The 144,179-nt window shown below is 43.1% G+C and overlaps 3 protein-coding genes across 4 annotated transcripts; 2 read left to right on the plus strand and 1 right to left on the minus strand.

Moving 5' to 3' along the window:
* Positions 1 to 374: 374 nt before the first annotated feature.
* Positions 375 to 53,674, plus strand: LCMT1 (leucine carboxyl methyltransferase 1). Of its 2 annotated transcripts, XM_060124696.1 has the most exons (12): positions 375 to 652; positions 19,957 to 20,048; positions 22,102 to 22,223; positions 22,890 to 22,922; positions 28,926 to 29,002; positions 29,904 to 29,965; positions 37,673 to 37,775; positions 42,025 to 42,145; positions 45,420 to 45,521; positions 46,943 to 47,034; positions 50,574 to 50,671; positions 53,457 to 53,674. In XM_060124696.1, the coding sequence occupies exons 1-12, from the start codon at positions 546 to 548 to the stop codon at positions 53,477 to 53,479; spliced, it is 1,032 nt and encodes a 343-aa protein (XP_059980679.1). In that variant the 5' UTR covers positions 375 to 545; the 3' UTR covers positions 53,480 to 53,674. The 2 variants fall into 2 exon arrangements, with proteins under 2 accessions (XP_059980679.1, XP_059980680.1); XM_060124697.1 differs by lacking the exon at positions 22,890 to 22,922.
* Positions 53,675 to 65,308: 11,634 nt separating this feature from the next.
* Positions 65,309 to 73,964, plus strand: AQP8 (aquaporin 8). The gene is made up of 6 exons (XM_060123895.1): positions 65,309 to 65,335; positions 65,475 to 65,728; positions 68,427 to 68,553; positions 70,639 to 70,853; positions 72,304 to 72,438; positions 73,676 to 73,964. Exons 1-6 carry the CDS (start codon positions 65,324 to 65,326, stop codon positions 73,722 to 73,724), a joined length of 792 nt encoding a protein of 263 aa, XP_059979878.1. The 5' UTR covers positions 65,309 to 65,323; the 3' UTR covers positions 73,725 to 73,964.
* Positions 73,965 to 84,282: 10,318 nt separating this feature from the next.
* On the minus strand, positions 84,283 to 98,151 carry ZKSCAN2 (zinc finger with KRAB and SCAN domains 2). The gene is made up of 7 exons (XM_060123340.1): positions 97,747 to 98,151; positions 96,535 to 96,721; positions 93,983 to 94,074; positions 93,526 to 93,652; positions 89,929 to 90,612; positions 87,512 to 88,003; positions 84,283 to 85,235 (listed from the first exon to the last, which is right to left on the minus strand). The coding sequence occupies exons 1-7, from the start codon at positions 98,149 to 98,151 to the stop codon at positions 84,313 to 84,315; spliced, it is 2,910 nt and encodes a 969-aa protein (XP_059979323.1). The 3' UTR covers positions 84,283 to 84,312.
* Positions 98,152 to 144,179: the final 46,028 nt, after the last annotated feature.

Consider the following 144,179-nt stretch of genomic DNA (forward strand, 5'->3'; position numbering starts at 1 on the left):
AGGAACACGGGTTCGTGCCCCGGTCCGGGAAGATCCCACATGCCGCGGAGCGGCTGGGCCCGCGAGCCATGGCCGCTGAGCCTGTGCGTCCGGAGCCTGTGCTCCGCAGCGGGAGAGGACGCAACAGTGAGAGGCCCGCGTACCACGAGAAAAAAAAAAAAGAAGAAACGCAGGGACCTCTCAAAGCCCCTAAGACTACAATTCCCAGAGAGCATTGCGGTGCTCCCTTACGTCAATTTCAGTTTACTTTCTCCCTCCGGGTACTTCCGGGTTATGTGGGCGGGGCCAAGGGAGTTGTCCAATGGGCACCTCCGTGGGCTGATGGGGCGGGGAAATTGTCCAATGAGCGTCTTCTCAAAGGATCTAATCAGCGGGCAGGTTGCTGGGGCAGCCGCCGTGGGCGGTGTCACTGAGCCGCGCCAGGTGAGCCTTGTAGAACCCACTCCGTCTCTACTGCCTTGTCCGGGGCTCGCTCATTTTCCCGGCGTCCGTCGACCCCGCTTCCATGTCACCGGTGGACGCAGCACCCCGACACCTTCACGCCCATGGCCACTAGCCTGAGGAGGCCCTCTTTCACCACCTGTTCTTCCCCTACCGACACGGACGACGAGGGCGTGCGCGGCACTTGCGAAGATGCTTCTATATGCAAGAGGTGACTTCCTGGCGTGGGGGTTAGGGGCTGGCATCTCCGGGGGGCTGGGGCCTAGGTGGGAGGCGGGCCTGTGTCTAAGGAATACACTTTTACGCCAAAAGTTACCTGTCAACTCGTGCGACATCTGTGAAATGCTCAGAGCAGGCATTCATCTACTTAACTCATAATTATCTAATTTTTGCTGTGGGCCAGGACGATACAAGCCCGCGGGTACCGTGCCTGGGATACGGCGCTGAACCAGGCAGACGTGGACTTGGCCTTCTCGGAGCCAGGGTCTTGCTGGAAACACACTTGAAGCGAGTAATAACTACAGTTTTGATAGGTTATGGGGAGAAGTGCAGGTTCTCCCTCTTTTGTAGGTTACATTCCATTGGGATTTGGCGTGATCCCCATTGTGCACCTGAAACTCAGGTCAGTTAAGGGGGGAAATGACCTGTCCAGGGTCACATAATATTTGTGTGCAGAGCCAGTATTTTCCAGAGAGCTTTCCTGTGTGCTATTGGAGTCTGCACTTTTGCGGGTGTAGTGGGGGCTATGTGGGGGGCCGTTGCGAGCACGGGTATGTGTCACGTACCAGAAAGCATGAAAAAGAAAGCATGAGACTTGAGTGTATGCCACTCATTCATTCATTCAACAAAAATTATTGAGGGAGTTACGTGGCGGTCCAGTGGTTAGGATTCTGCACTTTCACTGCCAAGGGCGCGGATTCAGTCCCTGGTCAGGGAACTGAGATCCCACAAGCCTGGCAGCGTGGCGAAAAACAAAACAAAAAAACCCAAATTATGGAGAGCTTATTTCCTCTTGGCTGGTTGGTGGGTATTCAGTGATTGAGAACCCATGAAGAAGATTGACATGGTGTCTGAACTCACCCCCTAGTTGGAAAAGACAGGAAGCAAATAATTACCCAGAAAGTAATATAATTACAATTTTGTGTTTAATGCTGAGAAATACAGTGCGCCATTAGAGTTTGAAATTTAGTTGATAATGTTTGAGCTGAGAACAGATGACTTTAAAAAAGAAAGAAAATAGGGATATAGGAGGGTGTTCAGGCAGGTCAAGGAAGGAGTATGGACTGTTTGAGGAACTGAATGAATGCCTTGGAAGCTGCGGCCTTGTAGGGACCTGGTGGGGAAAACAAGTTTTGGGTTAAGGTTTGAACTTTTTGTAGGTCTTGGAGACTAAGCATAGTGATTCAGAGCATGGACTCTGGAGCCAGACTGTCAAGATGGGCCATTCACTAGCTGCGTGAACTTGGGCAGGTTACTAAATCACTCTGTGTCTCAGTCTCTTGATCTGTAAAGTGGGGATGAAAATAATACCCACTTCATAGGTGCTTGTAAAGATGAAATGATATTAAATATTAGTAAAGCACTTAGTGTACTGTCTGGCGTGTAGTACGTGTTAGTGGTGGTTGATTAAATAAATAGATAAATACATTCATAAGTATTAAAGGCTTGAAGGCAGTCCCTGGTGAAATTTGTGAGCTTAAATGAATTATACCCAACTGTATTTCTTCTCCAGCTTTTGATCTCTGTTGACCACATCCGTAGCATTATTGAATTAGAAGCAATTTTTCTCATATTTGACTGCTGTTTGCTAAGAGAATCAGAAGTGCCGTCAGAATTACCAGAGAGAAATAAAATACTTTTCAGTAGCACGTTAGGGCTAGGTTTAGTTAATATTTATTGGTAATACTTGGCTCATTTAATATTTGTTGGTAACATTTTTGGCCAACTTGCCTACATAAAGCAAATTAGGTACTATATATAAAATAGATAACTAATAAGAACCTACTGTCTAGCACAGGGAACTCTACTCAATACTTTGTAATGACCTGTATGGGAAAAGAATCTTAAAAAAGAGTAGATATATGTATATGTGTAACTGATTCACTTTGCTGTACAGCAGAAACTAACACAACATTGTAAATCAACTACAATAAAAATTAATTTAAGAAAATAAAGCAAATTAGCTAGGAAATAGTTCAGACACAAAAGTACAGAGAAATAGTATAACCAGAGCATGCCTTTCCTTGGCTCTCTGTTGGATGGTTTTTATAATTTCACCTCTTCTCTGCCTCAGTTTCTAATGCCCTTGGTGTCTTCAGACATCTCAACGTCATAGGGGAAGTTTGGATTTGGAACTCCAGAGAATCTAAGGCAGTAGTTCCCAGCCCAAACTGCACACCAGCAGAGCCTTTGGAGCTTTTAAAAGAAACGCAGATACTCAGGGCCGACTCTAGATCCACTGAATCAGAATCTTCTGGGGTAGGTTCCCGGGCCGTAAAAACCAGACATGTTTGCCATCTGGATGCATTTCATCAAAGCTTTTTTTGCACTGGGTTTTCTCTCATCCGGAAAAAACATGCAAAGAGATGGTGAGAAAACATAAGTTAATGTTTTAAGATATTTTGCAGGATTTAATAACTTTCAAGTTCTGTTGATACTGTGACCTGCACCTTCACTGTAACATATGAAACCCTTAAGTCTTGTCAGGAAGTCATCTTATTAAATAGGAATTCTTTGTGTGAATTGTGGGCCTGTTACTCTCTTTCTGCCTTAGTTTTCTTATCTTTATAATGGGGATAATAATGGTAACTTGCCTTTTAGATATGAGGATTAAATGAGATAATCCATGCAAAGGTTAGCGCAGGATCTGGCACGAAGTGAAGCCTTCAATAAATTCTTATTGTTATTTTGATTTTTCCTCCAGTCTGAATATTATTTGTTTGAAGTTACTGAAATAGCTGTGGGTCATGCTGGTTCCTGCCGCCATGAGTTACAGCTGTAAGATCCCTAAAATAATGTTCAAAAAGCCGATTAGCTCCCCAGGGCTCCTACAATTCTGTTATTTCTGTTTTAGTTTGCTCCCTCCTTTTGGTTTAGAGCCCCTCTGCAGATAATAATGCTGTTATCGGTCTCAGAGGGTTGTTGTGAGGCTTAAATGTGGCGTGCTTCCAAGAGTGCTTGGCACACGGTAGTTGTTCACAATTGGTAGTTGTTGTCATCATCACTGCCCCATTGTCACCAAATCATCATCATCATCGTCATCACCATAGACTCCATCACTCCTACAGTCCAACAGTTAGAACGCTTCTGATTGGATATTTTAGGTTTATGCCTAATAACTCCCATTTGATTCAACAGCTATCTATAGTGCACTTACCAGGATGGCTAACTCACCCCACTCCCCAGTCCTCCTTATCTTCCCCATCATGCTGTGCCCCTAAGTCAGTTCCCCACTCATTTTTACCCTTGATCACACCCCTCCTGCAGCCCCCACTGTGCCCTCTGAAATTACCACTCCATAATCATCCCCCACCTCTATTTCCTTAGCCTCTCTTTAGTCATTCCGTCCCTCTCTTTGTATTGATGCCGGCCCTTCCCTGGGGATATCCTTTTCTTGAAGCCAAGTCATGCCTCTGTTTTCTCACACCCTGGATATCCTAGAATCAGGAGGATCAGAATTTGTGTCCTCACTGCTCTTTGTCCCCTTACCCCATTTCTTTGAGACCCACGTCCCCAGCATCCTCTCCTCCATATTACTGTTTTTTACCTTCTGCTGGTTATTCATCTAATTCATTGATGACTTGGGTATCTGGCCCACAGGCCTTCCTCTCTGCCTCAGTTCTTGCCATCATCCTAGTTGACTTCCTAGCGTGCATGTGGAGGACCCAGTGTACATGCGGGAACGCTTATTTTCTTGAACACCTCATCTGCAGTGATTACCTCTGCTCATCCACCTCTGTCACCGTTCCCGCCACGATCCCGTGGATTTCCATCCCGGTGCTGCATGCACCACCTCACAGAAGAACAGTGCAGCGCCCTTCAACCCCAGTCTCTTCTTTCCAGCATGCTTGATCAGTTGTTTCTGCTCTGCCCTCAGCATCTTTCTCCTCAGGACATCCATGGTTTTCTCCAGCCTTTGGACACTTCCCTGTAGGCTGCTACCTCTTAACTGAGCTTCGAGTTCATAGCCAATCCTTCAGTAGTTCTCTTGGCAATGGCTTTATTTCCCTTGCCCTTAATCCTAGTAAACCCAGACCATGGTTGAACCAGACTCTCCGTTTTCACCCGGAATACTGGTGGTAGAAATCACACAGCAGGGTGGCTTCGTACTGCTGGGATTTCGTGTCAGCCAGCCTCACCTGTGCCCTTACAGGACCAGCTCATTCCAGCGTGATTCTCTGGCTAGCTCACTTTCCTATTCTCCAGTGTTTTGAGTGTAAAATTCGTAATAAAAATGAAACATTAAAAAGTTGATAGAGGGCTTCCCTGGTGGTGCAGTGGTTGAGGGTCCGCCTGCTGATGCAGGGGACACGGGTTCGTGCCCCGGTCCGGGAAGATCCCACATGCCGCGGAGCGGCTGGGATGGCCGCTGAGCCTGCGCGTCTGGAGCCTATGCTCCGCAACGGGAGAGGCCACAACAGTGAGAGGCCCGCGTACCGCAAAAAAAAAAAAAGTTGACAGACATTTTATTTTAGAATTGCCTTATTTTCCAGCCAGTGGGAAGTTTTCTTTTTCATCTATGAATTTGAAACTTTAAAGTTATTAATCTTGGGAAAGCGGATGAAAGCCCTGAGTTAAAATAGGAGGCTCTTTTTAAGTTAAGGGAGCTTTGGGGCCTATCCGTAAGGGGTGTTAGAAAGAACTTACAGGGTTTGGGCTTCAGTTGGGTAATTTGGGGGAGGGTTCAAGGAAGCAGAGATTTGCCCGGGATTGGGTGCTCACAGGAGGCGGGGACAATTTTGTGATTGGGTAGCTCAGTCTTTTCTAGGAGGAGGTGTGTCTGACTTTTCTAGAGTCAGACACTCTGTGATTCGTAAAGAAGCCACAGTTGCTCATCTCAGCCAGGAGAGAGGAGTGTTTGGGACCTGTGGCTGGCATGATGACCTTGGTTTTGTCTGTTAGACAAAATTATGAAGGGGTCCTGTTTTGTCTCAATTCGTCGCTGTTGCAGTGCGACCTTGTGCTGCTGGTCCTGCGAGATTGTTTCTGTCCAACAGAAGGACAGCGTGGCCTCTGTGAGCACCAGGCAAGCATCTAACTGCAATGAAGCCTGGCTCGTGGTACCAGGCCAACTCCTAGCGGTCAGCACTTGTTTTCTTACTTTCACAGGGGAGGAGAGGTGAGTCTTAAAAAGGCGAATAGGTGTTTACCAGGCAGAAGAAAAGAGCAGGAGCCAAAGAACATAGAGATCAAAGCTCTTAGGGGAAGTGTTAGGGGAACTTGACCTTGGGTGGGCACTGGGTAGCAAGAGTGAATTCTGGAGAGGTTGTCAGAGAACAGAATGGGGAAGGTCCCAAGGGCTTTCAAGTTGGGGAACTGACATGATCTGGGTTTGTGTTTTAGAAAAATCCCCAGCAGCTGTGCAGCAGATGGGCTGGTGACAAAGGGAAAGTCTGTTCCCTTTTCCTTCCCGACGGCCACAGCCCTCGCTCACCTGATATGTTGCAACACGTCCTTATTGTTCTACCTGCTTCTAGTCTGGCCATCTCCCCTGTCCAAGTGTTTATGCCGTGGCCAGGGTGATTTTTTCAGAATCACAAATCTTATCGTGTCATTTTGCTACTTGAAACTTTTTGATTCTCCGTCAGCCACAAGATAAATGGCGACACACCTCACCTTTCCTGATCTGATCACGCTACCCTGGATCTGATCCTTGCCAGCTGGAAATCTCCATTTGGATTTCTCAGAATGATCTCAAATTCATTATTTCCAAAACCGCGCTCAAGATCACCTTCCCGAATTTTCCTCCACGCCACCCCACCCTCGCAACTCAGTGGGTGATGCCATTGTCCCCTCAGTTAGAGTAAAAAAGGTAGGAGTCATCGTGGAGCTGCCCTTTCACTTACCCCCTGTAAGTGAAATTCATCTATGAATTTGAATCTATGAATCAATCACCGAGACCTTAGATTGTGTCTGCAAAATGTTTCTGGAATCTGCCTCCTTTCCTCCACCTCTGCGGCTGCCGTCTCAGTCCACGCTCAGGTCATCCGTGGTCTGAGCCGTGACACTCATCTGCCAACTGAGCTCCCCAATCATGCTTACGTCTCCAAGTCCAGTTCTCACACTGAAGCCAGAGGTTTGCAAAAGGCACATGGGACCTTGTCACTCCCTAGTTTAATGGCTTCTTGTTGCTGTTAGAAAAAGAGCGAAGTTTCTCACATGGTCCGCCCGGCCCTGCGTGCTCCGTCTGGCTCCTCCAATCTTGCTTCCCCCAGCTCTTCCCTTCTCACCACCATCCTCTCAGTTCCTCAGGCGAGCCCTGTTCCTGTCTTTCCTGGGGCCTTTCAGCCGGCCATTCCCTCCCGAAATGCTTTCTCCCACCCTTCCTTGTCTGATCAGCTCCATGTCATCCCTCAGACTGATGCCTTCATTTGATATTCGTTATTGAGACCCTGCTCAGTTTATGGAGACCCTGTTCTAGTGTGGATGCAGAAGTGAATGAAACAGACAAAAACGGAGCTGTCATGGGGCATGTATTCCAGTGGAGGAAGCAGCCAGGAAGCAAACGAGCAACATATCTGGCATGTGAGATGGTGGGCGATGCTGTAGGAATGTTGGAAGGCCACGTGAGCCGGGATGGCCAGGGACGGCCCCATCGAGAAGGTCAGTGCTGGGGAGGGAGTGAGCCCTGAGGATGGACTTCTTGGGAAGCAATGTCCCAGGCAGAGTACAAAGGCCCTGTGAGGCAGGAGCTGGCCCTGCCTGTCCCAGGAGCTGCAAGGCCGGCTGAGTGAGGGGGAGACGAGCTCTTTTAAGGACTCAGCTTTCACTCTGAGTGAGATGGGAGCCACTGGGGGACTTGGAAGACGAAGGTGACTTGGGTTTGAACAGGATCCCTTCAGCGTCTCTGGTGAGAACAGACTGTAGGGGGCAGCACGGAGGCAGGGAGATGTGCTCTCAGAATACCCCAAGTCAGAGATGCTGGGGGCTTGGCTCAGGACGGTAGCGGTGGAGGTGCTGGGAATCCGTTAGATTCTGGGTACACTGAAGGTCAAGCTGATAGAATGTACTGACGGATTGCATGTACGGTGAGGAGTCAAAGATGACGCCAAGATTTTTGGCTTATCTCAGGTGTGGCTCCTTCCAGGAGGCCTTTTTGGCTCCTGCAGACAAGACGTAGCCTCTGTTCTGTGTTCTCGTAACACTCTGTGCGTCTCCTTTGTGGTCATCAGCCCAGTTGTAGTTCAGACATGCTGTTTAATGTCTGTCCCTTCGACCAGAATGAAAACAACACAAAGCAGGGACCTGTCTACCTTAGTGCCATTCGCATTGTAGACACACAATAATTATCTGTCGGATGGCTAAATTGATTAGACCTGAATGCAAATGCTCAAGATTATATTTCCTGATGAGGTCTTAAAAATTCTGGTTTTCTGTTTAACTGGTTTTCAGTGGTCCGTATGTGTTAGAAGCCAGACCAGGGGCTGTAAGGCTGAAATTCTACTGTGCAAATAATAGAAGTTCATCTGATTTCTCAACCGAATCGACAGATGTCCCCCGCTACCCCGTCATGAAAGCAGGACACAGGATCACCTCTCAGGAAAGCCAGCGTTTTCCCGAGGGCCCTGGCCTCTCCAGCACACTGATTGCATCTTCACAGCTATGCCCCAGAGAGCAGAGAGCAGGGCTAAGATTTTGATCTGAAATACTTTGAAGGCAGGTGCCAAGGTACTTTCCACTCCCAGAGACGACATGTCACTTTAGAACTAGAACATACTGTGGAGGATACGTTAGCTGCCAACCTTGCCATCAGAAAGGTCAAATAAACTGGGGATGTTTTATCGCCCCCATTTTTTTTTTTTTTAATAAAAGGAAAACATTAGATTTTGGAAAACATTTGCGAAAGGTAGTGATCTTAGATCTCAAATAGTAATATCACATCTTTTTTTTCCCCTCTCTTAAAAGCTTAATTTTTTAAATGAGAAAGGTGAGTACAGTTGACTCTTGAGCAAGATGGGTTTGAACTGCACAGGTCCACTTAAGCAGGCGGAGTGTTTTTTCATTAAATACCATTCTACACGATCCAAAGTTGTCAAATCTGTAGATGCGGAACCGAGGATACAGAGGGCCAACTGTAAAGCTGCCTGGATTTTCTACTGCATGGGGGTCAGCACCCCTAACCTCCACGTTGTTCAAGGGTCAACTGTACTTTTTCCCCACTCAAGAGCCTACTGTGAACATATTGTACATGTAATTTCACCCAGATCTGCCTCATTCTTTTTATTGGCTGCACAGTATTTTGCAGTGCGGTTGTACCTTATTTGTTCTTTTGGTCAGCATTTAGGTGGTTATGATTTTGTTCTTAAAATCGTGCTGTGGGGGCTTCCCTGGTGGCGCAGTGGTTGAGAGTCCGCCTGCCGATGCAGGGGACACGGGTTCGTGCCCCGGTCCGGGAAGATCCCACATGCTGTGGAGTGGCTGGGCCCGTGAGCCATGGCCGCTGAGCCTGCGCGTCCGGAGCCTGTGCTCCGCGGCGGGAGGGGCCACAACAGTGAGAGGCCCGTGTACGCAAAAAAAAAAAAAAAATCGTGCTGTGATGAGCATCTTTGCACACGTGTTTGAGTTTTCCCGTGAGACAGATTTCAGGGGAGAAGCTTCTGCAAGATGGTCTTCCAAGGAGGTGATAATCCGTTTCCATTCTTAACCTATGGTGAACGGAGATGCTAATCATGGAACATTCTCAGTCTCTTAGATTGTTCACCAACTGGCAGGTGGAAGATAACACCTGTTCTTAATTTGTATTCCTAAAATCACGAGTGAGACTGAGCATTTTTTGACTGCTCACACACTCATTGATATTTTCTGTGTGAATCCTCTCTCCCACGTTGCTGTCCTACTGGGTTGTTGTCTTTTTCTTGTTCGGTTATTTGTATTTTTATTATTGATTTGTAAGAACCTTTTGTATCTGGAATAGTAATCCTTTACCTTGGTATTTGTTGCAGCATTTTCTCTCAAGCTGCTGCTCGTCTTTCAGTATAGCTTGTACTGTACATTTCATAATACAGAAATGGTGGCGCTTTAGGGTATAGAATCTGAGAATCTAACTTTATGGCTTGTGGTTTTGGGGTAAAGCTTTTAAAGGCCATTCTCAATCTTTATAACATTTTCTTTTAGCACTTCTATGGTTTTGGCTTTTATGCTTAGATCATTCATCTATATTTATTATTTTGGACATTATAAGGTAGCAGTTTTAACTTAATTTTGTCTCAAATTATTAGCCATTTGTTCCTACATCATCTATTGAATGGTCTTATTTTCCCCATTGATTTGAAATGTCACTTGTATACTAAATTCTTATATATACTTTAACACAGCAGTGCATATGTCATTCTTTTTTTTATTGAAGTATAGTTGATTTACAATATCATGTTAGTTTCAGGTGTACAGCACAGTGATTCCGTTATACATATATATATGTGTGTATATATATATATCTATATTCTTCTTCAGAGTCTCTTTCCTTATAGGTTATTACACAACATCGAGTATAGTTCCCTGTGCTTTACAGTAGGTCCTTGGTTGTCATTTCTTGACTTCTAGTTGAAATCGCTTTTTTTTTTTTTCCATTTTGATGTCTGAAAGTTTTCGACTCACAAAGTTACTCAGCTGTGAATTGATTCAGAGCTCCCACAGCTTGCTTCACAGGGTGAGGATAGGTTTGTAGCAGGGTTATCAGAATTTTTTTAGTCTGTTTGAGCAGCTGTGCTCTGGGAAGAAAGCAAAGGAAGGGATACTAGCAAGAGCCATGTATGTGTCTGAATCTGCCCATTTTCGTCAGGAAAGCAGTAGCTTTTTGGGAAGCCCAACCCTGTAGACTTCTGTGTACTTCTCATTAGCCATCATTAGGACACATGGCTCCAGTCCTGGGTGCAGGAAAGTGTGGGGAGGTAAGAATTTCCAATAGGGCAGATTGATGCCTCAAACAAAATTGGGGTCCTCTTAGGAAGAAAGGGTGAATGGATATTGGAAAGGGAACTTGGAGGATGTGCTATATCCCTCACCTTTTTTTTTCCTTCTGAAATTTCCTCAGGTATTCTTAGGAGAGAAGGGGAATGGGGAGAGGGAGATAATTTATACAGAATAAAATGTTCAGTTTGATGAGTGTTGATAGTTGCATATATCTATGTACCACCACCCGAAACAAGATACAAAATATTTCTGAAACTCCAGAAAGTTCCCTTATCCCTAGTTAGTCTCATTACCACTCCCCCGCCCCCCAGCAACCATTTTCTGTTTCGGGCTACCATAGATTTGCCTATTCTTGAATGTCATATAAACAGAATCATACAGTATGCATTCTTTTTGTGTCTTTCACTCAAGATGTTCTTTGAGATTCATCCATGTTGTACACGTTGTCAAAGATAAACACCCGTTGTCACAGATAAAGCTGGATGCTAAAGTGGTAAGGTCAGATTTTAATCAGCAATAACTATTGCAACAGGGAAAGGAATCCAGCATGAACTAAACTCAACTCTGATTTGTACAGAGGGTGTTTTAAAGGGCAAGTGAGGGAGGAAGGAGGGGGGCGATCAGGGATTCAGTAGAATCAGAGAAAAAATTACAGAAAATGGGAAAAGGGAGTGTTGGTCCAGCAGAAACCATCTGGATTTGCTAGCTGGGAGACAGGGACGCCCTATCTTTAGGTGTTGCCTGGAACCAACAGTAAGTTCTTTTGGCAGCCTTGAGTTTTCTCAGGCAGGCATGCTAAGGGGGACTAGAGACACCCTAGTGGTGTGGCCTTGAGCTGTTAGGAGCTATGTTAATGTTTGCTCAGGTCTTTATATTATAGGCCAAGGTTGATGCCTAGTAGAGGAGGTCTCAGAGGAGCCTGGCTAGAGTTTGGTCAAGGAGAGAATCTTTGTCAGGGTAAAATAGTTTGCTCCTTTTTGTGTTGTATGAATGTACCACGATTTGTTCCTCCATTCACCTGATGATGGACATTTGAGTCGTATCTAGTTTTTGGCCATGGTGAATAGGCTGCAATGAACGTTCTTATATAAGCCTGAATTTTTCTTGGATAAATATCTAGGAGTAGAATTGCTTAGTCATAGGATGGGTATGTATTTAACTGCCAGACTAATTTCCAAAGTGGTTTATCAGATTACACTTCCCACCAGCAATGTATCAAAACTCCAGTTGCTCCATATCCTTGTTAAACATTCAGCATTGTTAGTGAGTGTGAAATAGCATCTCATTAAGGTCTGAAATAGCATTTCCCTGGTGACAGGTGTATACTTATTGTGTGCTTATTGGGCATTCCTGCATCTTCTTTTGTGAATTGTCTGTTCAAGCCCTTGCCCATTTTCACTAATGATGATAATGTGGATTTTGACTTGTTGGAGTTCATTATATATTCTGTATAGGAATCGTTTGTCAGATAGATGTGTTGTAAATATACGTACACATATAGGAAAGTGAAAATTTTAAATATTATTTACAATAGCAGTAAAACACCAACTGTCTAAATCCCAGTCAAAACCCTAGCCATCTTTTTGGAAAAACTTAACAATTGATTCTAAAATGTATATGGAAACACAAAAAATCTAGAGTAGCCCAAAAAAATGTTCAAAAGAAGGGTGAAGTTGGGGAACTTACACTGCTTAATCTACTGATTTCTAAGACCCACTGTAAAGCTACAGTGATCAAAACAATGTGATCTTTGCATAAAGGTAGAAAAATAGATCAATGAAACAAAAATAGACCTATACCGGTGCTGTAAGTTGATTTTTGCCCCGAGTGCCAAGTCATTTCAGTGGGGAAAAGTGAAGTCTTTTTAACCAATAATTCTGGATCAACTGGATATTCAAGTGGAAAGAGAATGAACACTGACCTCCTTCTGTACACACATACTAATTTGGGATGGACCATAAACCTAAATATGAAAGCTAGAACCGTAAAGCTTCTGTATGAAAACATAGGGGAATACCTTGGCAGCCTTGGGTAGGTAAATATTTAGTATGTAGAACACAAAAAGTACTAACTACAAAGGAAAAAGAGATAAACTGAGAAAATGAACAGGCAAGCCTCAGACTGGAGGAAATATTCAGAATACAGGTTCATAAATGTTTTATTTTTTTCAAAAGTACATCAGCATTATTCAGGTCCATGGCATCCTGTTACTGTGTTCTGTATTAATTTTATTAATTACATTTTCTGTTTTTTTGGTTAAAAATTTAGATATGAGACATTGTACCAAGGGGACTGATTTGATTCTTCTACTTATTTCACTCTCTGTGAATGTAGGTTCCTTTTCCGTTTATGCTTTGACCACTATTCGATGACTGCTTACAAGAGAGACAGTAGATTGTAGATCATATTACTTGTAAAGTAATTAGATGTTAGATGAAGCCAAAAGGCAATACCAGTAGTCTCCTTCGGGAGGAAACTAGCCTGTGAGTCTTCTTAGTTATTCAGGCCCAATTTTTTAGATGATTGAACACTTAAGGTCTGCCGATCTGCTTAGGAAAACAAAAAGAAGCTTTCAAGAGCTCCCAAGAAAGGAAGCAAATCCGAACTCTGTTTAGGTACAGAGTCTATTGCCCTTAAGACTTTGCTTCCTATCTTCCATTTATAAACCAAGAATAAAACCAACAGGAAATAGAAACCAAAAATTGAAACTAAAAGATGTAGAAGGACAACAATAAAATTAAAAATTAGAGGACCACAAGAAGTATGCAGTTAAAATCCCAAACTTGAAAATTAGTGCTGAGAATATTCGGTTGATTTTTGCAATTGCTTATATATAGATTTACATACATACAGATACATATGTATCTATAAGCAGCTAAGCAACACACACACACACACACACACACACACACACACACACACACACACACGATAGATATGTATCATTTAAGCACTAAAGTGTTTGGGGAGGGATCTAAATCCAGGTGGGTAGGTAGGTTTGTAAAGCAGTTAATTTCCTTAAAGGTTCCACAGCTTGGGCAAACCACTTTAGGGTTGTTACAAGGGCTCAATGTGTTCCTATTTGTCAAGCATTTGAATGATGCCTGGCACGCGGTAAGCACGCAGTCAGTGTCCAGGAGAAGTGAAACAAACCAGCCCCAGCCTTGACCCTCATAGTCAGGGAGACCAGGGAGGGCCTTTCCCAGTCCCTGAATCCTCAGATGAAGAAATGCCTATTGGAAGGCGTTTCACAACTTCACATGAATTTCCCATTGTTGCAGCTGATACTTATGCAAATAGGACAAAATCAGTAAATGTCTCTTTAATGAATTGGTGGTTGGGCCAGATCACTGTTTCCCATGAGAGGAATGTGAGATGGTTTTAGGTGGTACACAGATAGATGTTTTAAATGTTAATGGTTAGGTATTTGTTACAGTGTGTGTTAGAAGAAAATATTAGGTAGCACATCAGACCTGAGTACTAAGAAAATTGAGTTTATTTAAAGACATATTACATTGGGAAGGAGCGGGCGTGGGAGGGAAGGATTGGGAGTTTGGGGTTGCAGATGCAAACTGTTATATATAGGATGGTTAAACAACAAGGTCCTGCTGTAGAGCACAGGGAACTATATTCAATATCCTGTGATAAACCATAGTGGACAAGAATATGAAAAAAATATATATGTATAACTGAATCATTTTGCTGTACAGCAGAAGTTAACACATTGTAAATCAAGTACACTTCAATGAAATAAATGTTAAAAAAAGACATTACTTTGAACAGGTGGTATGTGAGTGTCATGAACATTTTGAAAGCAATAGTGATTGAATGAAGATTGAGTGAATCTTTCAGGTCTTTCCAGATCTGAGATGTTTGATTCTCTGATTCTGGGTTTGAAACATGAAATCAAGATACTCAAATGGAAGGGATGTTCTCTGGATTTGGGAAACAGAGGACGATCGTGGAAGTGACAGAACTAGGTGCACAGTATTGGGGTGTGGAGATAACCACTATTAACATGTTGGTATCTACTCTGGGCAGTCTTTATACATATGTGTGCGTTCATTCTAACAAACTTGGGAATGTCCTGTCCGTATAATCTTGTGGCCTGTTTTGTCGACCTGATACTATAACTCCAGGTACAGCGTTCTTGTAAAAAAAAAAAAAAAATCTTTGTGTTCATTCTTGCTTATTTCCTAAGGATAAAATCCCAGAAGTGGGACTGTTTGGCTATTGTGTTCGCACGTTATTCTGGCTTCTTATACCTGTTGCCACAGTGCCTTGAAGCATGACCGCGCCAGTTTCCAGTTTGGACATTGGTGCTCCAGGGCCCTCTTCCTCATTCCTCTCCAAAGCCAGGTTCTATTAAGAAAGAGTTTTATTGCTGATTTGATAAGAGCAGTACTGCTCTCTTGTTTTTGCTTTCATTTTCATTTTGCTTTTTTTTTTTAATCATTGATAAGGCTGAGCTTTTTATATGTTCATTGGTCAGTTTTTCTTCTTTTGTGAATGGTTCATTTTTGTCCTTTACCCATTCTTTTTCTTCTGGAATATTAGTTTTTTCCCATATTAATTTATGAGTCCTTTATATTGTAAGGATATTAGCACTTTGTGACCTGTTACAAATATTTTTCCTAGTGTAATATTTGCCTTGTATGCCTTGTATGAGCAACTTACTGTTGCTCTTGTTGTGAAGACTATCTTTTTGATGGAAATAATTAATTTAGTTTAAAAAGAAATAGAATAACATCATTTAAAAGTGGCAGATATTGGGCCTTCCCTGGTGGTCCAGTGGTTAGGACTCCGTGATTCCACTGCAGGGGACGCAGGTTTGATCCCTGGTCGGGGAACTAAGATTCCACATGCCGTGTAGCACAGCCAAAAAAAAAAGGCAAATATTCCTCCCTTGTTAGCTATTCTGTTGCTAAATGTTGACATCTGGCGAGTCCCTTGTCATCATAGGCAATGGTGGTTCCTCACAGTTCAATACTATTTTTTAAAATTGAAGTATAGTTGATTTACAATATTGTGTTAGTTTCAGGTATACAACAAAGTGATTCCAGTTATACATATAGATGTGACAGTACTATCTGAGCCATTTTGTGACACACATGGTCTTGCATTTTAACTTCTCTGAAATCAGATGTGACTTACTCTCAATGTGTCCTGCAGACACTGTCAAGTCTGTTAGAGGTGTCCTTACCTGTGCAAGCGGGCATGGAGGTTATTTCTGCTGGCATGGCATGGTTGGGCAGCTGTGCCCACAGTCCCTGGTGCTTTTAGTCCACATACTGTTTAAGGGCCATTTGAAGAAAGAACCCAGATCCTGATTGCTGTTGAAAATCATCCCTTGATACCTTCTAATGAGATCAAGAGAGAGCCAGTATCAAAACTTCCAGGGTGAGGGTTAGCTGCTTGGAAGAAAATCTCAGAGAGGATGGTGGAGATCTGTTAAGGAATGTATCCTCGCTAACGCCCTCGATGGCACGGAGGTTGATATTGTGTCGAAAGGCACAGACATCCTGAAAGTGAAGTCTTAGCAGCTTACTTCACTCACCTTTTCCTTTTTCTGTCTGTACGAGAGAGGGAGATGATGACACTCTGTCCCAATGAAGGAGCTTTTTCAGTAACCACAAAATTAAAATTCTAAGCGATAAGAAAAACATTAATTGGCAGTGTTTTTTAACTTCTTTTTTCTCTTTATTTATTTTTAGTTTTAGTTTTTGGCTGCGTTGGGTCTTCTTTGCTGTGCGTGGGCTTTCTCTAGTTGCGGTGAGCCGGGGCTACCCTTCCTTGCTGTGTGAAGGCTTCTCACTGCGGTGGCTTCTCTTGTTGCGGAGTGCGGGCTCAGTAGTTACGGCACACGGGCTCTAGGGCATGCGGGCTTCAGTAGTTGCGGTTCGTGGGCTCCATAGTTGTGGTGCGTGGGTTCTAGAGCGCAGGCTCAGTAGTTGTGGCGCATGGGCTTAGTTGTTCCGCGGCATGTGGGATCTTCCCGGACCTGGAATCAAACCCATGTCCCCTGCATTGGCAGGCGGATTCTGAACCACTGTGCCACCAGGGAGGTCCCTTTCTTTTTCCAGTCTTACAATTGGTGGTGTCCTGGATATAACGAAATATAGCCTATGTTTCATGAACCTCTTGCCGTCCCCAGTTCTTCTAATTTACGTTTCAGATGACTGGTTAGTATTCATTGTGTGGATGCACGGTAATCTGCTCGGCTGAATCATGGTGCCCGCCTCCCTTCAGAGCTCCCAGCAGCAATGCCCAGCAGCACCCTCTTCCTTCTTCGCAGCAGTGTGTTGTACATCTTTTTATCTTGGCCACTCTCACAGGCAAAGCAGTGAGCCTTTTTCCTCGGAGGCATGGAAACCACTGGCAGTCATCTAGATTTGAGGACTGCAAAGAGACACATGTTGGAAAAATTAGGAAGTAGGAGTCATAGGTACTAGTGATCAGGGGTCCTTGTGTTATGTCCAGGCATCTCCCCAGATGATCGGGGGTCCTTGTGTTATGTGCAGGCATCTCCCCACCTTTCTGTACTGCTGCACATCACTGACCGCGTCCAGTGTGTTGTGGAGATCCATCCCATGCTCCTGCCAGGCCCTGTGTGACCTGAGTCTGCTTCTCTCTCCAATGTCTTCTCCAGTTTCTCCTGTTTTCTTACTCTTCTCCAGCTGCCCTGCCTACTTCCTGCTACTAGAACACTCCACGTGCACTCCCACCCCCGAGTGTTTGTATCTGCTGTTCCTCTTACCTGGAATGCCTTTTGCACAGCTGCCTTTCCCTAATTCTCTAGGACTCGACTCAGCCATGCCCTTTGAGAGGTCTTCCCTTTCACCTCTGAAGTAGGTCCTCCATCCGCCATACCATTATATCCCTCGTTTGTCATAATCTCTGTCTTTGTCCCTTCTCTATTTTGTTCACCACTGTAACCCTATGCCTGGCACTTAGCAGACACTCAATAAATATTGCCAGACCAAATCAATAATATTAACTCAACTGATAATGCAGAGTTGGGAGGAATAGAAACTGCTCCTTGTTTTCCGAGAGGGCACTAATAAATCCAACAAGGAACACTTAGAGGGGGGCAAATTGATGAGCTTTTCAGCAGTTCGAGTTTCTTCGCAGTGGGGTGAGTGCCTTCTCTGTGGGCAGTAGTCAACAGTGGCTCCATGTTGTCGAAAGGATTCTTGCTCTGGATGTTGGGCTTGACTAAGGTCCCTTCCAAGCTCTAAATTGTTCGAGGCGTGTTCTCATCACTGGTCTACCGTTCTTGCTTCAACTGCAGATATGGCTTTTACCACTAGATGGCGCAAGATGACTCCTTTGAAATCAGCGTTCCTCAAACTGCCACCCACAGTGAGAACACATTTTTCACGGCACTTATACCCCCAACACACACTTGAAACAAAAGCTTCACAAAACACTCTTACCATGTGGAATGATGCTGCTATTTTCTGTTTTACTCTGTTCTACTTCATTTTCTAAAAGGGAGATTTGCAAAGTATTACATCGATTTTATGATATGAATGGGTCACAACTCATTGTTTGAAAAGCACTCTTTTATTTTATTTTATTGGCCGTGCTGTGTGGCTTGCGGGATCTTAGTTCCCCGACCAGGCATTGAACCCTCGCCCTCAGCAGTGAAAGCGCAGAGTCCTAACCACTGGACCGCTGGGGAATTCCTGGAAAGCACTATTTTAGAAAACTGGGCAAGTTTGTTTGTAAAACTCTGTGGGTCTGCTGTTTTCCTTGGACAGTCTGGGCTTATAGCAAATTGTGTTCCTTAGTACTTTGTGTGTTTCTTTGTTGAGTTGCTGCCTTGAGTAGTTGAACATATGTGCTTTGTTGTGGGTGTCTATGGATGTGCAGACGTGGATGCGAGAGACTGGAGGAGGCATGTTTGTGCAGAATTCAGCACCTATTGCTGTCAAGGCAGCAGTAAGCCTTGTTGGTAGATATGAAGAAAAGGAAAGATGTAATATGTGCTCTGGGAGCTTAGAACTTAGCAGGGTGACACCACACACACACACACACACACACACACACACACACACAGCCACCTTAAGTTTCAGTTTATTTATCAAGCAACATGGAAATGGTTGTATTATTCAGGATATCACTTAGGATGCTTAAGACTGCAAGTAACAGAAGCCTGACTCAATTTGACTTAAGTGGTAAAGATGTTTCTTATCTCACTAAGTATTCGTTGCCAGGTAGAGAAGGCTCCAGGCCCACAGGGGTGTGGCGTGGCCTTACGGATCCAGCTTCCTTCCCTGACTTCTCATTTGTCCTAAGGCTGGTTCCACTCATGGTTGCCAGCGGACTTCCAGTGGTAATCAGGGCTTCAGCTCCTAGGCTTGGAACACTACAACTTTAACTGCTTGTAGTGTAGACTGGGTTAGAGTTTGAGCTACCCTAGCATTTTCCAAGTTATAGCTGTTTTATTTGTTCCTAGTTTCCCCACAGTGACCTCCTTAAGGGACATGAAAGGATAGGTATTTAATACAAAGTCAGGAGAAATACTTTGGTAGTTGTTAGTGACGTTTGCCAAATATTTCTGGGTCTCCCTTCCCCTGGACACAAAACTTTTGGTTGAGCCGAGTTATCTGACTAGCTCTGGCCAGTGAGTTTGCTGAATGAATAATTGGTTACAGGTCTTCTGTATGAAGTATGAGGTGAGATCATTTGCTGTTTAGGGTCCTGGGAAAGGAATTAGTGATAAGGGGGAAGAGGTAAGAAATGGTTGTGGTGGGAAATGTGATGGGCAGTGTATGTGAATGCAGAGGTGGATGGATGAGTGAGTCTGTTTAAGCTTGTGCTGGAGCATTAAATGTGATTTGGCCTTTTTACAATTGAAGTATGGTTGATTTATAATGTTGTGTTAATTCCTGCTGTACAGCAAAGTGATTCAGTTATACATATATATACATTCTTTTTTAAAAAAATATTCTTTTCCATTATGGTTTATCACAGGATATGGAATATAGTCCCCTGTGCTCTACAGCAGGACCTTGTTGTTTATCCATTCTGTATATAATAGCTTACATCTACTAACCCCAACTTCCCACTCCAGCCCTCCCCCAACCCTCTCCCCCTTGGCAACCACCAGTCTGTTCTCTACGTCCATGAGTCTGTTTCTGTTTCATAGATAGGTTCATTTGTATCATATTTTTAGATTCCACATACAAGTGATATCATGTGGTATTTGTCTTTCTCTTTCTGACTTACTTCACTTAGTATGATGATCTCTAGTTGCATGATTTAGCCTTTTGAGGTCAATAAATTTCTTGTGGATCCTTGACCTGGTTCCTGGGAACGTGGCCGTGGAACCTGGCCTGAACCTACTCTCTACTCACCTGCTTCCTTTTTCATCTCTTTCAGGTTTGCAGTGAGCGTTGGCTACTGGCAGGACCCTTACATCCAGCATTTGGTGAGACTATCTAAAGAGAGGAAGGCCCCGGAAATTAACAGAGGCAAGTGACCATCTCCCTCCCCAACATCTCATCAGCTGAGAGGCCTGAGGTTTTAGGGATTCATTCTTAAAAAGAGAGTTCCGGGGTGTACTGTCTTCAACAGTGTATGAAAGTGCTCATTTCCCAACTTCCTCACCAGCACAGTGTATTATGAAACTTTTCATCTTTGTTCACCTGATACATGAAAAATGGTTTTTACAGTAATATAAAAGCCATTCATATATCTTTTACTATAAAAGCCATTTATATATCTTTTACTGTGAGCTGTCTGTTCACATAAGGGATTATTTTTGTTGTTGTTGCCCTATTAAAGTGTTAGTAACACTATTAGGTTCTGCAAGTAATTTCCATCAAGGAAGTCGAAGGAGTTGAGATAGGAGGGTGACTTAGTTTCAGCCAGATTGAGAAACTGACCAGTGAACGTAATTCTTGTATGTGTGGGGGATCTAGACCCTAAAGATGGGTCACGTAGGTGGGTTCTATAAGAAGGGCAAAGGAATTTGTAAATGGTTGTTCCTGAGAAGAAGGACATGGTAGTTACTTTGAGCTGAGGGTGAATCCAGGCATCAGTTAGATTGGGCAAGGCCTGGTTAAGAGGCCTTTCTTAAGCCTCCCTCCCCAGCTCTTGAGACAGATTTCCCAACGAATGTTCCAGAGACAGGGACCCACCATGGCTCGGTGCCCCAGGCGGCATGTCAGCCCCCCTTCCTTCTTCCTCTCCCGGTTTGCAGATTGGGGACCTCCAGCCCAGTAGGAGAGCGCTTCCCAAACATCTTTGGTGAAGACATATTTTTTTCTCCCAAGTCGAATCCATTGTGGATGATATTCTGTAATATACAATAAAGATGATTTACTAGGAAAATGAAATGTAGACACGAGCCCAAATTATTTATTTACTTATAAGGTAGGGATTATCAAATTGATTATTTTATTTTATTAATTTATTTTTTTTGGCGATGCTGCATAGCATGTGAGACCTTAGGTTCCCGACCAGGGATTGAATCCGTGCACCCTTGCAGTGGAATCACAGAGTCCTAACCACTGACCTGCTAGGGAATTTCCCCGAATTATTTATTAGCACACTCACCAGACATAAAATTTCTCTGTCAAATGGCAATAAATGCTACTCTCAAATTTTGTTCTTAAAACGGTCACACCTCAGGCTTCCCTGGTGGCACAGTGGTTGAGAGTCCACCTGCCGATGCAGGGGACACGGGTTCGTGCCCCGGTCCAGGAGGATCCCACATGCTGCGGAGCGGCTGGGCCCGTGAGCCATGGCCGCTGAGCCTGCGCGTCCAGAGCCTGTGCTCTGCAATGGGAGAGGCCACAACAGTGAAAGGCCCACGTACTGCAAAAAAAAAAAAAAATGGTCACACCTTGAGCAACAGGCCTTTAGAACAAGACAGACGCTGTCTTCCTGTCTCCCTTCTGGGTTTCCCATCTCCTTTGTCCCAGCTCCCCACCCCAGAGCTTAACAAGTCCATTAATTAGGCCACCACTTGCTGGTGTCTCTCCTCCCGCTGTCTGCGATGCCATTTTATAAACACAGAGGCTCTAACCCAGACAAGATGGAGGTGAAAGGAACAAGATAAGAAGCATGGCTTTCTTTGCTTTGACTGACATTCATCTGCCCAATTTCCTGACCTCAAAATATTATTTCCCACACGCTCTTGCAATTTTGAGTTTTACCAGAGTACTAATTAGCTTTCCCTAGAGCCGTGAAAAAGCACATTTACAAGAGAAGCATTTAGATCAGATGTTTTGATATAAAACACTTGTCTTTCCTAAGTAAAAGTATAGGACACTATCTTTCTTCAGATCGTTAATTCCACCATTAAGTAGCTAGTACTTATTTTTGTTCAACCAGCTTTTTTTAAAAAAAAAAAAAATGGAAGAGAGTTTGAAAGTCATTACTTCTCCCATGAAGTTTGCAGATAAACGCTGACCCTGAAGAAGGGCAAAGTGTAGTTTTGCTCTCCCTAGCACCGTGGGCTTTGCAGGGATTATTTCTGTCGTCACCGAGTGATAGCTTGCTTCTCTGTCTGTCTCTTAGGATATTTTGCTCGAGTCCATGGCGTCAGCCAGCTTATAAAGGCATTTCTACGGAAGACAGAATGTAATTGTCAAATTCTAAACCTCGGGGCTGGGATGGATACCACCTTCTGGAGGTTAAAGGTAAATTAAAATTTCCCGTTTTCTCTTTCCAGTTGTTTAAATTTAATTTGTTGAAGACATTCACCTGGTTCAAAAGCGTAAAGGAAAGATTAAAATGCAGTGCGGTGGCAGCCTGTCTCCCACCTCGCTTTGCAGCCCTCCAGCCCCACAACTGCCTTCATCCCTGTACTTCATCTCACCAGAGCCCTAGTGAGGATATGTGGGTGGTTTCTCACCTTTTGCTGCTACTAACTGGGTTATGGTAAACATTCTTGGGTACATTTCCCCTACATATGTGGCAGTATACCAGGAGAAGGAGCAAGGATTCTACCTGTGGAACTGCTGAGACAAAACACTCGCGTTTGTAATTTTGACGATAACTTAAGATTTTATTGTCGGCATCGCAGTGTCTTAGGTAACATTTGGAGATTTGCAAGGCTGGGTAATGATAACATGATGCAAAGCCCTTTTGTAGTCATTCTCTGATTTGATGCCTCAATTGTTCTATTTGGGTTCAAGGGCAGGTGTAATTATACTCACTCATAGGAAAGGAAACTTGGGTCTAGTCAGTGGCAGAACCAGGACTAAAGTTCTGGTCTTTGATTCCTGGGCTGGATTTTATTGCCAAACCTTTTCCCTACAAATATCTCACTGACTGCAGTTTCTTTCTTTTTCTTTTTTTTGTAGGTTTGTACAGATTTTTCTTGGTTCTTCTATCAGGTCAGTCACGTGGTAGTAATGGGTATGTGCGTCTCTCCAGATTTCTTTTTAAAAAATAATTAATTAATTTGTTTTTGGCTGTGTTGGGTCTTCATTGCTGCATGTGTGCTATCTCTAGTTGTGGTGAGCAGGGCCTTCTCTTCCTTGCAGTGCGTGGGTTTCTCATTGCAGTGTCTCCTCCTGTTGCGGAGCACGGGCTCTAGGTGTGCGGGCTTCAGTAATTGTGGCACTCAGGCTCAGTAGTTGTGGCTTGCAGGCTCTAGAGCGCAGGCTTAGTAGTTGTGGCGCACGGGCTTAGTTGCTCTGCGGCACGTGGGATCTTCCCGGACCAGGGCTCGAATCCGTGTCCCCTGCATTGGCAGGCAGATTCTTAACCACTCTGGAAGCCCCTCTCCAGATTTCTTGCAGGCGTAGACCAAGATAGATGAGAGTATATAAGCATAACTCGACCTGCATTATCTATTTTGTCCCTAATTAGCTCACCTGATAAGAAGGTCTTTGGTCATCAGAGCTCCCAGTCTTTCTGTTACTTGAGAATCAGTGTCCTCAACATGGCCCTAGTATCGTTTGCCTCTGCATTCTTCCTTCTAGATGAGATAACTGACATTTATGAAGTGCGTTTACATATATGACGTCATTAGTTAACACAAGAGCTGTGTTGGGTGGGGGAGCTTACACATCTGAGGGAAGTGGGGCTTTGAAAGTCTGTGTCTTCCCCCAAATTGGACAACCAGTGGCATTAGGACGTGGAACCAACATTGGCTCCAGCTCTTCAGACTCCCAATTCCTTCCTCTTTCCTCTGCACACAGCTCTGTGGTTGTTCAGGGAGAGTCTTTTCTGTGGGTCGATTGTGCCTCTGTAATGCCGTGACCCTGGTGTGGTGGAAGCAACTGGAACAGAATGTAGTGTAAGAGTGTGTGCACTGCCAGCATTACAGGGGCCACTGGAGAAACCCCTCCTTTTTACCCTTTTGACTTGGTCATATGGTTTGGTTTTTTTCCCCATCTTGTAGGTGGGTTAATAATGAATAAATCTGAGATTTTAATTTCTGAGCCAGGTACACCGAGTCTTATGTGCCCCTTCCAAGAAAAAGGTTCTCTGTCAAAGGTGAGGAAGGGGAGTAGCACAGGGCCTTAAAGTCCTTTGTGGAAGTTTTTTGTTTTATTGATAATTGTATTGATCCAAAGGGCTTTTTAAAAATCTAAAGTTTCTCTTTTTTTTAAATTATGCTTGTTTGCTCTTTTTTTTTTTTTTTTTTTTGGCAATATGCGGGCCTCTCTCTGTTGTGGCCTCTCCCGTTGCGGAGCACAGGCTCCAGACGCGCATGCTCAGCGGCCACGGCTCACGGGCCCAGCCGCTCCGCGGCATGTGGGATCTTCCCGGACCGGGGCACGAACCCATGTCCTCTGCATCGGCAGGCAGACTCTTAACCACTGTACCACCAGGGAAAACCTTGTCTGCTCTTTTATTATTATTTTTTGTCTTTTCCATTTTGTTGTGAGTTTTCCCCCCGATTTGATGTTTGCCTTTAATTTTTATTTTTTATTATTTTTTGGCTGTTTGCGTACTTGCGGGATCTTAGTTCCCCGACCAGGGATCAGACCCCGTCCCCCTGCAGTGGACGGGCGGAGTCCTAACCACTGGACCGCCAGGGAATTCCCTTGTTTGCTCTTTTAGAGCTGAGGTTGCACAGGCCAAATCTGGCCAGCCACCTATTTTTGTAAATAAAGTTTTATTGGAACACAGCCATGCCCATTTATTTACATCTTATCTATGGCTCTCACAGCAGGGCTGAGTAGTTACAACAGAGACCATTATGGCCTGCAAAGCCTAAAATGCTTACTTTTTGACTCTTTCCAGAAAGTTTGTTAATCCCTGTTTTAGAGCTATATGTGCCTCTATAAAAGAGCAGGGGAAGTCGTGTCCATCGATCTTATAGTCTCGTGCTCTTTCCACCTGGGATGGCCCCCCTGCTGCACCAGCAGAGGCTTAGTTGCGAGTCACAGGCTTTCTGGGGCCACTACTGTGTGAGCTTGTTCTGTATAATCTCAGGGGCCCAAGACTGGATAGTCGAAGACTCATCTTCAGGCAGCAAGCAAAAACAGGGCCAGGGAAAGCTGGTATCATCATGAGCAAAGAATAAAGGGTGAGTGAAACCCTTTAAGGGGCCTCACTTCTTGGTGTCTCTTGAATTCTGTTTCTGTACAACCAAAGGGTCGGGTATGGAGGGGAAGCAGTCTCAGTTTTGGCTGCCTGTGAAGTGGTCGACTACCTTGGATCTTGGAGTCTGAGGGCCACCCTTCCTCGTGGCTGTTCCTGGCTTCCCCCTGGTGGCTGTGCCCTGCCTTGGGTATCTCCCCTGCCTCCTGTGCCATGCGAGCTACTTGGGAGTGGAGTGTCAGAGGGCCGCAGAGAATCGTGGAATAAGAAGTTGAAGCATCACTTGCCAGAGCCATCTTGCCCGTTTCTGAAAGCTGAGAAAGAGGATGTCTGTTTCTTAAAAGTTCCAGGTGTGCCTTTTGTAAGCTTTCCTTCCTCGGTTACCCCTTATTCAGAATTCTTATAAGGATCAAGTGCACGAGTGCCTGGGAAAGCTCTTTAAAAGGTCAGAAGTCCTGGGCATCTACCCTGAGAAAACCATAATTCAAAAAGAGTCATGTACCACAATGTTCATTGCAGCTCTATTTACAGTAGCCCAGACATGGAAGCAACCTAAGTGTCCATCGACAGATGAATGGGTAAAGAAGATGTGGCACATATATACAATGGAATATTACTCAGCCATAAAAAGAAACGAAATTGAGTTATTTGTAGTGAGGTGGATGGACCTAGAGTCTGTCTTAGAGTGAAGTAAGTCAGAAAGAGAAAAACAGATATCGTATGCTAACACATATATATGGAATAAAAAAAAATGGTTCTGAAGAACCTAGGGGCAGGACAGGAATAAAGACAGATGTAGAGAATGGACTTGAGGACACGGGGAGAGGGAAGGGTAAGCTGGGATGAAGTGAGAGAGTGGGATGGACATATATACACTACCAAATGTAAAATAGCTAGCTAGTGGGAAGCAGCCGCATAGCACAGGGAGATCAGCTTGATGCTTTGTGTCCCCCTAGAGTGGTGGGATAGGGAGCGTGGGAGGGAGACGCAAGAGGGAGGAGATATGGGGATATATGTATATGTATAGCTGATTCACTTTGTTACGATGCAGAAACTAACACACCATTGTAAAGCAATTATACTCCAATAAAGATGTTAAAAAAAAAAGTCAGAAGTCCTGTGTGAGATGTGGGACACTATGCTTCCTTCATTTATTTGCTTTTGATTGTCCTTGTGGTCTTCTGGAATTTTAGACTGTTCTTAACACTCTATACCTTGTGAGTAAAAGTTCTTGAAAGTTGTTGTAGAATTTCTTAGAGAAAGTTATTTCTGTGTATCCTTTAAACACATCCTCTCAATATCTTCAGATAGCTTTTACAATGCCCTGCTCTGCAGTCAGGTAGTAGGTATGTGTTGCAATTCCAAGAGTGAACAGCTGAAGGTGGTGAGTCCAGGTCTCCTCAGATGTCAAGAAACCGTAAAAGAAACAAAACATTTCTTTCTTTTTCTCTTCCTCCTTCCTTCTTTGTCCTTCCCCTCCTTCCCCCAGACCAGATCCCCTGAAAATTTAACTGAGGACCATTTTCCATGTGGGTGGATCTCCCAATTCTGTTACTTGCCCTTAGGGGTCACCTTCCTACCAGGAACTGCTTCCTCATGATTTCTGCCCCCATCATTCTGTCCTGGGGGGAGGCGGGATCTGCTGCCCCTCCCGACCTGTCCTTCATCTCTAGTTATTGTCTGTGTAAATGGTGCTCTTACCTGCCAGTCTGCTCATCAGAAACAAGGAAACATCCTTACCCCTCCTTTTTCTTTATCCCATCCTACACCAAAGAAGCCACCACCAGGTTCTGGATATCAGCAACTTCCTTTTTCTTTCCTCTTTTTAAACTTTTTTTTTTTTTTAAATAAGTAGCTCTCTATTTCTGGGATATAAGTGCAGGTGGGCATGAGGGCATTAAAAGAGTAGCAGGTTATGGAGCGCCTTGTTTCTTGCTAAGTCGTAGGGGTGTGAAGAGCTCTTTCAGGCAGAAAGGGGTGTTGTTTTAGTCTTCACAGCTGGTGATAATAGAGCTGAGGAGGAGAGGATGCATTTGAGAATAGTCAGCAGGGCTGAGTGATTTTTTTTAATTGAAATATATCAGTCCTTGACATAATTTTTTTTAATTGAAGTATAGTTGATTTACAATGTTGTGTTAGTTTCAGGTACAGCAAAGTGATTCAGTTATATATATAGAAAGAGATACAGACATACATATAGATATCTATTCTTTTCTAGGTCCTTTTCCCTTATAGGTTATTACAAAATATTGAGGAGAATTCCCTGTGCTATACAGTAGGTCCTTGTTGGTTATCTGTTTTATATATAGTAGTGTGTATGTTAATCCCAAACTCCTCTAATTTATCCCTCCCCCCTTTCCCCTTGGGTAACCATAAGTTTGTTTTCTCTGTCTGTGGGTCTATTTGTTTTGTACATAAGCTCATTTGCATCATTGTTTTTAGATTCCACATATAAGCGATATCATATGATTTGACATATAATACTATGTTAGTTGCATAGTATGTATTACATAGTGGTCTGACATTTGTGTACATTCAGGCTGAGGGATTGATTGGACAGGGAGGAGGAGCTGGAGAATTCTAGCATGACCAGTAGGTGACTGGTTGGGGGTGTAGCCACCGACTAAGCTAGGAAAAGCGCGAGGGGGGGCTTCCCTGGTGGCGCAGGGGTTGAGGGTCCGCCTGCTGATGCAGGGGACGCGGGTTCGTGCCCCGGTCCGGGAAGATCCCACATGCCGCGGAGCGGCTGGGCCCGTGAGCCATGACCGCTGAGCCTGCACGTCCGGAGCCTGTGCTCCGCAACGGGAGAGGCCACAACAGTGAGAGGCCCGCGTGCCGCAAAAAAAAAAAAAAAAAAAGCGCGAGGGGGAAGCAGGGCTGTGTGTGTGTGTGTTTCACACTTTTTAAAACTGCAGCCACAGTAAAAAAATAACTGTACATCCCTAGGCAGGACCCACATCTATGTACCTATGTCTGTAAATAATAAGGGCACACACATGGTACTTACTAAGGGCGGGCCCTGTTCTGAGTGTCACTCACGTATTTCCTCATTAATCCCCACAACCCTATGAGGTGTTATTTTCTCTACTTTTCAGATGAGGAAACCTTGGCCCAGGGAGTTTAGTGACTTTCTGAAGGCCTCACAGCAAACAAGTGGTGGAGCTGGGATTTGACCCTTGTCCCTCCAGGCTCCAGAGAGCCTGCTGTTTACCACCCTACTATTCTCCACTGTCACAGAAAAAAATAAATGTATCCGTCATTCCACATGATTCTTTCTGACGTTTGCTACTTTATTCTATTTCATCCCCAAACTGCTGGTCACAACCCACCACATTGGTTTCTTGACCCTCTCTAATAGGTCCCAAGCTGCTTTTTTTAAAAAAATGAATGAATGAATGAATTTTTGGCCGCATTGGGTCTTTGTTGCTGCGCGCGGGCTTTCTCTAGTTGTGGCGGGGTGGGGCTACTCTTCGTCGCGGTGCGCGGGCTTCTCATTGCGGTGGCTTCTCTTGTTGCGGAGCATATCAAGCTGCTTTTTTGAGAAATACTCTTACGTCTTGCTTCCAGTCTACCTCTTAACATCCCAGTGACCATTCCCCTGATTCAGGCTCCCCATCACTTGGCTCCTGGACAGCTACAATAATCTCCTTTTTCCCTCCATTTGTTCTTTATGCCGAGACCAAATAACTTGAAAAGTACATTTCTTACCATATCATTCCCCTGATTTTAAATCCGTAAGTATCCCATTGCTCTTCAGGCCCTAGCACTTGGTACATGAAGATGATGGGTAAATGCATGAGTAATAAATAATTATAGAAAGATTACTGTGTGTTTTTTCTCAGGATGAAGATCTTCTACCAAGTAAATATTTTGAAATCGACTTTCCAATGATAGTCACGAGAAAGCTGCACAGCATCAAGTAAGTGTGGCTTTGGCCGGAAGCAAGAGCATGGTGAGATTCAGAACCAGATTCTGGTAGACGGCAGGTCTGAGGCAGGAGACCTCACTTTAGGGCACTGCTTTCCTTTCATCCCCTCCTCCCTCTTTCTTGCCCCCGGGACACTCATTCCAACATATCGTGCAGTCTTCAACATGAAATACACCCTCCTTTGTGACTCTTCTATCCGTTCATGTAATTTCTCTGAACATTTAAAAAAATGACCTAGAGTAGATTAATAATCTGAATTTAAAAAATTTTATATTGGATTGTAGTTGATTAACAATGTTGTGTATTAATCTGAATTTCTATGTGTATTTTGCTTACTTATTGTCAGGGTATAGAAAGGTGTCTGGCCCAGAATAGATGTGTAGTAAATATTATTTGAATGAATGAATGGGAGGCTGAAGTTAATCAGTTATTTTGGGCTCGGCCTATGGGATCTTAGTTCCCCGACCAGGGATCGAACCCGCGTCTCCTGCATTGGAAGCACAGAGTCCTAACCACTGGACCACCAGGGAATTCCCTGTTTTCTTGCATATTTTTGATTGGGAGAGTTATCACATAAATGTTACTAAAAACACTGGAACATTTGGAAAATACTTGCTAGCCTGTCTGTAGCTGTTTCTAAGTACGTATGTCATGATCAGTTTGTGATTTGATATCAGATTCTCCATGAAAAGCTTAGCTGACCTAACTGACTTGTATCCCCTGGACTTTTACTGTACGTGCCTAGGGTCAAATGTGATTAAACAGATGACCCTTTGGCGTGGCCCTTCCTTTGAATAGTAGTGATACCTGTTTGCCATGTCTGTAGTGGCTGTCTGCATTTTAGCAGTAAATGAGCTGCTTGACTTGCCTTTCTTTTTCTCATCTTCTACAGATTGAAACCTCTCCTATCAAAACCCATTTTAGACTTACATTCAGAGGACACACTTCAAATGGGTAAGTATCGTTAACCTAAGTAATACAACCTGGGCTATATAACAATTTTTGCTCTTTTTCCCCTTTTATTTTTAAAGATGGTGTGTGTGTGTGTGTGTGTGTGTGTGTGCGCGCGCACGCGCGTGTCGCACGAATACACGTATCCTTCTGCTGATACATTTTCACTTCCACCATAGTTACTATGAAGGAATTTAAAACAGTTTTGATGTGACTCTTCTTAGATGTCCATAGGTCCCCACTCTTTAAAAAGAATTTAAATTAGTTGTGAACATTTCAAAAATGGGAGATTTTTCATGAAAGTCTTGATTTTCAGTTTTGCTTGGAAAAATCACATCTAGCTCCTACATGGCAGTCATTGAGCAGCGGCCGCTTTATTTAGAAGGGTCATGTCTTCTCCAGTTCTGACCCCACCACTCCCTCTTGTCTTACACCTGACCTGCTTCCTGGTTTATGTCACCTCCTTGGCCCCTGCAGTCAGTTTTTCCCCTCAAGTTTTAATTATGAATGTTTACAACACCACTTTCCTCATTTCTAAGCCTTTCGAATTATGGTAAAACTCTTCCAGAATCTTCCATTGTTTTCAGTCTCTATCTGACAGAGAGGTTCCAGGGCCTTATTAATAATTTGGGGCAGAAAACATGCTTAGAGAGGATGGCCTTCTCGGATGGTCGACACAGATAGCACAGCAAACATCAGACGATTAGATACGCTTCCTCTTTTACACAACCACAGTGCTTTAGTCATCCTCCTAGTGATCAGATTCCCCATAAAGTTTCCACAGAAAATGATATCTCCCCCATCCTTTGTTTCCCTTATACAAGTTGTAAGTAGAAGCTGTTCAGGCTTTGCCATTTGCTGGCCTATTTGCTTTCTGTACAGTTTTGCTACCGTAATTTTCTATGTATTTGGTGTCAGAATGATTATCTGCAATGAATGTGCTAGTACTTTGCTAGGACTCTGATCCATCAATGTAGAAATATATGAAATAGAAAGTAAAGACTTTCCATAATCCCTCCTCCCACCCAAGATAACCAGTGTTCAGAGTATTTTCTACTGCAGATGAACAGTATACCCAGAGAAAGGTAAATATCACACATAATAAAGTACACACACAGATATAATCCAGTGCGTGGCACATAAAAGGCTCAATAATTTTTTGTTAAATGAATGTATATACACATTGAATAAATACGTGTTGTAGTGTAACATATATTTGTTGAACGAGTGGATCTATACTTCTATATATAAATATAGGTTTATATGTAATTTTAATAAAATAAATAATTTATACATACTGTTTTGTGACTTGCTCTTTTCATGTCCTAGTAAATCATGGCTGTCTTTTCATGTCAGAATATATAAATCTACCTCATTATTTCTAATGGCTTTACAGTACTCCTCTGCATGGAAATTCTGTTTTATTTAATCTTTTCCCTACTGATGGTCATTTAGATTGCTGCCTTTTTATATTTTTATATTCAACAGTGTTGTAGAAAACACATATATATGTGTGTATTTGCAGGAGTTGCTAGCTAAAAGAATTGTACATTGTGAATTTTAATAGCTACTACCAAACTGATCTTCAAGAACATATTATTAATTTATGTTTTCATTAAGAGTAGATGAGGATTCTCTTTCTCTACACCATCACTAACGCTGGATATTACCATTTTTAAAAATTTCTACCAGTCTGATGGGCTGTAACAATGTCCCATTGTTTTAAAATTTTATATAACTTTGAATGCTTAGAGTCCAGTGAGATGGAGTATCTTTCTATAGTTTTATTGGCCTTTAGGAATTTCTTTGTAAATTGCCTTTTCATTTCCTTTGCCCATTTTTTTCTTCAGTTGCATTGTTTCCCCCCAGCCTTTTTTTTTCCAATTTATAGGAACCCTTTATAACATACAGATATGTTCTTTGATAAAAGCCTCTTGTCAGCTTTTTTTAAGAAGTATTTATTTATATATTTATATTTATTTGGTTGCACTGGGTCTTAGTTGCAGCAGGCGGGCTCCCTTAGTTGCAGCTCACAGACTCCTTAGTTGCGGCTCGCCGGGTCCTCAGTTGCAGCACCTGGGCTCCTTAGTTGCAGCTCCAGGCCTCCTTAATTGCGGCAGGCAGGCTCCTTAGTTGTGGCTTGTGGGCTCCTTAGTTGTGGCATGCGAACTCTTAGTTGCGGCATGCATGTGGGATCAAGTTCCCCGACCAGGAATTGAACCTGGGCCGCCTGCATTGGGAGCGTGGAGTCTTATCCACTGTGCCACCAGGAAAGTCTCTTGTCAGCTTTTTTTATTGTATATTTTTTTCTTAGTCTTTTGCTTGTTTTTTTAAATCTGTGTTTGTGTGTTATGTGGGTAAATTTTCCAGTCTTTTCCTTTATATCAATAGTTTTTGATCTTGCCATCGTACTGAGAAAGGAATCTGAATAAAAATAAATAAAAACGTGAATGAAAATCTGAGAAAAGTGATAGATGATAATAAAACTGACAAAAATTTCATTTAAAAATTACCCTTTTTCATCAAACCCCTGGGGCTGTAAGAATCACCAGTATTTATTTATCAATAGGAGAGAAAAAGTGCTGACAAATTAAACTGATACATTATCGACTGTTAGATGCATCCAGATTTCAGAAATGTTAAAATGTGAAAAATATATGCATCTTAGAATTGATGATAGATGTTTTCTTAAGCTGAACTATGCACAGGGTAAGAAATTAAAAGTATGTAAATGAGCACACAACGAAAAGTAAGTCAAGATGAGTTCTTAAAAGTAAGTCAGATTCTATTACTTTCCTGCTTAAATCCTTCTAGTGCTGAAATTTACATGGTTAATTGGGTGTCTGGATGCCTCCTGATTTTCTTTCCTTTTTTTATTAATATTTATTTTTATTATTTATTTGGCTGCATTGGGTCTTAGTTGCGGCACGCAGGATCCTTAATTGTGGTGCATGGGCTCTTCGTTGCGGTGTGCAGGCTTCTCTCTAGTTGTGGTGCGGGCTCCAGAGCGCGTGGGTGTCTAGTTGTGGCACGCAGGCTCTCTAGTTGTGGTGCAGGCTCTAGAGTACACGGGATTAGTTGCCCCGCAGCATGTGGGATTTTAATTCCCCGACCAGGGATCAAACCTGTGTCCCCTGCGTTGGAAGGCAGATTCTTAATCACTGCACCACCAGGGAAGTCCCCCGATTTTATTTTCAACTACAGTAATATGATCTCACCACACTGCCCTCCTGCTGTCCTCTGAATGTGCCAAGCTTGCTCTCACCTTCAAACCTTTCCTCTTCCCTTGACCTGGAACTCTTTCCCCCTAATTTTGCTTAATGGGCTCCATCTCATCACCCATGTCCCACTTCAGCTGCCACCTCCTACTCTAGGCACAGTTTTCCCTCATCCTCTTTTATTTTCTTCATAGCTCTTAATACTCTGATGCTATCTTGATTCTTCATTTGTTTAATGATTCACCGTCTCTCCCTCCTTGAGGGAATAAGCCTCAAGAGCACAGGGACCTCTCCTATCTTGTTCATTGCTATATCCCCAGCACCTAGAACAGTGCCTGGCACACAGAGATTATTGATGGAATAAATACATACCTGAATGCTTGAATGAGTGAATGTTTGTGTCTTTGTAATCCATCTCAACTCTGATGTGGAACTGGTTGAGTATAAAGGAAAAAGAGCAACAAATCAAAGCATTGCAGAGTGGTGTCAGGTATCTCAGCTGAGCCGCAAGAAGGAGTAACCCTCTAGGGGGAAGATTGTCTCGCACAAGGCAAGTTTAGGGAAAGGAGGAGCATGCGGAGGAAGCCGAAAGGCCAGTGTGACAGGAGCTGGCAGTGGGGAGGAGTGCATGGCTCAAGATGAAGCTGAAGAAGGTGGGGCTGCATCATGCAGGATCTCCTGGGCCAGGCCAAGTAGTGTGGACTCTCTTCTAAGGGAGGTGGGACCCTGTCATGCACTCCCAAAAGGCTGCACCCCCCTTTGTAGTGTCCCCCACACTTGTCCACTCTTCATCTTCCCTGCTGGATTGCAGGCCCCATGGGGGCAGGACCGTGCCTTTTTGTTCATCAGTTTCTTCCCAGGACTCAGTGCCGAGGACATAATGAGAGCTCAGTAAGTATTCCTGGGTGGACAGATGGACAGACAAACAAGCAAAACTCCTGTGTGGTCCAGAAATCCACCTGAGGCTGTCTTTATTTTACAATGCTTTTTATTTTAATTTAAATTTTTAAACTTTTTATTTTATATTGGAGTATAGCCGATTAACAACGTTGTGATGGTTTCAGGTGCACAGCAAAGCGACTCAGCCATACATATACATGCATCCATTCTCCCCCAGACTCCCCTCCCATCCAGGCTGCCACATAACATTGAGCAGAGTTCCCTGTGCTATACAGTAGGTCCCCGTTGGTTATCCTTTTTAAATATAGCAGTGTGTACATGTCAATCCCAGCTTTTTTATTTTTAAACTAGAATGTTCTAGGAAAATCTGGGGACCTAAAAGAACACTTTGCAATCCTAATAATAAGTCTGTCTTTGAAGACATGTAATGAATGGGATTGATGGGACTCACTACAGGTCAGTAGCACATAGGAACACGTCTCTCTTGAAATGCTGACTTGGAGGTGATGGAAGAGATCATGACCTGTATGCCCTGTGGATTGTGTGTGTGTGTGTGTGTGTGTGTAACTACCATGTTACATTGTGTAAATCTTCTACTTTCTCCTGCCTTTCATAGGTGTGAGCTGAATGAGGCAGATAATTAAAGTCTTTATGAGCTTTTGCTCTGTAACAAACCACTGCAAAGCATGTGGCTTAAAATAACAGCCGTCTGGGGCTTCCCTGGTGGTGCAGTGGTTGAGAGTCCGCCTGCCGATGCAGGGGACACGGGTTCGTGCCCCGGTCTGGGAAGATCCCACATACTGTGGAGCGGCTGCGCCCATGAGCCATGGCCGCTGAGCCTGCGCGTCCAGAGCCTGTTACTCCGCAACAGGAGAGGCCACAACAGTGAGAGGCCCGCGTACCGCAAAAAACAAACAAACAAAAAAAACCAGCCGTCTGTTTAGCTCACAATCCTGCAGCTTGGCAATTTGAGTTGGGTTCATCTGTGTGGAGCTTCTCAGCACCTGCCCGGATTTAATCATCTGTGGTCTGGTCTTCACAGAAGACCTCCACGATGTACCACCATTGAGTTAGGCCAAGGAGTGTGTGCCCACTTCCCTTTACTAAGTGCCTCAGTATATTTTTCATGATGACTCTAGGTTAAAAAACATATCAGCAGTTCTGTTTATTAATAAGTTGGGTTCAAGCATTGTAAGTATTTATGTCCTAACAACTTTTTGGTCATTTGAAAAAAAAGCCACTTACATTCTAAGAACAAATACTCTCTTAATTTCATTCTTAAATAACCACAATTACTTCTAATGGGATATGTGCTCCTGTCGGGCCCTTTATGACCTCGCCTGGGAGCCAGATTGGACACTACCACCTGTTCCTCTTGCAATATTGCAAATGATGTTTGAGCAGTAGTGGCTTTTTCATCACAGTCAAACCTGAGAAATCAGCTTTGTAGAGATACGGTGTCATTAAAAGGAGTGCAGAGAAGTCTCCTGTGGAAACTATGACTGCCTCGAGCTGATGGTCTGCTTGTGTCTGGTGCATGTTGAGTATCTCTGCGTTTCCCTCAAAAATTTAAAACATCCTGTTCTGCCCTTGTGAGTTGGTTGTGCCGCCCCAGGGCACCTCAGTACAGTTTGGGATCCATGAAGCTCAGCACTTTGACATTGCCCTTCATCTTAGCCATAACCATATGAGGTTGCCATTGTATGCATTTTATACTTAAAAGTAGGCGTGAGCAGTATGTCATACGACTAGGAACTGGCAGAGTAGACATTTGCTGTCAGGGATGTTTGAGACCAAAGCCCATTCCTCTGCAGGTGTACTCCAAAGAGAGTTTTCATCTTGGGAACCATGTCCTGGATAAAAGCTACGGCATGTTAAGTTGTCCCTATCCAAGAATAATTAGAACTATTTGGGAGAGTACCTGAGTTCTTAGCGATGATGTAGGATGGCTGTAGAATGTCCCAGCTTCTTCCGTGGTTTGTACTTTGAGGAAGTTGAGTGAACAGTGCTTCAGGTAAATAATCAAGCAATTTAATTTCTTTTTTTTATTATAATCTATTTTTAAAAATAGAGAGTTTAAATTGAAAAGAATTTCAGGCCTACACAAAAATAATGTGACTAGATTGATGAACCTCCATGTACCCATCGCCTAACTTTATTGCCAGTCTCATTTCATCTGTACTGGTGGTTCTAAAGGTGTAGTCCCAGGCTAACAGCATCAACCCCATCTGGAAACTTGTTAGAAATACAGATTTCTACTTTTGAAAAATCTGAATCAGAAACTCAGGGGCTGGAGCCTGATCAGTCTGTTTTAACAAGCCCTCTGGGCAAATCTGATGCCTGCCAAAGCTTGAGAACTACTATACATACCATTCCATCCAACCTCTGGTGGAGTATTTTAAAGGAAATATTTTATTTGTAAATACTTTAGTACATAAACTATTTTCTTTTAAACATAATAGCTCACAAATTGACAAAACATTTAGAGAGCAATTGGTACCAATATTTAAATAGGCTTATTACTCTTTGATCTCCTAATTCTTCTCATCATAACCTGCGTAACTGGACAGACAAGTCCTTTGTGACATGTATACAAGGATGTTCGCCTGAGATGGAGTAAACTTGGAAATACTGCCTGTCTAATATTGAGCAATTGGCTAAGTAAGTTGTTTTATCTATTCCGTGGAGCATGGTGAAATCATAGAGAATGATGTCCGTGATACTATTGTTAAATAGGAAAAGCTTTCAGAACAAGTATTGGGTGACCGCATTATCTTTTTTTGTGCAGGGTGTGTGCGTATGTGTGTGTGCGCACGTTTGAGGGAGGGAGGGAGGGAGGGAGGGAGGGAGGGGGAGAGAGAGAGAGAGAGAGAGAGAGAGAGAGAGAAAGAGAGGGAGAGAGAGAGAGGGAGAGAGAGGAAGAGAGGGAGGATGTGTCCGTGTTGTGTATAGGAGTTTAAGCACAGAGAAAAAAGGTTAGAATGTTATACACTAAAACACTAATAGTTGTCTTTGGAAGGTATGATTTTTAGTTAATTTTCACCCTCTTACCTGATTTTTTTTCCCATAATGAGCATGGATTTTTATTTTTATTTTTTTAATAGATTTATTTATTTATTTATTCATTCATTCATTTATTTTTGGCTGCGTTGGGTCTTCATTGCTGCACGAGGGCTTTCTTTAATTGCATCGAGCAGCGGCTAGTCTTTGTTGCGGTGCACGGGTTTGTCATTGTGGTGGCTTCTCTTGTTGTGGAGCACGGGCTGTAGGCGTGCGGGCTTCAGTAGTTGTGGTACACGGGCTCAGTAGTTGTGGCTCGCGGGCTCTAGAATGCAGGCTCAATAGTTGTGGAGCACGGGCTTAGTTGCTCTGTGGCATGTCCGGATCTTCCCGGACCAGGGCTCGAACCCGTGTGCTCTGCATTGGCAGGCAGATTCTTAACCACTGTGCCATCAGGGAAGCGCGAGCATGCATTTTTATAATGGAGAAAACAATACATTTACTTTAGTTTTGAAAAAGTCACATCCATTGAAATTATAATCTCTTCTTGATCAATTTCTGTTGAAATTATAATCTCTTCTTACATTTACAGATGGGCACATATTGGATTCAACAAGATATGCCATCATTGGAGCAGATCTCCGAGATATACATGAACTGGAAGAGAAACTAAAGAAATGTAACATGAATACACAGTGAGATTTTTTTTTAACCTCTTTTTGAGATAAGGCCAGTTGGAGGTACAGCATGATAACATGTACCATTTTTTTTTCAATGCTACTTAGAGTAGTTTTCTGAAATTTTCTGAGAAGCAATGTTCCTTGAGTCTGTTTTCCCATGAGAACCACCTGTATTGCTTTTGTAAAATACTGACTACTAATATAAGTTTGAGGGAAGATAATTGTATGCATAGAAACATATAATTGTAACATATAAAGAAAGGATTAGCATCCAGGGTATATAAAGAATACCTACTATTTTTTAAAATGTCCAGTAGAAAAATGGGCAAAGGATAGATCACCAGGCAGCTCAAAGAGGAAAGAGGGTATCATATTAAAAAGGTATTGAACTTAAGTAGTAATCAGATGAAATTCTGTTTTACTACAACCAAGTTGGCAAAAATGTAAAAGTCTGACAGTATCAAGTGTTGGCAAGGATATCGGGGGGAAAAGGAATGGTCATCCACCACTGGTGGGAGTGATCTTGGTGTGACCATTGCAAGGAATGATCTGGAATTATCTAGTAAAATTGTCAGTACCATATGAATTTGCAGTTCCATTGTTGGGTGTGTCCCCCCGAGAAGGTCTACATGTATGTACAAGGAGGATGTTCATTGCAGCTTCTGTTTTTAGTAGCAGAAAATTGGAAACAACTTAAACGTCCATCAGGAGGAGAATGGATGAATGCTATGTAAAATGCATGTGACTTCAGCGAGAGCTCAAAAACTTAATGTTGACTTTTTAAAAATTAAATTGCAGAGTGTGATACCAAATGTGTAAAATCAAACTCCCCCCGAATACTGTATTTTCATGATTACATATATACGTAACAGAAGTATTTTTAAAATGGACCAGAAGGGTTCACACCAAATTCTTGAGAGTGGGTACCTTTGGGAGGCAGAGGAGGGGAGCGAGATGTGGGGTTTTAGCACAGCGATGCTGGTCAAATAGATAAAGAGCTAGTGGGAGGAAAAGGCATATCCACCTGGTCTAATATAGGTGAAGATGACACTTTCAAGGATATTTGAGGTGAGTAACTCAAGGGAGAGGTTTGGAAGGCAGGTAAGGGAAAGGGAAAGTTATTTTAAAGAATAAATTGAAGGCAAGGAATCAGTGGCAAATGATGAAGGAAATTAGCAACAAGGGAAATCATTGCTGGAGGAGAGGGAAGGGAGTATGTAGAGCATGGACTGAGGTTAACTAGCGTATGAGGGAAGAGAAACACTCTCTATTCTGAGAGGGCAGGAAGGAGGGTAAGGACAGGTGCAAATACAGGTGAGCTTTGGGCGATGGAGGGGTGGGAAGTATAGGGGGTTAAAGTGGTCTTCCTAACACTTCAGCACAGTGATGGCTGTTACCTCTACATTTTGAAGTTCTTGCTTACGTGTTTAGTCTAGAATCATCAACCAGGTTGTTATTCTTAGGATTTACATTTCCACCAGCTCAAATGTCAGGGACAGCTCTACTTGACCCAGTGTTGTCACTCCAGCTTTATTGTCTGAGTCTGTCTCACCAGGTGTTCAGAAGTAAGGTCAATACACTGTAAAGAGTATTTGTGTTTCTTTTTTCCTTTGGGGAGACCCTTAGGTGGTTCACTGATTGCAGAATGTAGTGTGTTTTCTTAAATTTATTTTTTAATTGAAATATAGCTGATTTACAATGTTGTATTAATTTCTGCTGTACAGCAAAGTGACTCAGTTATACACATATATACATTCTTTTTCATATTCTTTTCCATTATGGTTTACCCCAGGATATTGAATATAGTTCCCTGTACTATACAGTAGGACCTTGTTGTTTATCCATTCTATATATCAATATAACAGTTTGCATCTGCCAACCCCACACTCCCAGTCCGTCCCTCCCACCACTACCACCTTAGCAACCACAAGTCTGTTCTCTCTGTCTGTGAGCCTGTTTCTGTTTCATAGATAGGTTCATTTGTGCCCTTTTTTTTTTAAATTTATTTTTGGCTGCGTTGGGTCTTCGTTGCTGTGCATGGGCTTTGCTCTAGTTGCAGCGAGCGGGTGCTACTCTTCATTGTGGTGTGCAGGCTTCTCATTGCGGTGGCTTCTCTTGTTGCGGAGCATGGGCTCTAGGCGCACGGGCTTCAGTAGTTGTGGCTTGTGGGCTCTAGAGCACAGGCTCAGTAGTTGTGACACACGGGCTTAGTTGCTCCATGGCATGTGGGATCTTCCCGGACCAGGGCTCAAACCTGTGTCCCCTGCATTGGCAGGCAGATTCTTAACCACTGCATCACCTGGGAAGCCCTGTGCCATATTTTAGATTCCACAAATAGGTGATATCATATGGTATTTGTCTTTCTCTTTCTGACTTACTTCACTTAGTATGGTAATCTCTAGTTGCATCCATGTTGCTGCAAATGGCATTATTTCGTTCTTTTCTATGGCTGAGTAGTATTCCATTGTGTATATGTACCACATCTTCTTCATCCATTCATCTGTCGATGGACTTTCCATGTCTTGGTTTCCATGTCTTGGTTATTGTGGGTAGTGCTGCTATGAACGTAGGGGTGCATGTATCTTTCTGAATTAGAGTTTTGTCTAGATATATGCCCAGGAGTGGGATTGCTGGATCATATGGCAACTCTCTATTTTTAGTTTTCTGAGGACCCTCCATACTGTTTTCCATAGTGGCTGCACCAACTTACATTCCCACCAACAGTGTTGGAGGGTTCCCTTTTCTCCACACCCTCTCCAGCATTTGTTATTTGTAGACTTTTTAATGACGGCCGTTCTGACCGGTGTGAGGTGGTACCTTACTGTAGTTTTGAATTGCATTTCTCTGATAATTAGCGATGTTGAGCAAGTAGTGTGTTTTCTTTTAGCTGAAGGGAAGTCTTAACTTTCAAGGACACCACTGGATTTCTTGGGGGCACATGGGTTTGTGAAGTCAGCAGTAGATTGGTTAAAGCTGATACCGATGGGCCTGGAGCCCTCTCAGAATGAGGAGAGCACGAGTCTTAGAATCTCACCCTGGGTTTCTGTCTTACTTCTCCTGCTCACTAGTTGTTTAATAGGGGGGAGTGGTTTTTTTTGTTTTTTTAAATCTTTTTGAGCCTTAGTGTTTTCATTTATTAACTGGGCTAAAAACTATCTCACAAGATGGTTTTGAAGATCAAGTAACAGCATGCAAAAACAGTTGAACAGGAATTGGCACGTGATAGGCCCTGAGTCAGTTGCCTCTGACTCTAACTATAGTTGCAGTAACCATCTGTTTTGGCAGATGTGCTGGAAGGTTAGGGAAGTAATTGGGTATAAATTGGGCTAGCTGTTGATAGGGAAGTTTGCCTTGCTTTTGGAGATCTATAAAATGGATGAAAAACAATTTTTGAAACAAGTATTCGAATTGTGTATTCCTCCTTGTGGTTTCATTTGTATTCTGTTTTCCTTTATGGACTGTCTTGTCTTTGCTTTTCTTTCACTTATATTTTGAAAAATATTAATCCTCTTTTTTAATATTGCTAATGGCTACCTCTTAGAAAATATATTGTAAAAATGTCTAACTTCATTTTTAAATAATTCAAATCTACAAAAAAGTTACAAAAATAATACAAAAAACTCCCATATAGCCGTCTTTACCTGGCCTGGGCTTAGGTGGGTGGCTCGTCTGCTGGGGGCCAGGTTTAGGTGATGTGCCCTGGGGTTCACTCATGTGTGGACAGTGGGCAGGTCAGCTGGGCTGCCTCATTCTCATCCACAGGACCTCCCCTCCAGTGGTAAGCTAGCTTGGGTTCATTCACATGGTGGTTTCAGGTTTCCAAGTGCAGCAAGAGAGCAAGCACCAGTGTGTAAGTCATTTCCGAGCTTCTGCTTGTATCCTGTCTGTTGCTGTTCCATTGGCCAAAGCAAGTTACACGACTAACCCAGATTCCAGGGGAAGGGAAATAAGCTTCACCTCCTGAGTGGGAGAATCTGCGGGTTCACATCGCCGCACTGTGGGTGCACCGTAGGGAAGACTCTAGCTATTTTTATAGTTTACCACACACATTTAACACATTTTCACCAGCAAGACAAAACTCATTGCTGATTGCTCACCTTTTTACAGTGTAAAACTTTGGGCCCCCGTGCACTGATTGTTTATGTGAAAACTAGTGCTTCTGGTTTTCCTGGGGTATGAAGTGCCCTGCCTGTAATGTGAATGCAATTTGAGAGTCCCGTTTTGGTGAAAACATATTTATGTGCCTTTTTTGTCTTTCGTTAAGATTGCCAACCCTCCTGATAGCTGAGTGTGTGCTGGTTTACATGACTCCGGAGCAGTCTACAAACCTTCTCAAGTGGGCAGCCAAGAGTTTTGAGACTGCCATGTTCATAAACTACGAACAGGTAAAAGGAAGCACGAGAAACTTGCCTTCTGCTTGGGACTCCAGTGGTGGCTTTCTCTATCTGAGCACCCTCGGAATGTTTTCACTTACTCTTTTCCTTTTGCCTCCACTCACATATCTCCTTTATTAATCGGTTCCCGCAAACGTAGTACTCCTGAGTTCTTGACTGCCGGCCAACTTTTAGCCAGAGTTTTTGGAACTTCTGTCTTGTCCTTTAAGAAAGTTGTTCGAGTTCTTATCATTGTGTTTCCTGTAAAGTCATAGATTTTGATGGAAGGAATTTTGGCTATCATCAGTGTAGGGGTAGCAAACTCAGATGCCTTCAGAGACAGGTAGTGATGCAGATGCAGGCAGTTGGTTAGGTGTTATATAGTGTGGAGTGATGGGGACTGTGGTGAACTGGGGCACCCATGTCCCATTTCATGGGGTGCCCACTATTCAGTTCCAGCCATCCATGTGTTACCATGTGCAGTGAGCCTGGAGTTGCCTGAACTCCCAGTTTTTCAAGAAAGGTTAGAAATGCAGGATTTTAATGTAAAATTTCCTACTTCCTAAAATCACTGAGCTTGACCCACGAGCTCCCTGTTTTTCTCCTTTGATCCAGTGCCGAAAGGGGTTATGTTTTAGGGCTTCGGAATAATTCAGATTGGATCTGAATCTTGGCCCTAGCTCTTATTATTGACTGTGTGACGTGAGCAGAATTGCTTCGTGGTTGGGAGTCCATGCTCTGGAGGCAGGCTGCCTAGCTGTGTGACCTGGACAAGTTACTTAACCTCTCTGTGCCTGCTTCCTCATCAGAAAAGTGAGGATAATAATATCCCGACTTCATAATTAATAAATGAGTTAATAGGTGCACAAGCATTTACAGCATTGCCTGGCTCTTAAGTAAGCTATTATTAAGTTAGCTATTATTTGGATCTCTCTGATAAAGAGAGATACCTACCTAGATACCTAGGTATCTAGGTATCTAGATACGTAGATACCTAGGATAAGAATACCTACCTCTCAAGTCTAAATAATTCAGATTAAATGTGGCAAGTGCATTCATTAAAAAAAAAGAATACCTGCTTCTCTGGATTATTATGGGAATTCATGAGATGTTGAACAGCAGTGGACTAATGATAAGCACTGAATACACTTTAGCTCCTTTTATTGTTTATTTTAGTTTAGCTTTATTGATTTTATTTTGTTTTTTACCTCATTTTATTTTATTTTTATATTTTATTACAGATAAGGGCAGTACAGGACCTTGCCCAATGTCACGTAGCTATGAAGAAGTCTAAGGCTAGACCTTGATCTCCTGGCCTCCTTCCCACCCCTTACCCAGTCCAGGTTCCTGTATAGGTGGTTCTTGGTTGTTTGATTTTTCTTCCTTTTCTGTTTAATTGGAGGCATTCCTCAGACTCAGTCTTCTGTCCTAGTGAATGGATATAATGGTAGCTGGCCTCATCGGTCTTTAGTATTGATGTGGATAAATCCTGGTGACCTATCTTTGCTTTCAGGATACCATACCGGGGGAAAAGGAATTCCACTTCCCTTGTTTCCACACGTTTCGGATGTGTACCATTTCATTCACTCTGCTTCATTTTTGTATTCTTTTATTCAACAGACCTTTAGTCAGCATCATGTGAGAGACAGTGGGCTAAGTGAGTTTCGACTAGAGACACTGTCACTTGGAGCCGGCCTGAGAATGTACCAGTCCCCAGCGTGCCGGCCGCAGCTGTCCTTAGATGGGGCTAAAGCCTACCCAGCATTCATTCTGTGAACAGACTTTTAACTTACTTCAGTTCTTCCCTAACAAGTACAGAATCCTCCTCCTCACATTTGTCAACTGCTCACATAACATGTATTATTTTTTAATTAGTGGTTAAATGACAAAACCATATGGATGACGGTTATTTCAGTAATGATGATAATTATTGCACATTCTTTGAACCTGATGACTTGTATAGCAGGCGCTATTCTTTGAGTTTCATATATATTAACTTATTTAATCATCACAACAACCCTCAAGGTGGGTACTAGTACTATCCTAGTTTTACAGGTAAGAGGACTATTGAACCAAGGGGTTAGGCATCTTGCTCACAGCCTCACAGCTATTAAGTATCAAGCCAGGATTCAAACCTAGGCAATAAAATGAAGGAGTTTGTGCTCACAAATATGCTTGTATCCTGAGTGAATAGTGTGCAATCCTATCATTAGTGCCACATAAGCCTTATGCATCCCCCTAAAAAAGAGTAACATTGGATTTTGTCTTGTAGCGTTGGCGTTGGTGTTGGCTTTTGAATCCGGGAATCACTTCATATATTGTTAAAGTGCTGAATTTTAGATACCTTGTATATGACAAAATAACAGTGTATATGCTCTCAATACAATAATGCACATAATATATATATATATTTTGGCCTCACTGCATGCGGCTTGTGGGATATTAGTTCCCCAACCAGGCATCGAATCCACGCCCTCGGCAATGAAAGCACAGACTCTTATCCACGACCACCAGGGAATTCCTATGTACACAATATTTTCTTTTGTGACAGTTGTGCACATATATAAATTATGTTTTATAAACCAGTTTTTTATTCAAAAAGTAATGCCACATGCAGAATAAAACAAAAAATCATATAGTTCGATAGGGTAGACAAAGAAAAGTAAGTCTCTTATCTACCCAAGACCTCAGCCTCTAATCTGGGAAGCAACCTTGCTGTATTCCAGAATTTTCCTATGCATATATAAATGTGGAGAGAGTTTCTTCTTTTTTTTCCCTAAAGGCAGATGGGAGCACACTACACACACTCCTCTGTACCTTACTTTTCAAGAGTTTATCTTAGGGATCATTTCATATCTGTCCGTCTGTTTATCCATCTATCTTCCTTTCCTGTTTTCACAGCTATATAGTATTTCATTATATGAACATGCCAGAATTAATTTAACCCCAAATGATGAGTATTTAAGTTCTTTCCAGATTCTTCCTATCATACATAATGCTGCAGTAAATGTGCTCGCATCTTTGCGTTCACGTGTGAGTCTATCTATAGGACAGGTTGCTGGCAGTGGAATTGTTGGATCCCAGACTGAGTGTTTGCAATGGATGGACACTGCCCAATTGCCTTTCGAGGGGCTCTACTCCATCAGCATGGCACTCAGGATTCTGTGACCTGCAGTTGGTATTATCAGCCTTGACTGGTTAGAAATAGGATGTTGTTTTAATCTTGCATATTTAACAAACAAAGAGATCCTTGTGGCAGTGCCCAGCCTCCTCTGTCCCTTCCCAGGTGAACATGGATGACCGGTTTGGGCAGATCATGATTGAGAACCTGCGGAGACGACAGTGTGACCTGGCGGGAGTGGAGACCTGCAAGTCGTTAGAGTCTCAGGTCAGAGGGCAGAGACCAGGACATCCTCTTGTAACGTTAGCCAACCGAGAAAGGGCACCCTCCCTTCACAGATAAGAGAATGTGAGAGTCCCTCATGAGTGCCTGCCTCCGGGCAGCTAGGGCTCCACGTGGGCTACTGGTTCATCGTGCTGGGGGAAATCCAAGCCCTGTCCTGCCATCTTGGTATGGAAGATGCAGATTTACATTTCCGACCCCCTATTATCTTAACTTCTTATTATGCCGTTTTTCAAACAACATAAGAGCAGAGGGAATAGTTAAAATGAACACCCATATTCCATCAGCCAGCTTCAATAATTTAATAACATTTTGTCATTATCGTTTGATTTATCCCCCCGCCTCCAAATTTTTGTTGGTGGTGTCATTGGAATATTTTAAGGCAAATCCCAGACAGTATATCATTTTCCCCATAAATACTTCAGGTGACTCTCCTACCAATAAGGACCTTCTGGGCTTCCCTGGTGGCGCAGTGGTTAAGAATCCGCCTGCCAATGCAGGGGACACGGGTTCAAGCCCTCGTCCGGGAAGATCCCACATGCCGTGGAGCAACTAAGCCTGTGCACCACAGCTACTGAGCCTCTGCTCTAGAGCCCACGAACCACAACTACTGAGCCTGCGTGCCACAACTACTGAAGCCCACGCGCCTAGAGCTCGTGCTCCGCAACAAGAGAAGCCACTGCAATGAGAAGCCCGCGCACCGCAACAAAGAGTAGCCCCCGCTTGCCGCAACTAGAGAAAGCCCGCGCACAGCAAAAAGAGACCCAGAGCAGCCAAAAATAAAATAATAAATTAAAAAAAAAATGAGGACCTTCTACCCCCCAGGATAATGATGATACCATTATCACACCTTACAAGTTGACACGAACTCCTTCATAGCACCTAACACCCAATTCATCTCCAGTTTTCCCCAGTCGTCTAAAAAAATGTTCATAGTTGGTGTATTTGAATCAGGATCCAAACATGGTTCCCACTTTGTACTTGACTGATCGATCCCTTAAATCTCTTGGAACCTGTAATAGTTCCCGCCCCCAGCACTCCCCCACCTTTGAAAATTTTTTGCTAAAGTGACACTTCCCACCCCTGCCCCCATTTAAATACGTTAGTTTTTACATGGCTTGTGTCACATTACCACTGGGGTACTTTAAAAAACTGTTGCTTATAGAAAAGTTTCTTCCTTTATTTCTCTTTAAGTATTATACTTTAGTATGCATTTTCCCCCATTGTAACAATGCGTGTTCAGTATAGAAAATGGGAAAATTAAAAAAAAAAAAAGAAAGATGATAGTGGCCACGGTGGACTTTTGAAAGAGGAGTCCTCCGAGGGAAATTCTGTGTGCGTGAAGAGTGTCTCGGGTCATATGACAGCACGTTGTCCTCTCCCTTTCTCTCCACTGCACATTTTAGAAAGAACGGCTCCTGTCAAGTGGGTGGGAATCGGCATCAGCCATTGACATGATGGAATTGTACAGCAAATTACCTCGTGCCGAAGTGAGCAGGTATGGGATTGGCAAGAGTTTGTTCCATGGCAGATAACTGTGAAGTAAAGGCATCATTGTCTGTATCCTTTAATGTTTAAAACAAAAACAAAAAAAAATTCAACCCTGAACTAGACTTATTTTGAAACAAGTTAAACTGCTGCTAATGTAGATTAAACATTGATAGCTCCTTGAGAGTAACTTATTAGCTATTTGCCAAGATAAGGTTTATGCCCAAACAGATTATCTTAGTTGAAATAAGCAGTTACACCTCTGCAGTGGAAATCTTGCACAATCCCTGTGTTTTGGAGAAGCAGGAAAATGACGTTGCCCAAGGGCTCCTAAAGGGGGAAAAGTCTGCTTATGGATTTTTAAGTGGACTTTTCCTCTCATTACAAAAGAAATACATGCTCGTTGTTCTACTAAAACAATTTTTGAGCAGTGTAAAGTGCATGAAATATAGAGCAGTTGTGAGCGCTGTAGCACCCTCCAGAGAGAGCTGGGGTGTATTCTTTTTCTATGTGTATATAAAGATAAATATTTATCAGTATATAGATTTATATTTTTTGAATCAGTAGAGTGATATTACATGTATTGATCTGTAAACCACCATCCTCTCAAAAGCTTAGCAATAGATTGTATTTATATCTACATGTCAAGATGTTCAGGGTTACCACATCCTGTTTAGTGGTACCTGTTATTTATGTGTGGATATATATTAATAACAGTTTTTAAAATTGAGGTGTAATTGACAGACAACATTAGTTTCAGGTACACAACATAATGATTCGATGTTTGTATATATTGTGAAATGATAACAATAAGTCCAGTTACATCGGTCACTGCACATACAGGATTTTTTTTTTTTTAAGGAGAACCACTTTATTTTGAGTAGTAAACAAAACTCCATTTAGAACATAATAAACAAACCTTCCATCAGTTTCTTCACAGTTAGTCCAAAGAATAAAAGATCTTCTAAAGAAGATCTTTAAAGGAGATTTAGTAGCTGAATTTGTGGGCATTTTTGGTGCATATTTTTTGTTTAAAAAGGTGAACACAAGCCAAGATTTCAGGCAAATGATGAGCAAGAAGTTTCCAGTGGTTGCATAGCGCAGGCCATCACATCTGAAGCAAGGTCCTGCAGCAATACCCCACCGTGTGCAGCAAATGGCAGGCAGGACATGGCAGCAATCTTCACTACTTTCCCAGAATTTTTTTTTCTTGTGATGAGAACTTTTGAGATTTACTCTTAACAACTTTCAAATATGCAATACAGCATTATTGACTATAATAACCATGCTGTACGTTACTTCCCCGTGACTTACGTATTTCACAGCCGGAAGTTTGTTCCTTTTGACCCCCTTCACATATTTTGCCTGCCTGCCCTCCCACCGCCCACCTCCAGCACCTACCAATTGTTTTGTTTGTTTGTTTGTTTTCTTTTAGATTCCACATGAAGAGAGATCCTACAGTATTTGTCTTTCTCTGACTTATTTCCTTTAGCATAATGTCCTCCGGGTCCATCCATGTTGTCACATGCGGCAAGATTTCATTCTTTTTTATGGCTGAATAATACTCCATTGTAAATCTCAGTATATATACCACATTTTCTTTATCCATTCATCCATCAATGGACACTTAGGTTGTTTCCTTGATAATAATAATTTTAAAGTAATTAAAAAGTAATGTCTATAGCTGGGCATTTAGTTACGTTGCAAACAGCAGCCTTTGTCCTAACAGAGGTGGGTAAAGAGGCGGGACAGGCTTCGGTCTGTCCACCCCAGGCCGACCAGCCCTCCCAGCTCTGCAGATGCCTCATAGTTTGTGTCTACATTTGTCAAGGGCTTTTGCCAGATACTCCGTATGAAAAGAAACCAGAGGCAGGCCTGTTGATTTAACAGTTGCCTACTGTGCGTCATGCCTGCCTTTGCGGAGTTCACCTTCTAGGGAACAGCTTCACAGTCTAGTGTGTCCTGATAGTTGAACTTGGTCATGACGGTGATGGAACCTTGATCGTGATGCTGGTTCCTTCTCATACTAGGAAGCCTGCCTTGAGGTCCTCTGCTAAGATTAGTTGGGAAGCCACCAGAGTACTCCTTGGATAGTCATTCTTACTTCAGATGTGACTCTTTGGCCTGCACGCCAGGGTGGGAGCTAAGCACAAATACAGAAACATGCACAAGCGTGTACATCTATACACTTTCATGGACACGCACATGCGCACAGACACAGACACACACAGCCTGGACAAATGGCAATACCAGCATGTTAACAGTGGCTGTAAATAGTGGAATATGGATCACCTTTTATTTTTCTTCTTTACTCTTTTTGGAAATGCCTGCGTTGTCCCCACCGCCCCAGTGTGTGCATATCTCAACAGAAAACATTTTAAAGAGCTGTTTTCGTATGTTTCTCTGTGTGTGTATATATTTAAAAGTTTACATTTAAAATGATTTTTGGAAAAAAGTCATATAAGCAAATGATGGGGAAAAAATGTAACCAGAATAAAGTAGTACAGAGTGAAAACAGAACAAAACACCTGGTTACTCACCCTCACTGCCATCAGCCACCTTCTGTTTCAAGAGACAACCACCATTACCACTTTCTTCTGCAGTTTCCAAAATTAGTCCATGTATGTATAACCATATATATCCCCCACTTTTTCTTTACATAGATAGTAATATACTAGGTACATTACCTCCTAAACAACTTGCTTTTTAAATTCCATGATAGGTCTTAGGTTCCATGTCAATTCATATAAACCTACCCTATATGGCTGCACAGTATCCTATTGTATGAATGTGTTTAATCTAGTCAACCCATCTCTTCTACTTTAAAGTTTGTTTTTTGTTTTGTCTTTCTGCTGTACTACATTGCAGCTGTGATGCTGCAGTGAGATTTCTTGAACACCTATAGGGTGAATTCTTAAAGCAGAATTGCAGAATGAAAGGGCGTACATTTTAAACATTGATAGAGGTGGTCAAATTGCCCTCCAGAGGGGTTATACTATTTTGTCATCCTGCTAGTAATGCAGGAGAGCACCTCTTTCCCATGTCCTTGGTAAAATGTATATCAACCTTTAAAAAAATGTTTATTTATTTTTAAGGATATATCAGCCTTTTTTATCTTTGTCAACTGTTAGCTGAAAACATTTCATGTGTTTTAATTTACATTTCTTTTCACATAAATGAGGTTGAAAAGCTCTTGTTTTTCCTTGCCAGTGAACTGGTCTTTTACCCATCTTTTAAATAAGTTTTAAAAGATGTTCTTATTGAAGTGTAACAGCTCTTTATATAACAACAAAATCTACCCCTTGTCATTTCTATTGCAAACATTTTTTTTCTCGTTTGTCATTTGTCACTTTTGATTTTGCTTATGGGATTTTTTCTCCTTTTCAATAAAAATAATTTAAAATGGGCCCACACCATGCATACTATTCTGTAGCCTGCTTCTTTTCACATAGTATATCCTGAACACCTTTCCATGACTATAAGCGTGGGTCATGACCTTCATTTTTGATTGGATACATTTGTACTGTTGTCTCTTCATTCTCTCCACAGAATAGAGTCTCTTGAATTCCTGGATGAAATGGAGCTTCTTGAACAACTGATGCAGCATTACTGCCTTTGCTGGGCCACCAAAGGAGGAAGTGAACTGGGTAGGTGACTTCACTTGTATTGATTTAACCTAGAAAGGGGGAATTTTTTTGTCTCCAGAGAACATAAGTCTTGACGGGAATTTTTGACCCAGGAAGAACTAGGGGACGTATATATATACGTGGATCCGATCCATGAACATAGCCAGAGAATCAGCTGTTATATCCTCCGTGTTTTTATAGCACAAAACCCAGGAGAACTGTTTAAATAAACCACATGTATGAAAAAAAAACAACAGCCCTTTAGAAGACTGTGGAATTTTCTCAGCTGGATGGTAAGAGACCTTGAGTCTTGTAATCATCTTAATAAAAGGACCCAATGATTGTCTTTTTAATCAACTTGTAACCAGGTTTACTAGATGTTAAACACACAGATCATTATATCTCTCCAACACCCCTGTAGCTGTGGGTTGAATTTCTCTCTTCTCTTATATTTAAGATGAATTTCCCCGGCCTGGAAGAGTAGGGCCATAGGGACAGAGCATGGAGCCTTGTCTCAGTGTTTCTTGTTGCCTTGATCTTGATCGAGTTCCTCCTTTACAGCTGCCCCTTGTTGACCTTGCTTCCCCTGGGAGATAGCCCTTGGGCGGCTCTCCAGACAGTGGAGACCATTTTAGATCTCGGTCCTGGCCTTTAATGTCATAGTTGCCCTTAAGCTTCCTATCGATGTGTCTGACACATGGCTTTAGGCAGGTAGTCCATACAAAACAAAGAACTTGGCAGAGTCACAAACTGTCTCCTGTGTGAAAATTCCAGGTTGTTAATCATCCCCCTTGGGCTTATCTTTCTGCTAGTTTATAAATTTACCCAGCTGGGCAGTTCAGCCCACAAAATCCATTTAAGTTATTTTTTATTTAAAAAATCGTTTATTAGTGTGTTTTGTACTGCTGTCCTCCCACACTTTTAAAAACAGTGTAATTTTTAGTAGGGACTTTGGAAACTTCTAAAAAAGTATGGCAAAGAAAAAAAAATCACCCGTATGCCCATCACTCAGAGATAACCTCTGGCAGCTTTTCCCTTCCATTCTTTTTCTAGCTGTTGTTTTGTTTTTAGCAGAGTTGAATTTATCTATTTATGTAACCTTGATTCCTGATCTTTTTAACTTAATATTATAAGCATTTCCCCTTGCACTTTAATGGCTTTATAAATATTCTGTCATGAGGCTATGTCTGAATTTACTTAACTTTCTCACACTTTAAAAAATATAGGTGGTTTGTAATAGCACAGAGTTAATTCTAGTTTCTGTAAAGTAGCAATGTATTGAGCATTTTTATGTAAGGGGCTTCTTTTCCCCACTTTGCGCCTGGCTGCTTTGTTGTATCAGTACAGTAAGTCCCTTACATACAGACCTTCAAGGTGCGAACTTTCAAAGATGCAAACTTGCGTTCCATCAACGTCATGCATGAGTGAAATTGCAGCTTGCCCTCCGTCTCCTATTGCTGATGATCCTTCATTTCTACCATCTCCCACCTCCTCTCCCTCCTCCAGTCAGTAACTCTCTCTTCTTGCCTGTTCACTCGATGCCAGCCCCTGTATGCCAGCTGTTGTACTGTACTACTGTACTTTTCAAGGTACTGTGCTGTAAGATTAAAAATGTTTTCTTTATTTTTTGTGTTTGTTTTTCAAGTACTATTTGTGTGAAAAGTATTATAGACCTGTAGTACAGTACTATATAGCCGATTGTGTTAGTTGGGTACCTAGGCTAACTTTGTTGCACTTAACAAACAAATTGGACTTAATGAATGCGCTCTTGGAATGGAACTCATTTGTATGTAGGGGACTTACTGTACTTATATGTGTGTGGGGAAGAAAGAACTGTGTTTGCTTGAAGTTCAGCATTTAAAAGGCCAAGTCCTAAAGAATAGGTTCTAGTACAAAACCTAGACAGATTCATACTAAAACAACCCTGCAGCCACGACTGTAGAAGATCAGGATGATTCTCCAATAAGATAATTGCCTGCCAGAACAAAACTCAGCACTCTTCAGAGGAAGACACTAGAATTCAGAGTCTCGTCAACTTACTATCTGCCATGTCAGTATACGATAAAAAAATTACTAGACATGTGAAGAAATAAATTGCCTACACTAGTCTTTTATTACTGAATTTGACTCAAAGAGAAAAGGGTGGGGCTTCCCTGGTGGCGCAGTGGTTGAGAGTCCGCCTGCCGATGCAGGGGACACGGGTTCGTGCCCCAGTCTGGGAAGATGCCGCGGAGCGGCTGCGCCCGTGAGCCATGGCCACTGAGCCTGCGTGTCCGGAGCCTGGGCTCCGCAATGGAAGAGGCCGCAACAGTGAGAGGCCCACGTACCGCAAAAAAAAAAAAAAAAAGGGTGAACAAAATTGCTAAGGCTAGTCACTAGCCCTTTGGCTTCTTTCTCACCAAAAACAGGCCAATATTAATTTTTAAATGTTTAAGGTAAAAAGCAGAACACTCAGAAATGAACTCCTTAAGCAAGTTGTCTGAATGAGAAGTATTATTCAGAAAAAAAAAAGTTCAGCGTTTAAAGGGTAGACTTTCAGGTTTACTGCAGAGAGCCCGTAAACTCTTATAACATTTCTCAATCCCTTCAAAACCACCCATAAACACAGTCTCATCCAACCTCCTGTTGCCTTGTGAAGTCTCATCTTACACAACCAGGAGGCTGGGGCTGCGGTGATCACACGTGTGGCTGGTGCCCCAGAGCCAGTCACTGTGGGCCTGGGATCTGGGGGTCACATTCTCCCACCGCTGGCTGTTTGCCCCAATCCGTGAGAGCCTCTTCACAGCTTCTGTGTGTTTCCTCCCAGGCTTGAAGGAAATAACTTACTGATCTGTTCAAGACTCGTGCTGAGCCGGAGCTGAAGCCACTGACCTTTACGGAGTTGAGTCTCCGAGTTTCCTGAGTGGTGGTTAGGCCTCGGCTACCAGTCTCCCCGCTCGCCGAGAGACCTCACTGACCGAGGTGCTTGTACCAGTTCCTGTTCCTGTCGGCTTTTACCGTTTAAATAAATCTCAGTTGCCATTGCCGGTGTGTTGGTCCTCTGCTGTTTATCCTTTGCTCCCCTGGGTGGGCTGCGGTTCACCTCTGTGTCAGCTGGAACCAGAGGTCCTAACCCGACCTTGACCTTGGCTCGCTCCCTGTGAGTCAGACTTAGCTCGTCCGTTGCGTCCGTTGTGGGATTTACTCCTGTGTGCTCCCGTTTGCAGCATCCGACATTGCACTTGGCACCTTGACCAGATGTTGGAGCTCGTCTCTGCTCCCGTTTCTGCCCTTTCCTGCTTAAATCCGCCTTCACCTTGGTCATTGTGGCAGGATGAATGATGAGCCCCGATCCCTCCAACTGTGAACATGTTACCTTATGTGGCAAAAGGGGCTTTGAAGATGTGATTAAGGATCTTGAGATGGGAGATTACCCAAGAGCCTCCAAGTGGGCCGGATGTCCTCACAAGAGTCCTTCCTTATAAGGGAAGGCAGGGGTGTCAGAGTCGGAGGAGAAGGAGGCATGTGATGCCAGAAGCAGAGACTGGAGTGATGCGCTTTGAATGTGGGGGAAGGGGTGGAAGTGGAGGAATACAGGCGGCCACCAGATGCTGAAAAGGGAAAGAGAACATCTCAGAGCATCCAAACGGAGCCAGCCTTGCTGGCACTTCGACTTTAGCCCAGTGAAGCTGGTTTCAGATTTCAGACCTCCAGAACAGTAAGAGAATAAATTTGTGTTGTTGTAAGCCGCTAAGTTTGTGGTCACTTGTTACAGCAGCAGTAGGAAACTAATACAGTTATGATGCAGATTAAAAGGGGCCCTGGAGACCTGGCCTCCAATTCAAAGACATAAGGCCTGTCCACACCTAATGAAATTTTTGGTTATGTGACTGGGGCTGTGAACCTGAGCCTGTGTGTGCAGAGCGGCAGTGAGGCAGCCCGCCGGCTCTCTCCCGTCCGAGAGATCACGGCCCCTTACTAGAGACTTGCAGAGTCTCTAGATCAGCTTTCCCTACAGTGTGACCTGTCCCCCGTTACACAGCAGCACGCCTGTTGACAGGGGTCCGAGTGGTGACACAGCGTGAAATGACATTGATTTACCTGGTGAGAAAGTTACTGCCTTTTCAGTAAGGTCTTAAGGACCTTTCAGATCTTAAGAAGTCCAAGTTGAAGATCTCAGGCTGGTGCTGGTGTGTCTTTAACACTAATGCCATATTTACTAATCCATTGTTTTTGAAACTGTGTACTAGGCCATTAAGGGATGGTGACTCCATGTAGGGAATCAAGTCCCTTATTTTAAAAAGATACGGACTAGAATGGAGAATGTCATAGCACATCGTCCGTAGTAAGGGTGAGTACTTTTTTGTAACTTGTTTCATTTTTATGTGTGTATACACTACCATGTTAGCACTGTTTCTAATGTTTTGTTTGGGGTTTTGTTTTTTAATTGAAGTGTAGTTGATTTACAGTGTGTTAATTTCTGCTGTACAGCAAAGTGATTCAGTTATACATATGTATACATTCGTTTTTATATTCTTTTCCAGTATGGTTTGTTACAGGATACTGAATGTAGTTTCCTGTGCTATCCAGTAGGATCTTCTTGTTTGTGCATTCTGTATATAATAGTTTGCATCTGCCAATCCCTACATCCCAATACTTCCCTCCCCCAACCCCCCTTCCCCCTTAGCATTGGTTTTGGTTTTGATCACAGGTGGAGGTCAGAGTGTTACAGCATTTCTCCAACTGAGGGAGCAACAGCATTTGGCTAGAATTTTTAAAACTTTGCTTGGCTTCAATTATATTTCTGTTTTTCCTTGCATTTAGTTTTATGGAGTACCTTCTGTTCAAGGCTAATGATACGCCATTACTATTGATGGTTGTGTTATAAAATATCCCTTAAAGTACCTGTCAATTTCATTTTAAAAGCGAGCCCATTTCAAGACCGTTACTAACAAAATAATGGTAGAGCTACTGTACGGACATGCAGAAGTCAGGGAGGTGATGTATTTGGAAATACTGAAGTTGAGAAGCACCACATGACGGAATGGTTATCTTATAACATTATAGAAACCTTACAGTTTCTCACGGGAGTGTAGGGGGTATCGGGGGCAGAGGATCTCACCAAGGGTTAGCTTTCATGCCCTCCCTCTCCCGTACCTCCCACGACTGAGACATGCATTCCAAAGTGTGGTTTTGGCTTTTCGAATTGGGACTTGGAACTCATTTCCCCCTGGAGTGACTGCCTCTCGCTGCCTCTCCTGTTCTCCCACACACTCATCTAAAACCTCTGGTAATCCTTTCTACACACGCTGCTGAACTGAACCTGCCCTTGGGAAGGACATCAGTGACGTTGAAACCATCACACCCAGTGACCCTTCCTCTGTCCTTGGCTGTCTCAACTTCTCAGTAGCATGTGACATGGGCAACCATCTCTCTCCTTGGAACGTCTCACTGCCAGTAAATGATGGAACTGGATTTGAAACCAGGCAGGTTGGCTCTAGGACTTGTGCTTTTGACTACTACATTATATATATCCCTTCTCCCCTTGCCCCAGACAGCATATAAAAATTCCCCACCATCACCATTCCTTGAGGGTGTGGTTGCCCTGATGTCTCATTTCATTATTTCTGATAAATTTTCACAATTTATTACATTGGCTTATTTCCTATTTGGGGACTGTCCCAGGTGCCATTGATGAAAAGTGATCCTTTTCTCCAAAAATCTTAGTGAGGCTTTTGAATATTTAGTAGAGGAAATGGCATTGTTAAAAAAACAACAACTATGTTTTCCTCTAAGAGTTTTATAGTGTCTGGCCTTACATTTAGGTCTTTAATCCATTTTGAGTTTATTTCTGTGTATGGTGTTAGGGAGTGTCCTAATCTCATACTTTTACATGTACCTGTCCAGTTTTCCCAGCACCACTTATTGAAGACGCTGTCTTTTCTCCACTATATATTTTTGCCTCCTTTATCAAAGATAAGGTGACCATATGTGTGTGGGTTTCTCTCTGGGCTTTCTATCCTGTTCCATTGATCTATATTTCTGTTTTTGTGCCAGTACCATACTGTCTTGATTACTGTAGCTTTGTAGTATAGAAAAATGGAATACTACACAGCAACCAGAAGAAATTAAGTTTGGACATACAACAAGATAGATGAATCAAAAATAAGTACACTGAGTGAAAGAAGCCAGATAAAAAAGAACACATGCTGTTTAATTCTATTTCTATTTTTTAAATTTTTAATTTTTTGCACAATTTTTAAAGGTCACACTCCATTTACAGTTATTGCAAAATATTTCCTATATTCCCCGTGTTGTACTATACATCCTTGTAGCCTATCTCACATCTGATAGTTTGTACCTCCCATTCCCCAACTCTGTATTGCTCCTCTCCCCCCTCCCCACTGGTAACCACTAGTTTGTTCTCTCTATATTTGATTCTATTTCTAGAAAATTCCAACTAATTTATAGTGGCAGAAAACAGATTAGTGATTGCCTGAGAACAGGAATAGGGTCATGAGGAAAATTGGGGGATGATACACATGGTCAGTGTCTTGATTATGGAGCTGGTTTCATGGGCATATACGCATATCAAAGCATCAATGGTATACTTGACCGGTAATTTATTGTCTATAAGTTGTACCTCAATAGAGCTGTTTCAGAAATAATTTTAAAAAACCCAAATGAGTCTCTCAAAAGATATTTCTGTTTTCTTTTTTTAGCTACTCTACCTCTTATAGAGATATTTTTTCTGTAAAAGTATGAGATCTGGAGTTAGCAAACCAGTTCTGACCCTAATTACCTCTGACCTTTAGTGAGTCACTAGATCTTTGAACTTCAGTTTCCTCATCTGAGAAATGGGAACAACACCCACCTCACAGGACTGTTGTGAGGAGCCAGCAGGGTGATGTTTGTTAAATGCTCAGTACAAGCCCTGGGATAGGGCTTGCTGACTGTTAACTTGTATTGTTGTTGATGACAATTCAACTATTGGAGTGAAAAACAGCAGAGTGAAAGCTTTCTGATTTTTAAAAGGCAATTTATAAATTAGCACATTTTTATATTTTATGGGGATAGAATGTTACAGGCGACAACATAGAGATTGAATTCAGTGTTCTCTTCTTAGGTACCATTGGTTCACCTACAGATTTCCTCTTGGTTATATCCAGAAAGTAACTTCCTAAAATAGGTTGGGTTTATTTTTAACTTTTTATTGAAGTACAGTGTACACACAGAAAAGTACACACATCGTTATCGGCTTGGTGAATTTTCACACAGTGAACTCACCCTGTGGCCAGCATCCAGATCAAGAAATAGAAAGTGATAGATTCCCGAAGCCTCCATGTGCCCTGTCCGAGTCACGACCTCCCAAAGCACAGTCGGCTTTGCTTATCCTCGAACTTTCTGTTCCACTGTATGCGCTCCTTTGCGTCTGGCTTCTTTCACTTTGTTTGTGAGATTCATCCAGTTGCTAGCCAGTGCACGTGATTTACATTTTCATGATACTTTCTCTCTTACACCCTTTAAAAACATTATCATATCTTTGTTGAGACTTGAAGGATGAGAAAGCTTTTGTCAGAATTAGGGAGCAGTTTGGGTAAAAGAAACAGACTGTCCAAAGGCTTGATGCTGAGTAGAACAATGGGATGTTCAGGATACTGAAAATAGACATTCATTCTGGGGTAGATGTTTTCATAATTATGACCATTCAGATAGTTCTCAGCTTTTTCTACCAATAAACGATAATGAAATCAATGTTCCTGTACATATACTCTTACCAATTGGAGTTTTTATTTCTATAGGATCAATTTTTGAAACATAAGGCTCGCTGGGTCTAGGAGTAGGTGAATTTACATATTTAATAAATATTGCAAGATTGTGTTGCAAAATATTGTAGTAATGCACACTCCCCCCAAAAATGCATGGGTTTGCCTATTTTCTCCCTCTTTGTCGGTACTGGATGTTAATCACGTTTTAAAATTTTCTGTTCTGTTGCTTTCCTTTGAATTTTTTCTGGCTATTATCTTTTCATGTTTGCTGACCTTTTGGATTTCCTCTTCTGTAGAGCAATTTAATTGTAATAAGTATTACTATCCAAATAGTAGAGAAAATGGTAGAACCAGAAAAAAAAAGTCAACAACATGAGAACATTCTGATTATCATATGAAACATGCTCATAGTGACAAGCTCTTCAGTAAATAGTGGACATTATTACTACCATTTTAACTGTTGTTCCAAACATGCAGATGACGAGCAAATGAACCCTTACTGATGAGACTTAGTGGACTGCTCCTTCAGTCCAATGACTTTTTGGCTGTAATAAGTTCTGACGTAGCCAGCATGTCTGATGTCTGGTTACAGTGACTCCAAAGACATCAGCATTTGAACTGGACACTGCAGGGCAGAAAATAGGGTGCTGGTGGCTTCTACAAGGAAGGAAGGAAGGTGCTCAGGTTCAAACTAAACCTGCGATCTGAGCAGTGAGAAAGGTGAAAACTAGACTCATTTCCAACAACAAACTTGCCCGGAGCTCCAAGTGAGTGATCATACGTTGAAAACAATGGCAGAGCTATTTAGATAGAAATAAAGCCACAGTTTCAGAAGACAGTGAGGGGTTTGAGACAGGCTGGGACCTGGGATCCTTTGCTGCAGTGCTTGAACCTGGACAAATGTCTCCTGGAGCAACAAAATACAAAGAAACTATACGGGACTAAAAGTAACTGTGAGTATGTGCAGTTGGGGCAAATTATGAACAGCAAGATACAAAAAGACCAAAATTCAACTGCCACTTCTGAGGTGCTGGGGGCAAAAGCAGGGTCCTGAGCATGATCCTGCACACAGCACCACCAAGGGGGTGGGCAGACCACCTGTGCTACCCCTCTGGCCCGACCCACCAGTGCGCCCTTACATTCACCCTATTTATGGAACCAGCTCCCGCACCGCCCTCCCCCCTCCCGCCTCAGGGAGCAAGCAAGGGAACCTGTTACTTGTTTTCACTCCCTCCTGCTGCAGCAGGAGTCCCAGTAAAACCTTGCCTGAATTCCTTGTCTGGCCTCTTATCAATGTCTATTGATTAAAGAGTCCAAGAACCCAGGTCAGTAACAGTTCTGCTTTACGTTTCTGTGACTGTCCACAGCACACAAATCTCAGCATCAGCCTGAATTATCAAGCATCTGCATTACTACAAATAGTGACTTGTTTTAAGAAGAAATTAGTAGACCGAAAGCCCAGTGTCTTTGGTATATTGGGAGGGAGCTTATCAGCCATAAATGTTCTCTGCTGCAAAGGATAGAAAATTCAACCCCCAGTGCCTGAAAGAGAAGGACATGTATTATTTGTTTCAGAGGCTCCCAGACTTTCTTGGTTCATGGTGTTCCTTGGACAAAAGGAATACCTAATAGTTGTATTTATTAGTTAGGTCCAAAAAAACACTTAGTATTTATGGCCTAACTACTTAGTGGCCATTTAAGAAAATCGCGTACATTGAAAGGAAAAATATCTTATTTCTGTTTTATTTCATTCTTAAATAACTATAATTAAGTAACTCAATTTAATTGCATTCTTAATAACTTTCATTTTTAAAAACTACAGTTGCTTACCATGGGATATGTATGCCTTTGGGGCACTGCACATGTTCTCAGGCCTTGGAGTCAGATTGGACACTGCCACTCTCACTTCCTTTTCCACACTGATTTTCATGCAGCACATGTTTTTCTTAATTATTATTATTAATATGGCAACACCCATAAAACCAGGTTTGCAAAGATATGATGTAATTGAAAGGACTGTAGGGCCATCTAATAGAAAACTGTGAACTACCTTGAGCTAGTAAATCACACCCTGTCTGACAGATATTGAGCATCAATTTATTTCCCTTGAAAATTTAAAATATCCCACAGCCACTTTATGAATTCACTCTCTCTGGGGTGCTCTCTGGGAAGTGCACGTTTATTTAACAAGAAGTCTGGAGTAGCTGGTCTTGGGGTTGTCTGGGGCCTTGGTGTCATCAAGGATCCACACTTCTGGCAAGTTGCACCTCATGATCTCAAGGTGGCTGCCATGGCACCAACATCACATTTTTCCCACAACAGTGCATCAAAGAACAACCTTGATGAAGCAAAGATAGACGTGTTGGGTCCCCAAAGTAGGACAGGGCAACAGCAATGGGAATGGTCCAGCTAAACATGACAAATGTCTAGTCAGCAAATGTCACAGCCATGGCATTACTGCCAAGGACGTCTGAAATGCTCAGAACTGTGTAATAGGCCTCATTGGTCAGGATGTAGATGAGTGTCATAATTGGCATAGAAATCCCAATGGCCAGGGGCAAATTTCTTTCTGGGTTTTTGATTTCTTCTCTTACAAAATTAAGGGTGTCCCAACTTGAGTACGAGAAAGGGCAGAGTACTCTGCAAGTGCTCAGAATGTCCCTGGCACAATTTAACAAGGCCCATGACAGTGATGGCAATGAGTGCCAGGACCATGACATAAGTGGACATGTCCTGCACATGTGTGCAGCCATCAATATGAGAAAGGAGGATAGAGTGGTTTGCCAGGATAAGATGCAACCTGCTTTTATACTCCATTTGGACCTGGTGGTGGATGGCAGACAGGTGCCGACAGATGCAGAGATGTCTTAAAATGTTTCTGTGCAAACAAAGATAAAAATTAGAGGCTTTGGTCATGTCAACCAGACCTGGGATTGGAAGGCTGAAAAGTTTTCCAGTCAAACAATTTCTTAGGAAGACATCATTTCCCTAGTGTACTGGTTATCCTGGTGGTTTGGGAGATCAGTGCATTGCATGTGGAGACATCAGGCCACACAAAAATCTCACGTTGTGGAAATACATTGTTTTGCTTGAATGACATTCAGATTTTCTCAGGAGAACCACTGGTTTTGGAGCTACTGAGTCCAATCCTGGCTCTCGTGGGGGAGGGGCATGCAGCAAGGACTGACAGCTAGTTGGCCCAGGAGTCAGGGAGGACAAATATCTGGATCTGAGACTTGAGTGAGCAGTAGAAGTTGGCCAAGAGGGCAAAAGAGAACTTCAAGCAGAGGGGATGGCATGGGCAGGGACGGGGTGAGGGTGCAGGGCTTACCTGGCAAATCCTTTATGGTGGTTCATGTGGCAGGAGTTGAGTCCAGGGTAGACCTGTGTGGCTGTTATGGGAGTTGAGTTTGGCATTGACTGCCACAGAAGGTGCTAGAAAGTTTGAAGTCAGGGAAGGATGGGATTAGATTGACAGGCTGGGGAACAACAGCAACCACCATGTGGTGTGGTAGAAATTTTCTGGGCGTTCACAAAATGCCTTTCTTTTTCCTTCTGGTCACACCGCTAGACTGTGTTTCCTAGACTCTTCTGTGGCCAGGTGAAGCCATGTGATTGAGTTCTAATCAGTCAAATATGGAAGGAAGTGGTATTTGCCATTTCTAGGCCTACCCCACAAACCACCCCCTGCACAGTCCTCCACATTCTCCTCCCCCATTGGCTGGCTGGTGCAGATGATCTGAGGACCTAGATGGTGGATCTCCAAGGTGGAAGTAGCCTGGCTCCCTGAGTCACCATGTGATGAAGGGCCTGCTCTGGACTATTCTGTGAACAAGGAATCAATTTTTACTATGTTAAGCCATTGAAATGTTGGGGTTATTTGTTACGCACCTACTCTGACTAATGAGAACCATAATAAGAGCTACTAGTTGTTGGGCACCTGCTCTGAATTGGGCACTGTACTAAGGGCATTGTCTCACTTAATCTATACACCAGTTCTATGGGGATGGGTACCATCATTAGCCCACTTTTACATACAAGGAAACTGAGGCTGAGAGAGAAGCTAGGGGGCACAGGTGGAGAAGCTTGATCCCCAAACCTGGACCCAAGTGCCAAACTGTGCCCTGCTGGTTGCCAGTTTTAAAGGAATGGATTGAAATTGGGTGAGGCATCAGACATAGAGAACAGACTTGTGGTTGCCAAGGGGGTGGGTGGGAAAGGGATGGACTGGGAATTTGGGTTAATGGATGCAAAATATTTTATATAGAATGGATAAACAACTAGGTCCTACTGTTTAGCACAGGGAACTATATTCAATATCCTGTGATAAACCATAATGGAAAAGAATATGAAAAAGAATGTATATATATATATATGTATAACTGAATCACTTTGCTTTACAGCAGAAATTAACACAACATTGTAAATCAAATATACTTCAATTAAAGAAAAAAAAAAGAAATTGGTTGAAGCAAGAAGACCAGATGAGGAGTTGTTGTAGTAATACCAGCTGGGAGTTCCTACCTGTGAAGTGGGAAAATAATAGATTATTGTGAATATTAATTATTGAAGGAATGCATGTGTGGTGTCCAGTGTAGGGTCTGCAGTTGGCAGGTGTATAATGAATATTTAATTTTTTTTCAAGAGCCTAAGTAAGAACCGATGAAGGCTTGGGTGAAAACAGGAGAGAAATATTCCAGGAGCAGCACTTGGCAGGACTTGGTCAAAGAATGAGGGAGATGGGGGAGTTGAGGGTTGGACAACCATCTTATGTTGCAGGGAGGAAGGGAATAAGAAACATCTTGTACAATGTGCTGTGGGTGCAGAGGAGGGAGAGAACAGGTCTCAAGATAACCAGCAAGAGAGCAGCCCCAACACCTTCTGAGATATGCAAATGTTCAATAGAGACGCTGCGTTCCAGGGCCTCGAGCTGCAAAGAGCTCTCAGCAAACTGTCAAACCCTTGTCCAGAGGCGTCTACTTCTGTCCCGAAGCAGATGCTTTTCATCTACACGATCTTGAGCAGGTTCTTCAACTTCTTTGTGCCTCATTTTTATCATCTGAAGATGGGGGTAAGAAGTCATAGGACTTATAGGGCTGTTGTGAACATGTGCAGAGCGCTTAGCACAGCGTTAGATGGGTAATGAGTTATCAATAAATGGTGGAAATTTTCATTAAAATTCTCTTATCCCTGACATTACTTCTCTATCTCTACATGCAATGCTCAGATAATAGTTATATGAACATCGAAACAGCATCTTTGTCTGTCTTGATCACTGCTACATTTCCTGCCAGCTCTTAGGACAGTGGCTGGTTCACAGTAGGTGTGTAAATATTTGTTGAATGTATGAGCATCTTTGAATGTATGAGTAAGGAAACCCATCTCTCTTTCCTTCCCTGCCTCCCTTCTTTCCTTCTTTCTTTCCATCCATCCACCCATCTGCCGATCCTTCCATCCATCTCTTCTTCCATCATCCATCCATCCATCCATCCATCCATCCATCCATCCATCCATCCATCCATCATCTTAGAAAAGCTTAACGCACAAGTTTTTTTCTTTCGGTTGTGAGTGTAGTGGCTTTACCCACAGGTTTTTTTTTTCTTTCAATTCAAAATATGTGTAACACAAAATTTACCATTTTAACCATTTAAGTGTATAGTTCAGTGATATTAAGTACATTCATGTTGTTGTGCAACACCTCCAGAACTTTTTCGTCTTCCCCGACTGAAACTGGGTACCCATCACACAATAACTCCTCATTCTCCCCTCCTCCCAGATCAAGGCAGCCACCATGCTACTTTCTGTCTCTATGCATGTGACTACTCTAGGTACCTCACATAAGTGGAATCACACAGTATTTGTCCTTTTGTGACTTAGCCCACAATCACAAAAGCTGTGTGATCCTGGGAAACTTAACCTTCCCGAATTTCCACTTCCTCATCTGTAAAGTGGCTGTAATAATAGTACCTACCTCATGGGGTTGTTGTGAAGTTTAAATGAGATAATACATATAAGGTACTTAGACCAGCACTTAGAAAGTGCTCAGTAAATATTAGTTCACATAAATACATATTCTAAATCAGCAGGCACTGATATTGTGCTTATCATGTGTCTGACTCTGTCATAAACACTTTATGATCTTAACTTATTTAAGCCACAAAACCCGATGTCATTGGTACCACCACTATCATCCATGCTGCACGGGAGAAAAAATAAGGTGCAGAGAGGGTAAGCAACTGCTCAAGGTTACTCAGCTGGTTCACGGAGGAGCTGGGATTGAAATCCAGGCAGCCTGTTTCCAAAGTCCACAGGCTTTACCATTGCCTCTGCAATCTGCAGAGATGGTCATCCGTCTACACCCTCAGTCCTGGATCAGCCTATCAGCGTGAGTCTGTGGAGGTGCCGGGGCCTCAGACACAAGGAGGTGTCCTTAGAAGTCCATGGAAAAATCACTGAAGATGAGTTTACCGTTACTTCCCATGTGTGGTCCTGATCTGGCGGGGCCCTCCTCGTGTTCACTCACACACGTGGGTCTCCTCTGGGCCCCGGTGGTGACCAAGGGGGCTGGGGATCAGGGCCCTCCATCTCCTGCTGGGGCAGACCTGGAGCCCTCCCCAGGTGACGCAGCAAAGCCGACGCCTTTTGCCTTTGCTGGCAGAGAGCTCAGCAATCCTTGGTCACCCCCTGCCCTGCCTGGTTAAGGTTAAAAGCAGTGTTTCCTCTCCTGGGCCTCAGGGCCGCCTCCTGCTGGGCTTTATTGCTTTCTTGACACCCTCGGGAGCCTCTGTAGCCCTTTAAAAGGGGCAGAGCCTGTAGTGGGCTGGCAGCCCCGGTCCTGGAGATAAGAGTGTCCTGTCCTGGAGAGCAGGTGCGGGTTTTCCAGCCAGCGCAGGCCAGAGTCCCGTCCTGAGTCACCTCCGCCCTGATGTCTGCAGAGGTGAGTACACTGCTGGCCTCTTCCTCTGCAGCCTGGCCATCCAAGCGGGTGCTGAGAATTAATTCAAGATGGGGGCACTGGGGGGCTTCTTTCTGGGCTCTCCTCCCATCCGTGTCCCCCTCCGTTTCCCCCCCTTCAGGCAGCTGCATCCATGTGTGACCTGGAGTTCGGTGGCGTCAAGGTGAAGGAGCCCAGCGAGGGGGGCAGGTGGCGTGGGTGCTGGTACGAGCGGTTTGTGCAGCCCTGCCTGGTTGAACTGCTGGGCTCTGCCCTGTTCATCTTCATCGGCTGCCTGTCGGTCATCGAGAACGGGACCGACACTGGGCTGCTGCAGCCGGCACTGGCCCATGGGCTGGCCCTGGGCTTGGTCATCGCCACGCTGGGGAGTATCAGGTGGGAACAGCTCTGAGCACTCTGCCTGGTGCCAACCTGGGGAGCCAGGCAGGGAGCAGAGCTGTGGGCAGGACCCCTGGACACATGCCCAGGATCCCAAAAGCAGTATGGGTAAAATGTGGGTTGGGTGAGGGGTCAGGCTGCTTGGGTTTGAATCCTGGCTCTTCAGCCTGTGAGCTCTGTGGCTTTGACTAAGTCACTCCCCAAACCCAAACTTCCCACCTATGAAATGCGAACAGTGGGAGTATTTTCTAAATCTTATTTCTCAAGCCAACACATGAAGGAGAAAGGCCAGGTAACTCGTCCAGAGTCCCATGGTAGAGCCAGGAGGCAAACCCAAGCTGTCTGTCCTAAACCCAGCATCTCCTAGGGGAGGCATGAGAATGAAACGATGTGAAGAGCTTAGTCTATAGTAAGCGCTCAGTCGCTGTTGGTTGCTGTGTTATTGTTACCTTTAGGACGGGGCGTTTTGCCCCAGCCTAGGGTAAGGCAGAGTTATGCAGAAGAACCTGCCGGGGGGGTGGGGCAGGGAGGCCTGAAGAGTTCCCCTTGCATAGCCCTCCCCTGGACAGGAGCTCCACCGGGAGGTCGTGGGCTCCCAGGAGAACCAACCACAATGACAAATGTCTTGGATGGAGTGTCTGTCAGGGGCCTCTAGAACCTGGTTGGTCTGTATTTAATCTCACACAGAAAACTGATCTGAGTAAGGAAATTGAAATACTGTTTCCTAGAAAAGCAGAATGGAAAGAGAACTTTAATATTTCTCTCTAAATATCTAAGGGAAGCTGCAGGTGGGATGAAAAACACAGAGTCTTCTGTTCAACGACGGGTCTGGGATTGAAGGCAACCTTTGTCACTGCTTAGCTGGGTAACCAGGGCAATTAGCTGAACCTCTCTATGTTCAGTGGAATAAAAGGGGATGGTAATAATAGCTGATATTTATTGAGTACTAACTATATGCTAGTACTCTATATGAACATGTATTAATTATCTTTGCAACAGCCTTTATGAGGTAGGGATCACTGAGGCACAGAGAGGTTATATAAGTTGCCCACGGTCATACAGCTCTTCGGTGGCAGAGCTAGGGTTTGAACCCAGGCCAGCTGGCAGGAGAGAACATCGCTTTGCGCTTCAGGAGACTGCCTACCTGAAACGCCAGCCTTTTATTCAGCCATCTGTTTTTTGTCAACAAATATTTATTCGGTACCTACCGTGTGCTCGGCACTGACTCTGAGGTTATTGGAGCGCCCGACACAGCACCTAGCACCAGAGTAGGTGTTCAATAAGTATTTGTTGAGCAAACCATGGATGAGTAAACTAAGAAGGTGTCTTGATTGTTTTACTGTTAATGAGTGTGAAGTGTCCCAGCCTTCTCCTGGTAGAACCACACTCTGAGTGACAGTGTCTCTCCCCGTTTGGGCTGCGGGACCTGGTGGTGAGGCTGATGGCCGAGAGGGTTCTAAGTCTCCCTCCTGCAGGAGGCCGCCCCACCTCCACCTTCACCTCTCTGCTTTGGCAGAGCCCAGGCTAAGTTTGGTCATGGACCTGAATTGAGGCCAAGTAAGCCTGGCTGCCCCTCTCCCTGCCGGTCAAGTCTGAGATCAGCTGGTGCTTCCTGATCCTGCAGGAAGCTCACCCAAGGGCCTGTGCACAGAGCTGCACCTGACAAGTTGGGGCAGCTGGTCCTGAAATGTCAGCATGTTGGACAAAGTCCCTGTGTCCAGAGCCAGGGTCCTCTGTCCAGTCTCAGCTCAATGCCCTGTGCCCATTGGGTGGGCAGGCCCATTGGTGGGCTCTAAACATCTGGGTTGACATGGGGGGGCCTTGGGGTCACTGTCCCTCTTATTGGGTGTGTCCATCCCAGGCACCAGGGGGATTGGTGAGCCAACCTCTCAGGATAGTTCCTTCATCTGAGTGGGACTGGATAGGATGCCAATGGGGGTAGCAGGGCACTGGGGGCGCCTCTAGGCTCTGGGGCTTGGACTGGTTGAGCATCTTGGTGAAAAGGAAGGCTCTTGGCCCATACCTTCTGGAAGGACCAGCCAACTTGAACCAGCCCTTTGACCTAGGTTCGACTTGGTCTAATCCCCTTCACATCCCAAACTCCAGATCCCAATCCCAACTTAATCATGAACCTCTAGCCTCGATCCTGATTCCCAGTGCCATTTCCAGGAACCTCTAATCTCAATTTTACAGGCAACACTAGTCACACTTTCAGACCAAAAATAGAAATTTTACTGGTTGAGTTCCACCAATAAAAAATTTTATTGGTTGAGTTCAACCAATCAGGAGCTGCTGTTCAGGGCCTGGTTTCTTCTAAGGAGAGACTCGGATACCTGTCTTGTGCTGTGAGTTTGAAGCCTGGGGTCTCATTCTGACCTGTGGCCACGGCTCTGAAGGGCTGGATGCAGCTCTTAGGGGGTCTGGAAAGAGCTGAGGGACAGTTTCCCACCGTATTCTTGTCTGGGCCACCGTGGGGTCTGGGTGTAGGACAGGAATGGTGCTGCCCTCCCCTCCCAGGCTCTCCCCCACCACTTGGCACCTCGGGGAAAGTGGGTGTAATTTGGTGCCTGTTTTCTACCTGGGCTGCCCTTGACGGACTCCGGCCCCCCAAGGCCATCTGGGGAGGTGGTGGGGCTGCTGGGGCCCAGTGCCTGGGCCTTGGCCTCACGACTCCTTCTGCTTTTGTGGGTGACAGTGGTGGACACTTCAACCCTGCGGTGTCCCTGGCAGCCATGCTGGTCGGAGGCCTCCACCTGATGATGCTCCTTCCCTACTGGATCTCCCAGCTGTGTGGGGGGCTGATTGGGGCTGCCTTGGCCAAGGTGGGTGATCCCCCAGGGGGCTGGGCTGGGGGCTTTTGCTCTGATGGGGCTGCTGGGGTGGGTGAGGGGCAGGGAGTGGGGACTGTCCAATTCTTTTTTAAAAAATTGATTGATTGCTTGATTGATTGGCTGCGTTGGGTCTTCATTGTTGCGCATGGGCTTTCTCTAGTTGCGGAGTAAGCAGGGGCTACTCTTCCTTGTGGTGCGCGGGCTTCTCATTGCAGTGGCTTCTCTTGTTGTGGAGCACGGGCTCTAGGCGCGTGGGCTCAGTAGTTGTGGCACGCGGGCTCAGTAGTTGTGGCTCGCGGGCTCTAGAGCGCAGGCTCAGTAGTTGTGGCGCATGGGCTTAGTTGCTCCGCGGCATGTGGGATCTTCCCGGAGCAGGGCTCGAACCCGTGTCCCCTGCATTGGCAGGCGGATTCTTAACCACTGCCCCACCAGGGAAGTCCTGTCCAATTCTTTTCCTGTTGCCTCCCATGGGATTGGGTGGACCTTTCTACCTTGGAGGGGACACTCAAAGGGCCTTTGGTTTCCTCCAAACCCACCCTGTTCTGTCTGTGTCTGGACACAGCCCTCCCTAGACAGACCAGGAAGCAGAATTCAGGACTCAAGGTTTCTGCTCCTGAGTCCATTTCTGGATTTAGACAATTCTATTTTTTTCATTCATTCATTCATTCACTTCATTCATGCTACAAACATCTCACTAAGCACTGTCTGAGGGTACAGGATATACAGGGTTATTCTCCTTGAGAAACTCCTGAACTAACTTCTCTGTGTGTTCTCCAGTTTGCCTGCCTTTAAACTGAGTTACTCTACCTTAAATGGGAGTTAATGCTCAAATTACTGGAATCCTCCCATTCCGGCAGGAAGGCTAGCTCTTCCTCTCAAGCCACAGAATTTCTATAGCTCTACACGTAACTCCATGGAAGGACTTCCCTCCTCCCTCTTTGCCTGCCTGACTTCCTTGTTTCCTTCTTTCCTTCTCTCTCTTTCCTTCCTGCTGTTCTGAAGTCTCAACCAGGGACCCTTCAAATTGGAGGCCTTGCTTGGCTTGTGTTGGGGGTGGGATTGGAGGGAGTGGGGAGGTGGAAAGGGGTGAAGGGGGCACCCTGTTAGCTTGCCTGGGGTTTGGTCTGTATCTCTAAGCGCTGCCCATTGCAGACTTTGGTCTCGAATTCCATCTTGCTGTCGTCCCTGCCCTGGTCTCCCTGTGCCCCCATTTGAGACCCTGCTCCCCTGTCTGTTTATAATGGGGCCCAGACCTTGCTGCTCTGATTCCCAATGGAAAGCAGTGCTGGGACTCTCCCTCAGGCCTGGTCACTTGTAAACTTGTCCAACATGATGGAGACCAGTGTGGGGCAGAAGTGGTCATTCACTGGGTGCCCTCCCACCTCCCCAAGCACTTGGTAGAATCCTCTCATTTAATCTCCAACTTGACTGGAAGCCTGCATCAGTCCTTAAAGATCACTCCCCACCTGGGCCCAGGGCTATTACCATGACCACACCTACTTTACAGAGGCGGAAGCAGAGGCGCAGAGAAGGCAATAATTTGCCCAAGTTCAAATGAACTGGGGAGCAGCTGAGCCTGGATTTGAGTCCCGGGTCCAGAAGCTTGTCTGCACTGCAGTCTTCCCTTCCCAGGTGTCGTGATGACCCCAAGGCCGATTTCCTGGGAAGTCAATGGGGCTTAAGCTTCAGGGCTCTTCTCATCCCTTTGAAGGGGCCTTTTAGGGGGCTGGTAATGTGTTTACCTGGGTATATGTGTTTGCAAAGTTTGTAAAAATAAGGTATTTTAGTATTCTTTCTCAAAGAGGGTCATATAAGTTACATACCCTTCAGGCCTACAATACCTGGAGCCACCGCTGGGTTATCCCCATTTACAGAAGAGCAAAATGAGGCTTAGGGAAGTCCAATAGCTCAGGCAGAGCCGCACAGTAGGAACTGGTGGAGCTGGGATGTGGGTCCAGATATGTCTGACTGCACCTTGGACAGGACCCTTCCCTGGCTCAAAAGGATGGGGCCCCTCCCGTCAGCTCCCAGCTGTCTCTCCACCCGCAACATGAGGCTGAGCACTGCTCTCTGCAGGCGGTGAGTTCTGAGGAGAGGTTCTGGAACGCGTCTGGGGCAGCCTTCGTGACGGTCCAGGAGCCCAGGCAGGTGACGGGGGCAGTGGTGGCAGAGATCATCCTGACGACACTGCCTGCACTGGCTGTATGCATGGGCACCATAAACGAGAAGACGCAGGGTCCTCTGGCCCCATTCTCCATCGGCTTCTCTGTCACCTTGGACATCCTAGCAGGGTGAGTGCCCCTTGGCTGTGGGACCACAGTGCTCAGCCCTGGGCCGAGGCTCACCCCTGGAGGAGGGCAGGTCTGCTGAGCTTACCTGAGGGTTTCCAGTAGAAGCCACACAGGTAATGTACACGGGGGAAGTGGGCTGGCAGGAGGCAGACAACAGGGAATGGCGGGGACTGTGGCATCTAAGGAGGCCACCACCACGCACCTCTGATAAGTTAAAGCTGTGTGGGAATATGGGCTTGGGGTGACCCTTCTAATTTCATTCTAGGGAAGTCAGAAGACTGGATTTTTATGTGAATTTTCTACTTTTTGTAGTATCAATAAACCATGTCTGTGGACTGTGTTTATCCTGCCAGCAGGCAGCCAGGTTTTAGCCTCAGACTTACAAAGAGCTTCCACACCCATTGTCTCATTTATCTAGGGCCTCTCAGTAGGCTTGGGAAGGGATTAAGGAGACAAAGGATTATTTCTTCCCTTTTATATATGAGGAAACTGGGGCTCAGAGAGGACACAAGTGACTTATTTAAGGTCATTGGGAAGTGACAAATTAAATGAGAGATCTGGGACAAGGGCCCCTGCTAAATATAGGGGATGAGGGAGCTCCTTCCTACAGGCCAACTCCTCCCTTTCTTCTTGGACACAGGACCAAGTGTAGCCTTTCTCTGCTCTGCCTCCAGCCCTAAGTCATCCTTTGGGAGGTGGAGTCTGGGGAAATGCATGTGCAGAGCTGTGGCAGTGCTTTGATGCCTCCTAGTGGCTTTTGGTTCACTTATAAGCCTACTGACTCATCCAGTTGGCTTTGGCTGCTGGCCACAGAGTGGGGTCTGTGAGGGGTGAGGCCTGAGTGAGGACCCCAGCTTGAGCGAATGGGGCAAGGGTACAGACACCGGGACTAGAGAGGTGCTCTTGGGGAACAGTCCCTCTTTGGGAGATGCTGGGTCCCTAGCTTGTGGTGCAACAAAGGCCTCAACCAGGTCAGCTAGATTAGAGTTAGCACTTGCACATGAATTATAGGAGAAACATGGGCTCTATGAGGTATGTACTTTCATCTCAGCTGAAACACAGAGAAGTTAAACAAAGGTCATAGCTAGAAATAGCTGGGCTGGGTTTTGAATCTAGGTCTGCTTGACCCCAAAGTTCATGTAGCTGAAAACTGCTTCCTTTGCCTTACCACCTCTGGAGGAGGATCCATCTTCCTTCCTGCCGTCACTGAACAGGCACTACTTGCTGCCCATTCTTCTAGAAGGGCGTGTGGGGAGTGGCAGACTGTAGGGAGGACTCTGGGGAGGGGGTCAAGCCTTTCACTTTGGAACCTCCCAGATCGCCATGATATGGTAGCTTAGAGGGGGGTTCTGGGTAGCATGTGACTTAGGCCCACTTGGGGAAATGAACTTGGGTGAGTCGGGGCTCCTTGGCTGAGATTCTGCCGAACATTGTGGCTGGGTGTTTGTAGAGGAGCTGTGTCTGGAGCCTGCATGAATCCTGCCCGTGCCTTTGGACCAGCTGTGGTGGCCAACCATTGGGACTTCCACTGGATCTACTGGCTGGGCCCGCTCCTGGCCAGCCTGCTTGTAGGAGTGCTCATCAGGTAGGAATGTGACACAGGGTCATGGCCCATTAGGTGGGCATGGTGACAGTTCCTAGAACATCCAGGTCTAGAGGGCTAGGGTCTCGCTTGGGTTTGGAGAAGAGAAGAGGAAGCCTTCTTCAGAGGCAAAGATTATGGCTCTGGGACCTTTGGTGGCAAGTGACAGAAATCCATCTGAACAAAGCTTTCATCATAAAGGGGAACTCATTGGCTCAAATAATTGAAAAGTTCACAAGTGGCCCTGGCTTTGGTGGGAGCTCAGACAGTGTCTTCAGGGCTTGGTCTTTTTAGGCTCTACTGTCCTCTGGGAAGATTTCATGCTTGGATAGGCTCTCCAGTAGAGGCAAAGATGCCCACCAGGCACTCCAGACTTACATCCTAGCAGGTTAATAGCTGGAAACAGAGGAAACAGAACAACAGCTCTTACAAAGGTCCTGGCTCTGCTGTTCTCTGAGTTGGACTGGTCCAGCTTGGGCCATGTCTACCTCTGAATCGACCTCTGTAGCCATGGGGCCAGGCACTCTTATTGGCTATGTCTGGAGCATGAATCTTATCCTGGAGTTGGGGTGAGGTCAGCCTCATCTGAACAACTGTATGGACTGAAAGTAGGGGAGAAATAGCTCCCCACAGGGGTGTTGTACAACTCAAGGGACCCTGTCCACATAGAACACCATGTTAGTGGTGTCCCCAAGAGCATGCATGTCATGAGATGCCAATCACATCAGACACAATGTGAGCAGTGCTCCCTGGAGCTGGGCAATGGGTAAGAAGGTTGATAGTGTTATCAGAAGGATAATATCCGCTTGACTGCTTCTCCTCCAGCTCTCTTCTTGTGAACCTCAAGGATCCAGAGTGTCCTTCCTTTCTACTCCAGGTTGTGCAGGGATACAAGTAGGTACAGTGCCCGCTGTCTGGACGAGGACAGGCACTGGGCTGAACTGGTCTAGACTGCTTGCATCACTGCCTGTCTGCAGTCCTGGCTTAGCCTACAGATTAGTGAAAAGCATCACAAGTAATTCTCTGATGCTTTCAGAATGGTAGAGATGGGGATCTTCAGGAAAAGGGTTAGAGACCCAACAGGAAAGAGTTTCTCCCTCTCCCCAGGGAGATCTGGCTCTTGAGGCTGGAGAGGCTCAGGAAGGCATCTCTCTGGAGAATTCTGGGCCTGGAGGCATTCGATGGAGGGTTGGGTCTCTCCCGGAGATGCAGAGACCTCACTGGACCACCTTTTTTGTAGGTTCTTCATTGGAGATGGGAAAACCCGCCTAATACTTAAGGGGCGGTGAAGCTGAGATGGTGGAATTCCTGCCGCCCTAGGGGCCCTCAGTGGACCTGTCCTGGACTGCAGACCAGACAGGTCTGCATTTCCTGCCGGGGCAGAGCTCTGAGAAGTGACTGATACGCTTCCCCTGACTTGGGTCTGGCTTTTCAGATGTGCAGGTTCTTTCGAATTCCTTTGTGCTCATCAGAGACCTCAGCCTGGGGAATGTGTTGCCAGCAATGCCCAGAGACAGATAGAAACAAGCACAACAGAAGAGCTTTTCTTGACAGGGAAGGTCCCAGGAGCAGAAGAATGGGTGGAAGAGGTGGCCGTTTATGTGTCTCCGCTCACTTCCCTCATCCCCTTTCTCCTTCTCTTGTTCCCCGATTCCTCTGTTATAGAAGGGCCTTCTTTGGTCTGTTTCCTTGCGGCCTGTGCTGTCAATCTAGCTTTGCAATAAACAGTCCAATGTTTCCTTCCGTGTGCCCACTGGCTGGCCTTTCCTTTCAGAAATGGACACCACTGGGGGGGAAGCAAAAGTCTGGGTTGAGCTTTAGCTGTCCAGAGTCTAATTAGCTCGAGCCCAGCTTAGAGTCCAGGGCCAAGGCAGGTACTCAGAGTGCAGACCAACCCAAAGCCCATCTGCCTCTCAGCCAGGGCCAAGGGAGCTCTGTCCGGAGCTCAGAGTCCGTTCTAGAGTCCAGTTTGGACTCTGGTCAGAATCAGTTCCAGATCACAGACCTCAAGACCCTGCTGAAGAGCCCAATGCAGACTCCAGGGCATGGTTTAGTGCCCAAAGCTATCCAGGACATGGACTGACCCACTCATGGCACTCCAGCTGGGGATGTGCGTGGGTATGGGGGTGGGCCAGAGCTGCAAGGATTTCCCAAGGAAATATATAATGTGGCATAATACAGGTCTGGAGAGACAGAGGCATTTAGATGGAAGATACGAGTATAGTGAATAACTAAGGATAAAAAAAGAATAAAAAGACACGTTCTGAAGTTCACACCTTAAAAGTAGAGTGTGTATCTTCTCTACAAGAATCTATGGGTAATTTATGGAAGGTGATCATTCTAACACCGCAAAGGGGTGCTAGGGAAAAATAATTCTCAACAACGAACAAAAACATCACCCACTTCTACCAGACAAGCAAAATACTCACCTGAGTAAAAAGGAAGAAAATGCTCACTGGAGAATATTACCAATACAATGAGAGATTGCCTGTTGAGAAAATGGACACTACCCAAATATCCAAGACATTTTGGAGAAAAAGAGAATAATAAATTTCAATAACAACAAACGTAAAGAGAAGAGCTACTCAGACAACCTGTGTTCAATGATGTGAAGGTAATTGTAAAAATAGCTACTGACACTAATTGAGCACTTTCTACATGCCAGGATCTGCTTTGTGTTCGAAACGTGGTAATTTATTTCATTTTCACAACTGTACAGGTACGTATTATTGTTATTATTATTATTTTTTCATGTTACATATGAGGAAAGTGAGGCACAGAGAAGTCAAATTACTTACTCAAGGTCACTCAGGAAGTGGCAGAGCTGAGATTCAAATCCCAGTGGTCTGGCTCCAGAGTCTGGGCTCTTATAATGTTCATGTAATCTTAAGACATATAGCTGCACCTAAAGACAAATAGCGGGGGCTTCCCTGGTGGTGCAGTGGTTGAGAGTCCGCCTGCCGATGCAGGGGACAAAGGTTCGTGCCCTGGTCCGGGAAGATCCGCGGCTGGGCCCGTGAGCCATGGCCGCTGAGCCTGCGCGTCCGGAGCCTGTGCTCCGCAACGGGAGAGGCCACAACAGTGAGAGGCCCGCGTAATGCAAAAAAAAAAAAAAAAAAGACAAATAGCGAACATTAACTCATGGGGTTAAGAACAAACAGAATTGTTAACAGGGGAACTGTGCAATAATAGGAAGAGCCGTTAGGGTTAGTCAGGAAAGGATGAGTCTTTGCTGGAAGAACATCTAGTAAGAACTTGTAATTTATCCAGTAGATCAGATGAATAGGCTGATAGGAAAGGATGGTAAATGATGTGCTCAAAGAACCCAAGTGAAGAGAGGGAAGGCAAAGAACTCAATGAAGGCAAATTCAAGACCCAGCGTACGCGCTGATGGACCTACTTCAGCTAAGAAGTAGGACTCTGGAGTCAGCTGAACCTGGGTTCAGATCCCAGCTTCACCACACTTACTAGCTGTGTGACCCTGCCTGGGCAATTTATTTAAGCTCTCTGAGCTTCAGTTTCCTCAGCAACAGGCATATTGTGTGGGTCCAATGAGTTAATGCAATGGGAAGGACTTAACACGGCACCTAGCATACAGTAAATGTTCAGTAAAAGTTTGAAATCAGAAACAACACATTAGAAAACTCACAAAGAGTGAAAAACATTAAAAGTTACTACATCCTTTGGTGAAATAAATAATGAAATCAACCTTTGGTAATCTAGTAAATAACAAAATAGTTATTTATATATATATATATATATATATACGTGTACATACACACCCATGCATCCACGTGTACAGCTAACATTTATTGTTTATTATGTGCTGGGCACTGTGCAGAATGCTTTCCATGCATATTTCATTTAGTCCTCACACAACAATCCCATGAGGTAGTGTAGTGGGTTGAATAGTGTCCCCACTTAAATTCATGTCCACTTGGAACCTCAGAATGTGACCTTGTTTGGAAACAAGGGCTTTGCAGACCCAAGGAAGGTAAGGGTCAAGACGAACCATACTGGATTAGAGTGGGCCCTAAATCCAATGAAAGTGTCCTTATGAGAGACAGAAAAGGACACAGAGAAAGTGGCCATATGGAAGGACCAAGGCAGAGTTATGGTATCACATGATAGCACCAGGAGTCACCAAGAGCTAGAAGAAGCAAGCAGGGGTTCTCCCTGCAGCCTTTGGAGGGAGTGTGGACTGCTGACGCCCTGATCTCAGACTTTTGGCATCCAGAATGGTGAGAGAATAAATACCTGTTTTTTTAAGTCACCGAGGTTGTGGTCATTTCTAGGGACAGCCTCAGGAAATGAATACAGGTAGCCACTCTTACTCTTCCCATTTTCCAGAGGAGCAAATGGAGATCCCAAGAGATGACATTACCCAGAGTCACATAGTTAGTACATTGGTGGAGCCAAAATATAAGGTACGTTTGACTGCAGGGTTCATGATCTTTGTCATCACAGGTTACTATTGCTGAATAAGGGACAGTATGTCGCCTGACTACTTGCCCCTTAGTCCCCCATGAAGAGGGGGACAGAAGCACGTGTATGATAACTCTTCTCACTCCTAACTTGCAATTGGATTTCAAGTCCCGCTCTTCATATCCATTTCTAGACCACAAGCTCTCAAGAGGAAGATCAATGTTAATTCCTCTTTGTGATTCCACATTACTGGGCTCACTGCTGTACAGAAGGGACTGAGTACTTGTTGACTGAAAGAATGGCATAGGCGGATCCTGATGACTCTCAGATTCATTCCGACCCTACAGAGTAGAATCCAAGATTGACCCAGATCACCTAAATTTACCTCCACCCCACCTCCTGTCTTCTCAGGAACAACGAGGTCACAGAATTTTAGGATGTTAGAGCTGGAAACTCTATGGCAGTAGTAAAAAGCAGTTGCTACGAGTTTGGATTCTGAGAAAGATCCAAGTTTAAATCTCAGAACATTGGCCTTTTTGCTGTATAAGTTTGAAGAAGTTATTTAACTTCTCTCAGCCTCAGTTTCCTTAAAATGGGAAACCTGCCTCAGAGTGTTTGTGAGGATAAGTGTTTGTAAAGCATTAGCACAATGCCTCATACCTAGTAAGTGGACAGTGTGATAGCTCTTATATTTATTATTGTCTAATCAAAAAAAATTTTTTCCCCACACTGTGTGGCACGCAAGATCTTGGTTCAAACCCGTGCCCCCTGCAGTGGAGTGTTAACCACTGGACTGCCAGGGAAGTCCCTCTAATCAAAGGTTTTGAAATGTGCAGGTATCAGAATCATGGCAAGGGAGCGGAGCTCTGGCAAGAAGATTCTAAACGGACTTTGCACGCATGTATTTTCTCAATCAACTATCTTCACATAAGGATCTTTGGGCCTCTTGAGGGGAAGATGTTGGGAAGCACTCATGCTGTCCAATCCCAAAACCCAGAGAGGCGAGCTAAATAATTTGACTATAATCACACAGTGATCTAATGGCAGAGCTCAGTTAGAATCCAGGATTTTGGACACACTCTCTAGTGTTTTTTTCTACTGCAGCAGGCATGTGCTGCTTTATACCCTTGGAGCACAAGTACTGATTCATTTCCTTTTGAGAGAATCGTCTTGAGTCCTCATATTCTGTGTTGTAGAGAAGCCTAGTATTATGTTCTCGCATCTTCCCTCACCAGACTGTCCAAGAACTCTGAGAGTTTAAGCAATCCAAAGGGGAAGTATGCCAATCTTCTACCTTCATGTCCTAACATTTAATTTTATTTTTTAAATATTTATTTGGCTGTGCCAGGTCTTGCAGCATGGGGATCTAGTTCCCTGACCAGGGATCGAACCCAGGCCCCCTGCACTGGGAGCATGGAATCTTAACCACTGGACCACCAGGGAAATCGCTTTATTTTACTTTTAATATTAAAAAAATTTTTATTGAAGTATAGTTGATTTACAATGCTGTGTTAGTTTCAGGTGTACAGCAAAGTGATTCAGTTTTATATATATATATACTTTTTCAGATTCTTTTCCATTTTAGGTTATTATTTATTTTTGCTGTGTTGGGTCTTTGTTTCTGTGCGAGGGCTTTCTCTAGTTGTGGCAAGCGGGGGCCGCTCTTCATCACGGTGTGCGGGCCTCTCACTATCGCGGCCTCTCTTGTTGTGGAGCACAGGCTCCAGACGCGCAGGCTCAGTAGTTGTGGCTCACGGGCCTAGTTGCTCCGTGGCACGTGGGATCCTCCCAGACCAGGGCTTGAACCCGTGTCCCCTGCATTAGCAGGCAGATTCTCAACCACTGCGCCACCAGGGAAGCCCCATTTTAGGTTAGTAAAAGATTGAATACAGTTCTCTTAGCTATACAGTAGGTCCTTGTTGTTTATCTATTTTATCCATAATAGTGTACGTCTGTTAATCCCAACCTCCTAATTTATCCCTCCCCACACCCTTTCCCCTTTGGTAACCATAAATTTGTTTTCTGTGTCTGTGAGTCTATTTCTTGTTTTGTAAATAAGTTCATTTGTATCATTTTTTAAGATTCCACATATAAGTGATATATTTGTCTTTGTCTAACTTACTTCACTCAGTATGATAATCTCTAGGTCCATCCATGTGCTGCAAACGGCATTAGTTTATTCATTTTTATGGCTGAGTAATACTCCATTGTGTAATATACCACATCTCCCTTATCCATTCATCTGCCCATGGTCTTCCTGCTCTAACTTTTTACTTCATGCCCGCTGCAGCTGCCATTTTATAGCTGAGTCAGTCACACTTGTCTCGGCCAGGGTGGTTTCTAGAAAGAGGGGTTGTTTACTGACAATTCCACAACTTCCACACCAAGCACACCTGTGTGCTCCACCGGCTCCATGCTCATGTATCCAAGCAACTCTTAAGGCCGGGCCTTTCGGGTCTTGCCCCCATCCCCTCTATCCCCACACTGCCATTTTCCTCCAGAGTCCTACCACCTCAAAGTGGGTTCAGGCATTCGCCTCTCTTGGGACCCAAAACCATTGCTTCACTTCTGAGTCCCTGGACCCACCATGGTGTTTGGAGGTTGTGACTAGCTTTGTTCCTTTTGGTGTTTGAAACACAAAGCATTCATTCTCCTCCCTTAAAATCTAATTGCCTTAACTGGTTTATAGGAATTGAAAATTTGTAGCCTTAGAGATTTTTTCCCCCTTACAGATTTAAAGTCTCTCATCTAACTCCCACACGTGGGTCAGTTCACAGACTTAAATCTCTATAAAGGAATGGAAGATCAGGTAATCTTGTGGAACGATTATGATGTAACAACGCACATGAATATTGAGCCATTTTTTTCTTTTTAATATTTATTTAGTTTTTGGCTGCATTCAGTCTTAGTTGTGGCACACAAGATCTTTCATTGCAGTGCGCGGGCTTCTCTCTAGTTGTGGCACGTGGGCTCAGTAGCCCTGTGGCATGTGGGATCTTGGTTCTCTGACTAGGGATCAAACCGGCATCCCCTGCATTGCAAGGCAGATTCTTAACCACTGGACCATCAGGGAAGTCCCTATTCTGAGCCTTTGTCTCTGTTTCCTCTAAAAACGTTGTGGCCATTTACTCAAGGAAAATATAGAAGATGTAGAGGGACTCTCAGATACTGACCCTGAGCAGTTATAATTCTTGAGAACCTTGGGTGCTATTGCAGTTGGCTGCTTATAAAGTCCAGGTGAGAGATACACTTTGTCTGGAATCTACCTCATGTCTAGGTGAACTGGCTCTAGATCCATCCTATGATTCTTCTGACAGTTTCTAAGAGTATAGTTGGAAATACATCCTCGGCAAGTGACAAAATCTCTACACTGACTCTATGACCCATGGAGTTGGAGTTGTTATGGGAAGAAGGGCTAAGTGGAAGCCACTGGGACTCTTTAAATCAAATAGTAAACCAAAGGCACCACCGTATCTGGGGAAATCATGTCAAGACTTGTTCCAGCAGCAGAGGCTGTGGTTGAGTGCCCCTCCAAGAACACACGCAGTGTGTGCCTCCAAGACTAACTCCACTCTAGAATTAGAGCCAAACGTTTTCTGGGACAATGGCAGTGACAGCTATCAGAGGACTGCAGCACAGGAATAGCTGTGGACTCCCAAGAGATCCCTGCTAGCTGCGGGGAGAACAGTGGGCTGGAAAGAAACTGAAATTCTCTTGAGCTACGAGGATCAGCTTTTATTAGCCCTTGGATAAGTTCTCTTTTTCCTTGATAGAAGACAGCCTTCAAATTATGGCAAAAACCAACGGGAGTCATTTATTTTAGACATTTATTTCACATACAAGTTTTCAAGAAGACATCTAAGTGAACATTAATACAAAACAATGAGTAGACATACATTTATACTTGGAATGCATTCAGAGGTAAAGGCTTATCACTACACAAGTCACTCAGACGCGCCTTGCATTTGGGGCTTCCCCAGCTCCCTCAGAGTTGAATTGTGTCTGTCACTGGGCACCAGAGCTCCCAAAATAGGCTTTCTCCACTGCAGCTACCTGCCACTGCCTATCGAGGTGACTCAGGGGCTGCCTGCGGTTGAACATGAGTGATTTGTCCTTTCTCCTCACTGAGCAAGCTCCCGGACTGCTCACAGCATCCTCTTGCTAAAGTATGGGGTGGATTCAGTGCGGCCCGAAATGCTGCCTGTGGTGGCGAGCCAGGGCAGTGGCCTGGTCTTATAATCCTTTCCTCTCTACATGGTGCCCCATAGCCTCACAAAACATCAGAGCCAGAGTGGTCTTGGCAGTCATGCTCAACTTCTCTTCAGATAAGGATATCAGGCCCAGAGAGAGGCTGATTTGTCCAGCAACACTCAGAAAGTGGTAGCGACAAGAATGAAACTTGTCTTTTGGCTTCTGGTCTAACGCTCATTCTACGTGCAGGCTGCCCTGAACTGTTTAAGCATATTGTGACGTTTTCCTCTTTAAAAAAACTAAGGTTTCCTTCCAGATGAATAAAGTAGGTTGTATGTGTATAATAAAAATGCCAGTAAGAATCACGGCATTTGTGGAAGTAACAAAATAAGCCTATGCAGGGATACAACCAGGTTCCAAAGTTCCAAATCTATATTTATCTAATCTACAGTATTAGATAAATATAGATTTAAGTCGTTGGTTGAGGTGAGTTGTAAGCTCTGTTTTTGTAAGTTTCTTTGTTCCAGCAGCCAGAAGAAAAGTAGTCAGTTGTAAAAAAAAAAAAAAAAAAAAAAAAAATCAGTGTTTGTAAGGTAAAATTTTTATTTTTTGCTTTAGAATCAGAGCTTTCTCTGGTACTGAGACCTAGGAAGAAACCTTCTCCTACGGGTCTTCATAAAGGCAATTTATGTGAAATGAGACACAGTAATCAGAGTATGACTGTTCATTTTGACTTTCATGCTCCACCTTAAAAAGGATAAAATACAAACTGCCTTGGTCTAAGATGGTGGGTAGGACTTCCTATTTCTGCAGAAGCAAAGTCCAGTAAGTTAATTTAATACAAGTTCAAATAGTCCACTTACAACTGGGAAAAGGTAAGGGAACCCAAATTTCACCTTAGCTTGATCCCAGACATATGACAGACAGAATGAGTTTATTCCACTGGAGAAGGAGTGGTTCTTGAGCCTTTCCTGCCACTGGGGAAATTGAAGCGACAGAGGTAGAGAATATGATTTTAGGCAATTAAAAAAACTCTTTTTGCAAGTGAAGGTGATTTTTTCATTAATAAACTAATTATGTTCCATAATTGACATGAACATAATTGACATTACGTTTTGCTGCAATACTTCTTCCATCATATTGCAAGTTCCTTGAGCACAGACACCATGCCTTTTTTCATTTTCATATCCCTCACTGTGCCTAGAACACAGACTTACACACAACAGTGCTTAATAAATATTTATGAGTAAATCATCTACTTTCCTGAATCATGCTTCGATATAATGATCAATCCTGCGTACCTATTACTAAGAGGTGATTTCTATTACTGTGCGTCGTCTTTAGAGTTAGAATTCCAGAACATCGACACAATACAAGCACACGCCCACTGGCACCACACACACCTCACTGTGCTAGGCACACTACCAACATGAAACTGCACTTACCGTTAGAAGTCCATAATTCAGACAACACAGGAAATCAACCTACTGAACAACATCCTAACATTCCTAACAAGTGTACGAAACATTTATCAATGTTTACCTGAGTCACCTGCCTTCCAACAGGCCACACCTGATTCTGGCACCGTAAGTTGGATTTCTTTCTGCACTGCCTACCCTCCTTGGTACTTCGTTGGACAAGTTTCAAAAGATTCAAACGTACTCAGATGTCTTCAAATAAGAGAGCATCTGACAAAGGAGAGAGAAGATCAAAAAAATGATCTACAGCCCTGACTCTGGTTATCTTTCCACTAAACTTATGACTTCTCCCTCCCCAAAGCAAAGCCCCCCGAGGTTACCTTCATCTTAAGGGTATAAATGCCACTGGCCTCATCCTGGAGTTTAACGCTTTGGATGACCAAATCCCTGGTTTGCAACGTCCATAAGTGAACTGTCTCCCCATCTGAACCCTTCCTTCAGTATTTATCGGGGCAGTGCTGGGGGTTGTCAAAGACATCTTTCAGACCAACTGGTAAATGTGGAAAACGAAAAGTGTTCTGGCCTGGAAGTTTCAGTAATATTTCCACCTTCACTCATTGAGGTATAGAGCTGTATAAATTACTCAGGGTTCTACAGAGAGGTTTATGACCACATGAAGAGGGACTAGAAGCCTCAGAAAAGAGAACGGTAAACTTAACAAGCAGCTCTGGAGTGCTGGTCTGGACCAAGGTGGCTATCTGATCTAAAGCAGGTCTAAGGAGTCCAACTGATCTTATAAATATTGAATGTTTCAGGTCTCTATCTCACTTCCTTCCCTATCTCCTTAGAGTTTTAGAAAACTATCTAAAATTATACAATATTATACTGAAGTGTGGGGTTGGGAGGCATAAAATATGCCAACATTATCAGTCATATTCTAGATAAAAACCAGAGAAGTCACACATTCAGAACTAGAATGTGTCTGAAATTCTACTTTAATGAGACACACCACGAGCATGCACGCTATTCAGTCTGAGGAGGGCGTGGCAGTGCAGAAGAGTCAGACAAGGGCACCCAGAACAATTAAGAGGTACGTGTAGGACTTCGGAGAAAGAGTAACAGGAACTGGATTACTTATAGGCTGGAGAAACAGCAGCCGAGAGGCTCTCAGTCTTCAGGTACAGAAACGGTTAGCCTACAAAGGACGGTGGGTGATCAGTTGCTTCTCATCTCTATGGAGGGCAAGGCATTATTTCAGTGACAATACAGGGATTCTATCTTAGCTATTTAGATCAACTTCTTGACACAAAAAAGGTACACTGCAACAGACTTCTGATGGAAACTATAAAATCTTCAATCTCCTTTTGTGAATATCTTCCAAACCAAGATGGATCTGATGTGGTTCTCATCAGGCTCCTGAAAGTTCTACCCAAACAGGAAACTCTGTGATCAAGTTGCATCCGGGATCGCATGTGGTAGAGAATGAAAAAAACTTTGAGCATTTTTTATGTCCTTGATAACAACTCTCCCATACACTGAAGGATCTTGGATGTTGCTGGGTTTAGCGATCCCATGGCAGTGGCCTCGACATACTGAAGAGAATTCCATTCTGCACTCAGACACTGTATCTTCTTCACTTTATTAAAGGAAAAGTTGAGACACATAGAAGGAGAGGAACAGACTGATCAAGTTAGAGGCAGAGGTGAGGACAGGATCCAAGTCTTTATTGATATTCTCAACCTTATCTTGGGAATTACACTTTATAGCTAAGAAAAGATTGCTTCCAAGAGTGAGATTAGGGTAAAATGGCTAAGGGGACATTTAGGAAGAGAAGAGATCATCATCAAACAGTTTGCCTGAATTCATCAGTCTTTCCCTTGTGTGGGTTCTCTGGGGCATAGAGCGCTGGAGGGTATGGCAGAAGCTTTTCTCTCACATGAACCTCCCGATGTTTAGTGAGAACAGAACTCTTACTGAAACGTTTGCCACACTGCACGCACCCATAGGGCTTCTCTCCAGTGTGTACTCGCCGATGTTCTCGAAATCTCGTACAGTTATTGAAACTCTTCTCACAATCCACACATTTGTAGGGATTCTCACCAGTGTGGACTCTCCTGTGGGCACTGAAATGAGAACTGTTGGTAAAGCTTTTCCCACACTCTCCACACTGGTAGGGCTTCTCTCCAGTGTGGGTTCTCTGATGTATTATGAGACTCGAGCTCTGACTGAAGCATTTTCCACACTCTTCACATCTGTAGGGCTTCTCTCCTGTGTGGATTCTCTGGTGGGCACCGAAGTTTGAGGAGTCGTTAAAGCTTTTCCCGCAGTCAAGACATTTAAAAGGTTTTTCTCCTGTGTGGATTCTTTGGTGTCTAATTAGACTCCTGCTTCTACCAAAGCACTTCCCACAGACACTACACTTATAAGGATTTTCCTTCTGGTGGGTCATCCGGCACATGAGGCGAGCACTCCTTCCAAAGCTTTCTCCGTATTTGAGAAGTCGGTAGGGCCTTTTCCCCATGAAGGGCCTCTGATGCACAACAGCTTTCCCTAAATCTCTAGGCTGAGACATCAGTTTTCCCTGTCTGACTCCTTGAAGGTTGTCCCATTGTCTTCCTGAGATGCATTCCCTTTTACAATATTTACCTGGGTCAGCATTCTGAGAAACAACCCTTTTAGACTTTTCTATTAGTGCCCTATGCTGCTCCATGTCCTTATATATTACCTGTGTTGCATCCTCCTTGATACTACTTCCAATTTCAAAATCTGAAAAAAAAGACAATAAACATTTCAGACCAGTCATGTATCAACATAAACAACATGGCCTATAGGCCTTGTCTGTTAGGATCCCTGTGCGCTTCACTGGCCTCAGGCATGGGGACTCTTTCTGATTCACTGGGCCTTATTTTCTTTCAGTTCCACGAATAGCCAATAATACCCAGCACAAAGTAGGCCTCTGGAAATGTTTTCAGAATTTAATTATAATCCAAGCCATTATCCCCAATCTGTATCCTGATTAACGTGGGAGCAACTTAGTTTATCTCCCTGAAATTCCACTACAATTCATCCTGCTTTCAAAATTTCTCATCTATAATGAAAGTACGCTACACTTCATTAGTGTTTAGATTCTAATGATCAAGTCCAAATTCCTCAATGGACTTCTAAGCTTATCAACCTCTAGTCATACTCTATCCAAGGGTATTTCTTTCTTCTCAAATGTTGCTGTCACTTTGTTTTTCTGGCAGTCTCACACACAGACCACACTAACTCAAATCTTAATTCTCACTGCTCGACAACCAGAATTATCTTCTCCTCACTCTTTCATCTGCATCCCACAGTACATCTTGGATCCAGCTTTGCCGAGAAGTTTTCTGAACAGAGAGCATGATGTGGTGAAGACACAGGCTTTGGAATCAGACAGCTCTGGTTATGATTCCATCCTGGTCACTTATTAACTGTGTGGTTTTTGTATTAACTTTTTATTATGGAAAATTTAAACACAGAAAAGTAGAGAACAGTACATAAACTGAACTTCCATGAACCACTTACCCAATGATATACTCCTGGCCAATCTTGTTTCATCTCTATTCCCACACATTCTCTGCTCCCTCTACCCGGATTATTTTGAAGTAAATTCAGACATCGTATTATTTGATCCATAAATAGTTCACAAACTGTGTAAGTTAGGCCCAATCCAGGTTTGCTTGATTCTCAAACCCTTCTTATGTATTTTGCTATACTGCCTTTTTTCTACTTGCTAATTTCAACGTTACTTTCCTTCCACATATTGAGCTGAAACTGCTAACATCCCTCAGTCCTAAGTGGGGTGGCTGTGTCCTGGGCTGGAAGAGGAGGGCAGCCATCAGTGAATCCACTGACTTAGGTCAAAAGCCCTAACAATGTCATCTTCTGAAGTACTCTGATTGGGTCCAACATTGTTCTGGGATTTGGAGGAAGTTATAGCCTAGTAGTTGCCTCAGACAGAGCCTGATAATTTGATGACAGATCTGGAGCTCACCTTAAAAAACAAGATTCACAAGAGAAGGACTTTGTTTCCAAAGTTATCAACTTTAACAGTTCCAGTTACAGAGTTAATAATTTCAGCTTTCATTCCCATACAAAAACATAAATACTACCAGAGAGCATGTGTGTGAACTTCCTTTTCTAATGTTTGTTTTGAATAAGCATAGAGTACAGGAAGGAAAATAATAACAGGTAAGGTTAGAAAGACAAACTCAGATTAAGGATGGTTGTGGAATCTTAATACAAGTCTAATGGAGAAAACTGGTTTGGAGACTTTTACAGTAGTTTAGGCAAGAGACAGAGAAACGCCAAACTAGGGTAATGGTTATGGTAACTAAAGAGGGGGGCAGATGGGAGTTCTACAACAGCTGAAAAAACATATCATCTGCCTGGATGTAAACAAGGAGAGAGAAGGCATCAAAAAAATCTCTATCTTTTAAGTCTGGATGACCTGTGGGAGGACACAGGGAAGAGCCATAGTGTGGGAAGGAAGATGCTGATTTTAATTTTGAAAAATTTAAGCCTGGACTGCTGGTGAGACGCCTGTGGGGGCATCCAGTGGTCAGCGGGAAACCCGCAGGTGGAGCTCAGTACCAGAATAAAGTCTTTTTCTCTCTGCCTATCCTTTTTCTCATGCACATCACACATAACTGAGACATTTCTGTTTTGAGCTTACTGACACACCTCCTTGATCTGAGTTTTTCTCACGTTTAATTCCAAATTCTTCTTCCCCACAATATTTCTAGGAGATATTAAACATCATCTGCCCCATACACACCAAAACCGAGGCTGAGATCCCAAAAACCAAATCACGAGAATCCAAGTTCCTCCCTTGAACAGAAGCACCGTAAGAACAGGGACTCTGTTTATTCATCGATACCCCCCCCTTTTCCTCAAATGGCACAGGACACACGAGTATCTGCTTAATGAATAGACCTTCACGAGCGATGTGCCAGCTCTTCCGGCCTGTCAGCGGGTCCCACTCCCTTCTTTAGACCACAGCCCCTCACGGCCCTTACCACTCGGGCTTTGCAGCAAACCTGGAGGTCCCTGGAATTCTGGCTCTGGCACAATTTCCTCCTCACTCAGTCTCCCACTGCTGGAATCTTCAACTATTGCCTCCTGTGAGTCCTCCTCAGGTTCCCAGCCCGTAGGTTCCTGGGGTTCAATCTCAATGTCCTCCCTTTCTTGAATTGAGGGTGACGGGGCTTCTTCTGGGGTGCTAGTGGGAGGGGCAGATGCCCGAGAGTTAATCAGGGCATCCATCTCCTTGTAGAATGCACAGGACTCTAGCACGTGACCATTTTTCACTTTGCGGTAACTCTTCTGAAGGCTTTTGAACTTGGTCCGGCACTGTTCCGGTGTCCGGAGGAAGCCACACTCTTGCAGCTGTTCAGCCACGGCCCCGTACAACTTGCTCTTCCGATGACAGGCTTGCAGTGCTTCATAAAACCGAGTCTCACGGAGGATGTCAAGGAAAGTCTTGGTTTCCTCGTAGCCCCAGTGCACACCTGCCGTTCAAGGATAAAGTTCAAAGATACAAGGTGTCTGAAGCCTCTATACATTACAAAATATAAGAAGTACAAGAAAACAAATCCCATTCCCTGGAACTATTATATGCCTGGGAATAAGCTTTGTAAGAAATGAGAAGGTCTATATAAAATAACTATAATATTATATTGAAAGACATAAAAGAACTAGAAAGAATGGAGAGACACTATGTTTCTGGATAGGAAGATTCAAGTTGTACAGATATCAACTGTCAGATGAATCTATAAAGTCAAAATCCCAATAGGATTTTAAAATTAAAATTGATGAACTGATCTCAAAGTTTACTTGGTAGAATAAAAATGTAGCCCCCCAAATCTGTCATTACTATGGTTCTTAAGGATTTAGCTGTCTGTCTTTTAAAAATTGTTAGGAATAATGGGCTAGGACACCCAGCAGGAACTTTTCCCCCAAATTCCCTATCATTTCTTTAGCCCGTCTTCTTTGAACAGCAGAACTATGTCCAGAGTAGTTTTTGATGTTACTGAGTCCTCTACTTTGAGAGATGAAACCATCTGTAAGACAGGCAGATGTCCTGCTTTTATAGCAGAATTAAGCTTTTCAGGATATGTCTGAAGACAGTTTGTTAAACATGCTTTTTGGGTGTTTTATAATCTGTAGTAGGAAAGTCTTTTCTGTCCTCCAACTTACTGGGTGGTCTCTTTCAGTCATATCATTGGATTCCATATTTGAAACCACCTACCCTCATGTCTATGGATTTCCAGAATGATGAATACCTGTATAATGCATTTTCCCATCTTTTTCCTGAGATCTGTTTGTTTTGAATAGGTATAGTCATGAGTACAGTCTCAGATCTCCCAGCCTGGTTTATTTTTCCATTCTACCTAAGAAATTATCATCTTTTCATAAAGTGGATTACAGAAACATTACTAATAACTGTGACACCAGGCAGTGTTTTATTGCATTTTAGCATCTGCAGAATGCCTTCATCTACATTATCTCATTTAACGCTAACAACTACCCTCATATTCTTAGCTATATTTTAGACAGAAAACTGAAGCTCAAAGTAGTTATATGATATGTCAGCTGTCACATAGCTACTAACTGGTGGTTTAGTTCTGCATGTCCCAGGCCCCAAATTTCAACACCATCTTTCTTTTGCATAGTATCTTTTTTTTTTATCCTTTTAATTTCAATATCTCTGAATATTGTTTAAGATGTATCTCTTGTGGTTCTGGGTTTTTGAGCATAAGCCACCCATTCTCCTTGCTTTGGCCCTGCAATAAGCCTTTCTCTGCTCCAAAAAAAAAAAAAAAAAAAGAAAAAGATGTATCTCTTGTAAGCAATATAGTTTTTAAAAATATATCTGATAATCTTAGACTTTTAAATTTGTAATTAATGATATATTCGGATTTACATCTGTCATCTTACTGATTTTTTTCCATTTAATGCATCTACTTTGTGATTCTTCTTTTCCTTTCTTGTCTTCTCTTTGAATTTCTTTTTTTTTTTAATTCTTTTTTTTTTGTTGTTGTTAGTTACATATTCCTTTATGGACTATCCTTGATAGTATAATAATGTATCCTTGACTGTTACAATCTAATACAATTGACTGCATTGTAACAATTCTCAGATAATGTTAGATCCTTAGAACCCTGGACTCCATTTGTCTTCCTTCCACAGACCCCAAATACTCAAAATGCATGCTCTAACCCAAAATAGAACCCTTCATGGCTGTTACTCAGACTGCACTGGGGGTAACAAAACACCTGGGAGTACTTTCAGTTACATGGCCAATTACAGTGATGAGTGGCAAGGTGTGCGTGACAGAATTCCCTGGGTTTGGTCACTTCTGGTCTACTCCTTTTTCCACAAGACCACATCATCCATTTTCAAACCAGAAAGAAAAAAAAAGCACCATTCTTACCACTCAGGTTTTGAAATAAGACAGGAGCACCACGAAGCTCAGACTTCTGGATAAACTCAACACCCATTTCATCACCATCAGATTCTTCTGCGGCTTCTTCCTCCTCCACCAAATTGATCTGTTCTTTAGCATTGATACCAATTCTCTTTAGTCTGGGGAGAGACAGAATCTCCTTTGGCTTATCCGTGGATGAAGTATGAGCTGCAGGGTTCAACAAAACATCCATGTCCTCAAAGAAGGCACAGGGTTCCAGCACATGGCCATTTCTCACTTTTCGATAACTCTTCTGTAGACTTTTGAACTTGGTCCGACACTGCTCTGGTGTTCGGAGGAAGCCACATTCTCGCAACCATTCAGCTACAGCACCATATACTTGGCTGTTTCGGGGACAGGCCTGAAGTGTTTCATAAAAGCGAGACTCTTTGAGAATTGTAAGAAAAGTCTTAGTTTCCTCGTAACTCCAATGCACGCCTGCTATTTTTTCATCTTCCAAACCCCACTGCTGCTGCTCTCTCCGTGTTTTCCCTGCATTCCTTGCAGGGGTCTGAATAGCATGAACTGATTTTTCCTTGATATAGTTGCTTTGTAGGACATTCCTCTTATTAGGGGATTGTAGACCTATTGTCCATGGCTCCTTTCTTTGCGCCAACTGTGCCATCTTGTTAGCTGTAGACGCTGTGTTTCCTAGAGTAAGAGAAACATACTTCATGCTAGAGAGATCATCACTGCATGCCCCAATCTCCTGCTGTAGTATGCTCTCCTGGAACACTTGTTCACACCTATCCTTTAAAGGTCTTGTTCAGTTCCTTCTCTAAAGTCTTCCTCAATCACGATCATGCACACTAGTTTCTTACACGAGTTATTTGGCACAATCATCTACTAACTAACTTAAGACTACCGTTTCACTTCTCATATATGTACCACTTCCTTCCCCAGCTAGTTCTTAAAGGAAAACTTTTAAGGGTAAGAAACACGTATTACATTACCTTCAATTCCCTCTCAGTATCTAACATTGTGTTAGGTTCAGAGCGTGCTCCTATGAACCAGTATTCGTTACTTATAAAGTGTGCTTACACCTGCTCCCCACATCCCCTCACTCTCCCACTCAACACACACATACACACACTAGGGCTATGGGAGATGAGAAGTCAAGAACTTTTGGAGACATTCTGGCGAAGTTAATGGGAAAGAGATGTAAGAATAGGAAAGTAACTTAATATTTTACTTTACAATATGGTGGAGATCAACATGTCTTAAGTTGGAATCTGAGCTCCACCACTTACTTTACTTTCTGACCAGGGGAAGTTTCTTAATCTCTCTGAGCCTCAGTTTCCTAGGAAATAATATCTATTCAACAAGGTGCTGGGAATATTAAATAAAGGATCATCTGTAAAGCGTCCAATGCCTAATAAGTATGTAATAACATTTAGTTTCCTTCTATAGAAAACACACATAGGAGTTTCACAGAATTCTCCTAGGGAGGCAGCATCAAATCAAATCCTTGCTGAAAGAACCCTGGGGATGGAGATTTGCTCTTCAGTTTCACATGAGAGAAGTAAGTGTAGGGACAATGAAAGTTCAAACATCTACCAGGACCAGGCAGGCAAAGTAAAGGAGTGAGGTGGTTGGAGTGAGAGCCCTGGCATTTTAGCACGAGCTCCGCCACTCAGCTGTGGTCAATGGCTGCTGTGAGAGAAGGTGGGCCCATTGTGCCTGACGTTTGATTTTTTAAGAGATACTGGAAATCCAGATTTATAAACTAATTTTATATTAAAACTCTGTGCAAGGCCCAAATATGTTTGTAGGCTAGACTCATAAGCCTTTAGTTTACAATCTATGATGAAAGACCGAGCCAGGTGTCTGTGGGCCTGGGCCTTTCCATACGTAATTATTATACATGGAGGCACTGGGCTAAATCTGAATGTCCATAGTATGGTCTCTAACCCACTCATGGCAGATTTTACTAAGACCTATAATTCATCATTTTACTAGGTCTGGATGCTGTGTGATCCAAGGCAACACTAGGAAACAGCTATTGTGTAGGCAACTTGCCATGTGGCCATCTTTCACTGGCTCCTGTAACAACACTAACAGCAATGACTACCGAGATAACCACACAGGTCTTTGAAGGATGAATGATCAGTGATGAAGTGCAGAGACCCTAAGTAAAAGTTAAAATCAAGGGTCCTGGGACCTCCCTGGCAGTTCAGTGGTTAAGACTCTGCATTTCCACTGCAGGGGGAGCAAGTTTGATCCCTGTTTGGGGAACTAAGATCCCACATGCTGTGGGTGTGACCAAAAAATTTTAAAAAAATTATAAAAATAAAATAAAATCAAGGGTCCTGCTGTTTTGGGAAGAGTGCTTTGTTACTGGTGTGTCATCTTAAGTTGATCATTTTTTTAAACTGCTTTAATTACTTTCTGATTATAAACAATTGTCAGTTTATCTTTATTCATTCAGTTTGACATGGCCTATTTTGTAAACTCTGTACTTCAGGGTCTATATGTATTGTTGTCCAACAGAACTTTCTTTGATGATGATGTTCTGTAACTGTGCTGTCCAATACAGCTATTGAATACCTTTTTTTTTTTTTTTTTTTTTTGCGGTACATGGGCGTCTCACTGTTGTGACCTCTCCCGTTGCGGAGCACAGGCTCCGGAGGCTCAGCGGCCATGGCTCACGGGCGCAGCCGCTCTGCAGCATGTGGGATCTTCCCGGACCGGGGCATGAACCCGTGTCCCCTGCATTGGCAGGCGGACTCTCAACCATTGCGCCACCAGGGAAGCCCTATGAATACCTTAAATGTAGCTACTGTCAGTGAGGAACTGAATTTTAAACTTTATTTAATTTTAATTAATTTTATAAATTTAAATTTAAACAGCCACGTGTAGCTAGTGGCTACTCTATTAGACAACAAAGGTTTATAGTATCTATAGTGTGTATTGGTGCACATTTTAGGCCTATAATTTTATTCATAAGTAATCTCTGACTTGTAGCTTACATATGAATGAACCATATTTAGCCCTGTTGTTAAAGCAGATGATATAGCTCTTCAAAAGTTTGCTTGTAAAATTACATGTCAGTGGTTATGTGTGCCTGTAAAAATTTGTGCTATTTAAAAAATTCACAACACGCTATCAAGGTTGTTGTATTGAAATTACTTTTTTCCTTCTGTTTATAAGATTTCCATCCACTCAGTGAATATTTGCTGGGCGCCACCCATATGTCAGGCTCTGTGCACAGTGTTGGGGTTACTATGGGTTAAACAAAAACAAATCCTAAAAAGACCTTATGACTTCACGGAATTTTTAGTCTAGTGGATGTAGGTAAGTTTATATTTCAATAATATGACAATCATATATAAATCTCCCCAATGTTTTAATCACTAAATTATAAGAATGTATAAAAATCTACAATATAAATTGGAAGAAAGGAATGAGTGAGGTATGAGAACATGGTATGCTAGAGGCCAGAAATGACTAGACAACCCATGGAGGTCCTTAAAGTGATAACATTTATAACTATTTTATAATCGGTAGAAGTGAATATATTAGAAATCCCCAAATCTTTTATTTGAAAAGGGATAGAATCCTTACCCAGGGAGACCATGTTCCCAATACTCTCCTTTCTAATATCCCGGTAGAGGTCTCTGTGAGCAGGAATCTGACGCACACTCTTTTTGTAGGAAAAACCTCTTGCCATGTGGACATCTTTCAGTGGTCCCTGTAACACACTAACAGTAATGACTACCAAGATAACCACATGGGTTTTTGAAGGATGAATGATCATGGATGAAGCACAGAAAGGCCCTAAATAAAAATTAAAATCAAAGAACCAAGTGTATATTATGTGCCAAATGAAGCAGAAGGTACTATAAAGCATCGTAAGAGAGATGATCCAGCAAGGAATCCCATTACTCAGATGGCTGGGTGCAGTCTTTTCTGGAAAAGGAGCAAGGGGGAAAAGTCTCTTGGAAGGAGTATAAAAGTTTGAGGAAATCATTGTGACTGAATATCCTAGGAAGTTAGGCTAGAGAGAACAATTACAATTTACCTGGGACCCAACAGGAACTCGTGTGGCTGTTGCTTCCTGATCTATGGTGTTCCATTCATCAGCAGGAGCAGGAACCCAGGGAGAAGGCCGAGCTGTAAGAAGAGAAAGAAACAATTAGTGTTGTTGGCTCTGCCATCTTATTCATGCTGCTTCTCCTTTTATGAAATGAGCATGTATAAAAAAACCGACAAACATAAATTGGTCATTTTCTCAATGAATTCAGAACAATGCCCCAAACCACAGTACCCTAACGCAGGGCTCACAAACACAAATGCTTTTAGGGAGTAAGCAGGTAAAGGACATCATGAAAGGGGAGAGGTAAGGACTGTGGGGAACTGGAGAGCACATGTCCCACTGGGTACACCCAGTGTTCCGCTCCAGCTGATGCTTCATTGTGAGATTATTGCCCTGGCACAGAGCTTCTAACTTTTTTTAAAAATTTTATTTATTTTATCTTTGGCTGTGTTGGGTCTTCGTTGCTGTGAGTGGGCTTTCGCCAGGTGCAGCGAGCGGGGGCTACTCTTCTTTGCAGTGCGTGGGCTTCTTCACTGTGGTGGCTTCTCTTGTGGAACACGGGCTCTAGGCATGCAGACTTCAGTAGTTGTGGCGCGTGGGCTCAGTAGTTGTGGCTCTTGGGCTCTAGAACGCAGGCTCAGTAGTTGTGGCGCATGGGCCTAGTTGGTCCGCGGCATGTGGGATCTTCCTGGGCCAGGGCTAGAACCCATGCGCCCTGCATTGGTAGGCAGATTCTTAACCACTGAACCACCAGGGAAGCCCCAGAGCTTCTAACTTTTTCAAGAGAAGCCAGAAAGCGGGACTTTTATGTACAATCTCAAGTCTTAAACCTTGAGAACTAAAAACAAACAAACAAAACCCCCAAACCAAAAACTCCTTGTAGGTGAAACAAAACAATCTGATTTGGCACGTGAGTTACCAGTTCGCTATCTCTAGCACAAATTAATTCCCTATGAGTGAATACTGTCCTAAAAAATGTTAGCGTATACAGATACATAGTACTGAACACTACAGGGAAATATACCCCCAGAAAGGTGGAAGGAAGATATATAAGCTTATATAGTATAAGGCAGTCTGTGGTCTAACTTCTCCTCTAGAATTCACTATCTAGGAAAACTTTAAGAATAAATATTACTGTGACCAAGAACTCAAAAGCTTGATCTACCACTTTCTATGGAATCAAACTGAATCAGTTCCTTAGAAATACATTATTCCCTTAGGCACACATGGCTGAAATCCTATCTCTTCTTTTAGAAGGAATTCACCTTTCTGAGATATCTATCCCTCAAATTTTCTGTCCTCCTTACCCCCAGTAAGGACCTCAACAGAAGAAACCACCTAACTTTAGGAATTCCTTATCACCTGAGATGGCAAAATCCAGAAACACCATGGATTTATCAGGTAAAGTAACTGACAGCATATAATCCATGTGAACAAGGGAACTTTGATGCTGATGAACAAACAATGAAAACTCCAGAAACCATTAATATTTGCAATGCATTCTATCATAATATGAATTTCAGGAGGGATAAGGAGGTGGGGTGCGAAGTGGTGAATCTTGCCTCTTGATGAGGGGTTCTGTAAGTCAGACAGATTTGAAGTTTAACAATAATCATGCCATTATGGGAGAAAGGAAACTAACATTTACTGAGCACTATTATGCACTGACCCTTTTTACGATGCCTCCTTTAATCTACGCTAACAACCTTAGTATTTTCCTTTTACAGATGACAGAATGGAAAGTTTGAGAAGTTTAGTAACTTGACCAAGACCACACAGATAAAGAATGGCAGAGGTAGGTTTTGAACGCATACTGTCTACCTCTAAAGCCTAATTTCTTAATCTCTATGCATTAATACACAGAGATTAATTAATATTACTTGCCCGAGATAACACAGGGAGGGGGCAGAGAAAGGATATAAACCCATGTCTTTCTACTGTAGGTTCAGTGATCTTTCCACTCTTCTCTTTAAGCCTGACACCATGCTGCAGAGGAGGGAGAGATCATGGTGGACTGGGAAGGGCAGGGTCTTCATTTCCTTGTATTTGACTTGATTCATTAACATCTAGGGCAGATATGAACACCAGTTGTCTCTTCTCTATGAAGTCTTATTGTTTATCCCTCTCATAAGCCACTTCTGTGATGCCTTACTGTCAGTCACTTTTTGAAAAAAAATCTCATTTCCTCTTCCAGTTTTTCCAAGTTGCATATAGTCAGCCAAGAACACACATACTTACACATGCGGCAGGACTAAAAACCACAAGCTGATTGCAGGATAGAGGTTCTTAAATAACACTATGAGACCTTAAGGCCAGTCTGGGCAATCTATGTTTTCTCAGATTCCATCTTTAAGATCCCTTTTACTTATGTCACACATATTCCCAAGTCTTGAAGCTAATGAAGTCTTTCTCCCCAATATTCAATTTACTTTCAAATATGTATTGAGGGGATGCTACGCTGAACAAGTCACAGTGTTAGGGCTACAAAACAAATCTGCCATGGTCTCTGCACTGGGCATGCTCTGAGTTCTTCTTACCATTCTTGGGTAAGGGCCGAAGCTCTCTCTTTTGGTTCAGCTGCTCCTGGTGTCCTGAGTGGAGGCTTTCAGCTCCCTCCAGAGACATCACTCTGGGTTGGGTCTCCACCTGCTGTGGCTGAAAGTCTGCCACCTCCCATGCTGCTCCAAGTGGGGCTTGCTTCTCTGAGTACACAGGACTGCTAACCTGGGAAATAAAGTCAGTGCCATAGTGGGAAAAGGGAGTTAAAGAGGGCTAGATCAGGGCCAAATTCCCCCAAGAAAGATATCAAAGAAGGATAGAAGATGTGAGAAGGAATGAAAATTTCACTCCATTCCCTATGGGACCTCTGAGGGCATCAGGATAATAGTATTGTCCAGAAGTCTGGGCATAAGGGCATAGGAGAGTGCTCTTTATTAGTATACAGAGGGGCAAAATCTCTTAGGAGTGAAATACAGAGCCTCCCTGTTATCAGACTAGACATTATTTGAGTCCTCATATCTATTAGGTTCACAGAGAAAAGTTCTCAGAACACTAATTAATTCACTAGTGCACTGAAAACTTAGAAAATTAATCTCGACATCTAGTGTCTATTTCTGACCAACACAGCAACTTGCTAATAGTCAGATCTTTACACAAATCCTGTGCAAGGTGAAAGTGCAAATCTTGCAGGATTTCATGAGGTTACTGAAAGGGCTGTTGAAAAACAATTAGAAGAGCATGCAAAGCCACTGACAAATAAGGATCAGCAATTCAAATGGAGAAGAGTGACAAGGATGATGACATTGAGGGCACTTCAGAAGACACGGATTGGAATATTAAAGGATTACAAGAGGCCCTGGGGTAACTGATAAAGTCCTTTCTTTCCTTTTCTTTTTGGGTGGAGAGCAGGGCAAAATAGCCCTCTTTAGGATCAAGCTACAAAAGTAAAATCCTGTGAAGCATAATGTACTGTTCTCTCATATAATTTTGGGGGGAAACATTACGCAAAGATTTAAAACAAATACTTAGCTGCATAATGTTTAGTGTCATTTGCAAGATAACAGTTCAACCAAAGCTTTTTTTCTATTTAATATGAAATTCTTATCCCTTTTAAGTAGATTCCCTTTAAAGGTCTTTCATTATTACCACTTATCCTTCCATAATTTGCATTTCCTGCAATGCATCCCTTGCCCATCTTCCTTTCCACCCCCTTCTTGCTAAATACAAAAATTTGGAAAACCCTCTCTCACCTGCTGTCTTAGTCTTCCAGTCTCTTTCTCCAAATGTATTACCAGGGCCACCGCCTCCTCTCCACTTTCCGGACACTGCTTCTGTGCCCACGCCTGAATCTTCTCGGGTAAAATGGTGAGAAACTGCTCAATCACCAGCAGCTCCAGGATCTGTTCCTTGGAACGCATTTCTGGCTTCAGCCACCGGCAGCAAAGTTCCCAGAGTTTACTGAAAGCTTCATGGGGTCCGGTCACATCCTCATAACAGAATTGCCTGAAGCACTTGCGAAAAGTCTCGGACTCAGAGCTGTCCGATCCTTCCAGAATGGGCTGCGATGCCCACTCGGGCTCCTTTTCCACCTTCATTATTAGGCATCCCTCAACCTCCAGGGGCGCGTCGATCTGAGGGTCCAGGGATGCAGCCATGCTCTAACCCGGGGGTCAACCTCACGTCTAGCTCAAAGGAGACTCGAAACCAAACCTTCGAGAGCTCCCTGCTAATGGTTTTGGAAGTGTGGGAAGGCGGGGAAGTGAAAACGGCAGTGTCAGCAGGAACAGGGTACCCCAGGCTGATTAATCAAATCTATCCTAGGCCCTTGAAAAGGTGAACATGTACCCTAAGGTCCAAGAACTCAGCCTCTTCTCCCAACAAGATGTGTCCCCGCGTTGTGGTTTTCCAGGGTGCATCTTTTAGTGCAGTGTCGGAAAGAGCAACGCTAGAGGACTGGGAGAAAATCAAGGGGACCGCGGACAGGAAGGCGGGGGCGGACAGCCGGGCCGGGAGGGGGTGTGTCAGACACCCGGGTAAGGGCCCGGGGGAGGCCCCCGAGTGGGTGGGGCCGGATGCGTAGGCCCCGCCCGGCCCCGGGTTCGAGGCTCGGGGCACGGCAGCGCGCCCAGGCCGCTGCGGGTTGCTGGTGGGGGCCGACGTTATCCGAGGCCAGCGCCCGGCTCTTCTAGGCCAGGGTGGCCCGGGCCGTCCTCAGGAAACCTCCACACGCTGAGGAAAGCCGCGAATAGGTCCTGTCCCTAAGGGGATAGAAGCGGCGGGGACCAAACAACGATTCGTAGGGTGGCGGCTGCAGGATCCTCGCTCGCAGCCTCGTCTGCTCTGTTCCCGGACTGCGCGGGGGGCGCTGGGAGCAGCAGCCACGCATGCGCCACTCGCGCCCGCGCGCCGCGGGGCTCAGCAGAGGCTTCCTCCTCGGCGAGGGGCTGGGGGGAGGGGGCGGCGCGGTGGACTCTCGCGAGAGCGCGCAGAGCAGCGACGCGCTGCTGAGACACTTTAGGAATGAGAAGGGTTGCGGCGGCTCTTCGCCGGGGCGGACGGACACACTGCAGGCACTTTGCAAGAGACTGTGGAACAGTGTGAGAAAGGGGAGTGGGCGTTCTCCGTCAGCCGGAGAATCTGGGAGGCGGGGAGAGACTGTGAGGTTGAGGAGCGCTAATGAGGACGTGGCGCGAAGTCCTTTCTGACGCGGGGTGTGAGGACTCGTTTGCCTGGCGGAGGTTTCTGTCACGCGCTGCGAACGGTCGCGTGCTGGAAGGGCTGCTATAGGCGGCGACCCTCGGCGGGACAGCGGCCCTCGCGGAGGGACACGGTGCCGCCCCCCGCCCTCCCCTGGGGGAGCATATGTGAATGTTCGCATCTGTGAATGTCCCCATCCATCAATGCCCCCGTCCGTTGCCTGCGGAGCAGCGGGGGCTGCTCTTCGCCTCGGGGGCTCTTACTGCCCCGGGTACCGGGGAAGTCGGTGTAGCTAAAACTGTTGGGAGAGGATGTCATCTCTGGCTCAGAGTTCCTCCGACCAGGCCCCAGCTTCCTCCTGGTGGTGGTAGGAGGAGCTGTCCAGTCTCTCAACTTCTGTGAAACCCCAGAACTGTGCCCGCCCATCCCTCCCTTCTTCCCTCCATCCCTTTACTGATTAGGTGCCAGGCAGTTTTAGGCATTTGGCTTATATCAGTGGGCAAAGCAAAAATCCCAGTTCTGGGGTTGGCGGGTAGATAGACTATTAAAAAATAAAACTTAGTGACTTTTTTTTCTTAGAGAAAGTCTTAGTTAAAACTTGACATGCAAATTCTAGCAGCCAAGAGGCATTAGGTGAGACTCTATTGGGCAGCTAGTACATGCCAGAGGTTGTCTTTACACAGCTGTCTACAAGCTTACTTTCCTTTATTTCATTTCTTTGGTCACTTTTTTTTTTTCTAGACATGGTGATAGGTGGTGAGAAAAACAAAACAAACAACACAGCATCCTTTGCCACTTTTGAGCTTTCAGTCTGGTGAGAGAGGCACGTGTTAATCAAATAATCTACAAACTAATGTACAGTTGTAACTGTGGCAGGTACTGCCAACGAGTACATGATGCTTAGAATCTGTGTATATTAGAGGGAGTTGACTTAGGAGGTCTGGGAAAGTTTCTTTGAAGAGGTAAAGCTAGGGATGAGATCCAAAGGAGGAGTAAGAGCTGACTAGGCAAGGTCCAATCCTCACAGAAATCCTATAAAACAGGTAAGATTACATCCGTTTTAGAGTTAAGGACATCGACAGCTCAGTGAGGTGATGTATCCGCCCAAGGTTACTTTAGACTAAGTGGCAACCCACGATTCTGAGTCGGCTAAGAACAGGGTCTTTTATATACTCCTTGAGCCATTTGGTGTTTTTAGGAGAGGCAAGTGTCACAAGCACCTCAGGGACGGGCAGGGGTCACACACTCGAAAGGCTGCAGGGCTCAGGCAAACAACATAATTGAGTGAAGTAGAGTATAAGACAGTAGGGAGGGCTTCCCTGGTGGTGCAGGGGTTAAGAATCCACCTGCCAATGCAGGGGACACGGGTTTGAGCCCTGGTCCGGGAAGATCCCACATGCCACGGAGCAACTAAGCCCGTGAGCCACTATTACTGAGTCTGAGCTCTAGAGGCAATGAGAAGCCCACGCACCACAACGAAGAGTAGCCCCCCCCTTGCCACAACTAGAGAAAGCCCTCGTGCAGCAACGAAGACCCAATGCAGACAAAAATAAATAAATATATTAAAAAAAAAGACAGTAGAGAATGGGGAATAGTGGGGATTGCAGTGAGCTGGAGGCCATCTTTTCTAGCTGGAGGCCATCTTTTCTCTCTAAAGGAAAAAGCCAGGTGAAATTATCACACTTTTAAATAATTGGCAAATACATTTATCTATCTCTCTGTTAGCTCAATGAAGCAGCACTTTATTTATTTACTTAACGTTGTGTGCCAGGTGCTTTGAGCAATGCCTTGCACATAGTAGGCACTCAACCTCATCTGCTGTCCATAAGCTCTGAGTAATTCTTGCCATATGTGCACAGTTCCACAGATTTTGAAGCAAATTTACATTCGCTTTCTTATTTTATCCACCAGCCTCTGTGTTGGCTCCTTATTTGCTTCTGATGTGGGTACTACATGAAAAGCCCCCCAGCCCCCTCCCCCAATCCAGGAAATATTTAGGTATGTCTTCCTTTTGTACCTGTCCACCCTCTTCATGTTTTAGCTCCTCTCCCTATGTACTTGGCATCATATCTCGACTCCCTCTACTTATCAACCCATTTTATGTTTAAAGAATGCTTTGTTGTCGTTTTAGTTCTGACCCCAAACTTTAGGTGTTGACCGTGGGCCCATCATCACAACCAGGGACCCGTTCCCTACACTCAGCCTCAGCCCCTGCAACTGCAAGCTGCCCCCAGCTGCCTCTTGTCAGGGGAGGTGCATGAAAGGTTTCATTTCTTAGAAACTACTCTCCTGAGACATCTTGCTCCAGAATAAAGTGAACATCCCTAGACATCTGAACTCCCTAGTCCATCATATGATCTTGAGCAAGACAGAAATCTCAAGTCTGCAGGGGACAGTTATAGCTTAGTCTCCTTAAAGCTCCTCTTGGAGTAGAGGGTATTAAAGCTTGCTCTGCACTGTCTCTTAGGTGCAGGATTATACATTCTTCAGGAATCATTTTTATTTTTATTTTTTTGTGGCCTCTCAGTGTTATATGCACACATGTATATGTATATGTTTAATGGAAAATTTCAAACATATAAAAGAGTAGGGAGAATTAACTCTTGTGTTCTCATGCTCCAGCTTTAACAATTAGCAATTCATGGCCAAACTTGTCTTCCCTTTATCTCTATCTACTCCCCTGATCCTGGATTATTTTGAAACAAATCCCAGACATCATATTATTTCATTTGTAGCTGTCAGAATGTACTGCTAAAAGACAGGGGCTCCCATCTTAAACATAACTTCAATATAATCACAAACGCTTCCCCATAGCATGAACAATTCCTTAGTGTCATCTTTTAAGAACAGCTTATTTGTTTGAAAGGTGGTTTGCAAAGGAAAAAAAGGATCATAGATGCTGGACAGGTAAAAAGAACAAATGTCCTTCATATTTTCTAGTTAGGTATTTATGTTTACTTCAGCTTGGAAATGTTGGCACCTTGGGAACAGAAGAGCAAATGGTTGAAAAATTGTTGAAATCGATATGGGTCAATAAATGAAGCAGATCATGCTACTCAGAGACATCTTGGAGGAGTGGTTGTTTTCTTAAGACCCCATCCTCTGAGTTCACCCCAACCCTGATGTCACGCTCTTCCCATGATCCCCAGGGGAACATTCACACCAGTCTCTCGTTGGTAGTACATCTGCTGTCACAGCTGTTATTTTACAAGTAGCCTTAGATTGACCTTTGGCACCATTTCCCTCTGTCCATGGTGCTGACCCACCAGCCTTTGGCCAGCAACCAGAAGAGCTATAACTTGCTTTTGGCCAATGGGATTTAATGTAGGGTTACCATAAAAGTGAACATTAAATATACATTAAACAGTTCCAAGAAGTGCTGTCAGTGCTTATGCTCAGTTAAAAAAAATCCAAGCTGAGAGTGAAAAGGGAAAAGGTTGAGTATGTGTGTATTAGTGTGTCTATTTCAGACATAGTATAAATATTTTCAAATGTGATTTCTTAACCACATTATAACTAATTGAAATAAATTTCCATTTCATAAATTAAAAATTGCCTCTCCCACTGGTTCACTAATGGTGGTCAGATAGTTGACAGAATAACAACCATTAATATGTTCCAGTTCTTTTCACCCCATTGAGCAATATAATAATGAAAAATTCTCTTAAAAAATTATTTCTTAATATGCATATATAATAGTCAACATTTTTTTTCTGTATCTCTCTCTAAGGCACCATGCTAGGCACTAGTGGGATAGACAGAGACATAAGACATAACCCTTTTACTCAAAGTATTAACAGTAAAATGGGGAAAATGAGTCATAGAATTATCATATATTAGAATAAATGTGGTGGTGGAGGGATGCATGAAGGCCTGTGATAGTACAGAGTATAACCTCTTTGGCTACCAGACAAAGCTTTATAGAGGGAAGCTGAGTGATGTTTAGCAGGAGGGGGATAGAGAGGCATTCCAAAGAGAGGCAAGGTCATGAGCATGACTGGTATTTTCACGTAATGGTATGAAGTTGAGTGTGCCGTGAACTTAGCACGGGGGAAGGCAGTGGTGGAAGATGAAGTTGTACACGCAGGCTGGAGAGAATTTGGACTTTATCATGAAGGCAATAGAAAGTGTGCCCATTTCTGTAGGAAGGTGAGGGCATCTCTGTATCTTTGGGAGAGTTCTCTCCCTTATAGACTCCTGGGCTAGATCCACTATGGAAAGAGGATGCTGAGACAGTACTCAGCATACAGCAACTTGAGTAAGATGATTTCTAGGGTCTATTAATTTTTCTATTCATCCACCCATCCATTAAGCACATATAGAAGCTAATTATGTTTCAGGTAAAGTGTTGAATACTGGACACAGTGGTGAAAGACATACATGAGTCTTGCCCTTAAGGAGCTTACATTCTAGATGGAGATTGGAGAAGGAGAAAAATAACATACAAGGAAACATATAAGTAAACAAGATAATATCAGGTTGTTATAAATACTAAGAAGAAAATAAATAGGATGATGGGACAGACTGTAACTAGGCAGAGGTTACTTTAGAAAGGCTGATCAATGAAAGGTTTCTCTAAGGTTTGATTTTTGAGCTGGAGTCTGAAGGGTGAGATGGAACCATAGATGTGCAGCTTGTAGAAGAGCATTTCTGGAAGGGGAAATAGCAAGAGAATGAAGACCTTGCCATTGAAGGCGGGAAAGTGTGGAGTGTTCTAAAAACTGAAAGGAGACCAGTGTGGCTGGAGCATAGTGAGCAAGGGAAGGGATGGGACCAGAGTGAAATGCAGTGCCGGGCAGGGGCCAGACCATGTCGCGAGAGCCTAGCAGGCCACGGTAATTGATTCTCAAAGTGGACATTTAAGGATTTTAAACGAGTGAGTGACAAGATCTGATGTACACTTTAACAAAATCACCCTGGATGATGTTGAGAGTGAATTGGAGCGAGGCAAGAATGAAGGAAGTGTGGCCAGATATGGGCCTCTGGATTTAGTTCTGGCAAAAGGTAATGGTGACTTGGACTTGGGAGTGACAACACAGGTGGAGAGAAATGGATGTGTTCCATATGTTTTGAATGTAGAGCTGTCAGGACTTGGAATAGCTTCGTTATGGAGCATAAGAGAAAGAGAGAAATTGAGGATAGCTCCTAGATTTTTTCTTTGAGGGTATTTGGGTTGATGGCACTACAGTTTTTGATGTGGGGAGAACTGGTAGCGACCTGTTTTTTGGAGTGGAGTGGTGGTGGGAAAAAGATTATTTCTGATTTGGAGGCGATAATTTTGAGATCTCTATTAGATCTGTGTCAAGTAGACAGTGGGTATACCTCAAGGGGGAGGCCATGGGTGGAGCTATAAACCTGGAGGTCATTATCATATATTAAAAGCCATCAGACTTGATGAGAACATATAGGAAAAGAGTATAAGTACAGAAGGGAAGAGAAGGTAGGCCCATGCCCTAGAGCATGCCATCATTTAGCAGACCGTGGAGGAGGAGAATTTTCATGGGTTGAATTATGTCCCCCCAAAATTCATATGTTGAAGTCATAACCCCCAGTACCTCAGAATGTAACCTTATTTGGAAATAGGGTCATTGAAGATGTAATTAGTTAGGTTAAGGTGACATCATACTGGACTAGGGTGGGCCCTTAGTCCATTATGACTGGTGTCCTCATAAAAAGGGGAACTTTGAAAACAGACACACACACTGCAAGAAGTCCACATGAAGATTGGAGTTATGCTACCACAGTCAAAGAACTGCTGGAAGCTGGGAGAGAGGCCTGGAACAGAGCCTTCAGAGGGAATGTGGCTCTGCTGACACCTTGTTGTGCCACTCAGTTTGTGGTATTTTGTTACAGCAGCTAGCTAACTAATAGAAGAATCTAGCATAGAAGACTAAATAGAAGTCACCAGAGAAGTAAAAGGAAAACCACTTGAATGTGATGTCATGGAAGCCAAGGAAAATAGGGGTTTCAGGAAGGGAGTGGCCGTTTTTATTAAAGGCTGTTGAGAGATTAAATAAGAGGAGGATAGTTAACTAGAATGGACTAGATTTTGTAATATTTGGGGGGGTTCTTGTCCCCCCTCCATGTTTGAGATTGACATTTGATATTCACCTATTGATGATGACTTTGATTTATCAGCTTATCTTCAGTGTTAGAAGGGACTTGGTGTGCGGCCAGGTAGAGTGAGCTGGTAGTTTTCTTCTGGTTTGAATGTTTCTTGTCTCTCCTGGAAGTTGCAAGATACTTTTGGCAATGTCCTGTGTCTTCCTCCTTTGCGTTCAGAGTCACTGCTTTATTCTGTAGGAAAAGGTGGTTGCTACCTACTCCCCAGTGGCATAAGAATCTCAGTGAATGAGTTGACCACTCAACTGCTCTGAACTCAGGTCTCCAATTACTCCATTCACCATTCGCTACCCACTGCTTCCTGTTTTGAATGTGGACCATCCCTGAAACCACTCCCATCTTCACAGCTAATCCCTTTCTACCCTTTTTTTTTTTTTTTGTGGTACGCGGGCCTCTCACTGTTGTGGCCTCTCCCGTTGCGGAGCACAGGCTCCGGACGCGCAGGCTCAGTGGCCATGGCTCACGGGCCCAGCCGCTCCGCTGCATGTGGGATCTTCCCAGACCGGGGCACGAACCCGTGTCCCCTGCATCGGCAGGCGGACTCTCAACCACTGCGCCACCAGGGAAGCCCCCTTTCTGCCCATTTTTTAGCTCTTTTCCTTCTGTTCAGGATTTATGGTCCTTTGCTGTACTTTTTCTTGATTTTTATTAATGTTATGTATTTATCATTTACCAATATCTTTTCTTGGGTCATTTCTAGGAATTTGGACTGAGAGCAGAGGTAGGCACATGCGTATGTTCTGACATCTTGAATCAGTCCTCTGATACATTATTTTTTTGTGGATCAGTGTTGATTCCATCATTATGCCATGTTTGTGCTCAGGGAGCACAGATACCTCCTAATCACCAGGGTCTAATCAGAACTCACTGGCAAGTCTCCTTGGACATTTCTTCTGAGTTATACTATTTGAGTCAACAACACCAGGGGTAATGCCAAATAAATATAGCCTTTTATTGATTTAACAAATAATTTGTTAATTATGTACTATGTACATATCACAGTTGGTGATACAGAGAAATATAATATAGGGTCTCTATTCATGAATTCATGATCTACTTGGGAAAAAGAGGCATCCACATGAAGGATGTTAAATGACAGTGCAAGAATTAAGCAACATGAAGTCTTTTTTGACAAGAGCTATTTCAGTTACAAATGAAGAAATCTAGGTTTATACGATATTAAGTTAAAAAAATGTTAACTGATGTGTTTTAGTGTCCAGAACAGTAGGCCTTCAATAAGTATTTGTTGAGTGAAGGGAATTTGTTTTCTCATGTAACTGAAATGTCCAAGTAAAGTTTAAGTTCAGGCATAGCTGTATCCACAGATCCAGATCATGCCCTCAGGCATCTGATTCTTCCCTTTATTCAGCTCTCCTTTCTTCTGAATTGGCTTTATTTTCGTGAAGGTTCTCGTCACCATATGGGTAGCTGCTGGTCTTTTGAAAAAGAGTACCCCTTCCTTTTTTTTTTTCAATAGTTCCAGCAAAAACTTTGGGGCTGACATTCATGGGGTTGGTTGATTTGGGTCATGTGCCAATTCCTGAACCAATCATTGTGACTGGGGGGATGGAGAACCTGATTGGTCAGTCCTGGGCCTCGTGTCCATTCCTGGAGCTGAGCTCTCTGAGCCACTTCTAGTTCATAAACTGGTCCCTGTACAAAGAGACTGAAAAGAGGCAGTCACTCCAGATTGGTAGATGGCAGGGATAACAAGCAAGGGAACTTACATATGAGGCATATCTTGGGTGGCCACAAGATGAGTAGATCTCTGAAGTCACCCCCCAGAATCTTAAAAGTTTATATAGAGGCTTTAACAGGGTTCAGTCATGAATACTGTCAAGATGGTCTCAATAACACATTACTGGGCTTCCCTGGTGGCGTAGTGGTTAAGAATCTGCCTGCCAATGCAAGGGACATGGGTTTGAGCCCTGGCCCGGGAAGATCCCACATGCCGCGGAGCAGCTAAGCCCGTGTGCCACAACTACTGAGCCTGTGCTCTAGAGCCCGCAAGCCACAACTACTGAGCCCATGTGCCACAACTACTGAGGCCCGTGTGCCACAACTACTGAAGCCTGCGCACCTAGAGCCCATGCTCCACAACAAGAGAAGCCACAACAATGAGAAGCCCGTGCACCGCAATGAAGAGTAGCCCCCGCTCACCTCAACTAGAGAAAGCCCACACACAGCAACAAAGACCCAACACAGCCAAAAATAAATAAATAAATTTATTTAAAAAAACACAACACATTACTCTCTCAAGGCTGTGTCCTTGAAATGGCTCCCACTGTGGGCAGAATGTACATTCCAAGGATCCAAGGACAGGGAAGTGGGTGAGGAGCCTGTGCTTACCTGGGACCAGCTTGTGGGTCAACTGGCGGTCACGTTCTCTTGGTGACCTTCTCCAACACTCCACCCGGCCCCTATTTCCACAGTGGGCCCTGAGTGGTCAGCAAGGGGGTGTCACTAGCATGGAGGTGGCTCATTGGGCGGCTGTCTGGCTGCACTGGAGGCAGATGCCACAGCAGCCATAGAGGCACATGCAGGAGAAAACAGATCAGGAAAATGATTCCCAAAATAGGTAATAATTTTTTTCCACTGAGAGTCCCATGACCTGAACCATTGATTTGTTAACCTCCCTAAGCTGGGGGTCTGATCACTCAGGGCAATCACTTGTGTCCTCACATGGTTTAATAAAGATGATACATTAGCTGACTCATCAGGTATGAACACACAACATCCTGTTTGGATAACGGCACAGGTGCCTCCTTGCGAGGCAGCAATAACGTCCAAGGCCATCCTCTTTTGTAGGATGGCTTTTCTCACTAGACACATTTCAGTGTTCAGTAAGGACAGGCTTTGCTGACTGTCATTGAAAGCTTGCTGGGTGAAGGGCTTCTATGTGTGCTATGATGTCCTTCAGGCCAATGGAGGGAACAAAGTGGAGGCCAAATGATCGTACCAGTGGAAAACAGAACGTGCCCATCTGGCCTTGAGGAGAGAGAGGTTGGCAGTTTTTTTTACTGTGGTTGGATTCTCCCCTGGGCTCAGGAAAACCCAGGGTGCAGCAGCCCAACCACAGGTAGAAGCCACGGCCAAAGATCTGAGCCACACAACCATTGGGTCCCATTTGGGGCCACCCAATAAGTATCTGGGTGGTGTGACCACACAGTTCCAGTGATATCCATCCCCTATTCCTGATGCAATTGGGTTGGTTCTTTTTAGAGTGATTTTTCTGTTACCAACATAGAGTTGCCCAGGTGCTTAAATGTCCACAACCTGAGGTGACCCACATGAACCCATCCCAAATCTGCTTGCAGCCACCCATGGCTCTGATGGTAGTATTTTTAGGGCCCTTCCTGTCACCAGTTTGATGGGCTGCCTGTGTAGTTTGAGTGACCGAAAAAGAGTACCCATACCCAGTGTTATTGATCGTGGGTGCCACAGGCCAGGGTTCTGGATCAATATTCGTGATATCAGATGAATTAAGAGTACTAGTCCTGGCTTGCCCTTTTTTTTTTTTTTTTTACATCTTTATTGGAGTATAATTGCTTTACAATGGTATGTTAGTTTCTGCTTTATAACAAAGTGAATCAGTTATACATATACATATGTTCCCATATCTCTTCCCTCTTGCGTCTCCCTCCCTCCCACCCTCCCTATCCCACCCCTCCAGGCTGTCACAAAGCACCAAGCCAATATCCCTGTGCCATGCAGCTGCTTCCCACTACTGGCTTGCCCTTTCTTAATGTACTGCTTTAGGGCCTTCCAGTCCCCTCCCTGGAGTGATGATACCCACCATGCTTGTCCTGACGAGCTGAGAGGGGCAGCTGCCCGCATACCTCATAGGTGGAGTGACTCCTTTGCTGGGCATACAAGTGGGCCCACTGTAGAAAGGTATCTCCATCAGGTGCCCATCCCGTGACCGGACACCACAGGAGCAGCAGAAGTCTAAGGTCAAAAAGACAGATCTGTAGTAGGAACTTGTATGGGGAGGTCTTCCCTTTCTATAAGAACTACACCTGTGGCCTGACCCTTGGATGTTAATGTGGTTGCAGCTCTAAGAACTTGACCTGCTCGTGCTTCTGGGGAGGCAGACTGTCAGGCGTGAGGAGATGGACTGGGGGTGGGATATGCCGGACCAGGACCCCACCTTCTCCCCTCTTTCAATGGTGCGTGTTCCATTCCAGGTAGAGTGTGTTTCAGCAGTTCGGGCTTGCAGCAAGACAACAGGATCCTGGTGGAGACTGAGTAGTTCCCCCTTACCCAGGGGTGTGAAGTAATTTACCATCCCAGTGGGACGTCCCATTGCAAATTCCAGTAGATAACACCTTCCCCAGGTGTGATGGGGCTTGGTGTTCTCAGCAGCACAGCATGTTGATCCTCAGTGGGAGTCAGGGCAATGTCTGTCTCCTGCGACTGCCTACCTTTAGGGTACTGAGTGTCTTGGCAGGGGTCCCCAGTCTGGCAAATGGGGTGACAGGCCCTACTGGCTGATCATTCAAGTGTATTAAAGGCTGGGACAGTACTTTAGTCCACCTGGCCAAGGTGGTTTTACCTGTGAGTGATTTAATCTGCTGCTTTAATATTTCAGTCTTTCTTTTTACCACTGCTGCTGCCTGTGGCTTACAGGGGAGATGGAACCTCCATTCGATGTCATGTTCTTTTCCCAGTCTTGTGTGTCATGACCTTTGAAATGTAACCATTGATCACTGTTTATTTGACGAAGGTGTCTGCACAGGGTAGTCAGTTTCTCTAATCCCCTAGTGGTGGCTTCCTGGTTTGCATGGTGACAGAGGGAAGTTTGGGTTAGGCCAGACCCAGTATCCACACAAACCAAGGCACACTGAGAGCCCTCACTCGGGGGGGGACCAGTAGAATCAATTTTCCAGTCCCTCACCAGTGGGGAACTCCAGTGGATGACCCTAGACTTTGGCAGTTGTCTTGGGTATTATTTAGAACACACAGGTCATGCTTTCACTGTGTTAACCAAGTCACTGTATTTCAAGCGCGTTCAGGCATCCTTGGCAGTGTACCACCCCACTCAGGCACCACAGTAGCCACTTTTCCTGTGCGCCCAATGTGCTGTATCTACTGAAGGGTCAGCTGCTAGGGCTTGTACCTGGGTTACAGCATCAGCTTGCTGGTTGCCTGGGGTGTCAGCACCTCTGAGCTGGAATGTGGAGGACATTGAGGACTGAGCCAGGCTCTTGCAGGCAAAGCCAAATGTCTTTCCACGTATCCTGATCCCACAAGGTTTTATTCATGATCATCCGCCCCTCAGCTTCCCATTTTCTAAGCCGTAGGGTCAATCCCTTTAGAACAGCCCAACTGAAAGTGCAAAAGGTTAACGGCCAGGACTCAAGGGTGATCAACAGACTGCTGAGTTCAGCCCTCTGGCAGCTGCAGTTCATTCCTGTTTCCCTCCAGTGTTGGGCTGAATAGCGCCTGCAGTCCATGTGGATGGGTTGCCCCAACTAGACCCATCTGTATACCAGGCATCAACGGGAATTTCCCCCACTCCCCTCTCTACAGGCCACAGGCCCCTCCCCAGGATTAGGGGCAGGAGCATTTGGAGGATCTCCACACTCCACAGGGCCTAGTAGCACATGAGGGAACTTACATACAAGGCTTGTCTTGGGTGGCCACAAGATGAGTAGGTCTCTGCACCCGCCAGAATCCTAAAAAAGGCTATCTAGAGACCTTAACTGGATTCAGTCATGTATTCAGTCTAGATGGTCTCAACAACACATTACTATCTCAAGGCCGCATCCTTGAAAGGGCTCCCACTGTGGGACTGTGGGCAGAATGTACATTTCGAGGGAAGGGGAGAGGGGTGAGGAGCCTCTGGTTGCCCTGGTCCAGCTCAAGGGTCAACTGGTGATCACATCCTTTTGATGACCTCCTTCAACAGCCATATGGACCAAGAGTTTGGAAGGGCTTCTTTCCCCAGAGAAAAATCGGGTGGATATTGCTCCCAGAAGAAGGGATAAAGGATGCTATACAGGTAAAACTAGTGATGTTTGCTCTCCTACAAGGCTCTAGCATAATAGGTGTCATAAGACAGTGTATAATTCCACCTGATTGTATCAGGTAATGAGAGCTATCAGTTCAGAGGATTTGGAAGTGGTCAAAGTAAACTTTCTGGAGGGGATTGAAATTTAAGCTTGAGGAATGAGCAGGAATTGACTTGATAAAGAAAAGAGGTTCTAGAGGTAAGTGGGAATAGAGTACAGGCAATGGACCAGAGTGACCCGAGTGGATAAATTTCTTAAAAGAGGGAGGTTGGAAATACCAGAATGGAAAGATGACCTTGACAAGATACCTTGAGCTACAACAGCTGCAAACAAGCCTTCAGGCAAAATTTGCTTGAGCTAGCGTATTAAATAATCTCTACCCTCATCTTGATGCCTGGATAATAACCCTTCTGGGTTCTGTAGCCTTTGCCTCTGGAGTTCTGGTAACACCTGTTAACTGCATTGTGATGCTGCTACCTAGGTGTTAACAAAGTCTGATGTCCATTTATGCCCTCCTGTGACCAAGTCACCTCACTTCTTGTAGTTGACTGTGCCAAGTCTTTTCAGCCTGAGGGCAAGAAAAGTTTGCTACTGACCTTCTCCCATTTTCAGACTAAACCAACAGATGAGCTTGCTCCAGCACTGCCAAACAGAAGAAAAATCCCTCCTACTCAGAACATCAAGTGCACGAAAGCAAGTAGCAGTTTGTAAGGAAATCAGAGCTCCATGGGTGCAAGCCACATCCCTATGGGTACCCCCACTTTGCCTCTGTGAGTCCATAGAGAGACCCAACACTTGTCCTGGGGTATCACCCAATCAACCGTGTACATGTAGACAAGGAGGTTACTTCCCTGAAGGAAGGGAGTCCAGGTTGCTGCTTGTAGAATAGCTAAATATATTCAGTTTTATTATGAGCCAGGTTCAGTTTTAATTAGTTACTATATAGATGTTAATTTCTTTCTCATGCCAACACTGGGAGGCAGACGCTATCATTATCCTCATTTACCAAGAGGAAACTGAGGCACAGAGAACTTAAGTAACATTCCCAAGGTGTTCTAGCTATGGAGTGGAGGATCCTGGGTTCAAATCCAGGTGGTGTGAATCAGAGGCTGTGCTCTTTACCATCACTTTATGCTATATCTGTTACTTTAACCCACAGTGACCAGAAAGGCGAATAAACCCAGCTCATTATAGAAAGGACTTTAATGTTCATCATAGCTGGTCAGGAAGGGCGTCAGAGTCCAGAGGCTGCTACCAACATTTCCTTTCTGTTTTCTGTGCATTACTTTTCAGTCAGGCTAAGTTTGCCTTTCATAGACACCAGGAAGTCCCCTTTTTCTTGGCATCTGTCCCTCCATCCTTTTCTAACAAGAGCTCTGGACTTCTTGTGCACCTGCTCTTTTTATCTGTCCTGATAAGACCCATTTGCCCTTAATTCTCACATTTTTTAGAGCAGGATACATGAAATCTTATGGCTAGTATTGATCAACTCTCACAGGATAACTTTGGTACATTATCACACTCTAAAGACCCTCTTCACGTCAGGGGAGGGAGGAGGAGGGACAATGGAAATGAAGGGACAGAGGACCCCATCTTGCCCCACTTGTGGGGATAGGGCAGGATAAAGGGGCTAAGTGATTAGGTAGAAAATGTGTTCTATACCTTCAAGACCAGGACTGCTGCCTGGAATACTATGAGAATTTCTTGTAGGAAATGCAGTAAGCTTTCAGAGAGGCTTGGAAACAGAAAATGGCAAATGATTACGTTGGCCAAATGTGCCTGGGTTTGAGTCTGCAAACTACCCACTTTCCAGTGTTGGCCTAGGACTGAAGTCAACTCATCCCATGTGAGCATGTGCAGGAAGGGCTTACCGGCTCCTCTGAGTTGAGCAAACTTCTCTCTCTCTCATGACTCACCATATCTCCTCATACAGAAAGCTGAGTATCAGTCCTGGGATTCAGATCCTGATGATGGAATCCCAATTTTCCCTCTTATGAACAATGTCAAGTGGGGCTGGCTGCCATTCAAACTTCTCATTTGGTTTTGGGGTCAGAAGTCTTCATATATGAGGCTGGTTATGTGCATATCTCTGGGATTTGAGTAGGTCTAAGTGAGTAGACACTTCCCTACCCAACTATGTGATCTGAGAATGGGCGAGTGGGTCATTTCCCAGGTGGGGTGCAATCTACACCAGTTCTCTGTGGTTGCCGAGAGGATAAGACATATGCGTGGGGCTGTTGGTTAGTCTACTAGCTTGCCATAAGTAAAGTCTACCTGAGAATGAGGTCCAGAAAGAGGAAAGCAGAGCCAAAAAGTGGAGAGGGTGTCATAGAGTTCTAAAGTCATCATTTGAGCTCATAGACCTGAACAGAGGCCCTAGTCTTTTTAATATTTTGAGCCAATAAGTTTCTTTTTTGCTGAAGCCACTTTGAATTAAATTTCTGTCACTTACAACCAATGCAGTTCTGACTAATGTATGCAATAAGCATTTTACATGTTATCTCAGGTGACTTAGAAATTATCATCTCTGTTTTACAGATGAGGAAATGGAGGTTTCAAGGTCCAGGTAATTTGCATGAAGGTTACAGATAGTCACTGAGAGAGCTAGGGTTTGGCACAAGGTTGATCTAGAATCTAAAGAGAATACACTCTCCCCAAAACCTTTGAAAATGTTTTCAGGTTTGTTTTCTCCCAGAAACATAAGCACCTATGAGTCAAAGACTCCTTTAGAGAGGCTACGTTCCTTATGCTCGGTTCTAGAATTTAGTCAGTGAATTGTCAGCTGACTCGAGTTGTTGTTTACACAGTCTGTGAACTTGCAGTTTATGGTATTTTGTAATTTTGTTTTCCCTGCCGTTTTGCTTATGCAGCTTTGTGAGCAAACATTGCCTGTGATTTAAATCCACCACAGTAATGAAACACACACACACACACACACACACACACACACGCACGCATACACACAGGCTCCCTCAGAACAGTCAACAGCTGTCTGATTAATCACATGTGTAAAGTACAGTGTTTACAGGAAATCAGCAGGTGGCAATTAGCATCTTGGAAATTATCTGGGAAACACAACTGGAGCTGCCACTTCAGGATGGAAACATAGCAATAACCAGCAAAGTGACAAAGCCCCTAGGAGCTGGGAATGAGTCGGGCTGGGAGCAGGGGCTGCTAGGCACACAACAGCTGGTGGGGCAGCCCGGTGTGGATCACAGATTGTGTGCCAGCCTCTTCCTTTTCTTCCTGACACGTCACAAGCAGTCTTTGGGTAGAGACATAAAATAGTTGCCTGATAGGCAGACCATCTTAGAACAACCTTTAAAAAATACTCAAAAAATATTAATAAAAAACCCCCTCAGACCTCAATCTAGGTGCAGACAGACACTGGTGCTACTGTGCTAGTTGTCAAAATATTGAACTATTTCCATACCAGTTAGTAAACAGCTACTGTTTTGAGCTCACTAAGTGGCATCCCACTGCTGTTTTCCCTGGGGAATGCTTCACCTCTTCAGGATCCAGTGATCAAAATGTGAAAGCCTGACTCCTGCTCCAGTGCTAAGTCCAGGGTCCATTCTGATTGGTCAGGGCCTGTGCTATCTGCTTGTTAACTATTTGAAGTATCACCCCTCAGGAGTTTTAGGGACCTCTGCAGAAGACAGATACAGAGGATGGGTTGCTGGAAAAAGGGAGAAGAGGAACTAGTGCATGGTCCATTTTATGCTTGAGATGCTCTTCCTCAATAGTTGAAAAAAATTCAATATGTATATCTTTGCCTGCATCTATGCCATCTCTTTCTCTATCTCTGTCTCTGTCCCTATCTCTGTCTCTGTCAGCTCTATCTCTATCTCTATCTCTCTATCATCTTTTTTGCATATGAAGTGGCAGTGTAGCCCTGAATCCCAGCCTCTGCCTTTTCCATTTGCAAGCAATGTGACCTCACAATAAGAATCAATATCAATCACTGGTTCTCAACCCTGACTGCACGTTAGAATCACCTTTGGGAGCTTTAACTACAAAATACAGATGCTTGGATCCCCCCACTCACAGACGTTCTAATTCTGTAGATCTGAGATAAGGTCCAGTCATCAGAATTTCTTTTTTAGAACCACTCCTCAGATGATTTTAAGGTGCCATTGCACCACTAACAAACTTTCTAAGCTTCAACTTCCTCATGTAACAAAAAATGAGTACCAGTGCCCATTTTGTGAGGTTAAATGAGATAATGTATGTAAGCCTTTTTATCACAGAGTGTGGGACATAACCTTGTGTTAGTTCCATTAATTAATATTCAGTACTTTAATAAGAAGCTTTTATATTATTTTAATTACATAGGTAACAAGTAAATTCATCCTACTTATAAACAATTCAAATAACATAGAAAGAGTAAAAAGTGATGAAAGGTATCCTCACTCCCTGTGTGCAGAGGTGGACACTGTTACATTCCCATGTGTATCCTTCCAGAAATTTATCTTTGCCTTTATTTATGAAATGTGCATCTTAAAGACGTGTCTTCAGTAATGTAAAGAGAACCATTTACATTGTTCAGTGACTTCTTTCTTTTTTCTTAGCAATAGGTCTATACACTTTGGAGATCACTCCATGTCAGTAAATAGACATCTACCCTGTGATTTTAACACTTGCACCTATCATATGAGTAATGGATGCACCATAACTTACTTAACATTTCCCCATACTAATGGGCATTTTAGAGAGTTTCCAGATTTTCACTCCAGACAAATCTGCAGTGAACTATTTTGTCTATGCACCTGTGTGCACAGGGGTGAGTTTTCTTTAGATTATCCCTGCAATTGATATCGCTGGGTCAAAGATGATTGCATAAAATGATGTTAAATTCTGCCGAATTGCTCTCTAAAAAGCTGTGCCAATTATGTCCTTAATGAAGAATGAGAGTTGATTTTCCATCCCTTTCATATTCCACAATTTTTAAGGGAGTTTTCTTTTTTTCCTTTTTTTTGGAATGTACAGTCCATAGCTGGGTAGCAGGACAAAGAAACAAAGAGTCTCTGTCTTTTGCATTTCCCTGATGAATAATGACATTGAGCACCTTTTCCTGTGCTTATTGGTACATGAGTTTCTGTTCAAGTGTTTTGCCCTTAAAAAAATGGGGCTTTGAGCCTTTTGCAGTTCAGTCTATGGTTCATTTCAAATTCATGTTTGTGTATGGAGTGAGACAGAGGTGGAAGTTCTTTTATTTTGTTTCTAATTGTGCCAGCATCATTTGTTAAAAATTCTTCTCTTTCTTCACTGCATTGACTTGGCACCTTTGTTGAAAATAAATGGATTGAGTAGGTGTGAGTCTTCCTGGACTCTGTTCCGTTCCATTCATCTATTTGCCTATCCTTACTTTGAGTCTTTGTCTTTTAATTGGAGATTATTGATGTACTTTGTTGACTCCCTTCTATATATCCTAATTTCTTTAATTAGGTCCAATCTTTCTTGGCAACAGCAAGGGATAAGAAAAGCAAACAAGGCAGATGACTGTCCGACTGCTAGTAAGCTGGTTCACAAAGCCATCAGGAGAATGAGCCTGCTTTTACTCGTGTGGGTTTTTCCTTCCACTGATCAATGGTCATCAGATAAAAAAATTAGCAACATGGATGTACCAACATTTTCTACCTAAGTTATGACCATGTCAGTGAAAGACAGAGTAGGGCTGCAGTAGCCAAGAATTTCCTGAGCTCCCAGCTTCATCCCAGTTCCTTGAGTTTACATCCCAAGCCCCTCTCCCCTTCTTATCCTTTGCTAACTGCTCATAAACCTCCCAAACTACACCCCAGACCTTCTGCCAAAGTGGAACTGGCTAGACCACATGCTGTTCTACCTATAATTACTGTTTATTCTGTCTGTTTCTTGGCATGTGAGTTTTCTAATTATAATATTATCAAGAAAAGGAGACCCTCTGTATTAGTTTGCCAGGGCTGCCTTAACAAACTACCACACACTGGGTGGCTTGAACAAAAGAAATTTATTTTCTCACAGTTCTGGAGGCCAGAAGTCTGAGGTCAAGGTGTCAGGAGGATTGGTTTCTTCTGAGACCTCTCTCCTAGACTGTAGATGCCTGTCTTCTTCCTTTGTCTTCACATGGTCTTCCCTTTGTGTGTGTCTGTGTCTTAATCCCACTTCTTAGAAGGATACCAGTCATATTGGATTAGGGTCCACCATTATGACATCATTTTAACTTAATCACCTCTTAAAGGACCCTATCTCCAAGTATAGTCACATTCTGAGGTACTAGGGGTAGGACTTGAACGTATGAATTTGTTGCGGGGGGGACACACAATTCAGCCCATAACACTCTCTGAGTGGTCAGACATGGCCTTGGCCCCCATTCACTCACAGCTGGACCCCCTGGCTGAACCTGGCTGGACTCAGCTGTGGTTTTCACTCACCTCACTCCTGGGGACCTAAGAATATACAACCTCTGTTCTCTCTTCTTCTTCTCAAGTCTTTTCCCCCTAAGGTCCTCCCTGCATTCACAATTTGAATTTTATTGCTATTAACAAGACATACATAATATATCCAAACGCTTTGCCAATTTATTTCTTAAATTAATATGTTCTCCTTTAATACAATAGATTTACCATTGGACCCATTTGCCTTTCGAGAGTTTTGTATCTTTTTTCCCCGTCATATTTTGTTTTCTGTTTATGATACTTCCTTGTTCTTTGTCCCTCCCCCCGCTGCCCATTCCCGTGCATATTATTGCATTGATTGACTTTCTTTGGTTCATTTTTTCCATATTGGGTTTCGGAAGTTATAGATCGTATTCTGTTCTTCAGTGGTTCCCCTAATATTTTAACACATTAAAATATCATTACTAAATTAGAGCACAAATATGAAAAAAAAAGCTAAGCAATACAGAAAGGCATAACATGAAAAGCAAGACTTTTCTAGACTTCCTACCCCTGATTCCACTCCTCAGCGTAATCTACTTTTTAACCATTTCCCTTTTGAATTATTATACTTACATAACAAATAATATTTTTTTACTTTTCAAATTTATCATATACAGACAGTATTTATTGAAGCTCTATTTTGAAAGTTAAGGAATAGTCTTACCTTGCATATATACAATGGAGTACTACTCAGTCATTAAAAAGAATGAAATAATGCCATTTGCAGCAACATGAATGGACCTGGAGATGATCGTACTAAGTGAAGTAAGTCAGACAGAGAAAGACAAATATCATATGCTATCGCTTATAGGTGGCATCTAAGAAAAATTATACAAATGAACTTATTTACAAAACAGAAACAGACTCACAGACCTAGAAAACAAACTTACAGTTACCAGAGGGAAAAGGTGGCGGGGGGGAGGGATAAACTGGGAGATTGGGATTGACATGTACACATACTACTATATTTTAAAAAGATAACCAACAAGGACCTGCTGTATAGTACAGGGAACTCTGCTCAGTATTCTGTAATAACCTAAATGAGAAAATAATTTGAAAAAGAATAGATATATGTATATGTATAACTGAATCACTTTGCTGTATACCTGAAACTAACACAACATTGCAAATCAACTGTAGTCCAATATAAAATAAAAATTAAAAAAAATAAAGAAGTAAAATAGTTCCAGATTAAAAAAAAAAAGAAGTGCCATAATGTCTTTGTGAAACTGATGATAATACTGTCAAGCCTATGGAAAATTTCTTTAGACAAAGGAATAAAGAGAATAAATCTTTGCAAAAACAAACAAAACAAAAAAGGAATAGTCTTACTTAAAAGTCCCACCTCCAAATTTAACTAGCTACTTTATTATTTGTAGTTCTTGCAATTATTGCTATAAAGTAAATATGATCTATGAACTTTAATTTATTGTTCCATTAACTTTAGACAATATCTTTTGATATTATCAAAGATGTAGAAATTAGTACTCCTACATTTTTCACTTTCCTCTGCCTCCCAACTTCTGTGCATTGCAAGTTCATAATATTTACACTTTGCTAATTGATTTAGTACAGAAATCGAAAATGAATAAATACTACCTATTATTATGATATTATAAATATTATGATAATGTAAATATCTTTGATGATCTTATGTTGCTAAACCTGTGCTTGAAGGTATGTGTTCCAGGTCCTCAAAGTGAAGTGGATTATCTTAGAATCCATCAATTGCTCAAAAATCACTTCACACTTAGGTTGGCTTTATATTTAGACCCTAACTTTCTTTTCTTTTTTTAAAACATTTATTTATTTATTCGTAATTAATTTTTGGCTGCGTTGGGTCTTCGTTGCTGTGGGCAGGCTTTCTCTAGTTGCAGCGAGCGGGGGCTACTCTTCCTTGTGGTGGTGGCCTTCTTATTGTGGTGGCTTCTCTTGTTGCGGAGCACAGGCTCTAGGTGCACGGGCTTCAGTAGTTGTGGCATGAGGGTTCAGTAATTGTGGCTCTGGGGCTCTAGAGCGCAGGCTCAGTAGTTGTGGCATACGGGCTTAGTTGCTCCGCAGCATGTGGAATCTTCCTGGACCAGGGCTCGAACCCATGTCCCCTGCATTGGCAGGCGGATTCTCAACCACTGTGCCACCAGAGAAGCCCTAGACCCTAACTTTCTTATATAGCTTTTTTGGGCGGGGGGTGAGTTCTGGAACTTCTAAGTGCCTTTCCCTTTTTTTTCTTTCTGTAACCCAAGAAGAATGTCTTCATGATTTCCCTAAGCATAACCATATTTCTAACAGATGTCTAACTCCACTCTCTGCTGAGTGTAGTTTTTCTTACAAAGACATCTCACCCAGAGCCCTCTGACTTCCAGACTGGATATAAACTAGTTGCTTTCTGGACGTGCTACACAAATGTCCATGTGTCTCCCTTTCATGTATTACTAGGTTAGCTCCATTGTATCTTAGATTCTATGTTTTCCTCTGTTTTGATTTTTTTAAAGAATGAAGACTTGTTTTTTTTTTTAAAGAATGAGAGGCCAATTTTCTGAATCCTTGAATGTCTTAAAAATAACTTTATTTTATTACATTTTATACAGTTTGGCTATTTATAGATTTCTATTTCCTTACCATGGGGAAAGTTTTCCCTTATTATTTCTTTTATTATTTTATCCCCTCCATTTTCTGTGTTCCCTTTTTCTGGAGCTATTGATAGACAAATGGTAGAAATTCTGTATTTATTCTCTAAATCTCTGAACTTTATTTACCTAAGACTTTTAATCTTTTTGTCCTTTTATGATTCATTCTGGGAGTCTCTCACCTTGATCATTAAGATTATAAATTCAGACTTTTAACTCCATGAGTCTATGCTGTCCATATATTGTCAAATTATAGTGAACATGTTTTTTAAATTTCCAATTTTTAATTATTTAAAATTTAAATAATTTTAACAATTAAATTATTTATTTTTCTTAACAGTTTTTTGTTTGTTTTTTTATACTGCAGGTTCTTAATAGTCATCAATTTTATACACATCAATGTATACATGTCAATCCCAATCGCCCAATTCAGCACACCACCATCCCCACCCCACCGCGGTTTCCCCCCTTTGGTGTCCATACGTTTGTTCTCTACATCTGTGTCTCAACTTCTGCCCTGCAAACAGGTTCATCTGTACCATATTTCTAGGTTCCACATACATGCGTTAATATGCGATGTTTGTTTTTCTCTTTCTGACTTACTTCACTCTGATGACAGTCTCTAGATCCATCAACGTCTCAACAAATGACTCAATTTCGTTCCTTTTTATGGCTGAGTCATATTCCATTGTATATATGTGCCACATCTTCTTTATCCATTCATCTGTTGATGGGCACTTAGGTTGCTTCCATGACCTGGCTATTGTAAATAGTGCTGCAATGAACATTGGGGTGCATGTGTCTTTTTGAGTTATGGTTTTCTCTGGGTATATGCCCAGCAGTGGGATTGCTGGATCATATGGTAATTCTATTTTTAGTTTTTTAAGGAACCTCCATACTGTTCTCCATAGTGGCTGTATCAATTTACATTCCCACCAACAGTGCAGTAGGGTTCCCTTTTCTCCACACCCTCTCCAGCATTTGTTGTTCGTAGATTTTCTGATGATGCCGATTCTAACTGGTGTGAGGTGATACCTCATTGTAGTTTTGATTTGCATTTCTCTAATAGTTAGTGATGTTGAGCAGCTTTTCATGTGCTTCTTGGCCATCTGTATGTCTTCTTTGGAGAAATGTCTGTTTAGGTCTTCTGCCCATTTTTGGATTGGGTTGTTTGTTTCTTTAATATTGAGCTGCATGAGCTGTTTATATATTTGGGAGATTAATCCTTTGTCCGTTGATTCATTTGTGAATATTTTCTCCCATTCTGAGGGTTGTCTTTTCGTCTTGTTTATGGTTTCCTTTGCTGTGCAAAAGCTTTTAAGTTTTACTAGGTCCCATTTGTTTATTTTTGTTTTTATTTCCATTTCTCTAGGAGGTGGATGAAAAAAGATGTTGCTGTGATTTATGTCAAAGAGTGTTCTTCCTATGTTTTCCTCTAAGAGTTTTATAGTGTCCGGTCTTACATTTAGGTCTCTAATCCATTTTGAGTTTATTTTTGTGTATGGTGTTAGGAGTGTTCTAATTTCATTGTTTTAGATGTAGCTGTCCAGTTTTCCCAGCACCACTTATTGAAGAGACTGTCTTGTCTCCATTGTATATCTTTGCCTCCTTTGTCATAGATTAGTTGACCATAGGTGCGTGGGTTCATCTCTGGGCTTTCTATCTTGTTCCATTGATCTATGTTTCTGTTTTTGTGCCAGTACCATATTGTCTTAATTACTGTAGCTTTGTAGTATAGTCTGAAGTCAGGGAGTCTGATTCCTCCAGCTCTGTTTTTTTCCCTCAAGACTGCTTTGGCTATTCTGTGTCTTTTGTGTCTCCATACAAATTTTGAGATGATTTGTTCTAGTTTCGTAAAACATGCCATTGGTAATTTGATAGGGATTGCATTGAATCTGTAGATTGCTTTGGGTAGTGTAGTCATTTTCACAATATTGATTCTTCCAATCCAAGAACATAGTATATCTCTCCATCTGTTGGTATCATCTTTAATTTCTTTGATCAGTGTCTTATAGTTTTCTGCCTACAGGTCTTTTGTCTCCCTAGGTAGGTTTATTCCTAGGTATTTTATTCTTTTTGTTGCAATGGTAAATGGGAGTGTTTCCATAATTTCTCTTTCAGATTTTTCATCATTAGTGTATAGGAGTGCAAGAGATTTCTGTGCATTAATTTTGTATCCTGCAACGTTACCAGATTCATTGATTAGCTCTAGTAGTTTTCTGGTGGCATCTTTAGGATTCTCTATGTATAGTATCATGTCATCTGCAAACAGTGACAGTTTTACTTCTTCTTTTCCAATTTGGATTCCTTTTATTTCTTTTTCTTTATTATTGCCGTGGCTAGGACTTCCAGAACTATGTTGAATACTAGTAGTGAGAGTGCACATCCTTGTCTGGTTCCTGATCTTAGAGGAAATGCTTTCAGTTTTTCCCCATTGAGAATGACGTTTGCTGTGGGTTTGTCGTATATGGCCTTTATTATGTTGAGCTAGGTAACAGGAGTTTTTAATGTACGTGATTTCTTATTGAATATTTCTGAAACTATTAATATACAATTTAACATTGTCTTTTGCCTCCTCAACTAACTGTAATTTTTTAGCGATTAATTTTCTTTTTCATGGGCTTGGGGCTCTTCTTTTATGGCACTGGTTTTCGTCATAGGTTGGACTAGAACTAGAAGTCAAGACATAATTTTCCCTCAAAACTTCATGGACATTGCTTCTCTGTCTTCTGATATTCAGTGTTGTTAAGAAGTCTGATGATATCATGATTTTTTTTTCTTATATGGGTAACTGGTTTTACATTTTTTTAACTTCTTGGAGCTCCTAGGTTATTCTTTTTGTCAATTGAAAGGTAAGCATAACTTTAGGAATCACAAAAATGTTTGGGAAATAACATTATTAAAAAGCAGGTAACAAGTTGAGTAAACTGAAAAGCTAACACACAAAGAAATAGGAAATATGGGAAAGAAAGACTAAAATAAATATAACTCATGTTTCTTAAAAATGTTTATTTATTTATTTATTTTGGCTGTGTCAGGTCTTAGTTGTGGCACGCAGGATCTTCTCTGTGGCATGCCGAATCATTTTAGTTGTGGCATGCAGACTTCTTAGTTGTGGCACATGGACTTAGTTGCAGTATGCAGGCTTCTCAGTTGTGGCAGGCAGACTCTCAGTCGTGGCATGCAAATTCTTAGTTGCAGCATGCATGCAGGATCTATTTCCCCAACCAGAGATTGAACCTTGGCCCCCTGCGTTCGGAACATGGAGTCTTACCCACTGGACCACCAGGGAGGTCCCTCATGTTTTAAGAGTCATTAGATAAGAAATAGCATTCATAAAACATTTTACAGGCTGGTATGAGAAAGAACCATTAAAGATCTTGAAATGAGCACACTGACATTAAAAAAAAAAACTGAAGATAGACTAAATCATTGAAAAGTCACAATTGAAAATAAAATCTATGATGGTTTGTCCCAGCATGTAGCATAAAAGGGTGACAAAAAGGAAAGAAAAGAAATTATGAGAGAAAAGTTAAGAAATATGGAGGATAAATCTAAAAGCCCCTGCAAGGCAATTTAATCAATGATTTCAAATTTGTGAGGCAAAGCAATTTTGAACTCAGTCTTTTACATTCAGCTAAACTAGCATTACATATGAGGTTCTCATCCTGCTGGAAAAGGAATGAGAGATTCTCATCTGTGAACTTGGGGTTTCTTGCTGATTTGTTGAAAAGATCTGTTTTTATATCTGTGGTATCCTTTTTCAGTGCATATTTTGGACTCTACTTTTCTCTCCTCTGTCTCTCTTTTTTAAATAAAAAGAGACCAACCCATAGTCTTTTAATGTTTCAGAAACTGAACTCCTCAAAATGTTTGTTATTAAAAAGTAACAATTCTGAAACTGTTTTATGTGTATCCCAATAAGGAAATATATTGTGAAAAATGAGAGAGAAGCTTCTCACTACCAGAAAAAGTGGAAAATGTGGGAAAAGGAAAGGCTTGAATAAACCCAGTGGTGTAGGATTGGAACTGAACATATCAGTGTGAATTCAAGGTTTTAAATATAGGTAGAAAAATACAGAAATAGATTTATGTATGTATGTCTATCTATGTCTGAGATGGCCTAGAAGCAATGACACCCCAATTATAATGAGCATACCTATTACTGATATCTTGGTGTCTAAATCCCATTCTCCAGTAAAAAGAGTCAGGATGTCTTGGAGAAATGTCTGATTCCAAGCCAAGGGCAGGAAAAGTACAATATGTACTTGGAATATCTTATACCAGCAAGCAAGGGAAGGACTCAAATGATAGGGACATGCGAAAAGGACTCAGGAGCCAGTTTTAAGGGTCTCCCACTGACCAAATCTGGGACAGTTTGAACAACAAAATAAATAATGATAGTAATGGATGATGATCTGTGGAATAAAATAAGAATCCATGAGTCCATATAGACTTAAGTAACTATATGGATAAATAAATGGGGAGGAGGGAAACCTTTTGCTTACAGTAGAATTCAACTAGTAAATACAGAAGCAATGAGGGAACTAGAAAACCACCACTTGGCAGTAACCACAGCAATAATTTTTTCAGGTAAGAGTCATCAGTGGATGTTAAAACTGGTAAGTAAATGCATGATAAGAAACAGGATATTTACATAATCTTGGAGTATCTCCCAAAAGGAAATCTATTGTTTACAAATGGAAAAATAGTAACTTTACAGTGGAGAAACCTGGCTGACATCACCTTAGCCCAATGATCATATGTTTTTCTTTCTGCACTGTAATGTAAGGCCCCAAGTACAGGGATTTATTTCTGTTTTATTCACTCCTGTACCTTGAACACCTAGAATAGTGTTGGGCACATAGTAGGTGCTCAACAAATAGTTTTTGACTGAATACCATATTCATGTTTATGCCTTACTTATAAGGTCAATTTCATTAACTGTATTTTTTGTAAGCTCTATATCCTTATATTTTATCTACCTCATGTGTCATGGACTGAGAGAATTGAATGAATATTTACTGCCATTGTGTTTTTGTCTAATTCTCCTTATAGTTTCTGTTGTTTTTGCACTTTGAGGGCATGTTATTTGGTATATAAACATTTATGATGGTTAGATCTTCATCTGGGTTGTACCTTTGTCATCATTAACATAAACCTCTTTGCTTATTTAATACTTTCTTCTTTAATTCACATCTCACAGTTAGAATGTAGTTCATGCTTTCTTTTTTCATCTGTATTTTATTTTTTAGTGCTCTAATTCGTTGCCTATTCGTTTATTTCATCCAGTCAGTTTTCCTAAGATTCTGTCCTCTTTTACTTTGTTATCCACAGCAGTCAAGAGAAACGTGACTATTTTGAGACAATTTCTGTTAGTTCTAACAGAATGATTTCCTCTTTACTTCTCCATCTGTCAAATTATCATTTCACCTTGAAATGTGAAATGTTATTCAATTTCCCAGGTAGAGCTAGCTACTCCCACCAGTGTGTACATACAATACTCTGTATTTCTAGAATAGCCTTTAACATATTTATCAGATTATATTTTAATGATTGCTTTGATAAAGAGGTTTCATTCTCTGAGATTTGAACTTCCCGAGGCCAAGGTTGTTATGGCAGTTGGTATATTGGCTTCCCTTTATGCATCACTTCGGTTTTCACCTTGAGGTACAGTTAATGCAGCACTTGGTATTTCTTCACATCACCTGAAAAAGAAGTCATACTTCCCTAAGCATTAGCAGGCAGTACAGATCCTACTGAAGATTTTGTAGGGAAGCGATGGAGAGTTTTACATGACACTCCATACAGCGCATGACTTCAAAAAAACCTTTCTGCAAAGTGTCTCCTAGCCTGTTTCTCCTTGGCTGAAGCTTCCAGAGTGCAAGGCTTCAGCCACACCCCCTCTCCCTCAGTGTTCCTGAGAATTGTCCTCTTTCCCTGTCTCAGATTGGAGAAGTTAGAGCTCTCTCAGCTTTTATATCCAAACGTGCCACCCACTACCATTTATCAATACTGCCTTCATGTTGGCTAGAGACCTGTATAGAAGGATAGAGATAGTTTGCTCTTAGCAAACAAAAAAGTCCTTCACTTACTACACCTTCTTCTGAGTGGGAGTCACATGATTTTCTTTTGAGGGTGTTCACATTTGTCCCTTTGGTGGCTTGTCACAGTGTATGGTATTTCCAAGTGAGGTCACATTCCCTAGTTCATGGACCCTCAGCAAACCCCCCCCCCCCGAGGTATCATGAACCTCAAAGAGACTGAAACTGCAAGATTAAGGGATTTGCCTTAAACCATCTCCATGTCAGAGGGAAAGGCGGGACAAGCACACAGGTCTTTGAGGTTCAACTTCAGTGCTGTTTCTCCTCTTTTTAGTGGGCACACATTTCTCAGGCTACAACGCTCCAGTGTGCAAACATATCACCTTTGATTTTAAAAAATTTTTGTTAAAATATAGTTGATTTACAATGTTGTGTTAGTTTCAGGTGTACAGCAAAGTGATTCAGTTATATACATATATGTGTGTGTATGTATATATATAAATATATATATTCTTTTTTAGATTCTTTTCCATTACAGGTTATTACAAGATATTGAGTATAGTTCCCTGTGCTATACAGTAGATCCTTGTTGTTTATCTATTTTATATATAGTAGTGTGTATATTTTCCCTGCCCCACTTTCCTCTTTTGTAACCATAAGTTTGTTTTCTATGTCTGTGAGTCTATTTCTGTTTTGTAAATAAGTTCATTTGTATTGTTCTTTTAGATTCCACGTATAAGTGATATCATATGATATTTGTCTTTCTCTGCCTGACTTACTTCACTTAGTATGATAATCTCTAGTTGCATCCACGTTGCTGCAAATGGCATTATTTCATTCTTTTTAATGGCTGAGTAATGTTCCATTGTGTGTGTGTGTGTGTGTGTGTGTGTGTGTATATATATATATATATATATATATACACCATATATATACCATATATATATATATACCATATATATATACCATATATATATATATATACCATATATATATACATATATATACCATATATATATATATATACCATATATATATATATATACCATATATATATATATACCATATATATATATATATATACCATATATATACCATGGTATATATATATACCATGTCTTCTTTATCCATTCATCTGTCAATGGATACTTAGGTTGCTTCCATGTCCTGGCTATTGTAAATAGTGTTGCTATGAACATTGAGGTGCATGTATCTTATCAAATTATAGTTTTCTCCAGGTATATGCCCAGGAGTGGGGTTGCTGGATCATATGGTGGCTCTATTTTTAGTTTTTTAAAGAACCTCCATACTGTTCTCCATAGTAGCTGCACCAATTTACATTCCCACCAGCAGTGTAGAAGGGTTCCCTTTTCTCCACACCCTCTCCAGCATTTATTATTTGTAGACTTTTTGATGATGGCTACCCTGACCGGTGTGAGGTGATACCTCATTGTAGTTATGATGTGCATTTCTCTAATAATAAGCAATGTTGAGCATCTTTTCATGTGCCTGTTTTTACCTTTGATTTCTATACCCCAGTTTAATTTCTATTTTGAGTCCCACTGCTGAAGGTGGGAACATAATCTTAGTCAGTTTGAGCTAACCTCATTAAATTCAAGCTTTTCTTGGTCAGTTCAGATTAGTCTCTATCAGTTTCTTGTTTTCTCTCTCCCCTCTTCTGTCTGTGTTCGGGGTGGGCTTACCTGGTTCCACAGCATTGGTAATCCAGACTCACGCTAGTCTGTCCCCTGTGGCATCCACCAGGATGGCCCTGCTTATCAGTTCCCAGGTTTACTTTGTATCAGCCTTGGCTGAACTGTGTGGGCTCATTGGGTCCAGCAGCCTTCCCTCAGCTACCCGTGGAGCCTTCCTAGGTGGCGTAGAGGCAGGGGAGAGTGGGAAACTTCAGATGGTCTCCTGAGCCCATTGGGGGTTGAAAGCCTCTGGCCTCCCTGGTCCAGGTTGACCAGCTGCCATTTCATTCTACTGCTGCTGCATGAGGCTGGTGCTGGTGGTGATGGGACTGGGGGTGTGACCACTGTTGGACCTGCCTCCCTCCTGGACTTCACCCACGAAGCAGGGACATAGGTCTCTTCCACTTACTTTTGGTTTCCCAACTTGATCTGGGAGTTCTGTCTTCCATCTCCCTTCCCCTCAAAACTTAGCCAGGGCCGGTGTGGCAAGAGCAGATCCCTTCCTCCAGACAAGGATTAGCAACTAACTCTTGCTTTCTCTCAGATTGTACACCCTCCTCTCTCAGTCCAGATGAGCTTTATCTCCTCGGAGGGCAGGAAAACACGATCCCTCACCCTCCAACTTTGTGGTCTGTGACCTAAACTTGATGCTTGGTGACTTCAGGGCCTTGGTGACTGATACCCCAAGCCTAGGTTTTGGAGAAACAGAAACCCTTTCTCTCAAATGATTTCCTCTGCTGTGGGTTTCAAAAGCCTAATTTTAAAACTGAAAAACTGAGCATCCATGCTTTTCTTTCTCTTTGCATCTCTGCAACTCTACCCTGAGGGCATGGGTCTAGGAAACTTTTGCTACTCCCTCGATGGGGAAGATGGATAGGGAAGCAGGAGATGCTGAGGAAAGTAGCACAGATTAAAATTTGAAAAAACGCTACCCAAAAGGGACAGAGTGACGTGGTCCACAGCAAATTGTCCTGGCCTTCCTCCCCACCTCTCCACCCTCCTGCCAAAAGCTTCAAAACCTTCATATCAGAAACCAGAGAATCACTATGGGCCTGTGATGGAGACTCGGAGCAAGGCAGGAAGGGACCATGAGAAGGAGTCCTGGTTGGAGTGATGACAAGTCATGGCTTTTTATCCTGAATTTTCTGCTTCACATTTGAGACTTTGAACAAGTCGTCTCCCCTTCGTTGCCCTTCAGCTGTGCTGGAGTGAGGGAGGGAGATCTTGACCCTTACCCTGGTTTACCATGCACTGGCTAATGAGACTGAGCACAACTTTCTCAGCCTCCTAAAGCCTCAGTCCTCTCACCTGCAACATAGGCTACCAAGGCCCCCATGGCTTGCCCTACAGGGGTTTGTGGAGAATCAAATGAGCAAGTGGGCAAATAGCTGAGTCCTTTCAAACGTAATATATGATGGAAGATGAACGTGTGAAGCTTTGGGAGATGCCTTCTCCTTGTATCCTGTCCTTCAAGGGCTTCCTGAGATGTCAAGCTGCTGGCAAGGAAGATGAGGTATTCTGATAACTGCTTATCTGCTTTCTCCTGGGACAGTGACTGCTTCTTCAGGGGATACTTGTAGGTGTTCGTCATCAAAAGTGAACAGCAGAGGGCAGCCTGTGCTCAATAATGATGCTATTCTGCAGGCTCCAGAAAGCTCTAAGGATGCAGTGGCCAGGGATTATGATAAAATGCACGTAGAGTCCACTAATATTGGAATCTGGGAGAACAGCTCAGGATTGCTATTTGGTTTTGCTCTATATATTTCTTTAAAATTATTGTTTTGAAAGGAACACACACATTTGGTTAAAAAAAATTAGAATGGTACAAGAGTTTACAAAAAACTCCTTATAGTGGCCCTACACAGCCTGGCCCCCCTTTCATCTCTCTGCCTTCAAATCCTACACTCTCCCTTGGCTCTAGCCCACCCTTGGAAGCCCATCTTTGCCTTTGCTGTTTCCTCTTCCAGGAGGACTCTTCTCCTAGATTTCAGTGAGGCTCATTTGCTCACCTTTTTCAGATCTTTACTCACTTCACCTCCTTCTCATGGAGGTCTTGTCTGGCTTTCCCATATAATATGACATCCCTTCTCAACACTCCCTATCTTCATTTAGATGGTGCCTGGAACATAGTGTTATACATTATTATTTTTTTTCTCCAGAGCACTTGTCACTATTTTTCAATGTATTGTACATAGTAATTAAAATTTTTTTCTGCCTCTTACCCATTATGAAAGCTTTATGAGGCAGGGACATTTTTCATCTTTTTTCCCCCATTGTTATATCATCAGTGCCTAGAACAATTCTAGCATGTAATAGTAGGGGCTTAATAGATATTTATTGAGTGAAGCTACATGGTAGCTCTACTTCTGAAAGACACTGCCCCTCATGAGAATATGATGAAATGAATTGGCATCTTTTATGAGCTCATCCTGGGATTGTGGGATTTGGTAGTTTGGCCTGGGCTTAGCTGGAAAGCTTTTCTGGTGTAGGCCAGGCATGGCTGATCTTGGCTGCATTTGCTCATGCATCTGTCCACTCTGTCTACTCAGGTCCACTGAGGCACCTTAATTTCCCCCACGTGACCTCTCATCCTATAGCAGGCTTGCTTGGGCTCATTTTCATAGCAATCTCAGGCTTCCAAGTACAGCAAAGAGAGGCAATTCCCAATGTACAAGTGCTATTAAAACCTCTGCCTGTGTCACATTTGCTATCACCCCTTTGGCCTAAACAGTCACATGACTAATTCATATTCATGGGGGGAGGAACTGCAAGGTTACATTGAAAAGGGGAAATGTGCACAGGGCTGAGAAGAATTTTGGGCCATTTTGCAATCCTCCACAATAAATATGATTCAGTTGCCCCATAAAATATAATAAAATCCCACCCATAGCATGTTAAGGTGCCTATTTCTCCACCTCTGTTCTGGACTGTGTATTACCAGAGTAAAGAAATTTTTCTTCACTAATCAGATAGATGAAAATTAGTGTCTTATTTGCTCAGAGAACTTAAGAGACATCCCTGGTAAGAGGCAGAGCCTGATCCCAAAATGCAACCTCTTACCTGGCTTGCAGTGTCTGCTCACTGTGGGCAGGGTGACAAGCCCTGTCCTTGACTCTGGGCATGGCCCTGTGACTTGCTTTGGCCAATGTGTATTAGTGGATGTGATGCAAGCAGAGGCTTAACATAGGCTCAGTGCTTGCTGTCTCTTATACCTTTCTGTTTACCACGAGAGCATGCCCAGGCTAGTATGCTGGAGAATGAGAGACACTTGAAGCAAAGCAGAACCCAGGCACCTGGCAGAGGCCAGTCCAGATCGGCTGACAGCCAGCTGACACCTAAACATGTGAGCAAGCCAACCAAGATCAGCAGAGCCACCTGGCTGACCCTCAACTGACCCCAGGTATATGTAATAATTGTCTCCATCTCACTGGTCTCCCCAGATAACCTATGAGTTTAGAGCAGAGAACTATGGGGCCCATAACCCAAGGTTACAGAGGAGCCCACTTAGATCCCAGGCCCTGGGGAGCCCTTGTAGCTGTGCCTGGATCTGTGGGTTTGGGCCCTCTGTTGGGGTGTCCTCTACAAAACGAGTTCTGCTTTCGCAGTCTCTTGTAGTTTCCCCAGCTCTGGAGAGCTCTGATGGCTCAGAGGCTGTTTGGCTGGGTTGGAAAAAATCTTCGTAATTGTCAACAAGCTGGCCAGAGCTAGACCCTGACATCTGATGGAAAGGGTCATGAGTGGCAATGAAAGAGGCCGGCTGTCACTGCCCAGAGCCTGCCTGAAATGATGGATGTGAGGCCTGGCAGGCTGGGGAGGATGGAGATGTTTATGTTTCCAAAGGCAGGGCATTTTCTCCCAGGGCATGGGGCTAGTGGAAACAGGGTCAGAACAAATCACTTTACATTTTTTCTCTCTTTTATTTTTTTCTTCTGATGAGAAATAACTCTTGCTCTCAGGGCATGATAGACGAAGGAAACTGTATCAGAGCTACATGTTTCTTTGAAAAATTTTTTCCCTTGAATTTTAATCTTATGGGACACTGACCTTTCTGATAATCTGCAGAAGCTATGAACCCATTCCCCAGGAATAATACTCAGAGATACAGAATTTTACTTATAATGTCAGAGGATTTACCATTTCTCTAAACCACTCATGGAACTTAGATTAGGGGATTCTAGGAGAGAGAGAGGGAATTGGAAGGGAAAAAAGGAAGACAGAGGTAAAGATGGTATCAGAAAGAAATGGGGAGACTTTGGAAATAGATTTGTTGAAGAGTTTTTTTTGTTTTTTTGGTTTGTTGAAGAGTTTTAACCAAAGATTGCTCTGGTCCCAAATATATTTCCTCTTCACTCTGCACTAATCCTAGAACCTATACTTGTAAAAGTCATTCTTTCAGTCAATGATATTGTACTTTATGTATCATTCTGCTAATTTGCCATTTTCAGTCAAATCTGTATATTTGAGATCCATTCATTATGACATACATTGATTTAACTTATTCATTTTAACTGCTAGACAGTATTCTGTAGAATGAATACACTGTCTTTTATTTATCCATTCCTTGATAAATAGACGTTTAAGTAGTTTACTTTTTCTCATGTTAGGAAATATCCTTGTATGTACAGAAATGAGGGAAGTTTCTCTACGGACTATACCTGGAAGTAGAATTGTGGGGTTATGGGCTTTTCAGTTTTCTAGATACCATCGCCTTGTTTTCTGGATTCAACGCACTAATTTACAGCTCCCACCAGCAACGTCTGAAGGTTGTACCCCATATCCTTTCCAGTGCTTGTTATTTTCTGATTTCTACATTTTTAAAATGAATCTGATGGGTATAAAGTAATAATATGTATTTTAAAATTTGTATTTTATTTGCATCTTTTTCTTGTTTTTGGCATTTGTGTGCCTCTTCTGCAAATTACCTATTCATATTTTTTGCCCATTTTCCCCTTACTGTATTGAATATGAAGTCTTTCTGGCTCTTGTCTTGGGCTTCTTTTAGTGTGGCCATAGCTCTAACTCCTCAAAATTTGGTAAAAAATAAAAAAAGACTATCATGGTAGAAGAGAAAGTCTGAACTTGGATTTAGGGTATGCAATTTGCATCCTGGCTCTGATGCTAACTGGCTGTGTGAATTTGGGCAAGTTTTTAACCTCTCTAAGTCTCTGCCTCCTTTCTTGTAGAATGGGAATAACCATCCCTACTTCACAAAGCCGAGGTGAGGCTTAAATACCTGATATCTATGAGTGATCAGTAGTTGAGTTGAAGAACCCAGATGAAGTTGTCTCTATGCCCAGAAACCTTCAAATGTAGCTGTGAACCTGCCTATGACACAGCCTCCATGAAGGAATTCAGATATCACTGTGGGATATGGTCCTCCCATAGGACAGTCCTGCTGTTCTTCAGGTAGTCCTAGGAACTGACTCATGGCTCTGGAGGCCCATAGACTGCCCTTGGGACAGATCCCATCTTCTCTGCCATTTCCAGAGAAGTATCATGAGGCCATTATTAACCTTCACATCAGAATAATGGTTCTGGAATGCTGAACTCATCTCTATAACTTCCCTTAGTGCCCACTCAGGAAACAAAATCATTTGAAATTAACAACAGCAAATCAATAGCTAACTTTTTGAATGCTAACTGAATAAATATATGTAAAGCATTTAGAACTTTGCCTAGCAAATAGAAAGCACTATGTGTTAGCTTCACTAATCATAATTATTATTATTACTATGATGATGATGATGTACTAAGCATTGAGCTAAGGATAATGGGCATTAATTTATTTAATCTTCATAATTGTAGGATTTTTGCTTACTTCTCACAAATGTAAGAAGTGCTAGGGGTGGACCTCCCTCCCCAGCATTTCTCCAAGGGTCAGGTTTGTTGCAAATATACTTCCTCTGTGGCACAGGTAGGACTGTTTTACCAGGAGGAGAATAATTTTTCCCCTTAGATGATGCTAATACCTCATCTAGTATTTGTTCATCAGTTAACAATTTATAAACTGCTTTTGCATGTATTTCTCATTGAATTCTCATAACATCCCTGTGTAGCAGTATATTATCTCCTTTTTGAAACAGACCCCACTCAGCTTCCATGAGCCAACATATCCTGGGTGACTTCCTACGTCACTGGCCACTTCTCAGTCTTCTTTTGCTGGTTCCCTCTCCTTCCCCCAATCTCTAAACATAAGTGTTCCTTCCAAGGTCTGATGCCTGGGTTCCACCCCCACAGCTTCTGATTTAATTGATTTAGTGGTAGGGTGTGGGCAGCAACACATTTAAGAAGTCCTCTAGGTAATTTACTGAGCAGCCACAGTCAAGAACCACCCAGCTATATGCTGCAGATGTCCCCTTTCAACCTCTATCCCAGACCTCTCTTTTGTCTCCAGAGAGTCTACTTGGCATGTTCACTTGGTTGTTCCTTAGGAATTTCAGTCTTATTATGTCCAGCACTGAAACCTTGATTTCTCAACTCCACTCCTCTGCTTACTCATTTCTCCTATGATCATCATCATCTTAGCAAATAGCATCATTGTTCTTCCAGATATTCAAGCCAAAGACCTGGGAGTTGTCTTTGATCCCCTCCCTTTTCCTTGTCCTCTGTTTTTCAATCCAATAGTAGATGCTGCTGACTCTACCCCCCAAACTTCCTCCATATCTCCCTGTTTTCTTGCCACTGCCTTAGCTGAAGTCACCACCATTATCTCTTTCCTGGATTATTTATGCAATGATCTCCCACTTCTCTTGCTTTCATCCTTACTCCTCTCCAAAGCATTTTCTACAGAGTGGCCAGAGTGATCATTCAATCTGAAATGAAATCAGATCATTTCATTTCCCCTCAATTGTTTTCCAAAGATAAAATGCCTCATTATGCCTTTTCAGGGTGCCGTGGGATTTGGCTCCTGCTTCTCTCTCCAAACTCCCTTCCATCCATTCTCCCATCTTGCTCATTTTGCTCCAGCTGCACTGGACTTTTTCTAGTTCTTGGAACAATTTCAAACTCATTCCCCTACATCAGAGCTCTTGCTACTTTTTTACTTCGATCATTCTTGCTTCAGTCTTTATAGAGTCCTTACTCTTCACGTCTCAGCACGTCAAATATCACCTTGCCAGAGAGACATTCTCTGACTACTCCTCTCCCATATTCTCTTTTTAAAAAATTAATTAATTAATTTTAGGCTGTGTTGGGTCTTTGTTGCTGCATGTGGGTTTTCTCTAGTTGTGGCAAGTGGGGGCTACTCTTCATTGCAGTGTGTGGGCTTCTCATTGCAGTGGCTTCACTTATGCAGAGCACAGGCTCTAGGCGCGTGGGCTTCAGTAGTTGTGGCATGTGGGCTCAGTAGTTGTGGCTTGTGGGCTCTAGAGCACAGGCTCAGTAGTTGTGGTGCACGGGCTTAGTTGCTCCACGGCATGTGGGATCTTCCCAGACCAGGGCTCAAACCCTTGTCCCCTGCATTGGCAGGCAGATTCTTAAGCACTGTGCCACCAGGGAAGCCTCCCCATATTCTTTATTATAGAACCATTGTTCCTTTATTTTATTTATTATTTTGTTCCTTGATGCCTTTTTGTTTTCTCCTTCAACTGATTAGATTATAAACTCCATGAGGGCAGGGGCCATGGTTGTGTTGCCAAACTTAGCAAAACAGACAACACAAAAGACAAAACAGGAATTATATTATGTTTGGAGAGAATTGACATCTTTACTATGTTGAGTCTTCTAATTCATGAACATGGTACATCTCTCTGTTCATTTAGATCTTTGATCTCATAATTTTTGGCATATAATTCTTGTATGTATTTTGTTAGACTTATACCTATTTCATTTTTTTGAGCAATTGTAAATAGTATTGTATTTCTAATTTTGGTTTCCACATGTTTATTGCTAGTGTATAGAAATACAATTGATTTTTGTATGTTTATCTTATATCCTGTCACCTTGCTGAGCTCATTTATTCTAGTTGTGTTTTGTAGATTCCTTGGAATTTTCTATGTAGAATATCATGTCATCTATAAATATGGACCACTTTATTTCTTCCTTTTTTGATCAGTTTGCTTTTTCTTTTCTTTCCTTTTCTTTTTTTCTTTTCTTACCTTATTGCACTGGCTAGAACTTTCAGCACTATGTTAAACAGCAGTGACAAGAATGGATGTTCTTGCCTTGCTCACAACTGTCTCACCTTTTTAAACACAGATTTGCATGATGCCATGGAGAGACAGAGCGTGAGTGTTAAAGTTAATTTAACCCATAGTCAAACAAATCCCACACACTATCTACGTGATCTCAGAAAATGGCTTTGTCTTTCCCCAAGTTTCCTCATCTCCAAAGTTGAGATAATAATATCTATGCTTTGGCTTTGTTAGAGAGCAGGCAAAGTGCAGAGGCTATGAGCTGAGTTTCCTGGGCTCAGGTTCCAGCATCACCACTCTCAACTGTGTGACCTCAGGCAAGGTTTTCATCCTCTGTGCCTCAATTTCCTCTTCTGTTAAATGGGCAAAATAAGATTAACCACTTCATCAAGTTGTTGCAGAGATTGAATGAGTTGAAAATGTAAAGTGCTTAGTATCTGGCAGTAAGCACTAGAGAAGTATTTGTTTTTGTGAGGTTTAAGTGAAATAATGTGTGTGTAATACTTAGCACAGTGCAGGTGCTCAGTAAAACTTTTCCTGACACTAAGTCCCATGCTAACTAAAAATAGTTGGATAGCACAAAGAGCTTGTGATGAGAAGCAACAATCTCTCTTCTACCCTCCTTTCCTGTTCTCTAGAGACAACCATTTTAAACTCTTTTAGCTGTCTTCCAAATGATAAGCTCCTTTACCTATTTCTTGATGTTTCAACTTCAGGTATTATCTATTTACATCCTGAAATAATGGTTGAGGATTTAGCTCTCTTATACTCCCTATTTCCCATCCTTCTAATGTAGTGATATCACTGTTTATATAGTTGAACCTTGAACAGGAGGGGGTTAGGGGTGCCGACCCGTGCACAGTCAAGAATCCTTGTATCACTTTACAGTTGGCCTTGTGTATCCCTGGTTCCGCATCCGTGAATTCAATCAACTGTGGGTCGTGTAGTACTGTAGTACATATTTATTGAAAAAAATCGGTGTATAAGTGGACCCAGGTTGTTCAGACTGTGCTGTTCAAGGGTAAACTGTAATCATATCAATATTGGTGAACAATAACAGATATCATTCACCAAAGAGCCAAAAGGTATAAAATGATTATATTTCTTTTCTTGAAAATTTCCTAGTGCCCTTCCTTTTTTTTGTTTTGTTTTTATTTGTACTACTTGCCTTTCTCATATACATAGTTTTTTTTTTAAGTGCTTCAATCCTATCGATTACTCTATCAAATTTACTTATTTTTCCTGGAGACTTCCAAGTCATAGTGTTTTCTGTTACACAGCTGTCATGACAGTAACAAAAAAATTTGTCTTTTTCCCTTTCACTTCCAGCCTAATACCATCCCCATTCCCCCACTGGCAGTCACTGCTTGCCCATGTTTCCCTTTCTTCCTTTTCTTCTCTGTCCATGCTTTTGGTCAGCTTACCTCTTTTTCCCAGCCATGTTCTTTCTTGGTCCATTCCTTTGGCCTCTCAATAGTCCACTCATAGTATTATTATTACTACTCTGTCAGTCAGCTTTTGGCTCATTAGAAATTAGCATTTTGAAGTGTTCTCACTTACATAGGGCACCCTAAATAAAACTTGATCCACAGCTAAAAGAGCAGTTGTTGTAATGCTTATGTGATTGAGGCAAAGCCCTTGCAGGCAATAGCAAGCTAAGGGCAGCTGATTATAATGGAAGGCTTAAGTAAGGCATAAATGCTTCAGGCATGACAAGAACACAGACTGAAAGAACTGATGATCTGTTTCAGCAGAAAAATATCCATCAAAAGAGGAAGCTTTCCTAAAGGAGTGCCCAGCCAAAGTGTGGGCCTTAGAAAAGCTGGATCCATATTTTAGGAGACAGCAACGCGCTTTGTTGACAGATCATAAGTCAAGAAACAAGTTTAATAAAGAATTCATGGAAAAACACTATTTTAACACCAGGCTATAAAGTTGGCCCCAGTAGAGTAGGACTTAGGAAGTTTTTTGGACATATTATTGGTTGATATCAGATGTTGAACTTAAAAGGCTACATCTTAAGATTTATGGAGCAGTGTCCAAGCATCATGACCTTGGACCTACTACGGAGTCCCATGTATTAGCTAAGTGAATTCATTCAGACAACTATGTACTAACTTGGCTTTTGTTGTGCTTTCTCTCCTTGTTAATTCCTGTTGTCTTTGAGCTTGAATTTCTTCTGGGGACTGACTCTCACACTCTCCCCACCTGGCTGTAGCACTACTGTTAAAACAACTGGATTGTGGACCCTGGAGCCCACGTTGTTTCACGCCATGTCTTCAGGCTCCCTATTTGCCTTTTCTTGGTATCCTGATCATTAGTTAGGACTTTACCTCTCTCATCTTAGACCCATCCTGTGACCTGTGCAGACTGCTTTACTAAACCAGTTACTGACACTGGTCCATTGGCTGGTGCCTGAGCTGAGTCCACCCCAGTCCTTCTTTGCTCCAACCCATCGCCTCTTCCCCTGCCACTTAAAATAGGGGATCTGGCAGGTCCTATGATTCAATCTCCCTACAAGTAGTATAATAATTTCTCTTTTTTTAGAAATATGGCCTAAGGGTGGGCCATACCCATTATGAAACTCTAAAGTGAGGGGAAGTGGGGGGACACCCTATGTAGAAGCACACCTACAAGCTTCAGAAGTGTGCTTTGCTTCCATACTCACCTCAGTCTCAAGAATTGCTGAACTTAATTTCCTTTTTTTCTTCTCGATCATTCTGCCAAATAACAGCAGAGATCAAAGTGACACTGGACGCTGGGGAAGGCTGGGTATTAAAATCAACTTGGATGTTGTAGCAGAAGGGTGGTGGAACAGAGAGGTTTGAGCTAAATGCATTCATCGGAGGGAGTTATATCCTCAGTCAATATCCATCCTCTCCACACTTTATGTGAAATCTTTTTTTGACTCCTTGAGCTCACTAAGGCCATCAACACCTGTGGATCAGCCCTCAAAGAGGCCTTCTGGGGAAGAGAAGCCCCTAAGGAGGGTTTTCTCCAGCCTGGTTCCCCTGAGACATCTGGTATTCTTGCTGCCTGGCATCTAATCCTCCTTCTTGTAATAGAATCCATAGTTTCCTTGGGGAATCACTTATTTCTCCTACTTCAAGCCTGATTGCATTTTAGGTTGCATGTGACCCAGGTGTGGCTAATAGGGGTTCTATTCCCTCTGGGTGTAGTGTTAGTTTAGGGATGGCACATGACCCAAGCTCGTCCAATCACTTGTGTTCACTCTTTTTGTTGGACAGATTGGAAAAGAGGCATCCTCTTTCTGTTAAGGTGTTGGGAAAATAAAAACAAACCTGAAACTGATGGCAGCCATCTTGCTTCTATGAAGGGTCAACTTGATTGTTAAGCAGCCAACATATAAGAAACCAGAGTCAAGAGATAGTAGAAAACCAAACTGACCAGAAAGCATCATTTGGGTCCCTGGATCCAGTAGCACCTGAAGCTGTAGTTACCCCTTGACTTTACAGATATGTGAGCCAATGGCACCCGCTCCTTTTCCTTCCTCCCTCTGTCCTTCCCTCTCTCTCTCTCTCTCTTTTACTCTTGAGTTTCTTTTAATTGCAACCGAAAGAATCCTAGCTAGTATAGCTACTTATTTTATCCAAATCCTGCACTCTGAATTCCACGGACTCTGTGTGTAACATATTTACCAAGTTTTATAATGTACTCTCAGATATTTGTGTCCCCAAAATTCAGTTATCATGTCTTGGGATCTTACCTCTCTTTTCTGTATACTCTTCCCTTTAAGGATTTCTTCCATCTCAGAGCTTCAGCTACGATACTGTGTAGATGATCTATGTTCCTCAGCATCAGCAACCCACTTGGGAGTCAGAAACATACTTTACTCACATTTTATGAAACAGTTGTCCTTTAGATGGAAGAATTCACAAGGTACAACTAGAATTCTTCAAAATGTAGGCTGGTTTGGAGATTTCTCGTCTTATCAGCAGTCCTCAGCTTGTGAATGGGCTACACATTTTACCAGGGAAACAGCATTATGCAGGAGGTGGTTAGGTCCCTAGGCTAGCCCACAAGACCAAATTCACCCCTAATGTAGGTGAACAATAGTGCTATACCTAATTATTCTCCAGGGTCAGTTATCATAGGGGATTATATTGGAATAACACATTCCAAATTCCACCTGGAGAGAGAGTAAAATCTGTTTCCATCTGATTCCTATCAATGGGAATACTCCCTACCATCTCTCACCCGCAACTGCAGGATGCCACAGTAAGGCTTCCATTAAAATTCCAGAACCTACAGTTTCAACTGGGTCCCCTGCAGCTACCATTTATGCAATGAGATTCCTTGGTCTAACTCAGATCTTCACTGAACATCAAATCTCTATATTTAGTTATGGGCATCTTCATTGGCACGTAAAATTCCATATATGCAAAATTGAACTCACTCCTTCTTCAAACTGCCACTCATATTCTGTAATAGAAACGAAGGAGTCATTTAAGACATCACATCCCCTCTTAGATATTTGCTATTGTCAACCGGTCACCATGTCCTACAGATTCTCTCTTTAGATGTCTGGCACTCTGTCCCTTCTCCTCCTTCCCTGTGGTCATTCATAGTCTCCATTAAGGCCTTCTTGACTTCTCATCAGGATCACAGCCTTAGTCTCTGAAAAGTGGTCTTGCTGCCTGCCCTGCACTCCCTCCCCAAGTCTCAACTCCACACTTCAGCTAGAGAGATTGTTCTACAACATGACTCTGATCAGACCACACCCTGTTGTCACCCTTCATGACTCCTCACAGGATTTAGGCTTAGGTTCTGTCTCCTTGTCTTAGCATACAGGCCTCCATGTGCTCTGGCTCTTGATAACTTCTCTTTTGTTTTAGCCATTTTGTGACCAGCCACATTCATTCATTCAATAAACATTTATCAAGCACCAGGCACTGTCCTTTCTTGGCACTGGTAATATAGCAGTGAACAGAAACAAAATCCCAGACCCCGAGGAGCTTCATTCTAACTGGGGAGACAGATGGAGCCTATCAGAAGGCAGTAAGTTCAGTGGAGAGACATAAAGCAAGAAAGGAGTAGGGAGTGAGAGGAAGGTGGTACAATTTAAAAAAGGGTGTTCATGGAATAGCTCATCAAGGGGGCGATTGTTGAATCCAGACTTGAAGGTGCTGAGAGAGCAAGCCAAGCGGGTATCTGGAGGAGGAGATTGTAAGTGCAAGGGCCCTGGGGTGATTCCAAGGGTCTGTGAGAAAGCTAGTGGGTTGTAGGAGAGCAGGGGAGAGAGAGAGTAGGCTGAGGCACATCATCAAGAGTCTTGTAGACTGTTCATTGTGACTACTTTGGCTTTTATCAGAACTGAGTGAGATGGAAAACCATTGATTGTTCCGATCCTAAGAACGATATGCTCTGACTTTATGTTTTAAAATGAGCTACTTGTTCCCTAGAATGTGTCATAACTACTCCTGCATCCTGGCCTTAATTTATATCTACTAGAAGGGACGCTGGAAATTTTCACATAAGAACAATTAGAACTTGGGGAGGCTGGAAGCAGAATCTGTCAAGCCATTGGGAACACAGGAAGCTATTTCTTGTTCTCAGGTCTCATATTTCCGCCTCTTATTTTTTGGTCAGCATACGTGCTTTGTACTTCTTTACTAAACTGGGTCTGTCTGCTTTTAAAGCCCTTAATTAACCCCAAACTCCCAAGTTACATGTCCAGCATTCAAATATCCTCCCACACTACCTAGAATCTATTCCTTGCATCCCAAGTCCAAATTCTCCACAGAGAGAGAGAGAGAGAGAATTTGTCTCAGCCTGAGCCTGTGTCCATGCTGACCCAGTCAGCTATGCTGGGAAGCAGGGCCACGTAGGAAAGTCACTGTGGCTAAGATCCAGAAGGGCAAAGGCAGTTCTTAGAGAAGGGGGTGGGTCAGGGGCTCACAGACGTCCCCTTAGGTCTCTACTGCAAACCTTAGCCAGTCAATTACACTGAAATAAAAAAACTCTAAATAAATAAGATAAATCATAATTAACTGACTATAAACACTTAAAAATATCAAAAGAAATACTGCATGTTTTCACTTATATGTAAAATCTAAAGAATAATACAAGTGAACAAATACAACAAAATAGAAACAGACTCACAGGTACAGAGAACAGATGGGTGGTTGCAAGAAGGAAGGGGGTGGGAGGAGGGGCAAAAAGGGTGAGGGGGATTAAGAGGTACAAACTATTAGGTATAACACAAATACGTTACAAGGATATAATGTACAGCACAGGGAATATAGCCAATAGATAATCTATAAAAATATCAAGTTACTATGTTGTACACCTGAAACTAATAGAATATTGTAATTCAACTATACTTCAATAAAAAATAAAAAAAAATATCGAAGGGTTAGAGCAAAATTTTAAGAAAAATGAATGCCTAAATGTGATTTAGCATTTTTCATGAACAGTTCAACTGTTCATGATCCAATTTAATTTAATTCTAATTGTACTACTAGGACCAGGGGAAGGGTAAGTTTCAAAACCTGAATTCATACCCAAATGGGACTCAACTTCTGCGGTTTTAGCCTTAGAGCATCTCTAAAGTCGGTAGTCCTTACAGGAGACTGTGCTCGAATTTCATAAGAAGCCTCTAGTGACCTGCTTTCATTTATTGGTGAGAAGAGATTATTTTGCTTCCTAATTTCCTAATCAGTATTACTGTCTACAGCATCCTGCTCATTTTGCCTCCTTTGAGCCTTCTTCCCAGGAGGGAGAATGTCTGATTCCTTACTAATCAAGTTTTCCTTTTGAGCAGCTTGGTCTAAGCTGGAAAAGGATAAGAGACACCTTCTTATAAGCTTTCTTCTTCTCTAACTCTACTGCATTTGTTCAACACCAAGTATTTATTGAGCACCTATAGGTGAAGGCATCACAACTTAATCAGGCTCTGCTGCAGCTGTTTTATTATCTTGTTGCTCTGATAATAGATATACTTAAAGGACACATTCACATTTTCTGGGCTTCTAAAGCATACACTAAAAATATTTAACAGGTTATACAATGATTTCTCCAAATAAAGATCTGGAAAGTTCAAAATGAGTTGAGGAATCTGTGCAGGTCCCTTGGCTTCTTTATGTTTTCATTAAAAAAAAATTTAATCGAAGTATAGTTGATTTACAATGTTGTGTTAATTTCTTCTGTACAGCAAAGTGACTCAGTTAAACATACATGTATATATATATTCTTTTTCATATTCTTTTCCATTATGGTTTGTCACAGGATATTGAATATAGTTCCTTGTGCTATACAGTAGGACCTTGTTGTTTATCCATCCTATGTATAATAGTGTGCATCTGCTAATCCCAAACTCCTATTCCTTCCCTCCCCTCCCCACCCACCTTGGCAACCACAAGTCTGTTCTCTATGTCCGTGAGTCTGTTTCTGTTTCATAGATAGGTTCATTTGTGTCATATTTTAGATTCCACATATAAGTAATATCATATGGTATTTGTCTTTCTCTTTTTGACTACTTCGCTTAGTGTGATAATCTCTAGGTCCATCCTTGGCTTTTTTTTTTAAAGCATATACCAAAACTTGTTCAGTCTACATTTTTTCCAACACTTCTGACTGACTACATGGTTATACATCAGGTAAAGAGGCAGAAAGTATGTTATAGCTCTCACAGCTAATTTGTAATCCAACCTTGGCTTAAGTTAACTGTATGCCAACTATCATTTCCTGTCCAGATGTTAAAAATCAGTAACACATTCCTTGATCTAGCCAGCCGAGATGGTTTTGGTGGAGAGACCTAGCGCAGAGAGACTGCTGAGGTCTGAAATGTGTCAGCTTCCTAATTGTATATTTGATCCTGGAGCAATCAGAGAGTCTTCACCTGTTGGGGGAGTCCAATCCATGTTTGTTCATGAGTTTCATGCAGCTGAGAAACTCCCATCATGAACTTTCC

This window comes from Lagenorhynchus albirostris, chromosome 15 (assembly GCF_949774975.1).
Source record: "Lagenorhynchus albirostris chromosome 15, mLagAlb1.1, whole genome shotgun sequence".
In the NCBI taxonomy this organism is placed as follows: domain Eukaryota; kingdom Metazoa; phylum Chordata; class Mammalia; order Artiodactyla; family Delphinidae; genus Lagenorhynchus; species Lagenorhynchus albirostris.

What these genes read in the sequence shown, in the direction of transcription:
- LCMT1 (XM_060124696.1), top strand. Translation starts at nt 546, where the DNA reads ATGGCCACTAGCCTGAGGAGGCCCTCTTTCACCACCTGTTCTTCCCCT. An exon ending in AGAGGACACACTTCAAATGG is followed by an intron (nt 29,966 to 37,672) that starts GTAAGTATCGTT and finishes TTACATTTACAG; the next exon opens with ATGGGCACATATTGGATTCA. An exon ending in AAATGTAACATGAATACACA is followed by an intron (nt 37,776 to 42,024) that starts GTGAGATTTTTT and finishes TCTTTCGTTAAG; the next exon opens with ATTGCCAACCCTCCTGATAG.
- AQP8 (XM_060123895.1), top strand. An exon ending in ACCTTGGACATCCTAGCAGG is followed by an intron (nt 70,854 to 72,303) that starts GTGAGTGCCCCT and finishes GGGTGTTTGTAG; the next exon opens with AGGAGCTGTGTCTGGAGCCT. An exon ending in CTTGTAGGAGTGCTCATCAG is followed by an intron (nt 72,439 to 73,675) that starts GTAGGAATGTGA and finishes CCTTTTTTGTAG; the next exon opens with GTTCTTCATTGGAGATGGGA.
- ZKSCAN2 (XM_060123340.1), bottom strand. Translation starts at nt 98,151, where the DNA reads ATGGCTGCATCCCTGGACCCTCAGATCGACGCGCCCCTGGAGGTTGAG. An exon ending in CTGGAAGACTAAGACAGCAG is followed by an intron (nt 96,722 to 97,746) that starts GTGAGAGAGGGT and finishes TTTATTTCCCAG; the next exon opens with GTTAGCAGTCCTGTGTACTC. An exon ending in TCGGCCCTTACCCAAGAATG is followed by an intron (nt 94,075 to 96,534) that starts GTAAGAAGAACT and finishes CTCTTCTTACAG; the next exon opens with CTCGGCCTTCTCCCTGGGTT.